The sequence below is a fragment of the Centropristis striata genome, chromosome 5, assembly GCF_030273125.1.
Source record: "Centropristis striata isolate RG_2023a ecotype Rhode Island chromosome 5, C.striata_1.0, whole genome shotgun sequence".
NCBI lineage: Eukaryota > Metazoa > Chordata > Actinopteri > Perciformes > Serranidae > Centropristis > Centropristis striata.
In genome coordinates, this window is record NC_081521.1 from 34451003 (window position 1) to 34591418 (window position 140416).

At 39.1% G+C, this 140416-nt stretch overlaps 9 protein-coding genes and 1 long non-coding RNA gene across 16 annotated transcripts; 5 read left to right on the forward strand and 5 right to left on the reverse strand.

The window, feature by feature from the left end:
• The first annotated feature begins 11356 nt into the window (after window positions 1–11356).
• On the forward strand, window positions 11357–19406 carry csrp1a (cysteine and glycine-rich protein 1a). Its single transcript, XM_059333964.1, has 6 exons — window positions 11357–11664; window positions 14963–15072; window positions 16091–16259; window positions 16345–16474; window positions 16566–16662; window positions 18931–19406. Exons 2-6 carry the CDS (start codon window positions 14964–14966, stop codon window positions 19005–19007), a joined length of 582 nt encoding a protein of 193 aa, XP_059189947.1. The 5' UTR covers window positions 11357–11664; window position 14963; the 3' UTR covers window positions 19008–19406.
• A 1123-nt stretch (window positions 19407–20529) lies between these two features.
• On the forward strand, window positions 20530–23170 carry phlda3 (pleckstrin homology-like domain, family A, member 3). The gene is made up of 2 exons (XM_059333706.1): window positions 20530–21279; window positions 22575–23170. Exon 1 carries the CDS (start codon window positions 20841–20843, stop codon window positions 21267–21269), a length of 429 nt encoding a protein of 142 aa, XP_059189689.1. The 5' UTR covers window positions 20530–20840; the 3' UTR covers window positions 21270–21279; window positions 22575–23170.
• A 4901-nt stretch (window positions 23171–28071) lies between these two features.
• On the forward strand, window positions 28072–33095 carry tnni1a (troponin I type 1a (skeletal, slow)). Of its 2 annotated transcripts, XM_059333432.1 has the most exons (6): window positions 28072–28117; window positions 30292–30338; window positions 31096–31227; window positions 31987–32076; window positions 32212–32388; window positions 32991–33095. In XM_059333432.1, the coding sequence occupies exons 2-6, from the start codon at window positions 30330–30332 to the stop codon at window positions 33093–33095; spliced, it is 513 nt and encodes a 170-aa protein (XP_059189415.1). In that variant the 5' UTR covers window positions 28072–28117; window positions 30292–30329. The 2 variants fall into 2 exon arrangements, with proteins under 2 accessions (XP_059189415.1, XP_059189414.1); XM_059333431.1 differs by lacking the exon at window positions 28072–28117 and having other exon boundaries at window positions 30282–30338.
• Window positions 33096–36914: 3819 nt separating this feature from the next.
• On the forward strand, window positions 36915–45193 carry lad1 (ladinin). The gene is made up of 14 exons (XM_059334030.1): window positions 36915–37059; window positions 37737–37922; window positions 38401–38674; window positions 39925–39998; window positions 40697–40850; window positions 41153–41224; window positions 41508–41554; window positions 41644–41686; window positions 41878–41915; window positions 42018–42084; window positions 42179–42313; window positions 42429–42518; window positions 44792–44894; window positions 45002–45193. Exons 1-13 carry the CDS (start codon window positions 37022–37024, stop codon window positions 44888–44890), a joined length of 1317 nt encoding a protein of 438 aa, XP_059190013.1. The 5' UTR covers window positions 36915–37021; the 3' UTR covers window positions 44891–44894; window positions 45002–45193.
• Window positions 42249–53720, reverse strand: LOC131972237 (uncharacterized). The gene is made up of 4 exons (XR_009394450.1): window positions 53501–53720; window positions 49068–49105; window positions 42403–42516; window positions 42249–42319 (listed from the first exon to the last, which is right to left on the reverse strand). It is a non-coding gene; the product is annotated as an uncharacterized LOC131972237 (long non-coding RNA).
• Window positions 50796–56686, forward strand: tnnt2a (troponin T type 2a (cardiac)). 4 transcript variants are annotated; one of them, XM_059334034.1, is made up of 10 exons: window positions 50796–50840; window positions 52499–52528; window positions 52851–52875; window positions 54415–54478; window positions 54598–54714; window positions 54804–54881; window positions 54987–55097; window positions 55182–55291; window positions 55380–55470; window positions 55565–55609. In XM_059334034.1, exons 4-10 carry the CDS (start codon window positions 54425–54427, stop codon window positions 55607–55609), a joined length of 606 nt encoding a protein of 201 aa, XP_059190017.1. In that variant the 5' UTR covers window positions 50796–50840; window positions 52499–52528; window positions 52851–52875; window positions 54415–54424. The 4 variants fall into 4 exon arrangements, with proteins under 4 accessions (XP_059190017.1, XP_059190016.1, XP_059190015.1 ...); XM_059334033.1 differs by lacking the exons at window positions 50796–50840; window positions 52499–52528 and adding an exon at window positions 56346–56686 and having other exon boundaries at window positions 52805–52875; window positions 55565–55605; XM_059334032.1 differs by lacking the exons at window positions 50796–50840; window positions 52499–52528; window positions 52851–52875 and adding exons at window positions 53016–53111; window positions 56346–56686 and having other exon boundaries at window positions 55565–55605.
• Window positions 56687–59541: 2855 nt separating this feature from the next.
• LOC131972297 (plakophilin-1) lies at window positions 59542–76255 on the reverse strand. Of its 2 annotated transcripts, none has more exons than XM_059334110.1 (15): window positions 75938–76255; window positions 71792–71907; window positions 68743–68937; window positions 68451–68638; window positions 67412–67562; window positions 66928–67135; window positions 65845–66013; window positions 65004–65121; window positions 63275–63442; window positions 63002–63178; window positions 62559–62712; window positions 62267–62453; window positions 60948–61032; window positions 60260–60364; window positions 59542–60109 (listed from the first exon to the last, which is right to left on the reverse strand). In XM_059334110.1, the coding sequence occupies exons 1-14, from the start codon at window positions 76122–76124 to the stop codon at window positions 60290–60292; spliced, it is 2178 nt and encodes a 725-aa protein (XP_059190093.1). In that variant the 5' UTR covers window positions 76125–76255; the 3' UTR covers window positions 59542–60109; window positions 60260–60289. The 2 variants fall into 2 exon arrangements, with proteins under 2 accessions (XP_059190093.1, XP_059190094.1); XM_059334111.1 differs by having other exon boundaries at window positions 59542–60129.
• Window positions 76256–80063: 3808 nt separating this feature from the next.
• On the reverse strand, window positions 80064–95804 carry tead3a (TEA domain family member 3 a). Of its 2 annotated transcripts, XM_059333585.1 has the most exons (13): window positions 95522–95804; window positions 90412–90660; window positions 86363–86427; window positions 86078–86140; window positions 84332–84343; window positions 83811–83921; window positions 83651–83694; window positions 83479–83540; window positions 83265–83389; window positions 82999–83169; window positions 82613–82753; window positions 82345–82497; window positions 80064–81688 (listed from the first exon to the last, which is right to left on the reverse strand). In XM_059333585.1, exons 2-13 carry the CDS (start codon window positions 90416–90418, stop codon window positions 81575–81577), a joined length of 1068 nt encoding a protein of 355 aa, XP_059189568.1. In that variant the 5' UTR covers window positions 90419–90660; window positions 95522–95804; the 3' UTR covers window positions 80064–81574. The 2 variants fall into 2 exon arrangements, with proteins under 2 accessions (XP_059189568.1, XP_059189569.1); XM_059333586.1 differs by lacking the exon at window positions 84332–84343 and having other exon boundaries at window positions 95522–95801.
• A 16093-nt stretch (window positions 95805–111897) lies between these two features.
• On the reverse strand, window positions 111898–114526 carry LOC131972310 (adenosine receptor A1-like). Its single transcript, XM_059334125.1, has 3 exons — window positions 113845–114526; window positions 112794–113257; window positions 111898–112688 (listed from the first exon to the last, which is right to left on the reverse strand). Exons 1-3 carry the CDS (start codon window positions 114180–114182, stop codon window positions 112477–112479), a joined length of 1014 nt encoding a protein of 337 aa, XP_059190108.1. The 5' UTR covers window positions 114183–114526; the 3' UTR covers window positions 111898–112476.
• Window positions 114527–115891: 1365 nt separating this feature from the next.
• LOC131971549 (transcription factor PU.1) lies at window positions 115892–125336 on the reverse strand. The gene is made up of 6 exons (XM_059333058.1): window positions 125264–125336; window positions 118547–118581; window positions 117187–117394; window positions 116979–117097; window positions 116669–116825; window positions 115892–116507 (listed from the first exon to the last, which is right to left on the reverse strand). Exons 1-6 carry the CDS (start codon window positions 125334–125336, stop codon window positions 116200–116202), a joined length of 900 nt encoding a protein of 299 aa, XP_059189041.1. The 3' UTR covers window positions 115892–116199.
• Between the last annotated feature and the right edge of the window lie 15080 nt (window positions 125337–140416).

Genomic DNA, 140416 nt, shown 5'->3' on the forward strand with positions numbered 1-140416 from the left:
GAGGAACCAGACTTGCTAATGTGGTTGTACTTTAAGAAGATAGAGCTGAATATATAAAGTATATTGTGTGTATAGCCTACATTTAAACATGTGATCATATATATATAAAACCAAGGATCTTCTCAAGCTGAACTGTCTTTAACTTCACCAGTCAACAGTGGTGGATGAAGTATTCAGATCCAAAGTAAAAGTAATAATACTACAGTGTGAAAATACTCCATTACAAGAAAAAGCTGTACACTCAAAACCTCACTTGTGTAAAAGTATTTAAGTTTTATCAGCATAGTTTACTTAAAGTTTGAAAAGTAATATCATTAATTGTGCAGTAAAATGTTCCCTACTAATATATCTATGATGTTTTTGGATTGGTATTACTGCTGCATAAATGTATATGTTGCATTTTACTGAAGTAGCTGTTCAAAGCTGTGCTTATTTTAACTTCTTTATATACTGTTGGGTAATGCATCATATAAGACATCTGGCGATACATGATTTTACTGCACAGAAGGGGAAGAAATGCAATCTGCAAAGTAACTAAAGTTGATTGACAAAAGTAATGGAGTAAAAAGTGCAATATTTGCCTCTGAGAATTCCATTTCGAAAACCAGACATTAAAGTTATGAAAAAACATGCTTTGCTCTACCTCACAGAGGTATCTCAAAAACTAAAACCTTTGTTTCCTCTACTGCACTTTAATTCTGTTTCCTTTACCTCTGCCAATGAGGTCATGTTGCTTTATTTGTCTGTAAGCAGAATTACGGAAAAAGTACTGGCCTGATTTTTTATGAACCCTGGTGGAAGAGTGCAGCATGGGCCAAGCATGAAATTAAACTTTGGAGTGGATCTGAATCATTGGGCTGATAAGCTACCATTGCAAGATATGGCATTTGGCCCTAGCAAACAGCTGCTTTCTTAGAATATGTCCTTCTAGTTATCCAGTGTAACTACTACTGTCTGTTGTGTGCATAGATTTTGACTGTGTTGTTTTAGTAGGTGATTTTAACATTCATGTTGATAATCCTGAAGATGGGTGTGCTAAAGAACTTTTAAATATTCTGGATAACTTTGGGCTTTCTCAGCATGTCACAGATCCAACACATAACAGAGGACACATCTTAGATCTAATTATTACCAAAGGTCTTAATATCTCTGAGGTTGTGGTCAATGATGTTGCTCTTTCTGATCACTACTGTGTTTTGTTTAAAATGACCACCCTTGCCAATCCAACAAAAGGTGAAGCAGAGGTAATCAGGAAGCGCTATATAAATGAAAACACTTGTGCATTATTCACCCAGGATTTTACACCATCACCAACCCTGCCCTCAGCTCTAGTTGATGACCTTGTTAACAGTTTTAGTTCCAATGTTATGACTGTTATCGACTCTATCGCCCCAATTAAGACCAAAGTTCTGTCGGGGAGGAAAAAGTCACCCTGGAGAAACGCCAAACTAGTTAAAGTGCAGAAAAAAGTATGTAGACAAGCTGAACGCAGGTGGCGAAAGAACAAACTCCAAGTATATTACGATATTTATAAAGAGGGTCTTCGCAACTATAATCAAGAACTGAAGAATGCAAGGCAGTCATATTTTTCAGAGATTATCAATAGAAACAGTAATAATGCCCGCACACTTTTTTCTGTAGTAGACAGACTGACAAATCCCACAGCATCAGTCCCTCCTGAGCTGCTGTCTAACAAGTCATGCAATGATTTTGCAGCCTTCTTCACAAACAAAATATTACAGATAAGACAAGCAGTGTGCAGCTCCAGCTCAGGAATGATAACACTGGTGCCTTCCCATCCTCTAGTCAAGCTAGGACATTTTAGCCTCCTAGATTACACAACACTCACGGAAACGGTTTCAAAATTAAAGCCCACAACCTGCTGCCTTGATATTCTGCCTTCAAACTTTTTTAAAACTGTTTTCAACTGCATAGCTCCGGATGTACTGCAGATAATAAATTCTTCTCTCCAAGCAGGACAGTTTCCACAGACTTTGAAAACTGCAGTAATAAAACCTCTCCTAAAAAAATCTAATCTGGATTCCACAACAATTAGTAACTATAGGCCAATATCAAATCTGCCATTTCTGGGGAAAATCATTGAAAAGGTTGTTTTTGAGCAAATTCATGCTTTCATGATGCAAAATAATCTTTTTAACACATTTCAGTCTGGATTTCGGCGACACCACAGCACTGAGACTGTACTTATCAAAGTCTTAAATGATATTAATCTGAACACTGATGCAGGCAAATCCTCTGTCCTGGTTTTACTGGATCTCAGTGCTGCATTTGACACAGTTGATCATAACATACTAGTCAGCAGACTGGAACAGTGGGTGGGGCTCACTGGCACTGTGCTACAATGGTTCAAATCTTACTTACAAGATAGGGACTTTTTTGTGTCAATTGGAAACCATGAGTCTGAGCGAACTAAGATCACATGTGGGGTTCCTCAAGGGTCCATTCTCGGGCCGCTTCTATTCAACATCTATATGCTACCGCTAGCTCAGATTATGGAACATCACAACATCTCCTACCATACTTATGCCGATGACACACAACTCTACATTTCAGTGTCCTCACACGACTACAGTCCCTTGCTCTCATTGAGTAACTGTATTCATCAAATCAATGAGTGGATGTGCCAGAACTTTCTCCAGCTAAATGCAGAGAAGACAGAGGTGATCATTTTCGGCCCTAAAAATGAAAGATCTAAGATCAGCGCTCACCTTGGCTCTATGTCATTGACAGCTACAAATCAAGCCAGAAATCTTGGTGTAATTATTGACTCAGACCTGAGCTTTAACAGCCATCTAAAGCTTATCACTAAATCTGCCTATTACCACCTGAAAAACATAGCTAGAATTAAGGGTCTTCTGTCCAAACAAGACATGGAAAAACTTATCCATGCATTTATTTTTAGTAGGTTGGATTACTGCAATGGCATCTTCACAGGTCTTAACAAAAAATCAATCAGGCAGCTGCAGCTGATCCAGAACGCTGCGGCCAGAGTCCTCACAAGCACCAGGAAACTGGACCATATTACACCGGTCCTTAAATCACTACACTGGCTTCCTGTGAGTCAGAGGATAGATTTTAAAATCTTACTGCTGGTCTACAAAGCTCTGAATGGTCTCGGACCAAATTACATGTTTGATCTGCTCCCTCTCTATGAAGCATCCAGACCCCTTAGGTCATCTGGAACTGGCTTGTTGCGTGTCCCAAAAACAAGAACTAAGCGGGGTGAGTCAGCTTTCAGTTATTATGCTCCTCACCTGTGGAACAAACTACCTGTAGATCTGAGGTCTGCCCAAACGGTCAGCTCCTTTAAATCAGGACTAAAAACACTATTGTTTACTGAAGCGTACTCTTAACTTTAACACTTATCTGCTCTACTCTACTGCCCTTACTTTTTAACTACACAATGTTTGACTTGTGCTTTTTATTATTTTATCTCTTTTTTTTATCCTGCTGTATCTTCCCTGTTTTAATTGACTGTTTTTATTGTTTTCAATAGTGTCTTGCTGTTGTTAATGTGTATGTAAAGCACTTTGAATTACCTTGTGTTGAATTGTGCTATACAAATAAACTTGCCTTGCCTTGCCTTGCCTAACTGCACTATAACTATAACTGCACTAGTATATTGTATTGTAATGGTCTGTTCCATATTTATTTATTTCATTATCCTTAACCGCTTATCCGACACATAGAGACAGACAATCACGCTCTCATTCACACCTATGGGCACTAATTAAACCTAAGTGCATGTTTTTGGACTGTGGGAGGAAGCCGGAGTACCTGGCTGACACGGGGAGAACATGCAAACTCCACACAGATTATATATGTATGTATAATATATATATATATGTATCTATTTCCTTTCAGGTATTTTATTTAATTTTTCAGCTTATTTTTCAGATTCTAATTCGTTCTAATGTTTTTCCACAGAAGCACTTTGAATTTTCTCTGTGTTTGAATGTGCTTTAAAAAGTTTTCTTTCCCAATAACTATAGTATACAATACATACAATTACGGCCACTAATATTTGTTCATTATTAATTGAAAATTAACGTTGTAATCTTGTTTTGAACCATTTCACTCTTCATAAACAGAATCTGTTGATAGTAACTTTTAATAGGTTGTTATTTAAAAAACACGGCTGCCTTAGGCTAAGCTAGTCCTTTTCTGATTTTTACAATACCTGTACTGACAAGTTAAACCAGCTTAGACTACTAGCAGCTGAAATTCCCACCGCGCCCTAATGACAGCACTGACAGTAAACACATGAATCAGACAGGAGACTGTCGCAGAACTTCATAGGTAAGTACAGCTGCAACCTCTTTCTGACCATGACTTGTTCTTTCTTATGAATCTGTCTCACTAGTTGATTTCTGTCGTCTAACATGAGACACGTTACATAACTTAACACTAGATTTTAAACTGATAAATTGAAAGAATCCCATTTTTTAAATGTTAGAATTGTAATGGAAACATCATGTGTGATAAATAATCAACCCCAGGTTAAGTTAAAAAAATAAGTTCATCCATTATGCAAACAAAAGGTCAAAACAAAACATACTGTAGAAAACCTTATTTTTTAGCCAATGGTAAGATTCAAAGAGCTTAAAAGTTGAGGAGCAGTAAACATGACTCTTTTCCCTCCTCCCCGAGGGTCACTTGCAAGAAAAGCTGCATACCTCTTAAACAGCAGACCTGAAATTAGACATGTTCCTAGTGAAGACTTGTTTTAACACAGGGCTGTTACTCACTTAACCCTACTGTAAATGATTCTCTCCTAGGCTGTCGAAACGGACTGTCCACTATGATCGGCCTAGGAGCTACAGAAATGGAAGAACCAGAAGAAATTACCACAGGCGGTACATGTCTCATTGATCTTTATATATATTAAGTCATTAGTGTTCATTTGTGGAAGCTGCATATTTCATATTTTATCTACTTATTTTGCTCTTTTTGGTGCTGCCTCAGAATGGAAAACAACGTCAGATCCAAAACAAGCTGGTTGGCTATTTTCCCAAGAGCTTCTTCACAGCAACAGAGATGCACACAGCCTGTTCCTGAGTGTGGACATCAGACAAGGAAAGGAGGAGCAAGACCAAACTTTAGTCACATTCTACAAGAGAGACAACGTTCGGTGGACGTCACCGCTTTACTGCAAACTTCTAGGTAGTCACTGGTAAATTAAGTAGTACCACTTTAAACAGATGTATGGATTTTATGAAGTGAGACTGGATTAGGTACTTATCCATAGTCAGCCCCCTAGTTTGGAGAAGCAGGCAGGAGTGGACTGTGGACGGGGCACCAGCAAAACCTATTTTAGCCACTTAAAAGACTTAAGTTTAGTTTAAGTATACTTTATATTCAGAATATTTTAACAGCTTTACCTTGCCACCAGTCAGCACTTTTCAACAGGGAACACTTGTATCCATGTCTGCTTTTTTAAAGCCACCAGACTCCATTGACAAAAGCTGTATTTTTACTTCGCAAAACAGGGGAGTTGTTGGTGTACTGCTGCTTTGATCGATTAGTGTGTTTCTGTTATTGTGTGACTTTGATGAATCCGGACTATCCCTGAAAGACCCCAAAGTCATAAAATAACACAAACAAAAATAAAATAGAGGCAATGCAAGAGCAACAACTCCTTTGGTCTGCTAAGTGAAATCACTGTTTTTGTCAAAGGAGTCTGGTGGCTTTAAAAAGAACATGGATTGATCTAATGGTTTCAGGCGAGGGTTGTCTGACAGCGAGGTGCCTGCTTCTCTAAAGTCTACAAAATCTATGCCTAGTTAAAAAACAACAACTAAAAAACAACAATTCCACTTTGCATGTTAAGTGTTTTATGTAGGAAATGTGTTCTTCTTTACAGGTGATGTTGCAACAGGAAGTGGGGTCGACCGTCACATGATGTCAACAGTGATTTTCAAGCTTGTGAGTGGATTCCATATAAACTTAGGTGAGGCACAAAGCCACACACACACACACAACAACAACAACAACAACAGAAATGCTTAGACTATATTCAGAAGTCACAACACTACAGACCACTAATCAGAAGTAGTAAATACTACAAATTTTTATATTTTTTATTATAGAGACTAGAGACTACTTCTGCCATCCTTTGTTGCAGCCTTTTATGCTGCAATGCAAAAGTAATTAAACTACAAGTCATTAAGTGTGTGCTCTACATCATCTAATAATCCTCAATCTGTTATTGTTGCAGGACATGCAGCCATTACCAAAATCTTCGAAGGTGAGCCTGATCACCTCATCCCGTCAGTTTCAGATGAACTGCTTGACAATAACATGTTTGCAGCCGCGGGCCGGATGATCGGCCATTCCTTCTTGCACTGCGGCCCGAGTTTCCCGGGACTCAGCCCTGCCATAATACACGCTCTTTTTGGAGGTTCGTTGGAGACTACTCCTGTGACGATCCAGGACTGCCCTGACCTTGATATCCGAGACACGATAAGAATTGTGAGCACTGAGTTTAGCTAAGGTCCACATGCAATATGGGAAACATACATGTAACCCTCCTGTTATGTTCATTTTTTCAGATCATGGTTCAATGAGGATAATTCACTCTTTTTTCATTTTTAAAAAAATCCAACGTTTTTTATGTACATTGGAAAGACCTACATATAAAATACAATTGTTTTACATGACATAGATTTTTTATAATTTATTTTGCATTTTTTAATTTTTTTTAATGTATTTTTTTTACTTTAAATGGGTCATTTTGAATTTGGGTCCATTTGAATTGATTCTGTGCATCATTTATGAATAAAACATGCTTTCATTATGTTTTCTTCCAGCTTGACGGAGATGCTGAACTACAAGAATTTGACGCCATCCATCAGCTCTGCCTGTCGTGGGACCTGCCAGCACCAAATGCCACCAACAGGAAATGGCTGTCTGAAAAGCTTCTCCTGCATGCTGTAATGTCAAAGTATTAACTCTACCTCAGCTTCGCAACTCATTTTAATTTCTCCACCAGTGCTTAACATACTGAATCTCCTGTCATTAGATAACAAACTGTATCACTTCAGTATTCCAAAGAGCATTTCCCACATCTTCATCCTGTTATATTTCTATTTATAGAGGCATATGTCTTTCAAACAAAAGAAAAAGACACAGAAAAAGACACTTTTTGCTGCCTGCCATTTCAGAAATTTTCAACATCAAGCTGACTTGAAAGCAAGAAAAAGAGGACATCAAAATAAGATCAAGCATAATCTGAAGAAAAAAAACCCAAATCTGATCAATAAGCACCGGCTGTTTTCCATTTTCCAGTTTATCTTTCAAGACAACTTCCACCCTCTGTTGCCTCAACCATCAGGATTCCCTCTGAATCTGCATCAGAATAACTAACAATAAATCTTCATAATTTAACTTCCAATTATCTGAAGCCAGAGGCCAGAGTGGCTTTTTGTCTTTAAACAAGTGACACTAGTCAGTTATATCTCAGATTCTTCAAGAGCTTGTTCTAGCATTATAAAATAAGGTAAATATTAAGAAATGTAATAATTACCTATAAGATCTACAATTGTGTTGAGGTAAAAAAATACACTCAAAATGTCTTAAAGCATCAGACACTCCTTTTCTACTAAAAGGAGTGCTTGTTTTCAGATATAAACAAATATCTGTAATAACAGAACAAAACCTTGCAGATTATCAATGCGTCTACCATCTGCTCTTACTGTTTACTTCAGCATCCCTTTCAACACTGGTGGAGATGCAGGCTGCTTTGCTTTATAGCATCAAGGATCTAAGAATTCTCAACAGAACCGGTTCAAGAATCAGAGCTAATTAGGTGGTAATAAATGGGCAGAAGAGAAAATTACATTAAATCAATAAATGTCTCCTGTATTGCAGGTTATCGAGCGAACAAGGCGTCAAATCAATCAGTTCAGAAAAGGCTTAAAAGAGACAGGACTGTGGCCACTTCTCATCCACAGAACAGATGTTATCCCACTCCTGTTTCCCAGGGAGTCAGAAGCACAAGTCACACCTCAGGTACAGCAGCCTTTGATATATATTGATTGATTATTGAAATATTCACTGAATTGCTGATAACAAGAGATGAAATCTAAAATAATCCATAAACAACAACTGCTATAGAGTTCAGATGAATTACCTTGCGACTGTAAACTGCACATGTATACAATATTAAGCAGATTAGTTGCATGTGATTTCAGATGGTCTTGGACTGCATCACGTGGCCCTCGTCTGTAACTGTCATCTTTGACAGCTACAAAGTCAAAGACGATGGCGAGGCTGAGGTCATGGATGTATGTCGAGTATCGAACTACTTGAAGACATTTATTGAAAATGGTATGTGCGACTACTGTTAATCTCTCAAAATTGCTGAAGCCTGTTCAGCAGACTAAGTGTTGACTGAGCAGCTGTTTTTTTTAACACAGCATCTCCAGCTGAGCTAAAGAGCCTCATAAAGTTCTGGATAGGATGGGAGGTGCCTGCCACAGAGATGAAGGTGGAAATAGTTGAGGCCACTCTTCCGACAGCTTCAACGTGCTTCGAGAAGCTGAGGCTGCCGCGGCATTATGCTTCATACAAAACATTTCAGCAGGACTTGTGTGCGTGCATATCAACATGTTACAGCGGTTTTGGCTGTGACTGAAGTGGAGTAATGTTCACTTTGACTGTAAGTGGATTAAATGTGTTCAACTGTGTGTGTGTGTGTGTGTGTGTGTGTGTGTGTGTGTGTGTGTGTGTGTGTGTGTGTGTGTGTATTATAAGTTGTATAATAAACCCATCTTTGATAAGTTGACTTTTTCTGATTTTTTTCTTGTTCCTATAGTGTGTTTAACATTTCTTAATACAATTTTAGATTTCCTCCTCTAAGAAAGTTTTGTTTTTGGCTGTTTGTCAGCAGGGTTATTGTGAAAAAATACTACAGGCCCCATTTCCTTGAAACTTGGTGGGAAGCTAAGACAGAACCCATTAATTTTCAGAGTGGATTCAAATCTTGTGGCGAAAACATAAATTATTTTTTACTTTCGTTAACATTGCATGTTTGGCAGGTCTGTGCTCTTAAAGTGTGCAGCGTATTGAATTTGCAATGGTTTTCCTGTTGGTGTTATATTTGGTAACAGTGATGTAGCTATTAATTACAGACTGCATTAACAAATAGTGACAACAACAATGATTACACAGATTACATTTCACTTACTCTTTGTATTTGCAGAGAAAGGAGTCATTAATAACAGCACAAAACATGCAGGCTGGCATTAACATCCTGCATGAAATTGATATGAGTGAGCTTCCTAACACACATTGTAAAGACTAGAGCTAGAATGAGTTTTTAATTGATATGTCTATTGGCAGCCATTATGATTGTGTTCCTGTATCAATGTTTATGTGGACAAACTGACAGGTCAGTTAAAAAAGGTCCAAAATCTTAACAGAAGTATTGTTTTTATTAATCCATGCAAAATGACCTGGTGCCTACATTACCCACAACGCAACTTGATCACTGAGTGTTCAGTCAAAAATTTGAGACTTTATGCTGTTAAGGTAATATAGCCTCCAGCTGAGGCGAGGAGCACACACCCAGATTATTTTAATTTTCGAAATTCACTACTGAAGTGACATCACTGGAGGAGATTTTGATGTGTAAATTCCCATTAAAGTATTTTATTTTTACATAACATAAACATAAATCTATGGCTTGAGCTTCTCAAATGGGAATGAATGGGGTTTTTTGGAAAATGTTTGCTGATTTTCTCAATGACAGAATAATTTGGGTTTTTGGATTGTCTCTCAGTAAAAGTAAAATGTTAGATGTCACTTAGATTCTATGACCTGTGTAATTAAAAAAAAAAGATTTAAAAAGCCATTAAGAAAATAACCTGCGAATGATCCTACAATTAAAACAATCAATAGTTGCAACCCTACAATCAAACTAAATGCACATACAAGTGAGTATGTAGAGAGTCTAGCTTTGAGCTTTTGTACTGTGTTTAGTTCTCACACTGACCACATGATGGCAGCAGAGATTAATCATTGTAGAGCTGAATGCTCATCAGCCTCTCTGCTTTCTGCAAGCAACTCCTAAATCCATTTTTATTAATGCTTTCTCATCCATTGAGCACATCAGAGTGACCTTTACAAGATAGTCAGTAAAGGTTATCTAAGGTTGAGGTGATAAAGTACAAAGGCTGGAATCACTTTGAGATTGCGTCCTGTTTACTGTTTAAGAAGGAAAACGGATCATTCACCATTTGACCCTTCACACTGATTATCCATAAAAGGTTAAACCCCAGACAGATAAAAAAAAAAAATACAGTGCTAAACAAATTTATTAGACCACCAGTCTACGCCACAGCTGTCCTAAATGAACAGCATTAGTAATTACCAAAATCATTTTTTTTATGTTTCTGTAATGGTTAATACAGCAGTATGTCGAAGCTCTTTAACTGAAATGATATTTCAATGCTAAAATATAATAATCGTTGTTGTCCATGAATTTTCAAATTTACTGTTTTACAAATAAAACTGTTAAAAATACTAAAGCACATCATCATTTCTTGATTAAGATGTCAAATTATAGTTATTTACTTGCATTCCTGAACAGAAAAATGAGTTTAAGTGGTTGAATGTTCTGCTTGATTAATTTCTGACTTCTCAAAGAAGCCCAGTGAGTTCAAATCTAGGTGTAAAAAAGGTGAATTCAGCTTGTTATCTGACAAAATAATACCAATAACTTACATAACAGCTTAAACAATATAGAGTTCACCCAGTTAAGCCAGACTGACTGCTTTATGATTGTCCTTTAGATTATTGACTGAACTGTAGAAATTGAATGTAATTTTAAAAATGATGTCTTCATCAGTATAAGGCTGCAACCAACGATTATTTTCATTATCTGCCCTTTTATTTTCTCTATTAATCCTTTTGTCAATAAAATGCCACTCAATGTGAAACATGCTCTGTCAATTCCCAGAGCCCCAGCCGACGGGTGATGTCAGGATGGCTACTTCTTTATACAGGCTATGAGGGCAAAACAAAGGGAAAGGGGGGGAGAAATTCCTTCAAAATTAAGTTGAAACGTAAACGCTCTTGCACCACCCAAGCTTGGAGGAGGACGAGCTTTTATAGTTCTGTGCTCCAAAAATTTACGGGTCTTAGTGCTACTATATTTGTTCTTTTTCACTGTGTTTCTGGCTCTTGTTCTTGGTAAAGTATTTCCACTGTGCAAGGCAATACACAGCTTTTCAGTCCAAGTTTCCTCCCCATTCACCTCTCTCTCTCTCTCTCTCTGTCTCTCTCTCTCCTTCTCTCTCGCCCAGTCAGCCAGAAACTCCCCTGTTGCAATAAGCTTGCGGACTGAAGCAGCAGTAACAACAGAAGCTCCTCCCTTTCAGCACATCTGAAACAGTGGAAAAGTGGAGAGGCACATACCAACACCTCTGTCTGACGCTATTTGTATCACCGGGATAAAATCATTAAATTTGGGTTACTAAGAGAAGCGGCTTTTCTCCAGCAGACTAAAAGAGCAACTCATCCACTTCGCTCTGCACCGCCGGTTTCCTGAACACGCCCTGCTGCTGCATTTCTCTGATCAGGTAGACAAACTTCAACCTGTCCATCCTCACTGACTCACACTTCAACACCTACCAGCTGCAGGTAAGGTAATCTTATTAAACAACAGTCTGTTTGAAGCTTCCTGCATTCTGTTTGCCTCTAACTGTCACTAATTTCCTTCTCTTTGTGCCGATGCATGATGGGAAAAACACTCTGCCACAAGGTAAATGCATTTTCTGTGCAGGTCAGGTCAGGTCAGAAGAGACTCTTTTGTTTGAACAGCTATCATGCATTAGTTTGCAAAGTGGTTTCAGAGCGTACAGTTAAACAGTAACACAATGTGGAACACTAACGTACAAGAAAACCGCAGTATGCTAAGGCTCTCTGGTGTGGGCAACAAAGTGTAGAATTTGATATAGAATAGTCAGAAACTTCTACTTATATCAACCTCAAGTTTCAATCACACAGATGTCACATGCAGTCATATTTACTTCATGAAAAGACTTCCTTGTTTCTACTCTTTACCTCTTATGCACTCTGTTTTTTTAACATTCCTGTGCAACTGTCTATGTTCCCACGTGTCTCAACCTGCAGAGCCGCAATTATGAACCAGATTCATCTTCAGGAATGCACATCATTTAGCAAAGATCTGGATTATTCATGTAATGAAAGAACAAGTTATTGGTCAAAGAGAAGCGTTGAGAAGCAATGATAAACCTTGTTTCTCTGAAAGAACGTCTTCTATTTTCTAAAAGAATTATGTCTCTCATGACGTTTTAGTCTGTAACTTATCACCTTGTCTCGCTCTTCCCCTCTGTGGTCACATTAATAACTACCAAAACAGTCAGTCCCCTCACTGTCTGCTAATCCTGTGAGATGACTTGTCAAACAAGTCAGAGTAGTTTTTATCTCAACTCTAAATAAATATTGACTAAGTTGATGAATTCATCACCCTTTTTTTTCTCACCTTCTATTTACCTACTTTGTCCTGGAGCTTGCCGTTGGAGTCATCTACACATCATGACACTCATCTCACGTCCAAGCTTTCTTTTTCTGCTCCTCATTGATTGTCTTGCCTTCAAAATTGCTGTAAAACGACATGAAAGAATTAGAGAGTTATTTGAGACTTCTAACTTACCACTTCTAGTCATATTTTCCTTGTTGGGCTGCTGGAAACCTCTTCCACCAATGCCTGGGACAAAAATAATTCTGACATTTCTGCTTTTGCTGGCAGTAGAAAGCAAGCTCGCCTTGCTTCCAGAATTTTTAGAATATACAAACTGTGATCTATTACATAAAATAATCCTGAAAAAGCCAGGTTTTTAATATGAATTCTCTCCAACAGAGCATAACAATCAAGGCCTTCCATTTTCCTCTGTTTCACATCCTATATTTCTTATGCTTCAGCAAAGTTTCCCTGAACCATGCTCACATCAGAACTCTGCGGTTTTGCTGGAGTTTCAATTTCAGTTTTCGTCAGATTTGATCACTCTAAACCCACATCTCAAACAGACAGTTGAAGTCTGTTGGAGCACTTAAGAATAAAGCCAGAAACTCAACGATCAAGCAAAAACATCTGTATTATTTTACTTTTTTATTGGCTTTATATTAACAAGCTTGCCTGGGTGGTAAAACTTTTACATGCTGTGTGACAGCTATGTGAAAATCCTGATAATTTGATTTATTAAGCTCTTCTTGTCTTGTAAACGTATACTGAATGTACATCACCAAGGATGATAATCGCCCTCCACTCCAACTATATATCCCCAAAAAACAGCAGAACTTTTCCTTCACAGTCACTGATTCCCATACCTCTTTTCAGATTTCACTCTCTGGCCTTCACCCCCTGACACAGACTGACACAGTTGGTGCTTGCAATGACGGAAAGTCACAGTGTGGCCGCAGCCACACACAAACCGCTCCACCCATTCCTTCACTCAGAGCTATGATTTAATGCCATACAATGAGCTCATATTCACATTAAGCACCTGTCTGGTGTCAGCAGTAAAGACGTTATGTTTAATTTTGGGGTGTTGTATTTACTTTTAAAGAAAGGGAGGGAGATAATTCGGTGCAGCCGGGCACACACGGGAAGTGTGTCCAAGGGTGATAGGAAATGGCATTATATCATACTCTGTTTCAAGGGCTCAGCTGCATCCTCTGACCACTAGAGAAAGGAGTTGACCCAGGTAGAGGTGCAGCTGCTTCTCCATTTCCTGAGAGGTCTGCAGACTTGTGATGCAGAATGAGACAGACAGGCAGGAGTAGAGGGAGGTGGGAGGGTTTACACGGTCAGGAATGTGGATGTGGATGCGGATACTCGAGGTTGGGCTGGGAGGATCATGCTGGGAAACACACTGGGTAAAAACAGGCACAACGCCAGGGTCTTTTACATTCCAACAACTTAAAGACTCCTCAAAGGTCATGCTTTCATTACTTCAACACTGAAAAATTCTCCTTGTATTTCCAGCTTTAGAAGCCACAGAGAACTGGCAGCAGTGAAATTACAGTCTCTGGGTCTGGCTTTACAAAGCCAAAATTACAGGCGATCAAATCGTGAAGTTAAAATGGGTTTCTTACAACACAAACTCTTGTAAATGTGTATGCTTGTTGTCTGTGAAAAAGGTGTAACTTTTTGGCATAAACTGACCATAAACCATGTTATATTTATTTTTGAGTCATGTACTCATATTACTTAAATGTTTATGGCCATTTTCAAACCCAGAGAGTCATTTAAATGTGATATTCTTTGCACATGCGTCATCGTTGTGGTTGTACGTCAGAAGATGTCATTTTATCCAGTTTTAAGCCATTTATAATACACTTTTCTTGGTAGTTTTTACTATATAATTAAACTGGATGAAGGATTTTAGTCATTGGACATCTGTATCTTATTTTATGAGAGAAACAAGCTTACGAACATTCAAGAAACTCAACTCGCAGCGCCTAGAAGACAGAATCACTCATTTTTGACATGAAACTGTTTTTTTTCAGTGTTTTTACCACTATAAATCAGTGGGACAGTTCGGTTTGGAGAGGAGGAGACCTCTGCACATGAGGCTCCTTTTAAAAATGAACATTATCCAGGAGAAGAAAACTCTCATGATGCATTTAAGACCTAGTTCAACATGTTAATTAAGGCTTTTAAACCAGGTAAAACATATATATAATTTATGCCCTGGAAGAATATACCAATAAATTACACTGGCTGTCTCTTCTCTGGCATCTAATTCACTGGCTAATTATCTATAAAAGGTTGATAATTTCTGTCTCTGGGTCTTTGCATGAAGGTGCTGTATCTTTATGAACTGTACAAAAAAGATATGGTGAAAAACAACAAATTACTCATCACAGTGTGTTTGTGTGTGTGTCTGTGTTCCTGCTGCATGCATGACTAAAGGATGCCATTGGGAGGAGGAAACAAGTGTGGCCGCTGCCATAAGACCGTTTACTTTGCAGAAGAAGTACTTTGTGATGGGCAGAGCTTCCACAAGTCCTGCTTCCTGTGCAGTGAGTAAACACTTTGCTGCTTCCTGCCTTTGTTAACCAGAAAACCGCTGAACTTCTGACACTGGTCACGACAGTCACAAGTAACACTAACCTACATCTAATCTGTAAAACAGGCATGGATGGCACAGCATAATGAAATAAAGTGCCATTATAAGTACCATGCATGCTTGACTGAAAAACAAGATACTGTTGATGGACACTTCAGATTTAAAAGTAAATAAATACATTCACACTTACACTTACAGCAGTTAAGGGTATGTTGTTTCCTGGTTCTCTATCGTCTCAAGACTATTCACCACTCTATTACATATTTCATAGTAGCTGGAGAGATAGTCTCTTTAATGTAACTGTACAATCCTAACCCTTGGAACACATAGCAGTTTCCTTTTTTTTTTTTTTTTTTGCTCCAGGTTTCACAGAAATGTTGTCAGGAGACTGCAATAATGGTAATAATAGTTAGTAGTGCAGGGTCTGGCCTATGCAAACCAGTATTTCAACTTAGATTTGGTTATTTTTTCCTATAAGAAGTGTCTTTTTAGTCTTTGTAGTCTTTTTCTTTCTTTTTTTTCTCTTTTTTTTTACAGTCTATGATAACTACTTTTGGTGATTTTTAGAGAGACGTATATTTCACCTCAAAGCTGGTTGTGGGGTTTATAGGGTTAAAATCATGAACATGCATAATGTATTACCATTAAAATAAATGTACTGAAATATATCATAAACACAAAGTGGTTTTCCGCCTCAACTTGAAAATGATGTAGGTTCATGGAGTTCTGAGTGGAGTTATTTGTGTTTCTGTGTTGTAATCGAACATTCCTGTGATGGAATTCAGATGAAAACATGCCTCTTTGATAGAGCTGTTCCATAAAAGGGCACAGTTAAGAGCCTATCTAAATACATGAATGTGCACAAAAAATGTGCACAAATATGCATAGCAATAATATGCATGTACGTGTGTGTGTGTGTGTGTGTGTGTGTGTGTGTGTGTGTGTGTGTGTGTGTTTTTCTGTTTCTGCAGTGGTGTGTAGGAAGAGCTTGGACAGCACAACTGTAGCTGTTCATGGCGATGAAGTCTACTGCAAGTCATGTTACGGCAAGAAGTACGGGCCAAAAGGCTACGGTTATGGCCAGGGAGCAGGGACGCTCAGCATGGACAAGGGAGAGAATTTGGGCATTTCACATGAAGAGTGAGTAACACACAAACACACACACACTACTGGATCTGTCCTAAAGCCCCTTTATCTACGTATATTGTCTCTTCATCTCCATCAGGCCTGCTCCTCATCATCCTACCAGCAACCCGAACCCCTCCAGGCTTGCACAGAGGTTCGGAGGGTCGGACAAGTGCCCTCGCTGTGGCAAGTCTGTCTACGCTGCTGAGAAAGTGATGGGAGCTGGGAGTGTAAGGACAAACACACATGCACACATATGCATGTTTGCAAAACATACACACTCCTTTTTAAATGTATTTTCTTTTGTTGTTTTTTTTACAGGCATGGCATAAGATTGGATGTTTCACCTGTGCATCATGTAACAAGAGCCTGGAGTCAACCACACTAGCTGATAAGGATGGAGAAATCTACTGCAAAGGTAAAACTTCACTCCAAGAACTACAAAATCATAACACTATATAATTACACAGAAACGTTGTGTGTAGAACTGCACAAGCAGTCTCCGTCCACTTAACTGCTTAACCACTCAAACAAGGTTTCATGATTTTTTTAGGGTTTATTTTATTACTTTGGTCTTTCAATAGAAACTTAAAAACATTCACTTGCAAACTGACCATTGCTTAAGATTAAAATCAAAGTGCTGACACTGACATTTTGATTACTTTATCTACTGTTTATATTAACTTTAATTGTATGTTTTGATCATGATTATTTACTACTTAGCTTAGTTATAATATTAAAAGATTTTTGGGTGTGATTGTGTTGGTGAAACAAAAGATTATGTTCAAAACTCAGCATTTCAAGCAGTAAATTTAAATTAAAGCACATTCTTAATCTTGTGTCTGACCTGTTTTCAATGCTGGTCCAGAGTGGTGAACCCAGGCAAGATGACAAGTGCTGATCCATTTAGGCTGCATTTGTCTGAAATAGATATGATCTGTGAGACACCATATACTGACATAATGCACACAGTGTGACTATCAAAAAAGCAAGATTGCACTTCCTAAACAGGGGAAATTGATTGGATGCAACACAGAGAAAATGAACTGTATTTTGTTAGTGGCCTGTCAGTGGGTGACTGAGTTGTAATAAATAGAAAAATACACCAGGGGGCACCGTAATACATAATGACATCCTGAAGTAGGCCCTACACAACACTGTCATTATCAGGAAGAAGAACAATAGCTCAAAAGCTTGTTTTGAAACTTGTTTCTTCAATGTTTCTGGAAATATTGAATTGAGAAAAGTGGTTCAGCAGCAGAATTACATCACAATATTTAAGTGGTGAAAGTACACCTTATTTATGATATGCATTTTTGCCGGGTGTTGATTAATTTCAAGTTCTAGTGTTCATGTATTGATTTATTCTAAATTTACTTTAAAAGAAAGAAGCAAACAGCATGGCACAAAACTCCTGCCCAAGCTTTATTACACCTTTTTTGCAAACTAATCTGGTTTACCTTTTTATGACAGCCCAAGCATTTTGAGCTTTATACTAAAAAGTAGACATACACACTAATCACATTCACATTACTGCCTAGTCAATTAACGTTTGGGACATTTCACAGAGCCAAGTTGACATCTTCAGCTTGTTCCTTTGAACACCAAGCAGTTTCAGTTTTATTTTTGAGGAGAGACTGTTTGTCTTAGCCAAATCATTCATTGCTTAATAGTTTGTAGAAGTAGAATTGTATGTTTTAACAGGACCTAGAATGCACATGGTTTATTTTTGGGCAAATTTTAGATGACTATCAAAAATAAAGTGATTTTTAATAAATATCACTATTTTAACTTTCGCCATACATGATTCATTCATGTGAAACCGTCTGTCTGTTTGACAGATTCTAGCTATGATAAATCATGTAATTTTGGTCAAAATCGCCTACATCCTCAGTTGATCAGATCATGTGATTTTACCCCTTTAAGATCATCACTTCTTTGACAATTTGTCACATTCATAGGCATCAGATAAGAAGATTGTTTAGTTATCAGTTTAGTTTATCAAGTGTTTTATTGTTGACACTAATATTGATAACACTTTATTTTGAAGGTGTCTACATAAGAGTGACATGAGCTTGTCATATACATGACATGGTATGTGTCATGAACATTTATGACACTTTGAAGTAACATTAATGCTCATGATACTTGTCATGTCATGTTTCTGACAGACTTGTGTTATGTAGACGCTTAAGTCACAAAGGTATGTTCAAAAAAATTGCCTAAGTCATTTATTTCTCTTAAGTTACATAATTTACACACAGTGTTATTACTATGCCAATAGCCATCCTTTGTTACATCCTTTTTGAGTGAAATGATCAATAAATGTCATATGTTACACTTTTTTTTGAAGTTTTTTGTGTTTCCTGCCAAACTTAGAAAAAAATAGTTAGGCGATTATTTTAACAAGGTGACGAAATCTTCTGTCCGCCTGGAAAGACAAAATGCTTCCACGTTCACGCACGTGGCGTGGCGTGGATTTCAATCTTGACTTTGTTCCTGGAAGAATATTCTTGCATTCCAGACAGAAAGTAAACATATTTCGGATCACATCCCTTGAAAACAAAACTCGCTGCTGGCTAATTTTAGTAGTTCAGAAGATTTGCCGCCAGAAGAGTGGTGGGCTAACGATGTGGTGTTGATATCATAGAGTGGAGTTTTTTGACATTACCTTTCTATCCAACAGCATGTTACGGCAAAAACTTTGGCCCCAAAGGATTCGGGTACGGAATTGGAGCCGGGGCGCTGTCGTACACTCAGTAGAGACCAAGCAGAACTTCATGGACAGGTTCACAGAAAGCCGCAGTACTGTCTTCTTCCTGCAGGGGGCAGAGTGCTGCCAGTGAAGCAGTTAACATGCACCTGACAGACACATGCTTGATAGAAAGCTGCATTCTTATATTGTACAGTGGGGAAAAATTAACGCCATCCCTGTCTTATATAGGCCAGAGATGATTTCTAGTGTTGTTACAGTACACACTGATACATAACTCATACGAAATATTGAAACATTCTGCACATTATTTGCACTATCTGCTTTAACTCTATTAAAAAATGAAATCTTAGTATCAGGTTAAGAACAGTCTATGTAATAGAGTAACGTTAAATCCTGCTTTTTGTATGTTATATGATTTCCAAACCGCATGATAATAAATAAAGTTGAAAGATTTTAGTGCCAGTTTTTTTTTTATTGTGTGAGCGAAACTGTGTGTGTGTGTGTGTGTGTGTGTGTGTGTGTGTGTGTGTGTGTGTGTGTGAGAGAGAGAGCGAGAGAGAGGGGGGGGGGGGGGAATTAGGAACAGGGAGGTAAAGTATTAGAGGGTGACGTTATGTGTGTAAGTTTCAAGAAATGTCACATGTTCATTGTATCCATTCCTCTCATAACATTGCAGTGACACATCACAGTGCTGGTACATAAGGTCCAGTATCTTGTAAAGTTGGGGGAATTACAGTTTCACTCCACCCATCAAGGGTGTAAAGAATGACAAGAACTTTTTTAAGTGCCTTCATTAAGTTTTCCCCCTGGGAGATCTGTGAAGTGAAACAGTGTCAGCAAGGCTTTGTTGTTTGTTGTGAAAAATGTAACCAGTTCCTCAAACTAATTTGACTTAAATCATTTTACAATCAGTTGGCTTTCACTGGTTTGAAATATTTAACTACTTTTTACAGATGTGTAAATGTTGGTTAAATAGGCCTACAGTAGACTGTAATGTATAAAGATGTTTTATATTGGAATTTTATACTGGAATTGCTCAAACACTGTGTTGGAAATACACTTAACTTAATTGTTTCCAAAAATATTTTTAGAATTAGAATCGGAAACACTTTATTGAACCAAACAAGAATAGAAAGAAAGAAAAGTATAGTAGAAAATATGAAAATATAGTATTGAGAAAACATTTACATTATATTTCTTTCGCACTCTCACATTGACCTATTACACCACCTGACTTTATCCAGCCCTGTCCTCCCACTCACATTCAAGCTCTCAAAGAGACACAGGGTGAAGCAGTTTGTCATAAAGACTGTGGAACCTGAAAGGGCAGCTAAATGTGATTTAACTAAGTTATTTTTAATGTACCTAAACTGACAGGTGTGTGGCAGTTATAAACAGGTGCACCATGACCTACAGTAGGTGGGAGGTGGTTAACCCCACCTACCTGTTAACACACATACACACACAACACAGAGTGCCGTAAAATCACACTGTCTACGTGCACTCACTGACACACACACGCACACATACAACACAAGCAGGGAATTTCATAAACAGGCCGGATCTCCTCCTGCCGTCACCAGGAGGCGGGGAGGTCTACAGTGGAGCCGGGCATGTTCAAACATATCCAGGCAGACCAGCCTACCAAGCTCCACACTGCTGTCATTGCGCATGGATTGGATTTATACGCAGACCATATGAGAGGTGTTGTACTATTAATATTTTTTAATATATTTATTATTTAATGTCCTGGCTAAAACCAGTGTTTTCCTGAGGGACCCTTCACACCGAGAAGATGTTTATTTAATGGATTCATTTTGAGGCGCATCACTGCTGAGGGCTGTCCCAAGTTTCAGTTCTGTCTTCGGCTCCGCGTTGTCATGTCTCTCCCGAGCAAAGTGATGCGAGACGGGCTGCTGGAGAAGCGCAGCAGCGGGCTCCTCCAGCTGTGGAAGAAGAAGCGCTGCGTGCTCACGGAGGAAGGGCTGCGGCTGCACAACTGCAAATGCGGCGGAGGAGGCGGTGATGCTCCGAGCTCTGCGTGGAGCTCCAAAGCCAAGGAGCTCCGCTTTGAGCGCATGGCCACGGTGGACTGCGTGGAGTACAAGCGCGGGCTCGTGTACTTCACAGTGGTCATGGCTACGGGGAAGGAGATTGACTTTCGGTGTCCGCAGGACGGCACGGCGTGGAACGCGGAGATTGCTTTGGCACTGGTGCGCTATAAGAACCTGCAGGCCGTGCAAACAGGGCGGAACAGGCACCTGTCCACAACACACCTGGGCAGCACTGGGGAGGATGAGGAGCTCTGACCTGGTGAAGGTAAGCCTCACTTGGGTGGGGGTGATTTTAGACTGGGATGCCATCAAAATGTAGCCAATAGGTTTGACAAAGATATCCAGTCATTATCTGATTGTGTGTTAAACGTTCATTTATTTTGGGTTTGGGGAGCAGCATGGCACCACACCCTCCCATAGCTGGAGTGTCTCAGGTTCACTCCCTGTACAAACTTTTTATGTCAGTGAAACCCAAGTCAAAGCATCACTAAAACAAGAGGTACTTAAGACCCCCAAACTGATATGCATTATGTTACAGACCCATTTGACAAGATTGTCTTATATGATTAGTTTTAGATCAGAATAGTCACTTATTCACTTCAATAGTGAATAAAATTGTGAAAATAAATATTCCCATGCAGTCCCTTAAGGACTCCTGGGGGTTCCCGAACCCCTAGTTGAGAACCACTGACTTAAACACATCAAGGGGAAATGTTTAAATGTCAGAAAATGCTGTCTTTCTCAACCATTTAACATAAAAAAAGTCTGCTAGCTGATTATCTCCCCTCCTGTGGTTGAAGAGGTGCTAATAAACAAAACAATGTGGTGCAGTGATTGGATGGAATGAAAACATCCAGACTCTTGGGGGGAAAAAATGAGGTGGCACATTGCTTAGAAGCACTCAAGCCTCAAGCTAAAAGGTTATTTACAAGTACCACTTCAGTGTTTAGATGTTCCACTGCAGAGTGAAAGTCGTGCAAGTTTTTCCCCTCACTGTGGTCATCGGCCTTAACTGCTCACAGTCGTCTTAGGACACAAACCCACTCTCACTTGAGGACATAATTACGAAGCAATGTGAGCCTCCAAAATAACATCTGCCTGCCTCTCCCTCACTAGGCAGCCAAGTATTTTTAAACACACACACATGTACACACACACACTTAGTGCCTTCTCTTATGTATTTCGCTGGCATATTAAGACGATTGAACATTTCGGAACACCGGAGCTAATGCCTCATTCGTCTTTATCAGCTTTTCCACATTTAGGACACAATCACATGACGACAGTGTTATTTACTGAAACTGGTCATCAAAATCTCAAATGTTCATGAACTGAGTGTGTAAGTCTGAACTATGAGCTCACAGTCCAGGAATCCACAGCGATGCTTCCTTAAGAGAGCTGCAGTAGTCAAGGGCCCAAATTAACTCAGTAGCTGTGGTAACAGTGTAACATAACTCACTACAAATGCACGTTGTAGTACCCCATCAGCCGCCCCGGTGTTGCATATAAAAAGTCAGAATTAATAATATTAAAATGTGCTTTTCTCTTTTTTTTATGCAGCCTCTCTGATACTCGGGAGTGAACCAATCGGAATTGAGAAAAATAGAGGACAGGAGATCCAGCAGCCTGAGGTGCACAGCATGATGGGATGTACAGAATGGACACCAGTGAATATGGATTAAAGGATCAAGAAGAAGTTTATCACAGACACTCTTCTATTCTTCCTACGTGAGCTTATTCACGCTGTCATAGGAACCTGATCGATCACTGTAACATGGATAAGGTCATAGTGGAGACCGCTGCATATGGAAAAGATGGCGATATCTGGACGGACTCTGTAGAGCTGGGACACAGTTTACCCCTTGTGCCTTGATGTTTCATAAATATCTTCCATTCTGGACTTAATTTCCCAACGTTTTCTAACGTTGCTGAAACAGGCGTCACTTTATATCTTAAATCTTGCTTTTGATGGAAATGCATTGCTGTTTGCCTGGCTTTGAAACCTTTTGTTATAGACTGAGCAGATGTGCATGCCTTTTCTAACGCTGAACACGAAGAAGAAATATTTTGCTCATATTCATTGCACATTGTATTCTATACATTTGTTGAAGCCATTTACAGTATTACACTCTGAAAAAGATTAAATACATTTTTGTCAGTAAACCTGAAGTGGATCTATGTGTTAAACATTGACTCAGCTGTCTACACTTAAAAACAGTCTGCTGCATGATTATTTTAGGTTCAGACCATTAATTGCTGAGATCATTTGTTTCCAGTTGTGGTGTAACCTTGCTGTTATAGCCTCTGGAAAATACACACATCCCCAGACACACACAAACACTGTGGCATTGCTCTCCTGCTCTTGCGTGTGTGCTGAAGTCAGGATACCTTTTGTTCTGAGCAGTGTGGAGGACTAATGAGAAGCACAGTTAGCCGGAGGCTTGTGCATACAAACATCCACCCACACAGACTCACCTACAGAGGCCTTACGTGCACACCCAGCATGAAATTCAGCAAGGTCTCAGCATCAGCAGACTCTCGTTAGTGAGGCTGAGCATATATTGTTCATTCAAGCATATTTTGTGTCAAGAAAATAACTGTGTGAGAGAGAGCTGTGTGTGGGGCTCAGTGCAGGTCAGGAATAAAGGGTTGATTGTGTGGTGACTTCTCCCGTTACTGTGGAAAACCCCAAAGCTAGCCACACCGCATGAGTCAGCAAGGGACCAGGAGCATTACAAGGAGCGGATACACCCAATGATGGATGATTGGTTGAAACTGTGTGTGTGTGTGTGTGTGTGTGTGGGATACTTACTGTAAGTGAACGAGATCTGTGGAGAAGTACAGGGTAGTGGTTATGTGCAATACGGCCTTTAAATCCAGGCCGTCAGAGTGTGTGTGCTCACACTACTAGGAGGAATGCATTGTCTAAACATCATAACCTTTGTCCAGGGTGTCTGGTTTTCCCAGCAGCTAAACACACCAACAGTGACCTGCAGTTTCATAAACTAAATCCTAGAACAGCGATCATCAACTGGCAGCCCGTGGGCCTTCAAGCCCTGCCCGCAGAATAATAGCCTAAAAAATGTGAGGAGGAAAGAAATGTGTTGTGGTATTTAACATATTTCCAATGACATTTCCGTCATCACAGTTTTTAACCATCACTCCTCAGTGAACTGCCTCGTTGACGGAAGTCTGATGGCATTTTCTAGTTAAGTATCTGGCTCGCTCTCTGGATTTCCCCTGTTTTTTAGGAGTCAGACACTGATATAGGCAAATAAAAATAACTGAAAGTGAAAATATCAAACAATGATATTGGCTAACTAGAAAATTTCCTCTGGGGAAATTCTGAAAGGGCCACGGGGGCTACTGCCGGTATGTGTACACTATGATGAGATTCTTCAGAGATTTCAAACTATGCCCTTTAACCTCAAAATGTGTGTGTGTGTGTGTGTGTGTGTGTGTGTGTGAGTGAGTGTATTTGTGTGTGTGTGTGTAGCGAAAATCGCATAAAGTTACCTGTGTGTGTGTGTATGTGTTCGAAGCAAGTGTATGCATGTGTGAGGAGTGTGCTCGTTTACGCTCGTGTGTGTGTATCTGTAACTGTAATCACATCAAAGATCGAAGGCAATCAGATCAAAGCAATCAACAGAATTAATTGACACCTGTTCCAGTGACAACAGAGGTAGACAGACTGGAATTTCTGTCCTTGAACAGAAAGCATTTTTGGCGAAACCATAATAGCTATCATTGATCCGACTTCACTTTGAGTGTCCTGAGTTCTTCCTGAACGTCTACATATGTTTTTTTTTAAAGAAAAATGAAAAAAATAGCTTTGTTAGAGCGATCTAAAAAAAATTTTTTTTCAGAAATCTTCCTGCGTTTTTAATATGGGAGCCAATGAGGCTGTTGATGCGTGTTGGTGGCGCATCTATGCGTCGTACGCCCAAACTATAACTCTGACAGCTTTACCAGAGGATTGTGAGTGAGAAGACAAATTTTCCTACGTTTCTATCTTTAAATTATTTCTGTAGAGTGGAATTTGCATTCAAAAAATTTGTATTCTGTAGAGAAAAGTAATAGCACACCGATCCCGATCAAACCGCACGTTTTGATGTATAATTTGTCCTGCAACTCTTCAAGTTGCAGGACTAGTAGCGGGACGAAATTGCGTCCGGAAGAGGAAGAAGAAGAAATCCACAGTATAACAGTAGTGCTCGGTGCGATTGCCCCGAGGCCCTAAGTACATTATATTTCCTTTATTTGAAAGTCCGGCGGCCACAGTGTCTGTTTAGAAAAATTGAACAAAACGTAGTTGATAGCCCCTGTCCTAGAACATGAGCTTATCTAGAGTCAAAAGAATATTATAGATTGTACAAAAAAGTGGATGTAGCGACTGCCTACTTAGAGTATCTCCTAATACAGCCCTAATTCCCCAAAAGTTGGGATGTTGTCAAAAAGGTAAATTAAACAGAAGACTTGGCTAGACCAAGGTGAGACCTTGTTTTTTGAACTGATGTAGTTTCAGTTGTGTTTTAGCCACATGATAAATAAGCAAAACTGCAGACACTAGATAAAATAAAAAATATGTTACCTTTAAAATGAAGCCTTGAACATGCATGTTGGCCCTACAGTTCTTTTGTAATAAGCGTTGGCACAAAAATTCATTTTTTTGGTCTAATTCTAACCCTTCTCCGTTAATGTTTAAACTGATAAACTTTTGTTTTTTGAAAATATACTGAATTATATACATTCTGTTTTCATTTACATTTCACACAGCATCTAAACTTCTCTGGGAATCAGGGTTGAACAACCAAACGCTGAACAATACATTTTTGGACGACCAGAAGGTTTAATGGACTAAAATGCACTGTAATAAGGGTCAAAGTTCAAGCCATGTTAGTGACCTGTCAATCACAATACAGCCATGCCCTAAAGCCTCCCCTTCTATTTACTCTAAATGGAACCATAATTTACAAAATGAACACATGCCGTGGTGAAGAAGACTTGAAAAAATGTTTACTGAGATAATAAATTAAGTGAGAAATGGGTTGTTTTTTGTCATATACTTCTATACAATAGGAGTTCTTTTTGCAATGGTTTCACCCTCTGCTGGCCATTGGAAAGGATGCATTAATTATTTAAGGCACTTATGCACTGCCTTCACTTTTCAGACATGGGGACGGCTCCATCAACATATTTCAGTTGATTTGGCTCCATAAAGCAAATTCAACTAGTTTCCCAGCAAAAGTTGCAGAAAACAGAGCTTGAACTATTAATTTACTTTATGCAACTAAATTAAAGTATTGTAGAAGTCAGTGCTTGTAGAAAGAGGGAGAAAGAAAAAGCATGCATCTGCAAACTTCTTCGACAACAACTCAAAATAACTCCACGTCTTCTTGGAGCTGCTGTGTGGGTGTCAAACCACTAGAGGTCTGTCTCTCTCCTGCTAAGTAAACAGCCTCCCTGTTCACTGTTGTTCGCTGAGGTTTAAGTGTGTGTCTGTGAGGTCTCTCTATGACTTGCACATCAGTGTTTTTATTTTCTATTCAATCAACTTTCACATACTTCACAAGGTGCTGTATAAACCTAAAATACCATATCACTGTGTGAAATGTGTCGGACTTTCTCAGGAAGGTGTTCTTGAAATTGGTTGGACCCTGATCTGTGAGTCTCTTATTTTTATATGTGCAATATTGTCAATATTTTCTCTCTGTATGCAAATATTACTTGTGGAAACTTGTGGACTTGTGGATTGTGTGTAATTGAGTTTTTGGTTTTGTTTTCATTTGGGTTACAGATGGCACCCTTAAGTTTTATTTTAAGGGAACATTTCCCAAGGGCCGCCCTGCAAGCATGTCAAGCATTTCGATCTGTGATGAGAGGTTTTTGTTTGAAGTTTTGACCACCTGATGAAGGAAAAGTCAGCAGATCACCAAAGTTATTGCTACTCATTCTGAAGGGGTTTTAAATGTCTGCACCAAATTTTATAGTTAACAGTTGTTGAGAGTCAGAAAAAAGTCAGATGATCATCAAAGTCATTAGGATTCATCCTCTGGGGGTCACAAATGTCATGGCATTCCCCATTATACCTGTGTACCTATTCCAGCCTGGACCAACAGCTGAAGTTGCCATCCATAGAGCCACTTGTGGGGCTAAATATACTGTATAACATGGAGGACTCCTTTCATTATGCATCACAGGTGTTATAACTATCTCTATCTTCCACAATTTCCACGCAATTGAAATACTGAAAACTGAAATAGTGTCCCTTTCCAGACAATCATGTACCAATAAAAACATAAAAACTCTAGTTCATCATCTAGTTCTTCATCCTCCTGTGCCGTGCAAAGGCCAAATCCCCAGGCTCTATACTGCTGGCCCACCAGTTTATAAAGAATCCGCGAGAGACAAATGGACAGAGAAAGATTAGGCAGTAAGGAGAGAGATGGGGTTGACTAAGTATAGCCTTCACTAACAAAAGAGAAAGAGAGAGTGTGACAATGGGGGGCTCAGAGGGTGGGGGGTGCTCTTAAATAGAGGGACACCAAATTGTTGGCCTCATCTCTGATCTGTCCCTCCAGCCTCTGCTGTTGTCGTATCTTTCCGTCTCGTTTCTCCTGCTTCTGACACCGGTAAGGTCTCTTCATGGTGTGCTCAGTGAAGGTTTTCAGGTGTGATGTTAGACCTATTTCTTCTTTTTGTGCATAAATGGTACTCAGACTGAATGGATGATAGTTTGAAGACATATAAATGTGTTTGGTACTTTTGTCTGAATTTATTAGTTGACTTTTCCCATGTTTCCAAACAATTCTTGAGCTAATGGTTTAAGCAATGGAAATGTAGTCTAACAGTATATAATGCCAATCCACTAAACAGGGATATTAGCAGAGCTGTAGAGCGCTACAAAGTGTTTTGATGTCCTTTATCGAAAGCCCGGTTTGGGGCTGTGGCTGCACCTAAACCTAAGTGCCTCAGCCAGAACACTCTAAAGGATGATCACTTGAAATAATATAAACTAGTTGATTTAAATCTGTAGCTAAAGCAGCTCTGTTCTAATCCGAGGCTGACGAGAACTTTCCAAAGCACCTTGGACTTGTTTTTTTCTTTGCATTGCCAAGTTGGCTGCACCACAGAGGCTCATAAGCATCCATGAGTTACTGGCGGTAAATCTCTAATCCAAGCTGGGCACCCCAGAGCACAATCACCCTCCACAGCTGTCTATCAGATGTCCCCTGGTCTATTTGGGGAGACAGGCCACTCTAAATTCCTCTCCCCGAGATAATCCCAAAGAGAAAGATGGGGATGAGAGATGGGAGAGATGGATGAGGGATGGCTATCGGTCTGGAATTTTCCTAATCCGTTGGAGCAGCTTGAAACCCCGCCATGCTAGGAGGTCTTAGTTGCCATCATTCTCAAATGTAATCAACAAGTAAAATGGGGGAGGGAAAGGGTGAGGTGAGGTAGAGATGACTGCTGTAAACCACGTGTTGAATTGATAAAGGTCAGAAGGCCATGAGGCAGAGGAGGGGTCAGATAATGTGATGACAAAAGTGAAAACAACACTATCAGACTGAGCTGACAAGACGACTTAAAGCACCCTCACAGTGTGCTTTGTTTAATGTGTCACACATTTAATATATTTGGGAGACAAAAATTCCAGCAGGGACAGACAAAATGCCATTCACCTCCATTGCTTAGGGGTGGATACAAGTCTCAGCAGCAGAGGACTCAAACCTCATTAACCTTAATACTAGACTTAAAGCTGGATTTAACATTACTGAGACCAGTGTTTCCCAATGCCAGACATACTCCCACAGCCCTGTCTGACCAGCTCCAGTAACTTCTTGGTAATCGCTGCTTATTTTGCCTCAGTATTTCAACTGTTTATCCATTAGTTTTACCAAAGAATTTCAACCATTTATCCAATATTTTTTTATCTATTTACCCGAACTGTTTATCCATTTATCTATTACATTTAACTTACTATTTCAACTTTTTAATGCATTACTTTTAGATATGAATTTCAGACTATTCATTATTTTTAGCTATTTATATATAAGATATAACTTTTAACCATTTACTTTTAACTAACTAACTATTTAAATGTATATTAGTTACTTTGACCTATCGATTTTAACAATTTACCTTTATCTAACCCTAACCCTAACCATAACCATAACTCGTTTTCACATTCTCTACCAACGTATTTCCATGAACAGTTCGTATGATATTTTTATTAAATATGACGATTATATTTAATGTTATGAAAGGATTGCATGGACGCTATTATCAACCCCTTGGTTAACTTTTAAAATGTAGCTGCTTAGTCAAGTTTCAGCAACAAAAAAAAAATCAGGATTTAAAATAGCTAAAAACCGTGATGTATTTATGTGTGGAGGTTTATGTACGAGTTAACTTAAAATAACAATGGTGAACATCGGATCCCTGGGTCAAAGTCCAAACCCCGATCCAACCTGCCCGATACGGAATTTCTCAGTCTTGTTGTCTCACTTCGCCATGTAGCTGCCAAACAATAAACATGAATATAGGTCACAATACGTTGCTCCTCTTTGCTCATAATTACATGGGGTATCTATGAATGACATCCAGAACAAATCCAGTCATGTTAACTATGATTTTGTTTAAACAACATTCAGGAATTAATTTTGCAAGACATGAGAAGTAGAGGCCATGCTTAAAGTATTACAAAGTGTGTCAAGAGAGTGTTAAGAAGCAGGAGCGTAGAAGTCGATGTGCAGGGTTTTGTATAATTGGCCAGCTGACAGATTGTAGACACTGAAACAGACTCAACATTCTGAGAGAGCATTCATAGAGAAGCATGGAAAGATGATCTGGCCCTCAAAAGGCTGATGAACAAACACTGACAACTGTTCAGTGTGTGTGTGTGTGTGTGTGTGTGTGTGTGTGTGTGTGAGTGTAAGTGTGTGTTTCTAATCCCTTCTGTCTCTCCTCCAGTGAGATTTCATCACCAAGATGCCTGAGCACGTGTGAGTGATCAAGTTTTGTGGTCTTATTATAGACCATTTACAAATCCACCCACATAGACACAAACAACTTTTTGGGAGATTTGTTTACAAATAATCTATGGTCTTTCCTTTCCTCTAAATATTGTCCATTTTTATTTTACAGGCAAGAGGTAAGACCACATTTATCACTGATCACTAAAGTATTTCAGAATGCTAAAAAATTATATATTTTTTTTAGCTTTACGTGAAGTACTTACATTTAACTGTGTTCACCTGAATTATGCTCTCCATCCAGAGGAAGCCAAAGATCTCAGCTTCAAGGAAGTTGATGCTCAAGGTCAGAGAGATCTTTTTTTTTCTGCCAAACTATGATGCAATACATGTGTTTGACCACAGGAGAGCAGCAGAGGATATGTGACTGTGATATACAGATACAGCTGAACATCCAGCATACTGTGAATTTTTTTTTGTTTGAAAAAGTACATTTGATGTTCTAATGTGTTTCACAAAAGCAACTTCAGAGCATCCTGCATTACGTTAATGTGATACATGTTGATTCGTATTTCGATTCGTAAACAGTCTGACTCACACTGTAAAGAGACTCACTGCCCAGTGCAACAAAGCATCAAAACCCAGTTTGACATAAAACATAGTTACATACAGGTATAGTTTTCCTTTTAATATTAGACAATTAAGTCACCATTTCTTTTTTATTATATTTTTTGGGTGTTTTTCACCTTTATTTGCATTTTAAATTTACAGTATTTTTATGTTAATATTCTGCAGGTTTAAAATTTTGTGATAAATTGCTTGCAACATTTTTTCCTAAAATGCTAGCCTTAAAGCCAAAGCATTTTTTCCTACTTAAATATTTAAACAATGAGTGATTTATCAGTAATTGAAGAGTTGATTTACTGCTGGTTTAGGACCACAACTTCCTATTTCAGGGTTTGGGTACTAGTGCTGGAAGTCCTTGGAATTTTTTTTGTTTTTGTTTGAAAAAGTACATTTGATGTTCTAATGTGTTTCACAAGAGCAACTTCCAGCATCCTGCATTACGTTAATGTGCTACATGTTGATTCGTATTTCTGCAGAGTCTGATGGTGGCAAAGGCCAAGGAGGAATTGGAGCAGGAGGTTGTGGTCAAAGAGGAAGAGAAACAGAACTATCTGTCAGAGAGAGCTCCTCCTCTAAACACCAGCAGCATGAGTCTTGCACAGCTACAGGTAACTTGTCCTCAAATTCCCCAAATCCTCCCATGTCCTGTGCTCCTCAGTAATTTAAAACCAGCAAAAGCTGCACCTCCCATTCTACACCACATAATTCTCTTGCATTGTCACTTCCTCATCAAAAAACAATGCCACCTTAGAGACCAACACTAGAATTTTTTTGTTTGTTTCTTAAGGGCGGGCCAGGGACATTTAGGGGGAGAAAGCTGGTCAACAGTAGATTAGGAAGATTAATTTGAGTTTTGATTTTTGGTTAGAGTGTATAACGACCTGGAACATAATGTTGGGAGTGTATTGCCATGCTCAGTAATGTCTCAGTAGTTGCTGCAGCAACTTTTTTTAGGTTTAAACCATTTGTAACACAGATTTGGTGCAATTTTTTTACTATTTTGAGCAACAAAAAGCAACAAAAATGGTTAAAAAAAATTCCACACAAGACCTTGAGGAACACCACAGAAAAATTGTGCTGTGATTTGGTGTAAAAACCTGAGACACTCTAAGAATTACTTTTTCAGCGATTGCATGGCGAGCACCGCCTTATTGTCAATATACCAAGGACAGCTATGCATCCTCTGTATGAACTAAATCACAATGGGTTATTTTTATTTTTTTAGTTTAACTTAAAAGTAAATGGCTACTTTGGGGAGTAACATAATAACACATGGACAAGTGTCTCAGCTTTCTAGTTATACCAAATTTCTGCAATTCCAAGACTGTTTAGTGACCCCCTAACAATAAATATGTGTTTAAGTACAGGACCTCTGCAAAGAGCTCCATGCTAAGATCGATGTGGTGGATGAGGAGCGATATGACATTGAAGCTAAAGTCATGCTCAACACACGTGAGGTATGCATCACTTTCTCAGTCATTTCCATGTTATATGAGCTGAACTCGAAATGTAAAGATCACAAAAGCAAAGAAGAACTGTCACCATGAGAAAATCCTGCACTTTTAATGGTAATTATTACCTTTCAATGCCAGATTAAAGACCTGAACATCAAGGTGCTAGACCTCAGGGGGAAATTTAAGAGACCTAGTCTTCGTCGTGTTCGTGTGTCTGCTGACGCCATCCTTCGCTCGCTGCTGGGCTCCAAGCACAAAGTCTCCATGGACCTCCGGGCCAACCTCAAGTCTGTCAAGAAAGAGGACACTGAGAAGGTGTGTGTAGATGGAAATTAAAGACGAACACACTCCTACATACACACAAAGAACACAATCAAACCAGTGCAAGCAAGATGTGCACCTTCCTTAGGGGCAGGCCTGCAAGTTAGCTACTGTAAAGTTTCAGATACACACATGATGTCATCGCTTGAAGCGCACCTGAAAAGTGCTTATGTGTGTGTGAAGGGTGTGTTTCAGCAGTAGGCCGGTGCAGGGCGGCGACCATGTGTGTGTGTGTGTGTGAGAGTAGATACAGTACATAAGACAATGATGCCATTGTACACAGAACAGTAGCTTTTGTGACATTCTGCTCCCTGGTTAGTGTGTATGTGTGTACATGTGCAGACTAGCCACTCCTGGTGTGTATCTGTGCGTGTGCCTGCATGGTTGTGTGTGTCTCACAGTGTATTACGGCTGTAAACCAGTTATACTAGTGCAGTTATACAGTATCCCCACAGGGGATTCCCAGATGACAGCATAGGCTTGAAAAGCTTAAGATACAACAATGATAACAATAAGATTTCCTGAACCTGCTCTACTTCACAGTCAGTCAGTGTGTTCTTCTTTTATACCATTTAACTCTCTGTCTCTGTCTGCAGAAGAGGCCAGTGGAGGACAGCGACTGGAGGAAGAACGTGGAGGCCATGTCAGGGATGGAGGGAAGGAAGAAGATGTTCGATGCTGCTAAGGGTCCTGCCCAGTGAACCCAGCTGGTGATCACTCCTCCTGCATCTGAATCGGTTTCGTTTCAACGGTCTATTGCAGCTTCTCCATTTCTTTTTAATGCTGTTATCCTGGTTTTTGCTTTTGCCATATCTCCACACTCCTGAAAGGTTTTCTCAACTTTCCTTAAGAACTGATCTGTTTGGTGTTTCTTAATATGGTGTTAAAACAGCCCCGTCTCCTAAAATTTTCATTCCTATACAGCAAAACTGCATAATCAGTTCTGTTTTCGGGGAAATCGTGGATTAGGTTTATTTTTGACTCATCAAAAATACTTTAGCATATTTCTTATGAAATGTATTTGAGAATGCAGATTTGTTGTATGGGAACCATGTGGCAACATTTGGGGCTGAAAAATAAGGCCTTTGACAACTGTTCAGGGATGAATGTCTCTATAACTCACCTGTTTGAAATATATTAAGGTTTAAAATTATTCATAATTAAGGGTGTGTCTGCTTTGAGTGACACTTGGTTGCTGTCACACATGGCTAGCTGCTGCATTAGGCCCGCATCAGCACCACTTTTTTTATTAGACAGAAGTCAGCTTATCTAGAAGACAATCGTGGACAGTAATGTAAATCAGTAGGCCAAACCGATATAATAATATCACCCTGCAAAATTAAACTGCATCTTTGGTATTCTTGCTTGGTGATCAACTGAACTGTAGCAAAATGATGTGTACTTTATCACCTGGATTTACAATAATAAAAATAAAAGACACAAACTGTATTTCATGTCTTTTTGAGGGGTCATAAATGGGTGTTCATGGAACAATGTCTTTCCTTAAATAACTTTCATCTAGCATCATCTCATCAGGTCAAATTTTCGTTTTTTCCAATGCTTTATGACCAAATAATTGCAAAACTAATGCCACCCTCATCAGCCTCTGATGTACTTTGTGTTTGGTGCTGATTAGAATGCTTAATATTCTGGTGAACATGGTAGGCAGTATATACATGCTAAACAACAGCATGAAATGATTATTTAGCTTACTGCTGCACCAAACCACAGCCCAACGAGATGCAATGGAGGAATGCAAAAGGAACACATGGACTTCTCCGAGAGAGCAAATTTCTGCTGATATGCGTCTGCCAGCTGTCCACGCCAGCATCCTGTCCTCTGCTTTAGCCGCTGTCTCTTTTGCATGCTCATAAAGCACACCCTGAAAAGAGCTTCCGTGATGGGGCTTTAATCATTATTGCCTTATCCCTGTGGATGCAAAGAGCCTGCAGAAGACATGAGTCACTGAATATAACTTTCCCTTTATATGAACCCTGCAGCAACACTTTGGCCAGGGAGTGACATGCAAACTAGTCCAATCAGATAGCTTCTTAATGGCTCAAGCTACAAGCCAGCCTTCACCAAATATGAGTGAAGCAGGGTCATGTTAGCCCAAGCACACAGAAGAAAGGATGTGGATGAGCATCAAGGGATCTTTCTGCACATTATGATAGTACCTCATCCTGTTTATTGCGGTTTGCACTGAATAAAAAACAAACAGGTTGGCATACGGCGGGGTTTGATAATAAAGCCAGGTGAGGTGGAGGGTGTGTGTTGGACTGAGCCCGAGCCTGGGTCAGAGTCCGACACACTGGGCTCTGAGGAAAGGTGTGGCCTCGCACAGCAGAGCAAACAGTCTGACTCACACTGTAAAGAGACTCACTGCCCAGTGCAACAAAGCATCAAAACCCAGTTTGACATAAACCATAGTTACATACAGGTATAGTTTTCCTTTTAATATTAGACAATTCAGTTGCCATTTCTTTTTTATTATATTTTTTGGGTGTTTTTCACCTTTATTTGCATTTTAAATCTACAGTATTTTGATGTTAATATTCTGCAGGTTTAAAATTTTGTGATAAATCGCTTGCAACATTTTTTCCTAAAATGCTAGCCTTAAAGCCAAAGCATTTTTTCCTACTTAAATATTTAAACAATAAGTGATTTATCAGTAATTGAAGAGTTGATTTACTGCTGGTTTAGGACCACAACTTCCTATTTCAGGGTTTGGGTACTAGTGCTGGAAGTCCTTGGAATCACTTAAATTTAAACGTGCTATTTCCAAGGCTTGAAAAATGCTTACATTTTGAATTAAAGTCAATGAAACTGCTTGCAATTTAAGTAATACAAGATGTCAAGTCTACGTGACACATTTTGAAACTTTTATTTCATCATGCTTCTGTAGATGCTGCCATTACACATAATTTTAGCACAATAACATCAATTTTATTATGATTTAATCATTGACTCTGTATAAACTATTGGCCTGCTGCAGCTCTGGAACCACATCTGACAAACAAATTATACAAAATAAAATGGTCATTTCTGTACTTTTTCACTTTCATTTATCATTGGTTTAGACCCAAAGCAATTTGTATTCCCTAATTGTAAAAATGTGTAGTTTATATATACTGCAAAAAATACATATTTTTAAAACATTTTAGTCAACTAAAATGTGCATCATAGCTTACTAAAGTCTACGTCCCAACTCTTTAACCTCTCATTTATACCAACTCAAGTAATTTTGAGTTTTCCTAGCTGGGCTAGCTTTCAATTCCAAATCTCCTGAGATATTTTTTTTCGGTGTCCAGTCTCCCATTTGCACTTGGGTCCTCGCAACATTATGACAAAAACATATTAATAAATGCTAAATGTGTCCTAGTACTAATGTTGGTAGGCTAATTCAGACTTAGTAAGCTGTTTTATCTTGATTGTAAGACTGAAAATAAGGTTGGTGGCTCCATCCTGACATTTCTTCTTCTTCTTCATTTAAATGCCTGGCATAACAGCGACACATACTCAACACCCTGGTGTGGTGGTCATGTTACTTTGATAAGAAGTGACTTCTCCAAAAAGTGGGTGTGACTGGAAACAGAAATGTGAAAAAGTAGCTAATTTCAAGAAGCTTATTTTTTGTTAATAGGCTAAGTTTAAACCCATTTCACAATTCTAATCCATTAATATCGTGTCCTGTATTGCATTTAACCTGTTCTGACCATATTTCCTGAACAAACTGAAGTCACAATTTTGATTTATGTTATGGAGATGCAAACAAAAAGGCAAATAGTTATTTGTTTTTATTTATTATTGATGTATTATTATTTTGTTACTTAAAAACAAGTCTGAAAAAGAATTAATTAGTTGTTAAACAGCACTATTAATGTCAGAATTGTAATAAATGTAAATGCAAATTTGTGTTTCTGTAAGGAGAGAAGGTGTCTAGTTTATTTATTTTAAAATAAGAAATATTATAAAAAAAATAAATACCATGTACCGTAGATATCACATCACAGAACATTGAGGGGTAGAATTTTTTTAAACATCATTATTGTGTTCTATGTGGTCCACTTGGTCTGTGGTATATCCCGCATAATTTTCCTTTAAGGATAACTGGGTCTGGGTTCTTATGGGTTACTTTAAGAGCTGATATCTAGACATTTTCCATGGTTTTCTTGATAATGATTTTGGTTAAAAACCATGGGAAATATATAAATACGCAGAGCTTTCCTAAGATTTAAAATGCGCCTTGAAAGGTGCTTGAATTTGACGTTGGAACAGGAGTAGACACGCTGCTACTGTACATTGACTGTTTAATTATTAATTGCGTACTTTATTAGCTGTGATGTTAGCTTTAATTGAACCGCCGTGCAATATCCACAAACGCTATCATAACCGCCACATTTCCACCATAGATGGACTCTCTCTCTCTCTCTCTCTCTCTCTCTCTCTCTCAGGTGTGTATCTCACCTTTGTAGTCATGTGACTCTTCAGTCACCGGGGTAAAGGTGGACTGCTGTGTGTCTTCACTGACTCTAACTTGACTACCGCCCTCAGAGTGCCAGTCGATCGACTCTTTTCAGCCTGTTAACGAATTGCACCTTGAAACTTTTATATTTTTGCGTCCAATATGTCAATCAGTCGGAAGAACTGGTCGGCTTTGTCCAGGTAAGATTATATCTGGAGGGGTTTGTTTTTGTACTTTAAAGAGAATATGACACCTGTGTCTGCAGCTGTTACTTTCTGACAGTTTGATGTTATCGAGTTTAGTCACTGAAATGGCATAAATGTAGTTCACTCCTTTAGGGACATTATATTATCCGTACTCAACAGCATCTTAAACCCACTTTAGCTTGATAAAAGAGCTATTTTCTCCTTTGTCTCCTTTTATGTGATATTATTATTACAGGCATTTTCTACCTTTGTTGTTGTGTTTGAATGATGTGCTCTAAAGTTACAGTTGCCTTCCTTCAGTTTATACTCTAGAGATCACTGGATAATTTGTATATATATATATATATACATTTGTGTAGCCTTATCATTTGCCTAGCCTAACTGACTGCACCAATATAAAAGCTGACTGAATGGTTTGTTTAAAGTTGTTCAGGCAAGTAAAGAAACTGTCTCCTCATAAACCGTTGATGAACAAGTAAAGCAGGTTTTTTGCAACCGTTATTGTATCCATAATCTCTCCTTTCAGCAGCTAAAACAAGCTGCTAATTCAAATCGATTGATAAAATAGATTCATTTCTGTAGATTTGGTGAAAGCTTTCATTTTCAGTTGAATGTCCACGTGCTCTGATTATTATATGCTTCTCCGGTGTGCATTATGAATCTGTCCTCAGCCTGGCGCGCCAGTGGACGATGGAGGACGAGGAGGAAGTGGAAAGGGAGAGGAGGAGAAGGGTGAAGAGCTCCACAAGTACCGCTGACCCCGATGCTGACTTTAGCCAAACAACTGGAGACACACCCACCCACGACAGTGCCTTCAGGACAGACTCCACAAGTGAGACTTCCCAGGAACTCAGCAGGTTATTCTCACAATTTAATAAAGCACTTAATTCATTCATTGTTGTCGAAACTTGATTTATAGACTGTGTGAACATGCTTCTGTTGCAGTAGGGGCCCCGCACTTCTCTTCTTCTATCTGCTTGTTTACGCAATGGTACTATCTGTCTTTTTGCTAGTGTGTCAGAATACATCTACTTTGATGGTTGCATTTTCAGTGGATAGATTTCAGAGGCAGAGAGAGACGATTCTTACACTTTTTCCCCATGGGAGTGGGTCAAACACCTGATACTATGTATGGAAAGTTTGAAAATCTGTCAAAAACACCACCAGCTGTGTACCTGGAGGAGAGGCAGTCTTCAAAGAGAGAGAGAAACTGTAGAGGCTTTCATTAGAGAAACCTGATCAGACACAGGACTGAAAGGTCCTTTCGCTTGCTAGAGACGATCCATCACATATATCGGTGGTTCACGGGTGTGTGTATATACTGCTTCTTCTCAGTGTGGAGCAGATGCAGCTAGACTTTGTGGAGATGCTGCGTGTCCGTGATGAGAAGCGGAGGATGAGGCACGTGGAGACGCTGAGACAACAGAAGGAAGCAGAGGAGAATGAGGCAGAGGCGGGCAGATTAGAAGCCAGGGTGGAGCTACTTGGGGATCTGGAGGATGAGCAGGGCAGCGCGATGCCCTCTGTGAAAGCTACGTCCAAGCCACAACCACCACCAAAAACAGCCTCTTTCAGCCCCACCAACAGCACCAGCAGGAATAACAGACAAGTAAGACTGGTGTCACTGGTTATCTTTCAGCAGAGTGAAAGAAACTTTTTGTTATCGTGGTTATTATATGACAACATGACTCTATGACAAGGATTTAGAGTGCATACGTTGAGCTCACATGCTCACAATGACAGTGCTAAAAAATTAAGCAGGTGTAATGTTTGCCATGTTCCCCATCCTATTATAACATCTGGTATCTGGTAATTAGCACTAAAAAGTTAAAAACACACAAAAAACCAGGACAGATGAGGCTGATGGGAGTGCTATTTGACTTGAGATAAAGACTCTAAATTGTCTGAGAACCATGAATTTCTGCACTGTATTTTATGCTGAGCTTTGCTGTAGATATTGATTTATCTCGTGGCATACCTGTTGGTGAGGCTAGAAGGAGGTCAGGGAATCACCAAAGCAAAGATGCTCCATAACTAAAAGATGACGCATTAAAAGCTGTGCCAGTGGTAATAAACAATCAAACCGCTGGCTAAGCCAATGTGACATAATGGCCAAACCATGGAATTACCACCTTCACGTGATGTCATGATGCCAAACATTTTTTTCTCCCATTATCCTCTGGGGACCGCCAAAATTTAAAAACGTCTGAACTGCCTACTCTGACAGATAAATCCTCTGACAAGACAGGTAAACAAAGACATTAAAACTTTTAATGCTTCACTTAGTCATGACACAGTCCTACCAAAATGTGCCACCTGCAGTGTGGTAAATCACAGTGAACTGTTACCCCACACAGAGGTAGAGTGGCGTTAATCATTTTCTAGGATCTACAACAACAACAACTCAACACGTTTTGGCCCTCAAGACAGAAAGACTAACCCACTAACAATATTTAGGTGAACAGAGCCAGACATAGCCTTATATTTACTAACTCTAAACAACTTTGGTGTATTTTCTTTGTGTATAAAAGCATTAGAACATAAAAAACAATGGTAGAATTTGAGGAAATTAAGGCAAATATGGCATCAATCATCTCCCGTCTTATTGCTGGACTTTTCCTGTGGATCAAATGACCATGCAAATCATCATCATAAAACCTTGATAAGGCGTGCTTAAGGTCATAATATGAACTTTATCTTTTATGACACTTGCTGGCAGCTCTAATTCAGTGTATCTGCAAATAAGGCCATAACTGTGCAGTGTTATGTCATGCAAGGCGTGTCTCAGGAAGCTCTGTTCAAAAGCTTGTATGCTGTATGCTCACTTTTAATTGTCTCTACTGTTTGTTTCTTTGTTAGCATGAAAATGGAGAGTCGGCGAGCAAAGACCCTGATCCCAAGCCATCATCCAACCCAACCCGCAAGTTTGTCAGGTTAACGAGCACAATTTTCTGCCTCTTGTTCCTTTTGTACATGAGTCACCGGGAAGGAACAAACACAGATCAAACTTTCATTTCAGATTAGATAAAGGTTATCGATTCCAGACAGGGAAATTGTAAGTGCAGCAGGAGAGAAAAACACTGTAGTAGAGTGTTTTTTTACCCCAAGTAAAATTGATTATGATAGCTTAGTTTAATGTTTAAAATAATCAACATATGCTTAAAACCAGTCTTCAAGGGACACATTTATTGAGATGTGCAGTAAATACAGCATTTGGAAACTCGACATATACCTTTTTTATTAGATTGTATACAATTAAAAATACCATCCCACCTAGATCAGCTGGCAAGATAGATGAGGAGTATATTGTCTTAAAAGTAAAGCCCTGTGGATGTGCGATTTTTGAGACCAATCCCGACTTTTGAGGGTGGCGAATCACTATTACCTGTCTGACACATCTGGTTGTCTGTTTTGATACAAGTTCCACATAGCATCATTTTATTGTCTTGAAGCATTATGTCAACATTTATTATCTCATGGGTGGAAAACAACATTACAAAAGTAGACTGTTGAATCGGGTGCAGCAATGACTCTAACACTCTGCAGCTTTACTGTGAGTTGGATCACTGGTTGCTTTCTCATGCATATTTTCAACTGACCTTTCTCTTCTCTTGTGTTTCTGGTGTTGCAGCTCCCTCTCCATCTCACTCGACAAAAGCCCCTCCGCTAGCGGGTGCACTAGTCCTATGAGCCCTCGCTCTCCGACTGCGCCCTTTTCCCCTCGAGAACACTGGGGGTCTCCGTGTCAGAGCCCCTCTACTGTTCAGAACGGACATACACAGGAGGTATTATAACACACACTGTCAGATGACAATAACAACATGTCTTGCTTGTCTCATGGAGTTTTGAAGCAATGATGTTACTGCTGATCAATCTAATGAAGCAGCAGCTCCCTCTAGTGTTGAGAGTTAAACTTAAAGTATTTGTGACAAGAATAAACTCATCATCACTCAATCATTGGCTCCATAGTTGTACCTGCAGCTTGCACAAAGAATAGAAGAGATGTTTTTGGCACTCATTTTCATCTGAATGGGAACATTAAACCTGATCCTATGTTGCAGCAAATTTAATTTTACTTTTTTCTCAGACCAACGAGAACTTTGAACCTACAGCCAAACCAGCATTCGGCAGACAGAGCTCCAGGACTATATCTTTCAGGGTAAACACATCCACACACACATGCATCCACGAAATGTCCCTGCTAAATGCCAACATTAACTTTTGCTTATTTGACTGTTAAAACAGGACTTAATCTTGTATCAGTTGTTAGACTATCAGCTCGGGGGAAATTTGCTTTGGGTTTATGGTAATTGCTGGTGCAATATGTAACAGCATTTACTGCTGACTGGTAGCTTTGTTACTAACTCATCAAGAGAAAGGATGACGGTGCATTGCTGATATTTGGATGACTGTAATACACACTCACATTCGTTTTTCTACAGATGTTGAGGAAGAAAGAAGAGGAGAGTACTCCGCCGCTGCAGAGGAGGTAAGGAAAGCTTACCTTGTGGTTTTGTTTTATGTGTGTCTTTGTATGCCTGCCTCAGTTTGATTGCTGACTGCTTTATTCTGCTGTAGTGCGAGTGTGAGGATGGCCTCAAAGAAGTTTGAATCCAACACAGTAAGATTATTGACTATTCTATTCAAATTCTTAGAAATAGTTACAATTATACCTCCAGGACAGAGGTATTCTTTCAATATTGGCTGATTCAATAGATCACAGATGCTGACTCGGATCAAAATACTATAATTAAATGTGTGTTAAAGTTGTCCATAGATGATTTACTGTGTGTTTTAATGTTAATCATCCAGGACCAGAATGAAGATGAAGCATCATCTTTCCAGAGAAAGTGAGTTATTAGGTCTTCTGAAACTTTTAATTACTGTTATTTTAGCCAAAGAAAGTGTATACAGCTGGAGCCACATGTGTATTCTGTTTTTTTTTTTTTCAGCTCTAAGCAGAGGATTTCATCCAGGTCTATCAAGGAGAAGATGGAGAGACTGGCTCAGGCTGCACAGGTCAGACTCTCTGCAACAACTCAGTAACAGTCATTTCTTAGTCTATATCAACGCTGGTGTATTGACCTTGACTTTGCTTCCGATATGTGAGCAGAAGTCAGATGTGGCGCGATCTCCAGACGTGACCCAGAGGACCCTGTTCCTGCTGGACGAGGTGTCCAGGAAGAGAGGCCTCTTTGAGAAGGAGCAGCAGGCAGCGAGCCCCACTAGCCCGGGAGTGTCCAGACAGGTACATCTATAATTCACAATCAGTAATGAGATGTTTATATGGCAGCAACACAAGGACTGACATTATTGGCATGTATGGGTTCTGATTACTTCATATCTCTGTCGGAAATTCACAGGAATTTAGGAGCTTCAAATCAGGGATGTCGGACCGGATCAACCGCTGGCTCAACAAGTCCAACCAGCCTGTGTCTGCACACTGTTCAACTGTAAGACTTTTTACATTGTTACATGTTAAAACTGTGTCATGTTAGAAGGTAAACAAGTGTAGTATCTGGCAGCTAGAGGGCAGCAGAACTCCTCAAGCTCTACTGTATTAGAATTAAGTGTACTAGTGCAGTGCCCATAGAGCATGGGTCTCAAACTCGCGACCCGCGGGCCAATTGCGGCCCTCGTCACGATATTTTGTGGCCCCCACCTTGATATGAAAGTTTAATGTGAGTTTTATATGAATGACACTTTACTGTGTTGTGTGTGGAAGGTCCCTTTTATTACTTTTTTGGGGTAATTTTGTCTTTTTTAAATAATTTTGTCTTTTTTAATAATTTTGTGTCTTTTTTGGTAATTGTGTGTCTTTTTTAAGTAATTTAGTTTTTTTCTGTCATTTTGTGTCTTTTTGGTCACTTTGTATATTTTTTGGGGTCATTTTGTGTATTTTTTTGGTCATTTTGTGTCTTTTTAACGTAATTTTTTTAATGTAATGTAGTGTTTTTTCAGTCATTTTGTCTTTTTCTGTAATTTTGTCTTTTTTTGGTCATTTTGATACTGCCTCCAGCGGCCCCCAGGTAATTTGAGTTTGAGACCCCTGCCATAGAGAGAATGTGTTCGTATAGTGGGAGATTAAGTAGATTTTTCAATTATGGCCAAATGAGGTTGTGTGTGAAAGTGGGATGTACAATGAGGTGTAATACTCTTTCGTAGTGTTAATATACAAAGTGTATATTGGGTTATACATGGATGTACATTGAGCTATAAAGAGATACAGAAAGTTATTTTAAGAAAAAGAAAGTTAATCATTCAACATGGTTAGACATATATACAGACACAGATATAGGAGGGAATAAGTTTACATGCAGCACAAACGGATGGATGTGAATAATGTGAGTAAGGGTTATTAGGTGTGTTGTGGAATGTGTAGATTGATTGATAACTACTGTGTTTCATATATTGTGGCTATGCAGACCACTACAACGTCTGCAACTCCATAAAACACTTACTTTTCATAAGGTACGCACACCATACAGCACATACACATTGAACATTGATATTTGATGGAAATTATTCAAATATTATTGGAAAATCTAATCTTGTAGCGCACTTTAAAACTCCGAAAGACAGCTAGGCTAAATAGACTTACAGATGAGATGAGTCAGGCCTGGAAATACAGAGCGAATTGGGTTACTGATCAGGTGTAGGCACAATGGGGTGGAGCTCCCCTAAAAGGCATCGAATCGGAAACAGTGCAATGCAACATGTCCTACGTAAATAATGCCAAGCCACATACAAAATCTTCTGTCTGACTAATGACACACACACACACACACACACACAGATTATTAAATGTCCTGAGCAGGATTTTTTTTTTCTTCCTGCTGATTATATTTGATAATAAAGCCCTGACTAAAGGTTTTTATATACGTTTTTCCTCTAGTTCCAGAAACTATGATTATTTATTATTTAAATACATAGCGAACATCAGTATTTTTATTCTTAATGCAACATTTCAACTTCATTAACTGTTCTCCAATACAGTGGGGGATGTTTGACTTTTAGAGACTTTTAGTTCAGAGATTAAATGGAGGAGTGGTTGATTTAAAGACGACATTTTACACTCATTTTCAGGTTTGCACTTGTATTCTCGGTATCTACTAGAACATGTTGACATGCTTTAATGTTAAAAAATAAATACATTATTTTTCTCGAACTTTGTTTAAATATGCCTGTATTCACTCTTTGTCTCAAATGCTTTGTTTTAGCGCATGTCTCTTTAAACCCACCTTGTGAAAAAGATCAGTCTGCTCCGATTGGTTTGCAAATAATATGCAGATTACATTTTCTGATCTAGACAGCCTACAAAAAAAAAAGACTAGCCAAATGTATTTACACAAGCACTTAAAATGTGAAGAAAATGTGAACACTAAATTCTTATAATGATAATGGCCAGCTGCACTGAAATACTGAAAATAGAAGTCAGATTGTATAGAAGTCAATGATATAATGACACTACTTCTCCCTTTATTACCTCAAGAAACATTTTAATCTCAATCACTAGTTTCAAGTCAAAACAGCATGATGTTCATTTAGTAAATTATGGTCCCATTTAGAGTAAAAATACACAACATCTCTCCATTAATACATGTGTATAGATCCTTTCTACTTAAACTATATCTAGGGACCATGTCGGTTTCTCTTTTGTTTCCATTGCAGTGAGGCTTAATCTTTTTTTAGAAAGTGTGATCACTTTTAAATTTTCCATTTGTAGGACTTGAGACATGTGGACATCTCCAGTAAGAGGAGCCTGTTTGAGACCAGAGAGGAGGACAGCGTCCCAAAAACCAGCCCTGGAAAAATCTACAAGTGAACAGGTAAGATTACTATCCCACACTGCACTTTAACATAACTTTATATATAAATGTGAAAAAAAGTCTTTCTTCAGCACTAATTTTTTGCCTTTCCGTGTTTTTATTTGTAGGATTTAGTAGACGGGGAGGAGGACGCCATGACTGACTGATTGTTTTTTTCAAGCTTTTTGTTTTTTTCTTTTTTCCCTGCTAAGGACACAGGAGCAGATATGCCAAATAGAGAAAAATGTGAGTCGAGTTTTAGCTTAACAGGACTGAAAAGGAGGATACTGCTTATAAAGTTAAGAGGACTTAATCATTCACTTAAAAATGTTTTATTTCAAGCACTGAGACGATTTAATGTGTAAGGAAGAAGCAAAGTGAGAGGAGAAAGAGAGAAAACAGGGAGAACACTGATATATTTGTTTAAAACTCTTCAGCTATTTGCCTTAACTTTGTGTAATTTTTAAGCACTTTAAACTGGTGACGGTCTTAAGGCTAATGATGCCTATTTTTACTGAATTGACATAGTGGGAATTTTTGTTTTTGTCTAATCTGCCAAAAATAATTTTTTGTTCTGTTTCACTGTGGGCAGGATGCTGCTCGTCTAAGGAATAAAATGTTTTATTACCACAAATGACTGCCATAAATTTATTTTAAGTGCTTGCTTTCACTAACATGGAAACACTTTCCAGTCTTAAGCATTTATACCCTGTGACTTATCTCAGCAGAGGGAGGATGCTGATAAGAGTTGAATGCCTGTGTTTTGTCAGTGGCAGGTTGCCATACGTGGGTGAGAAAATGTGTATGTGGTGTGTGGATCATTGTCTGCGAGCAACTGTGGCTTTATCTAGATCTTTCTGGCACTGCAGACCACACAGCGGCCTTTTTAGGGAATGGTGATAATGGAGAGGACATGCTATCTAAAAAGTTATTAATATCACATCAAGGGGTCCTTAAGCCTCTTCTCCACTACGCAGTCTGTCCCTTTACCCTCTGAGATTCACCTCACGGTCCTGTTAGTGGAAGCAGCGACCCGTCTTCTGCTGCACATCGAGTCTCTCCATCAGCTCCTCATCACTCTCAGGTACGTTTCGCAACCAGAATGCAGTATTTATGCTATGAAATGTTGAGGGAAACTGATTTACAGACTCTGTTTAACGTTCAGATTCACTGCTCCACGCCTGAACGCTCCAGGTCATGTCTGACACCGAGGAAGTGGTGGAGGAGTATGAGGAGTAGGTTGTTTTTTCATTATTATACATCATACAAAAGCTCCTATTTTTAATGTTTCTGCTTGAATATACTGTAAGGTTGTTAAAAATATCAATACTTTTTCGATACCACAGGTTTAAAACAAAATTATTTCCATTTACTATACATTTCATAGTATTGTACGTACCGAGGATATAAAAAAAATGAATTAGGTTTTCAATTCAAGGAAAGAGAGAAAAGAGAGACAATTAAAATAAACACAAGACATAAAGAATGTGTAGGGAAAACATTAAACATTTGTTAAACTTTTCCTTTTTATTTTTACCTCATTATGTGAAAGTAACAAATATCCATAGCAGCAAAACTAATTGTAAATCCTTGAGGGGAGGTTTTACTATAAGCCCTTTTCTTGCACAATTTATTATTTACTATTTACTTTTATTTTTATCACTTTCTTTGTACTAAATAACTAAACTTATCAGCAATTTTAATGTAACTATCATCATTAATACAAATGTGTTGGTATGTGTTTAGTGATTTTTTTTCTGTGTGCATTTTTTAATTTTTTTAAATAAGACATATTTATCCTATTTAGAGGATTTCCCCCCCTTTTGCCATGGTATATATTGCCATTATTTTTTTAAATATTAGCATTGTATTGAAGTTTAAAATTCTGATATCGTGACAACCTTAACATACTGTACATGTGTCTCGTGTAACTGTAAAACTTACACCCTGTTACATAACTGAACTATACATTGACAGACATGTCTGCACATCTTTTGTAATGACAGCTATGTGATTATATCATGTTGATGACAGATTGCTATGCATTTGCATCAGAATAATAACATACATACCTGTTTGTTTTTCACAGGGTGGTGGATGGTAAGTGCTCCCCATAACTCACCACACACTGTACAGTATCACTGCTCTGCTGTGAAAACTAAAGCCGGGTAGTTTTGACTAATGTTTTCTTTAAGTAATCCAGTGAGCTTAACATGGTAACGTGATATATAACACACACTATTATATGGATTGCAAAGGAATGTAAAGACATTTTTATTGCTGTGCTCCCGTGAGTAAACCTGTCAAATTCATCTATGAATCAAATGAAAATGTTCCGTCTGTTTGTTCAGCTCCTATAGCTACAGGTTATACAGATTATATAGATTATACAATATAAATGACCTGCGTGCAGTACTATATCTTTAGCAGGCTTATTGTTATGCAAGAGTTACAGTAAGAGTAGCTTTCTCATTGTGTGATTACATTTTTTTTAATATCCTCTCTTGTGTGCTTTCCTGGCTGTGTGTTTCAGAAGAGGAGGCTGCTGAGGGTATGGCACTTTTCTAAATGAAGCTGTGGCTCATCAATGAATGATTTGTGTTCATGTTGCAGTAGGGCACTAACCAGAGCGACAGGTGGCAGTCAGGGTGCCTGTGGTTTAAATAACAAAGCTGTGTTTACTTGAGTTACTTGAGTAGTTGTATGTAGATATATATCTGGAAAAAGCACTTTAAAGCATCAAATGTAAAAACTGTTATGTAGAAAAATGGCCGCTGTGACTAAAATGTTATTATAGTTTACAGTATATGATTAGATATATAAATATTACTTTGAGGTGGAACTAGTTTTTTACTATTTTGGAAATGATGGCAACAGATTTTTTTATTATGGACTCTTTTTTTAAAAATTTTTCCAGTTATTTTTTGTTTAGTTTAAAAACAATGACTAGAAAAGAATGACAAATGTCATCACAATTGCCCAGTGCACAAAGTGACAATTTAAAAATGCTTTTTTTGTGAAACCTCAACATTATTTAAAAAAAATTATAAAATAAATAAATAAATGAATAAATAAATAAGCGACAAATTCTCACATTTTAAAAAGCTAAAACAATAAAGAATTTGGCTTTATTTGTTTGAAAACTTACTTAAACCATTAGCAAAATAGTTACTTTTACAGTTACAATTACTGTTACAGTTAATTGGCTCATATTCAAATTTTATGAGCGCTTTTTATGTTTTTATGCAGAAATGTAATTAGTAAGTAACTAAAAACAAAAGTAACTATGGTAAAAACTATAATATTTCCCTCTGAATTGTAGTGGAATAAAAGTAGAAATTGGCATTAAGACAAACTTTTCAAGTAAAGTGCAAGTATTTCAAACTTGTATTTAAATAAAGTACTTGAGTAAATGCACTTAGTTATATTCCACCGCTGCCTGTGCCACTGACATTCATGAATGATTACATCAAAATCATTCATGCTTTTCTGTCACTTTCTTTCTCTCTTTCTGTCTTTGTTTGTTTGTTTGTTTGTTTCTTTCTTTCTTTCTTTCTTTCTGTTTGAACGCTGCTGGCTGCTTTGCGGGCTGGCTGGCTTCATTAAACAGCTCTGTGCTTTTGCTCAGCAGGGGAGGAGGTGGTAGAGGAGGAGGTGGAGGAGGTGGAAGAGGTGGAGGAGCAGCAGGAGGAGGAGGAGGAGGCAGAGGAAGGTACTGCTTGTGCTTTGAGCTGAAAGCATGCTTTTAAGATGCTCCATAGATGGAAAATGTCAGGCTGTATTTGTGGACATGGTGTTTCCCCCCCCCCCCCCCCCCCATAACAACATGTTGTTGATGGAAATCACTATGCACGTATCTGGACTTTAAATTTGATATTAATATGTTTAAGTCCAGATTTAATGTATTTAAGGATATGCTCTTGCAGACCATTTCAGGATACACTAAAGTATTACTGAGAAATAATACCTGAGCTGAAAATTCCCATTTAACATTTGTCAAGCAATGAGTGCTTAAAAAAATGTAATAAATAATTAAACTTATGGGTGTCTACATTTCTTAATTTTTTTCTGTATCCAAACATTTCTACATATATCTATTTATTTATTTATTTTTGTATCAGTAAGTTAATGTCTTATGCATTAATACATTTTTTTTAATCAATCTTGCTTAAGTATGAAGTTAGCACCACCTACCTCATTGACATACAGCCATCAAGTCTTGAATAGAAAGACTAGGAAGACATAGAAATAAAAAAGTAAACACGTTAGTAAGATTTTTGTAAAGAAAGAAATTTAAGCCATTTTGTTATTTCTGTCATAATGAATTACCAACATGTATTTATTTATTTGGTTAATAAAAACAAATAACAACACTTAAAAAAATACTTATTTTAAAAAAAAAATACTAATATACCAATTAGTCTTCATTTCGGGCAAATTCCTGTTTTTATTTCAGCATTTCTACCTGTATATATTCCTCTGTAGAGTAAAAACTGTCCCTGATTCAACATTTCTGGATTAGTAGTGTAAACTACCAAAATCCCAAACAAACATTGTCTGAGTCCACAAAGTCAGTCTGTTTTTGCCGTTGGTAACGGGAGATAAAGTGTCACCTGCTGAGATCAGATATTTGGGACTTTGCTCTTTCTTTTCTAAAGTTCCTAAATACTGACTGAAGTGCTCTTGAACTTGCATGAGCTATTTTGTTTTTAAATGTGGGCCTCAATACATTATCTGTTAGATCTCATGTCAGAATTGAGAAGGGATTCTTTCATCACATTTATCTCGTCCAAAATACACACACACACACACACACACACACACACACACACACACACAGACAGACAGACAGACAGACAGACAGACACAGACACACACACGCACACACACCAGTTCTTGAGTGCTGTCTGCTCTAAATACCAGAGGTGGGTAGCTCATTCTGCACACTTGTTATCGCTTTGCAAGGTTTTCCACGCTGTTTGAACAAACTGTGGTTTTATTACACTTTAACACAGCAGCAGTCCAACAACCAAACTAAAGTAATGCAGCCATATCTCCAAAGAGAAGGAATAATATGGGTAGAGAGAAAAATGCATACAGTATACTATGGCAATATTGTATCAATGCAATCAGTATATTATATTTAAATTATTAATATTGCAAATACAAATTCATCTTTCTGATTCTAGAAAATACAGTCAGGTGCTTCTTCAGTCCACTAGATGGTGCTGAATTGAGATGTTTTATTTTATTTATTTTGAGTAAACAGAAATTAAATTTGAAATTCCCCAGTTGCTGGAGGAGCTGCATAACTTTTTTGTATATTGTTCTTACTGCCTGTGAAATAATCAACACAAGTGCATTCAGTTATGTTTGACTGTGTGAACTTTAAATGTAGTTTGACAGGTGCTTGCAACACTTATGGTTTTTATGACAGCATTGGTCAGTTTGCCCGCTTGACAATCTCAATTTTCTGCAATAAAGTGAGATAAAAGTTAGATAAAATAGATGCTGACAGAGTGTTCCTTTAGGAAGTTAATATGCAGTTGAAAAAGGTGATAAATCACAATATATGTTATCTTAACACTCGTCATTATGCATGATGTTTAAAATCGAAATTATTTTGAATAGTAATATTGTGATCATATTGTATCGTGTGACATCTGTGATTCCCAGTCGTGGCGAACAAGCTCCTGCAATAGCACGAATGAGGGAAAAGAGAAAATTAACATTTAACTAGGTTAAGTCGCTGTTTTCTCATCTCAATCCTTTCCCCACACACTTGTGAAAAATGCCAAGCCATTGACAAGACAGAATGGTGGCTCTAATGAAGCAAGCAGTCAAAATCACACCCTGTCAAGATCTCTAACCGATATGTCACTGTTTGTGTACAACTTCCCTCTCTGCTAGAGGCCGCGCAGGGAGAGGACGAACCTGCTGCAGAGGAAGAGGTCAGAGATGAACAAGGTGAGGGAAAAAAATACTGTTTTGAGTGCAGACATGTCATCACCAAGTTGACATGACAGCTTTTAGTTGAATATGTGTTGACGACAGTTGACAACAAAGTAACAGTGATTAATCCATTCTGTCTGTAAGCATCAGTCAGACAGAGACGGGAAAATGATGTGCTATCTAGTCACACTTCACTTTGGTATGTGACAGTCTGCAGCGACTTGATAAGTTCAAATCTTCATGTTTTCCTCCGGTGTCTCTCTTTCTTAGTCACATCACACAGAGTGACTGGGTGAAATCCCTCCCAGCCCTCCCAGCCCTCAGGCGGTTACTTGTTAGTCAGAATTAGTTATTTTCTTAACATTTAGGCGTTTATCTCTCGTTGCCAACCCCGTGAAATGAGAGTGATGTTAGTCAGATTCAGAGTCATCTTTCGGTCTAATCTGTGCTTTAACATCAGCAAACGCCCTGCTGTGAGGCACCTGTCAGCTGACGTGTTACCTGATGTGTTACTCACTGAGCAGGAGAAAGGGACCTTTCACTTGACAAACAATAGTTTTGTGAATGCAGCATTTCTCTTGCCACTTCACTTTATCGTCAGGCATTAGGCATGACACGAATATTGTGCGCAGACATTCATGGTGTCCTGATGATGAATCCTATTGACTATTGCGATCACCTGAATTTCCCTCTAGCTCTACCAGTATTGTTCCACTTATTCTACTTAGGATTTTGGCTTCCAGCGATTATGAAAACAAGATAATTACAATAATTGTAATAATTATCCTTTACAGTGATGCACTGTTGCCAGTTTCTGACTGGAAATTGTTTAATAAAGTTTACAGAAAATGCTAAAATATATGTTTAGGAGTTTAAGTAGGCTGTGTTAGTGAACTACAACATTTTAGATCTAATGTATTTTGGTCTAATTCAATTCTATATATTATTTTATTATTATATATTAGTTCAGTTGTTTCCAGTAGCATGTAACAATTGATTTTTAGTTAATTATTATCTATGACTTATTTTACTCACCTATTTTTTACATAGATTTTTTCATTTTAATTTTTTAAAAATGTTTTTCAAAGTTTTTCAAGTTATTATGTTAATTATAAATAATCATGATTGCAATATTACCACAATAATAACTGTGATTATGATTTTTGCCATAATCTCTCATCTTCTGAAATATCTTAACGTCTATTAGTACAACTTTTTTTTTAACAGAAATTTATGTTTGTTTAATTCTAGTGACTTTGTATTTAGCATCATCATCAGGTCAAAAGTTCTTCAATATTTTGGTTTATGACCGAATAGTATAGGCTAAAACCTATACTTTTAGCCTGCCACCTTTATGTTTTCAATGTTTGTTGAGTGTCATTCAGAGGTCACAGATGCCATACCTTTTTTGGTGAGTGGCTGCTTATTATCAACACAGCCTCTCCGACACGATGCTATTTATGATATGTGACACATGCAACACAACCAACAGCGATAATTAAACACTCAATGTCATATCTTTATCGTTCTAGTCTTTTCACAAACTGACATATAATTGTGTCTTTCAGCACTCATTAAACAACTATTTACGGTCCCTCAATACACACTCATTTGACACACACACACACCCACAAACTCACACAAGCCTCTCAAGTATGTTATTTTGGTTTCAGATGGAGAGGAGGAAGCGGAGGAGGGAGAAGGTAACACTGCTTGTCAAAGTTGCATCAAAATATATGCTGGCATACTCATACTGAATCTGTTTTACTTGGATGTACTCGACATCAACCTGAGTTCGCCTCAGATGAACTCTCTGTTTAACTGAATTTCCCAGCTAGCAAACACACAAACACATACACACACACACACACACACACACACACACACACACACACAGACTCCATTGTCATAACTTGCTGGCATTTCCCTGAAGGATTACGAAATGTTTTTAATGTGCTGCTGGTGAGATTGTGTGTGTGGTCTGTGTGTTTCCTCTTTCAAATTTTTATTTTCTTTCCAAAACAGAGGAGGAGGCCAAACCAAAATTCAAGTGAGTAACACTGATGTGCATTGTTCAACAGCACTGTTTTGGTAATCAAATACTGACACAACACCTTTGAATTAAAGGGATAGTTTTGGGTAATAAATATTGAGAGTTCTATGAAAAAAAGCGATACCACTCTCCATATCTGTATGGTTAAGTATGGTTCTGCCAGCAGCTGTTAGCTTAGTTTAGCACAATTACTGGAAACTGTGGGAAACTGCTAGCCTGGTTCGATCTAAAAGGTAACAAAATTCTTCTTTAAGCCACTCTAAACCTCATTTATCAACACTTTATATCTTTGTTTGTTTAATCTGTACAAATATACTGCCCCTGGACAAGAAATAGTTTGGAGCATGGATTGTTGTTTTTACATTGTGGCTTTTGGATGAATTAAACTAACGAGATACAACATGTGTCACAGCTACACAACTCTTAAGATACTTTGGATTCAATCAAATTGCTGTTTTTTGATTGAAGTATCATAACTCATGAACACACAAACTTGACACAATATATGTGTATATATAATATATTTAGATTAACTTAGATGTCCAGAGGGCATCAGTATGTCCTAGTGTCCATCAATCCATAAATCTGCTTGAAACATTACAATAAAGTTGCTCCTTGTTACCCCAGAACTTGCTTGAGAATCATCACGTTTTTACGGTTTCTTCAGCATCAAAGTAATCCAGTGCTAGTTTACTGTAAATCCACGAGTACGACGCAAACATGAACTACTAATGGCGAATACGGCATACTTTTAACGTTGCTAATTCATCAAAATGTAATAAAAAACGGGTCTCAAGTTGTAGCTAGCAAGCATAATTACTTGTCACATCCACGACGTCACATGCGCGTCCATGGCCAATTTCCTGTTTACGTCCCCAAAAGCATTATGGGAGTTCCAAAACGTATCAGTCTCTGCTGAATATCCGCCAAATCAGGTTCATTTCCAGGTATGTTTTCACACACAAAAGAAATTTGCCTTGGTAAAATAAACACTATTCTACTGAAAGTTACTGAAATATACTAAAAGTTAAAAATCTTACATTTAAAAAAAAAAAAAAGTATAATATATGAGTTTATATTCACCCAGTCTCTAAACTAGTCATGTGTTTAGAAATTATATTAAATACAGTAAAGAATACAGACTATGACATGATTAATACTTGAAACATAAACTTTAACTTCCTTGGTGTTAAAATGTCCCTGTCTACATTATCATGGTTAGTTCAAGTTCATATAACACTTTGGAATAAAATCAAATCTATTCCAAAGCACAATAAAGTATAAAGAAGCTGCTTCAAAGCATTCACAACATGTACAGATGTGTATTAATGTATTCAGGGGACATTTATTTGGCACGTTGAACCTACTGATTGATTAAGATTAAGATGAATTACTTTATTAATCCCACAATGGGGAAATTCAAACTCTGCATTTAACCCATCCTTTTTTGGATGGGTTAAAATGGTATGGATTGCATGCCAGATTTGGAGAAAATGCAAAGTGACAGCTATGCTCTCTTATTGTTTTAATCTCCAGGCCATTTAGCATGCCAAACCTCATCCCTCCTAAGATCCCAGATGGAGAGAAGGTGGATTTTGATGTAAGTGACAGACTAACAAAGCATACCGTGCATAAGTTTCTGCCCAATGGTGTAAAACCAATGAAACACAGACCCGTACCACAAAGCACAATAAAAGCACTAAACTCCTGTTTCTGTAGGATATACATCGTAAAAGGATGGAGAAGGACCTGATGGAGCTTCAGACTTTGATTGAGGCTCACTTTGAGAGCAGGAAGAAGGAAGAAGAGGAGCTCATTAATCTCACGGATAGGATTGTGAGAGCCAAACAACTGCTAACATTCACACGCACACATATAGTGCTGAAGAATGACAGATGTGCTAAAGATGATGATCTGTTATGCAGGAGAAGCGGCGTTCTGAGCGAGCAGAGCAGCAAAGAATCCGCAGCGAGAGAGAGAAAGAGCGACAGAAGCGTCTCGAGGTACAGTCATGTTCAACCTCCTGTCCTGTAATGTGTACTTTCTGCACCCCACATGCCAACATTTCCCCGCTGATCCTCTTTCTCTCTGGTTCCATGATTCTTTAGGATGAGAGAACTCGTAAGGAGGAGGAGGAGGCCAAGAAGAGAGCAGAGGACGACGCTAAGAAGAAGAAAACCCTCACCAGCCTCCACTTTGGAGGATACATGCAGAAGTTGGTGAGCCGGTGGAGGGTTCATAGCGGGAGGTTAATAAAGTGAAGGATGTAGAGCAGAGACATGTTTTATTTCATATTCCTACAGACAGAAAAACGCAGTGGCAAGAGGCAGACTGAGAGGGAGAAGAAGAAGAAGATCCTGAGCGATAGACGCAAATGTCTGGACATTGAGCACTTGAGCCAGGACAGACTCAAGTAAGTGGAGACATATTAGTAGGGACATTATTTCTGATCTCGCGACAACAACCTCACTGTCCCATTTTTCCATATCTGTGTCTCACAGGGAGAAGGCTAAAGAGCTGTGGGAGTGGATGAATGAGCTGGAGGCAGAGAAGTTTGAACTGCAGTACCAGCTCAACACACAGAAATATGAGGTGTGTGCTGCAGGACACAATATATATTGTTGAAGTAAGGCACAGGATTAAGCAGACCTCATCATGTATCATTTGTATGTTTTCTATGTTTCAGATTAATGTGCTGAGGAACCGCGTCAGTGACCATCAGAAAACGTAAGAATGAACCCTGAAACTCTTGTTATCTCTCTGTAAAGTCTCTCTCTTCTCATGCATATGCACCACGCTCATACACAAAAAAAATCTTTGTCTACCAAACAGACAAAGTCGTGTGAAGGGATTAGGATTAAAAGATAAAGGAGAAGAAACAGAAACTGTTAAAAAGACACATAAAAAACAGGCTGAGATATCTGTGAGTCTTTAGTATGAGTCAAGCCTCATGACACTCCCTAATAACAGAGAAGACATAGTACAACTCTTCCATTCTGATCATTCCTCCGCTGACAAACTTGGACATTTATGTGCTTGTTTTGCAAACAGCGTTCCTCGAGAGAGCAACAAAGAGTTATTTTCTTTGGGGCTATTTTACCAACAATTTGGAAATGTCATTAATTGGCTTATAACTGACTGGCGTTTTGAGGCCAGAACAGCACCTTGTCACAGCTTAGCTCTCATTTTGCTCGCCTCAAGCTCACGGGGCCCCCCTCGAGGCCCTGTTACTCACTCAAACTGGGCGAGCTGGCTGTGTGGTTGGGTGTGGCACGCAGGTCAGCTGTCACATGGATCACAGACACACTGAAAGAGTATTTGAATGTCCCACAGTGTGCTGGCTGCCTTGTTATTTTTGGAATAGATGGTTCATTACTCTGCAGCCTCGCAATGTAAAGGTGCATTCTTTCTGCTTTTTTGTGGCAAAAAAGTTGTCTTTTCATGTAACCCATCATTGTTTTTAACAGATCAAAGAGGAGCAAGAGAGGCCTGAGGAAATAACTGCAGACTGATTGAGGAGTATAACCCTCAGCACCATCCAGCAGACACCACCTCAAACCAAGCCCTGGCTTTCCTGCCACACCCCAGTCATCACCTCCACTACAAATTATATCCAGTACACCAGCTCCATCTCACTCTGTTATTTTTCTCTTATACTTTACATTTTTAGATCATCTGTGTTTAAGGGTGTAAATAAAACTTAGGTCATTCTTGGTCTTTCAGTCTTTTGAGCGTGGGTGCATGAGTTTCACTGAGTCAAATCACATTCAAGACATGAATGCAGAAGGCCTTAAGCAAAGACAGGAAGAGACATCTTCCTACTCAGAGACAGGCTTCAACATGACTAAACAGGGCCAACGCCCAGACCTCAACCCAACACACACGCGCACACGCACACGCGCGCACACACACACACACACACACACACACGTACATGCATGTTATTGCTGGAAGACAATGAATTATTTTTATTTAACTGTAATCCAGGTGGGAAAATCCTTCAGATGACAAAATAGTTTCTTTGGAAGTTCCTGCTTCCAACATTCTCGGTTTTTATGAGACACCTATGAAAAACTATAAACAAATTAAGTCATCTGATGTTGCACAAAATATGCAAATATTTGTAACTTGTCATGAAACAAGCAGACCATTCAGGTATGGTATGAATTATGGATTTGTAGTCGAATTGTACTAAATTTATCTCAATGAATCAAAAGCATCTTTCGGTGGAGTTGCTCTTTTATGATGCTTTGAACCATAAAATATTAGGCATACAGTGAGATTTATTATTTATTTACTAGACTTGTCCCTCTCCTGAGTTGTGTAGTCCTTGAAAATGATAAAAGTGATACAAATCGATGAAAGAATACAAACAAATTGGCTACCTCTTTGAAAATAGGACAAGGAACTGAGGCTTTCTTTGTTTGTCCACAGACCATGGAAACAAATGAGCCAGCCAAAATTTTTACTTATCATAACAGCACCGGGGTATGAAGTTACCCGGAACAGGCACAACAGTTGAAAGTGGTTTGATAGTGTTTAGTTAACATGTTGCTCATCCAGTAAACCGTAGCTAAAAAAACAAATGGGCTGAAAGCCTGCAGGCAAAGACATATCCAAATCTAAATCATGCAGAAGCAGAATACAATAAATATGTTTTATTATATTGTGAATATTTCAAAAGAATAATAGAAACATATTTTTTGGTAAAACATTGCATTTAAGTCTTAAAATCATCTCACCAACCTGCTTCAGTCAGACCCTCACACCCAATTTAGAAAATGGAGCTGAAATTTGCATTTTGTTTTCATAGTTTCATAGAGAAATGCAGGCACACAGACCACAAAACCCTGCCGGAATGAAAACTTTGTAGCTTAATCAGTTGAAAGGATCCAAAAGAAATCTTACACACCACAGCAATTTCCCTGGGGGATAAATTAAAGTTCTAACTTATCTTAAGAAAAGTTTATTCAATAGATAAGGGATTTTTTTTAGTCCTGATACCAATTTAAAAGTGGAGAAATTCAGCAATAACCTATATAGCAGCCTATATAGTGAATTTTTGAGCCGAGGCCTGTTTTATGTGAGTTGTGCCCTGATATGGCTGATATTTAACATTATTATGTTAAAATTAAAGAAATAGCTCTTAAATAAATCAACCAAGCATCATTTTCTGCATTTTATGTTCAGTAAATAAAGTTTTTGTATCTGTGCATATCTGACAACATATATGCAGATACCTATCAAGGCTAATATTGGCCAATATGTATATATGCACATAGTATGAATTTTGTTTGCACACTGAATTACTTGAAAGTTGGTTGTTGAAGAAAAGACCACCACTTACACTGTTGTCTTCATATCTGTTATTTATTCTATGTACAGACTGAGTGACAGGGAAAGCTCCTAATTATATGCAACACACACATTTCTCCTAAAATACATTCTAACCAATACTGACATCACTCTTCCCCGAGGCAAATGAACCTCAGCAGGACTATTCGTCTCAAGCATAAAAACAGTCTGCTGCAGCATATCATTGGAGCCATGGAGAAACATGCAGATGCCAAACATCTCATGTCTTCGCTTCAATGATTTGTAATGTTGGGTCTTCAGAAAGAATTGGAGTTTGCAGAGGATTTAAAAGTAGTTCTCAGTTAAAAAGACTGAAAGCAGATACCCTGTAATGAGCCCTTATAGGTAAAGTATCAAAAATCACATTGAAAAGGTTTTAGATGAGGAACCACATTTTAAAATAAAACATTTGTTATATATTTTGCATGTGCAGCAGCTCCTCCTCCTCCTCTCGCCTGAGGTGGTGCACACAGATCGTAATTCATTAGACCTAAGTTCGAGGGTGCAGCCTCAGCTTCATTATCCTCTTAGTGACTTCTATTGAGTCAGATCAAAGAAAAGACTTAAAAGACTCTTAGTGCAGCCAGCAGCTGACCCTGGCTGTGTCAACTGCTGATACATTTCATATTAGACTTTAAAACAGTTGTTTAAGGGGATAATTGTTAATAATGCTCCAATTCTCTTAACTTAATGGGCACAGCTGGTGTCACATGTTGTGTATTATGTTTTAATACTTCTCTGTCTTCAAATCCTCAGTTTATGCAAGGAAACAAACTAACAACAAAACTAAATATTGCAAGGCATGTTTATGACAAAGCAATAGACAATAACAAGGCTTTTAGTACTGCACTTTGCGCAAATAGTTTGAGTTTTTCAGAAATATGCTCATACACTTTCTCATCAAGAGTCTGATATATAATATATGTTTGATTAATATGAAGCTACTGTCAGCTGCTGATCTTAGTTTAGCAAAAAGGCTGGAAACAGGGAAAGCTTGTTTGGCTTTGTCCAGAAGTAACATGCTCCTACTTCCTAACACCTTATATCTTGTTTGTGTAACGCACAAAAAACTAAGCTTAATAAAGACACATTGTGGTTTTTGTAGGGATTAAAATATTAGATATGATGTGTTAATTAGTGAGCGTTAGAGGTGCAGGTATTTGGATTTTGTTTCTGCTTGTCTCAGACTTTGTGCTTAAGCTGAGCTAATTGGCTGCTGGCCTCAGCTTTATATTCAATGTGCAGACATGTCCGTGGAGCTTTGTGTCAGACTTTTCATTAACTCTTGGTCAAAAAAGCAAACAAACATTTTTCCCAAAAATTCTGAACTATTCCTTTAACTATTTAGGCACTCTTGTCGCATTTTCTGCTTATTTTTTATAAAACATAATTCTGAATCACAGAATGAAACATAACAGAACAAAGTAATACAACATTGTACAAGATTTCAATCTGTAGTGATAGCATCAAAAATACATTTTTCTTATTACTGTCATTTTGGCTGCTCAGTCCTCAAGGCCACAACACGACAATGCACAACAATGAATCTAAATAATCACTGCATGCCTGTAGTAACTTTCCCTGCAGATAATATTTTCTGCAGCTCTCAGACTGGGAGAACTGGGTTTCAGCTACACTTCACCTACCAAAAACACACTCACCCCTTTATATACACAGTCAGAAACATATCCAAATTAAATACACAAAACACCGCAGGATTACTCATGAAATTAAAAGCTCTCTTTTGTATGTACAACATATGATTCACTCTTAACTGATAGGCTCTTTCAACAAGGTTATTATGTGAAGAATGTAATTTTACTCTCCTCGTTGCAAGGGTGTGGCCACAGCAGTGTCTAAACATGCTGGTTTCCATCTGCAAGTGCACACACGAGTCTATGTAGGAAAAGAGAAAGACAGAGAAAAAGTTTTAATCCTCATGATACAAATTCTGCTCTTTTTTTGGTCCAAGTATGCTTTTAAATCTGAATACAAGCAGATTGAAGCATTCGGGAGGAAACTGTACCTCTCAGACTTTGTGGTGCTGTTTCACTCGTCACTCAATGACTTGCACCGACTTGTGCGCTGCTGTGGTGTTGTCATTGACAAAAAGCGATTTGCCCATCCCCAGCTGTGGATTAAATGTTTTCAAAAAAGTCAGTTAAGGGTGTCGCACAGATGCAAGCACATACACACCCTTGCTATAATTAAGAGCACTGTGTCAGCAACTTAGGGGAGCCTCAGGGGAATCATGGCACTGTGAAAACTGGATTTTTTCCCCCCCTCTTGTCTGTTGCGACACTTATTTCTTGATTTATGGCATATATAAGTGTTTCTGTTCATATCATACATGTCAGCTCACATGCTCATACTTCAAGAATAACTTTTATGTGTTGTATTTATCCTCCACCCTGTCCACCCCTGACTTTCTTGACCTCTTCTTCATCTCTCCTATGTGTTACTCCTCCCATAATAAGACAGTGAGCAACCAAAACCAGTCTGCCTGGATTCCAGTGTGACTGTTTCTGTATTCACTGAACTTCTGGGTGTGGCAGATGGGAAGGGAAAGTGATTACATGCGCCAGAGGAGTAATAATACACTACCAGCCGTTTCAGCTGGGCCCTCCCTCTGCTCGTGTAATGCAGTGTGAGCATGTGCTCAGCTTTAAACTGATATAATAGGTTTGTGTTGTGTCTGTGTCTTTCTGATGTACCTTTTTCACAACACCTTGGAAAGTCTTGTCATTCCATACGTTGTAGAGCAGCAGGGAAGCTGCTTTGCTGCCTTTGGGGAAAGACCTGAGACAGAAGGGCAGACAGAAGGGCAGACAGAAGGGCAGACAGAAGGGCAGAGGTCATGAAGGAGGATCAGAAAAAGGAAGAATTGTGAGAAAACGAAGCAATTTAGGCACTAAAGATAGCACCTGTACCACTGGTATTTTAAATAGTTTGACAGTTAAGACAGAGGTTGACCAAGTGTCAGTTTGTATGTTATGTAACCTTTGACAATAAGCTGCAATAGTAACTGCATGCTATTAGATTAAAAGGTTGCTTGGTATATAATCACTGAACAAATAAAGAGAAAGAATGCCAGCAAATCTGTGCAGTCTACTGTGCCACATGTTAGATTACAAATCAACAGAACATGCTGCTAATTGTTTTCTTCATGATTTCTTTTGGTAGAAAGTGGTTACAGTTGAAACTTTTGGCAGCATGTAAATCTCTCAATTAGTCTGACTCAAAGTAACATCAAGACTTTCTGACCTGTGCCCGTTCATAGCATCTTTGATGCCCCTCCAGACCCCCACAAACTATGTAAGACAGAAGCTGAGTGTATATCTTCTGCTACCTTCTCACCAGACTTCTTATTGTATTTAAATGTAAAGATACACACCAACCAACCTATACTCAATTGATCAAATAAATGATCTTAAGTTGGAGAAAATAAAATATTCATTAAGGGGCTCCCTAAAGTCCGAATTAGCCAGGCTCTCTTGACCTTTTTTTGTTTGTTAATACATCTAAAAGTCTATCGCTCTTTTAAATATTACTTGTTTTTATTATTGTGTGGGGTTTTTTATTCCCATTATTATATTCTGTTCTGTTCCTTTTTTTCTTATTTTTCTTGTATACATAACAGGTCACTGAATTTATCACACAGTATTGTAGCACTTATTAAAAAAGAAAAAGAAAAGAAGTAGAAAGACTTTCTCTGGAAAAAGGTGTTGCTGTTAGTACTTTAAATGTTTTTTTAATTGGTGTAAGCATCACAAAGAAAAACGCCATTAATTGCCATTGTATCAGGGTGAAGGCTGAAATCTCAGAGAAATCTGAAAACATAAGCGAATAAAAGTCAAATTTGTCTGAATGGCTAAATAACCCCAGAGGTGAGTTTAAGGAAAATAAACATTGTTTTTGTGGAATTTGGGTGAACTGACCCTTTAAGGCAAATGCAGGGCAAGTTTATTTGTGCAGCACTTTTCCAACACTTTTGACTTGTGTCTTTACACACAAGTCAAACAAACAAACTCACCTGTTCTCGCTGAGATCAGCCATTGCTGACATCAGTTCATTGTTGATGAACTTCTTGCTGAAGTCGGGGTCCGCCATCAACAGACTCCGCGCTGTGCTGCAAGCTGTTGCTATAGTGTCGTCAGAGTTTCCCAACTTTGAGGGGCCGGAGGAAAGGAGGCCGCTGAGCTCAGGCAGAATCTGTTTTGCTACAGAGAAGGCAAAAGAAAACGTACAGTAAATCAGCTTGACGTTGACTTACTCTACATTCAGGTGTGTGCCTTCTGTAAAACAAACATCATGCTTTTCCTTACCCATGGAGCTCTGCAAACTGCTGGTCCGAGACATGTTTCCCAGCAGGGACATGGCGGTCTTCTGCAAATTCTTGTTGGAAGACTTTAAAAGACTTGGCATGTGCATCATAGCCCCCAGCTTTTGAACCAAAAGCTGACTCATGACACTGGAGCCCTGGAGAGAAAGCAAACACAATGCAAAAGGAAAATGAATTAATTGTGTCTCCCACTTCACTGCTGTGCATATTTGCAAATAATTGTAATTATTTTACATTTGCATGCTTCTCACTTTCCCATGTTTTAACTTCAACTTAACATCTAAATTCCTAAACACTCTCACAAAACCAGTCAGTTGTTATTGCTGTGCCATTATTCCTACCATTTATCTATCTCTGTTGCTTTTCTCATTTCTTAAGTCAATCTGAATGTCCGTTACCACCACACACACAATTGTTAGTACTCACCAGTTCCTGGCTGGCAGTGAGGTTCTGCAGGGCACCGCAGCAGGCTTCCAGGGTGGAATCTTTCTGGGACGAGCCCAGCAGAGACAGGTAGGTCTGCATGGCTTTAGGATGGCTCAACCACTTCACACCTGATGGGGTGCTCTCATCTGGCATTGCCCGCAGCGCATCAAATGAAAACTGTGGAGAAATGATGAAAAAGAGTTGAAAAGGGGATGAGGCTTGGATTGAAGGTCCTTCGTGAATTGAACCAACATGATGAGATGTGATGCCCACCTCCTTTTGAGCCTTGCTGCTCTTGGGGCTGAAGCATCCAGTCGTTGGGCTTTTCTTACCCCCAGGTTTCCCATTTGTCTTAGGTAAGAACTTGCTGAAGCACTCAGGGGACTCTTTTTCCAGTTGGAAGGTCAAGTTATGGAGGATGCATGCACAGTTCTCCACAGACTAAAGGAGAGGAGATCAATTATTCGCTGTTACAACACTTCATAGTACAGCAGAACTATTTTCTGAGTGGCCTGCCATATCTTATAGCCACAGCCAGAGAAATTGCATCAAATATATGATTCATGTTTGCAAGTCTGACAGTTGCATAAATACTGTCACTATATAATAAAGGAAACATCCAATTTGTGGTCATTTGTTCTACATGTAGTTTTCACGAAAACTACTCTCCAGGTTAACTCTCAGTCGGACTCAGCAACACAAGCTAACTGCCATCTAGTTACATTATATTGGAGAGAAGGCTCTAGAATGGATATCTCAACACTCAGCAACTCAGACCAAAACAATCTAGATTGATAAAGTTTCTGTAGATTCAGTTGTATATTGTGCATGCATTAAGTGCAGCAACTGTACTTTCTACAAGAATATATCACTGACACATCATAAATAAGCTGACACATCATATATTCTCACACAGACCGTGCCAATCATACTCCACTGCTTCATTAAAAGAAGCCTGTGCAAACAGAGCACACACCCAAAACTTCCACAAATGAGCACGTACACGTACACTCACCGGCCACTTTATTAGGTACACCTGTTCAACTGCTTGTTAACTCAAGTATCTATCAGCCAACCACATGGTAGCAACTCAATGCGTTTAGGCATGTGGACATGATGAAGGCGACCTGCTGATGTTCAAAGTCGGCATCAGAATGGGGAAGAAAGGTGATTTAAGTGACTTTGAAGGTGGTTGTTCAGAAACTGCTTATCTACCGGGATTTTCACGCACCATTTCTAGGGTTTACAGAGAATGGTCCAAAAAAGAGAAAATATCCTGTGAGCAGCAGTTTTCTGGGCCAAAATGCCTTGTTGGTGCCTGAGGTCAGAGGAGAATGGCCAGACAGGTTTGAGATGATAGAAAGGGAAAAGTAACTCAACTAACCACTGGTTACAAGTTCTCTCAATGCACAACACGTCCAACTTTGAAGCAGATGGGATACAGCAAATATATACACATGCTGACTCCGCCTGCAGTATTTATCTACATGTGTGTGTTTGCAGATGTGTGTACAAGTGGGAACAGATATATTTTTAGTATCAGGACTGAACACACAATGTGAGAGACACATTAGATGTGTTTACCAGGAACTATGAGTGAACTAGAATACGTCACCAGACTTGAATCTAACCATAGATCATCTCGCCTGCACACACATCTGCAATTCAGTGTTAGAGGGACCATGTGGAAGAAATAGCAATACTGTGAGTCAGAAAAACAATGTGTAGCCTGATAAACAGACATATAATCCTTGATTGTAGGGCCGGAAAAAGAAATTGCTGTCATTTGGTTGTAGTCTCTAGCAAGACTACAACCAATGATTGCTTCCTTGATTCACTGATTAATCATCCTATAAAGTGAAAATAGTAAAACATGTCTGTCAAAATATCCTTAAGCCCAAAAGAGGCAATTCAATTGCTTGTTTTGTCCAACCAACAATCCAAAGATAGAGATATAAAACAGAAAATCAGTCATTTCTGGGTGGAAATCTGTCAAGTTTACCTTGTCATCAGGGTTTTCCTCCGCCACACAAGACTGAACATAACTCATGAGGGAGTCAATGAGGCCACGGCAATCTCTCATTGCCTGCCTCTCCTTCTGCTGGGCACAGCTCAGGTTCCTGCACACATTTCAGTCATTCATTTAAATCCAAAGTGAAACACCAACATGTCCACATTAGAATAACAGCCACAGACCTGTGAGTGCCTCAACATGTATCTTGCACCATCACACCCTGTAAGCAAACTTGATGGTGGAGATTAGGCACGACAAAGCGGTGCCAGTATTAAGTAGTTACAATGATAACTATTGTTTAATACCTTTACAACACATAACTGCCAACTAGGAAAAAGAGACTCCTTGTCTGTTAATAAGGATTAATAGGGATTCAAGCATTAGGCACATACTACCTCAAAAATTTTAAAAAGAGTCAGGAATTTATTTTTATTTACTCTTTCAATACCAATTAATCCATCAATTATTTTTTGACTAATCAATACATTGTTTTGTCAATGTAAAACATTGAAAAAGTCCTTGGTCCTAGTCAAATGTTTTGTTTGACCACAGTCCAAAACTTATATAACTACCATATATAGATATTTAGTTTGTAATGACATAAGAAAAGCAACAGATCCTCAAACTGGAGAAGCTGAAATCTTAAAATGTTTGGCAAAAAAAGACTTCAAACACAAACAAAGAAGACTTAAATCATTTAAAAACATTATGGCTATCGACTAGTCACAGCCTTGACAAAAATGTCTGTGACAACTTATCATTATCCATCTGATATCTGCTCTGAAAGCAAACCACCCATCAAAGGCATTGAATCATTAAATGTTCTCACCGCAGACATCCTGTGGCGCTGTAAAAGACATCAGGATGAATGTTGTTGTTGGTGCTGGTTTCTGACCAGCAGGTGAATGGCACCACCACATTCTCAGTCAGGGCGGGCAGCGCTGTAGCGATAAGCTCTGACTTCAGCTCATCGGCGGAGGACAGGTTCCATAGCAGGCCTACAAGGTAATCCACCCGGTCATTTATGACTTAAGTATTTATCTACGCAGCATGCTGTTGAGTTTGTTCAGTGGTCAGAGGTATTAAACTAAATGGTTATTGCATGTGAATATGGTACAATAAGAAGTAATAATAGCACATGTTTTTTCCCCTTTATGCTTTATGTGTGTTTACCGAGCCATGTGTGATATTAGCCTGTGTCATTATTATTATTATTACATCTGCCAAGGAGGTTGTGTTTTCATGCTGGGTGGTTTGTTTGTTAGTAGGTTTGTCCTTAAGATTACAGAAAACCTGCTGGCTGAATGCTCATGAAACTTGGTGGAAGTCTCGAGCAATGGCTGAGGAAAAACCCAATAAATTTAAGATTTTTTGTTAATATTGTAAGATACGGCATGACCTTGGTGAAGGTCGTCTCCGAGTCCCCTTCTAGTTATTTATTATTATGTTATTATTATTATTATCATTATGTCCTTCACTGGGTAAATGCAGGAATTGTAAGCATAACTGACAGCAAAGACTGGTTAGTTTTATGAGAACAATTATATTTTTTCTTAATTTTATTCTATTTATTTTGCAGTCTATATGTTCAATGAAAAACAATACAGACTAGAAGGGGGGGTCAACTTGCAAAGTGACAAAATGCCCCAGTCATTTGGGTTTTTTTTCTCTGGCTCATGCTACACCCTTCCACCAAGATCATGAATATCGGGTCAGTAGTTTTTCCAACAAATCTTACTGAAAACAAAACCTCCTTGGCAGAGGTAATTCAATAAAAAGCGTTACGTTAAAGCATGTTCTTGCCCAGGCTGTATGACGTTTAGTGATGAAGCATAATCTTTTTTAGTTGAGCCCCAGTAGGCCAACCTTTGAACCAATATTGTGCCGTCCTGTCCCAATAAAAATGTCCTACCAGTGATTTGTTTCTGGGTCTCAGTAGAATCGGTCTCTTTTAGTAGCTGCAGGGCCTTAGCTATACCGCCACAATGTTGAACCTGCAGCTTGTTGTCCTGGTCTTTGAACACCAGGTTCCTCAGAGCCCCTGCAGCAGCCTGGCTCACCCCGGTGTTGGGGCTCCGCAGCAAGGTTACCAGAGCGGGGATTCCGCCTTGTTGGAAAACCTGTGACACAGAAATGTAATTGGAAGGTGTTGAAAACATGAGACTAAGAGGCATGGCAATGTATTTCCAACACTGTATTTCGCAAACACAACAAGTAGTCAAGTGTGATGATCAATGCATTCTCCTCCCTTTCCCTCAAGGTAGGTTACACAAAGGTCTCCACAGAGCGCTCGCACTAAATCACCACTATGTGACAACAAGACAACCCCTTACACTACACGTGTAAATTGTACACGTGCCTGTACAATTTATGAGTCTGTGTGTAAGCACTCGGACCTCCTGTTTGGCGTTCTCCTCTTTGAAGGTGGTGTGTTGGATGAAGGTAGCTCCACACTGCTGGTAATTCTCTTCAGGGTGAGACAGGAACTCTATGGCCTCCTTCAGGGTTATGTCCGGCATGTTTGACATGTTCGCCATGCTGTTCACCCTGCAGTAACAGGCACAGGGATAGAAAATAGGCTTGGAAATTAGATGCAAGGAAATGGTTTCTCATGCATTCAAAAGATAATAAGATGATTGCTCTTTTGTCACATAATACCTGGGGAAATCCAGACAAATGAATGGCTTAGAATGAAAATCTTTTGCAAATACTCTTGGCCTCAAGCAGCTAGCAAGAAAGCACAACATGGAAAAGGCTGTAGCTAAAGCCTTCAGTAAATTTACGGTAAAATACTGATCAGTAGCTTAAATACAAAGGATTTTTCCTAGACAGATTGCACAAAAAGTAGGACCATGATGCTGGATGTAGGGGTGTAATAATACAGTGTTGTGATACTCTTCTGAGTCATGGATTGGATAATGTTTTGGGGATGAGCGAAAATAAAAAGGGGGAGATAGATCCAACTTTCAAAATAATGACTCATCATTCCTTTTCGATTTTGTTTTTGGGGGGGGGGGGGGGGGGACTAGGTTTATATGTAAAATAATCGCTAAAATAATGGCAGTCCGAGTTTAAGATTTGGATCAGATTCCAAATAAAACATTTTACCAAAATATTTGATTTTCTTTGTTTGGTATAAAAAACATAAATTTTGTATTTAATATCAATCTTATTCTTATTTGTTGCAAGAAATAGCCAACATGTGGTGCAATCTTTACATTATGACTATAATGTGCCACCTTGTGGCATTATATGATATAAAATATGAATATGGCATACAAATATGAATTTATCGTAACCCCTGTATCATGATGTGAATCGTACCGCCAGATTCTTTCCAATACCCAGCCCTAGTTAAAGTATTAAGTTGCCCATGTTAAGCCCTGTTAATGCCTGATAATGTCAATAAAACACCAGGGAACAGGGTGAACTCACGACTGCTGCTCTATCTTGGACGTTTTGATGGTGCCCATCCTGCCGTCAGTCTGAGACACGGCAGAGGGGGGCCGGCCGAAACCTGGCTGGCTGGAGGTCATCACCGTGCCATTGGTCATAGAATAGGTGCTTTGTCTATTTATTCGAGTCTGGAGGCTCTGCTGGCTCTGGACCTGCCCTTTGGCTCTCTAAAAGAAGAGTAATTTACAATGCTTAAACAGCATGGCACTGTGGAGGTCTTATATGAAAATATTTTGCCATTTTAGAATTTAAGTTTAAAATAATTGATCACCATAGCGGGTGGAGGTGCAGAAAAAACAGAAATGGAATGAGCCAAGGCAGGGTCACTGCGAGCGGATTTCAGCCCCTCATTGGGACCCCGAGGCCAGGTGGTATTGTTGATTTGCTGCTCCCATACGCCTGAGGAGCTGATATGTCTTCCTCCAATGGTTCCAGCCTTTAGAGTTTGACTCCGTTGAGTGTTTATCTAATAGACACACACATAACACAGCATGAGAAGTTGTACAAAACTGTGGCTTAGCTGTCAGAGACAAACAGGAACACCATTAACTGCTAAATCACTGAATCACCTGAGTGGTTCTCTGTCGAAAAAAATCTAGGTCACAGAGAAAAAAGAAAGTAGGTAGCCCACTTTACACTCAGACAGTTTTCAAAGAGGTTCCCTGAAATCCAAGACAGAGGTATTTGACCTGACAAAAAGCCTGCATACCCTTTCTCCCCCTCAGTTTGTGCTCAAGGTAACAAGCAGTCACACAAACCACAGTAACATAATATCTGTCATTGGAGACAAACTCAAGCAGCGTTAGTTGGAAGGCTGCTGGCACAGTGGAGAAGTTTCTCACAGAAGATCTTTGTGTGTAGAAGTCAGACGCAGCACCCGTTAAACCTGTCTTCACAAACTTGACGACACTGAAGACCTTTATCTCACGCCATTAGGTTTGCTTTACACATCTTTATTTTTAGTTTGTTTTTGTGGCTTTGTGTGTGTGTGTGTGCGTGTGTGTGTGTGTGTGTGTGTGTGCGTGTGTGTGTGTGTACATAGCACGCTATAGAAGCATTGACAAAAACAAACCATGAAATAAACTTGCCGTTGCCAGAGCATAATGAAAGAACATGTTGAGCTAATGCTTAAATGATTAGTCATCCTCACAACTAAATCCTATTAGTCCTATTGGCTTATTAAAAAAACAAAAACAGTAACAAAACAAATCTGGCAAAGAAGAACATTCCCTTTGAAGATGCGGGACATTACTAGGAAAGGATGTGGAAATCTTCGCACGTATATCATAAACGTCACAGCGCAAGTATTTTTTCTCACAATCAATCACAGCTAACATTGCTGTTTTGATATGCAGAATTTATCTGGAAGGACACACACACACACACACACACACACACACCATCTGTGTACTAACTCTTTTTCCTGTTTCAAACCGGACTGCTTGTTCTGTTACTTAGCAGCGAAAGCATCATGTTTGATAAGAACTGACATCGTGTTTACCCTCACTCTCTCTCACTTCATTTGGCTGTAGCCGGACGGAGACGCCGCAGCTTTCATCATATCTGAGGCTGAACAAAAAGGCACGGATGCAAATTCAGTGGCGCAAATAGAAGCAGCACAGAGTAACAGCGGGATGCAGCTTAGTTGGGAATAAAAACTTAGTTAGAAATACAAAAATATTACTTACTATTAAATGTTATAGCTGTTATTTAGATAAGTAAATGACAGCAAGGTATAGTTGAAGATTTATAATGTAATATTCATAATTGAAAGTAGGATTATAGCAGTGGTGCTGCAATAGGAAAAACGCAAATTATTCTAAATCTCATGATTTTAAGATACAAAGTCATTTATTTCGAGAGAAGTAAGCCATTGTTTTGAGAAAGTTTCTCATAAGTTTTGCAATACTAAATTATTATTTTGAGATACTTCATCATTATTTCATCAAAGATTTTCATTTTAATGACTTACAGGATTTTTTTTTCATCATTAATTTATTTTACTGACGGAAATTAGCTTCTGTTCTAAACTGCTCGACCACTTGCCATTAACATTGTGTTTTTGACTTTTGGTCTGTATTTCAAGTGGTGCAGTTCTGCTGCTCTAGTGGTCACATTAACTCTCAGGCGTATTCTGCCTGCGAAGCTGAGCTTGGTGAAAAAATAGTCCACCCAACAAAGAAATTTTCCGATGCCACAAACTAATTGTGATTGAAGCATGAAGTGATAGAGTCTTGACTGTCTTCAGTGTATAAATAGGGAGAGAAGTCACCGACAAAAGTCACGAAAGATAAGACATGCTTGTGGTTTGCATTGTCATGGTAACACGGTAACAAGATAACATTTTTGCGAAAGGTGACAGTTGACTCGACCGCAGAATGAGAGTAACACAAGCAAAAACACAATATGACAGCGAGTTATCTTATGAAGCGATAATTGGCCATCATCAGCAGGAGCGCCACACCACATCACACTCCCTAAACATGCCTCAACTCACTGTTAGTAGGTCACATCAGGACAACCCAGAGCACACACCTACACATACACACACTCAAAACCACGCTGATGAAGTCAACATTACTCCACTGTGGAATTTTGATTAGTCCAGTACTGCAAATGAGTTGAACTAACCTTGACACTTAGTAACAAATTAAGAATGACGTTCAAAAACAAGAGTTGTCCATTTCCAAAGTCTGTAAATCACACACATCTGGCTGATAGATATAAAACTTTTAACTAGTCATTATATTAACCGTACAGTTCAGCACTAACGCACACAGTACCTCACTCAAAGGCAGATTGCCTCACCAGTTAAGCCATGTGGCTGCACCGTGAGATCAAGGAGTGTAAGTGTGGTATAATCTTTCTTACAAAACAATGTGAAAATATTTGTTCATTGCAGCCCTACTTTGGCCAGAGCTAGGCTAGCAATTTCCGTTTTTCCAGTCTTTATTGTAAGCTTACAACAACGATGACACTAAAAATTGATAATTTCTTTAAATTGCTCTTTGCTTCTATACATTTGATAGTATTCATTATCTGATTGTTATAATGCTATCGACAAAAAGTAATGCAGCTTTTAGCAGCCTAATCTGCATTACCAAACCTTTTTTACTGGACAAAAATGACTGCAGCTATAACATAATTACAATGCATGTACATCATTTAATACTAAAACATGAATTGAAACAAATGGCTCAATAGAAGAAAACATTCAAAACTTTAAAGCTGATCAACACTAATGTACCATTACGCCACTGATTTGGTGATAAAACCCTGTAAAACAATAACCAGTGCGGTTACATGAGATAAATAATTACCCCTTTGCTGTAGCTGGACGACTGAGCGGAGCTGGTGCGGCTGTAGGCGTTTGTTTTGAGTGGAGAAAACTTGAAGCCTACAAAGTCATATGTGGTCAAATTCTGCGGAGACAAGCCTGTAAAGAGAGGAGGCATATTAGGACTGTTATAAACAACGGAGACATACATAGAAGAGGAATGTAACATAGGCAGTCTATTAAACCTTAAGATGTTATCAGGGACAGCATGATGAATAGCAAAGAAATCAAATACACCTTAATTAAAGACTTAAAAAATGACCATTTGCACATCAGTAACTCACACAAGGAGCAAGTAACTGATATACACATGATCAAGTTTCACAATGTGTGTTTAAATTGCTATTCATTACTAAAAGTGTTGTTTTTTTAATAATTTATAAAGAATATTTGTCAATCGTACAGTTAAAGTACAGACTTAATAAATAAAGTATTGAATCGATAAATAACTTAAATTCTAAAACAATGTAAAAAAAAACCCCCAATGTATTAAGCAATAATAGGTTTATTTCAAAAATGTAATTCCTGATTTAGAAGATTTTGGAAATAAATTACAGTATTTGATAAACATTTTTTTCTCCACCATTTTCCATTTGCCAACTTAATTCGTTTTTTATTTAGTTTTGTTTGGTTTTAGGTTTGCTAAATCTACCCTAAGCGGTCCCTTAATCGATTAGTTTGCGTGAGTGTTCCTTTGGTTATTTAAAATTACTCCATTTGTGTTTCATTCACCAAGAGTGTCTGTATAAACTCTGGGGATGCAGTGATTAGGGCTGCAAAGGGGTGGAAAATTTAAGTTGAGCTTGGGAATGTTGGAAATATTCCAAATTGAAAAAACATGACATTTCAACAGATTTATTTGTAAGTAGAACTTTATCAAGTTTTAATTATTTTATTGAACAATCAATTATTTAATTGAACAACAAAAACATAAATGTAAATATTACCCTCACCATTAAATAAAAACAGCCCCTTTCCCTCCAAAAAAGTCACTAACATGTGATGGAGGGATGCACAGTGCATGTACGGGGCATGGCCTCCATGTGGCATCAACAGCCCTGCAGTGTGACATGTGCATGTGATTGAGGAAAAGCATAGATATTTAAGTGTACTTGCATGAAATCTGGTTGTTTTAGTCAAGATTATGCTAAAAATATATTTTCCCCAACTATATTTAAGTTCCCTGTCAGAGCCAACCTTCAATTTTGTAAATTCCTAATTTATTCCCATTTATTCCTGTTAATTCCCATGGAAAGCTCCAACTTTGAACATTCCAGGAATTTTGAAACTTTTTCAGTGCTGATATTGATAGCTATACCTTTGGTTATTGGCCGATATCAATCTGATATTAGATAAAAGCAGCTAAATTCCAGCTATGTTCCAAGCATCCAGATGAGCTTTGGGTAGTGACCGAAAGAATGAGATTGCGGATACAAATGGCCAATTTGTCGTTCCTCTGTAGGGCAACTGGCTCAGACGGTGAGGAGCTCAGGGTAAAGCTGAGCCTCCATCACGTAGAAAGGAGCCAGTTGAGGCTTTTGAGCATCTGGCACAGATGCATCCTGGGTGCCTCCTGTTAGAGGTACTCCGGGCATGTTCAACTACTCAAATAAAAAGTCAATATGCACGACTGGGACTCCTTTAGTCAGCCAGAAAGACAGACATGACATAATGCCAGTCACAGTTTACAGACTTAGCATTGTACATTGTGTGTAATCTTAGGGATATCCAGCCTTCTGTTACGTTGGATGATTCATGGAAATGTGAGGCTCGCTGCCACATTGTGCCAATGTAAATCTGTGACTTCACCATTATGGGATTATGGTTGTCAAAACAACAGCATACTCATCATCATTATCAGACGCGACGTCTACACATTAAAGGAAACATATTGCTTAAAGTCTTAACAAATAAAAAAGGCCTTCAAGGGTCTGTTCACCAAAGTCAGAAAAAACATAGTTTATCTCTCAAGTATTACGCAGTAAAGCAGATTGTTTCAATTTTATGTACTGAGGTTTTAGGATATCTGCCTGGGAAACTTCTAGAAAGCAGTTCCAGTTGTACTGCGCACTGAAAGACGCACAGCTGAATCATATCTGCACTTTATTCCCTTTAATTTAGATCTATGAAAGAGTGTCATTGATTTGAACACCCAGTATCTTCTTTGGGGCTTTAAAGGGGTTTTATTTTCCCTCCAACTATAATTCTTTGAGCACCATGAACAAAATACCAATCACCTTGCATGAGCTGAGGTGTCAGGGCACATTAAACCAAAAGATCACTGCACAACTCAAGATAAGTGAGAATACAGTATTGCTTTTTGAAATTTGGTGACTTGCACCTTTAAACACGATGGAACAGAAATCATCTTTGCTGCTAACAATGAAAATCCCCGTTGGCAAGAATCCAATAAATATCAGACGATAACATGAACACTCATGACTCATGAACACTGCTAGACTTATCCTGTACAAATTTTTGACCCCAATAGTAAAGTTACGAGCAGCCTCAGGAGTGTGTGTGTGTGTGTGTGTGTGTGTAACAACAACCTTGTGCTTGTTTTTCTTAATATTCAGTATTTGTCTACTGTTATGTGTTTTGCAGACGTTCGCCCTGAGCAAAATAATTCTCGTCAGCTCTTCAGCTTACTTTTTAGGCCACGAGTCTCTCCAAATACTGAATATAGAGCTAAGGACAGAATGACAAATAAAAAGGCAGTAAAGAGTTAATTTTGAAGCTGACACATGACAGAAATGCATTCTTTGTGTACAGGCTTTAAAGTTTACGTTTACAGTTTTGTTTTCTGGTTTGGATCTATGTCTATATAAACTGTAATTACTAAAATTGTAACTGTTATTACTGAACTCCTCTTACTTTTAGAGCTGTTTATCAATCTGGATTGTTTTGGTGTATGCTTCCCAGTTGTGGAAATATCTGCTGTAGAGATGTTTACCTTCTCAGGAGTATAATGGGACTATAAGGCAATTGCCTTGTGGTGCTCAAAGTGGCATCAAAATTAATTTGTCAAGAAAGCATGACCCTTTACTCAAGATAATACACAGACCTTATTGCAAGCAGTTTCATGGAGGAACTGTTTTGTTACTACTGTTATGCCTACATGAAACTGCTCACACCAACATTTGTGGATTATTGATATTTCTGGAAAGAGAATTATTTGAGAAAAGACATCTCTACGCACAATAACTCCAAAACGGGGCAACTCACACTAAAACAATCTAAAGTAATAAATAGTGTGAAAGGTAAGAGGAGAATACGTATTTTTGATTTGGGTTGAACTGCTCCTTTTAAAAGGCTACAGGTATCTTTATCATGCGTGCCATAAACTTCTCAATCTCCTGAAGCGTTGAATGTGCCAGTACAACAGCAAAACAGCATACAGATATTACTACTCTCTCTCTCTCTCTCTCTCTCTCTCTCTCTATATATATATATATATATATATATATATATGTGTGTGTGTGTGTGTGTATACATCGTCATCTCAACTCAGCGGGAAGGCCTGCAGCACTCATCTCACAAGATTACAATATTGCTGTTTCTCAATTTTTGGTGGATCTTTATACTGCTTCTTGCAGTAAAAGCCAAATACCAGAGCTGTTTTGAAAGACTAAAATGTAATTTGTTGTGTGTGGGCTGTGTGAGAGCCCATGGGCTGCATTCCTAACTAACAGACAGAAACCGCTGTGGCACGCTCAGGATCATCAGGATTCGTCGCAGACAAACAAAAATCACTTTTTGTTCAACGGGAAGCAAAGGGTCACATTACACGCCAGCGACATGACCTTTGGGGCTTGTTTTGATAGATGCGTACACACCTGAGATAGCTATCACCTGAGAGGCGACACACACCAACGATATATATACAACTTCCCCTTTGTCATTCGACTCCTGATAAGCTCTCTTATAGGTGGAAATGCCCACTTTTCAGCCAATAAATAAACCAGTTGAGCCTCAAACGCAGCACAGGATAACAGCCCGTTTGGAGGATGCAACTTTGGGGGAATTGTGTGACGCATTTTTCAGGAAACACAGAAAAAAAAGCTCTACAAAACGTAAGATATGATGCTTGAAAGACTTTGATGTTGTTGTATAAAGCATTTTTTCATACTTGTTGGCGAAGGCGAAATTTGGCCGTTCTTCCCCTGTTTGGACTTGCTCCTTTTGATGGTCAACACCTGATCCAGCACGCGCTGCTGTCCCGTGCGCAGCTTGTTGTCGGAGGGCACCATGAGGGACGTGTCGTCCGCTGGCTTGATAGACGTCGCTGAACGTAGCGGCTCCGGGGCCATCGTCATTTTCCGGCGCGGTGTCCTTTCCTGTGAACGGTTCGGTTTTTAAAAAACAAAAAAAAACAAGTTTCCAAGATAAAGTGCAGACCCAGAGGGAATAAGTGCGGCTCGACGCGGGCTCTGCAGCGGATAGAGCCAAGTATGCAAAGAGGAGAAATGTTCCCAGAGAGGCGCCGGTGAACTCCACCCTCCGGACCGCGCCCCGTGAGGTGGGACAGAGGAGAGTTCACATGCAGGTGCGAAAGGAAGGGAGGGGCCGAGCCATGCACGCATAGGACTACATTAAAACTTTTAGTCCAGTGTGTAACATCTGCGCAGCTGATTCACAAAGGAGGGGATCTGCATAAATATCCTATCTCCTTTTTTATTTGAAAAGTTTATTTGGGGAATTTCAAAGTAAAAACCAGGAGTGCATACAAAGCCAAATAAAATTCTGATTCTGATAAACATATAACTGACACACACACACACACACACACACACACACACACACACACACACACACACACACACATATATATATACTTACTATAGTAAAAAAAAACATAAAAACAATATGCCTATAAAATAGTTTGAGAAAGCTCATTTTGAAAAATGAAAAATAAAAGCTTAATTATTTAATTCTGACAAGACAACAAAAGAAGTCAAGTGTGCAGAATATTTTTTAATCAAATGTAAATACATGAAAATGGTTGAATTAGATCATCATGATTTAAATTTCATATCATCCTGCAGGCCTCAGTCAGATTTCCTTCATACCAAAAGTTATGGACAAAATTACCCACCTACTGTCTGTAGAAGCTACACTTTTGTTTTCCACAACAGCCTCTGGTCTAGATTAAGTTGGACCACTTTTCACTCCTGATTTGCCTGGAGGCAAATTGTTGAGCACAGAGGGAGACAGCATGATTAAGCACCTCTCAGCTTGAGAAGAAAACAAAGAAAAAAGGAAGGATCAGAGAGAAGAGGAAGGCAGAGATGGACAGGAGAAGAACAGAGAGAGAGTGAGAGTGAGAGTGAGAGGAAAAAAGGAGATATTATGAGCATATGCTCTCTGCATAACCGGATTGTTTTGGCTAAGATTCTGCAGGTGACATTTTCCCACCACACCCTTGGCCTCAGCCTTGCCAAGGTAATAAATATCATGCCTGTAACGTATTTGTGATGCATGTGTGTTTATGACTATCTATGTCAGCGAGGGTGCATAAGACGTGATATACTCTCATACCAGTTTTTATCTGAGAGAGAGATAAGCGAGTCTGACATGTTTGATCTGCTGATAAATGACAATCCCTCCAAACAGGTTAGATTATAATCTGTATTTCTTAAATAGAAACAGAAAAATCCCATGCAGTTTTTAAGCCAGATTTATCAGATTTGAAACTACGTGAAACTAAAGCTCTTATCAGAGCTCCTCCATGGCTCACTGATTGTGGGTGCAATACAGCCATGAGCAACCTGTTAACTATGCTAGCTATATCCTTGTACTGCTGCAATGTTGGCAGGCTTACACAGTGAGCACCACACCCAGCCTGAGGGCTTTGTGTGTGTGTACCACTGTTTACCGCTGGCAGTTTTGGCATGGTAATAGTAAGTTAGGGTTTCCAGACACAGAGATAACACTCTGACTAATGTCTGCCAAAAGAAGCCAAACTGGAATACTGGAAGTGAACGTGTTGTATGTGACTAGACAAAGTTGCAGTGAAAAGATATCCATATAAAACCAAATGGCGCTTCAAAGCTTTGCCACAGTTTATGCAGTTGTAGTTGAAGTGTGAACACCAACATTCTTGAGTGGCCATGTGTTCATTCATGATAAGAATTTTTTTCTTCGCTCTTTGTTCTGACAACACCTTACATAGAGTAAGCATTGTCACCACCACTTTACAGCTCACATATAGCCTGTAAAAAAGTTATCTAATCACTTATTACTTTGCCTTGGAAGGCTGCCAACACATATACAATGTGCAATATATTATACATCATGTTGAAAGATCATGAGAGTTTGATATTGCAAATGGATCGGCAGGCATGCACACACACGCAATACAGATTAACATATAGGTACCATTCCTGTAAGCGTAATAAGGCATTATGTAACCACATATTAAGTTGATGTGAGGAGATACAGTAGGCATCTGGACCAGCAAGACAGCAGAAGCTGTGTTGATAAATGTTAACCTTTGCCCTTAGAAGCAGGTTTGTGTATGTACAGTATGTGGTAGTAGAGAAGCCTATTTGAACATCCCTTCATTTTTTTATATCAGTATCTTTTTTCCCTTTGATGGTAAACAGATTGTATTAACCCTCTGAACACAAAGCCTTTTCAGAGTGTTTTTAGGTCTTTGTACATTTTACTCAACAGGGCCTTGTATTTCACTGCAGTATATAAAATATACAAGTCCTGCACCCCTGTGGAATCAGCACAATCATAGATAGAATTGTGAACAATGTTGAATTTCTCTGATATATATATATATATATATATATATATAATATTATATTATATATATATATATAATATTATATTATATATATATATATATATATATATATATATATATATATATATATATATATATATATATATATATATATATATATATATATATAATTTAGGGCAATTTAGAGTCACCAATTAAACCTAAGTGCATGTTTTTGGACTGTGGGAGGAAAATATATAATATATATATATTAGATTGTCTGTCTCTATATGGCAGCCCTGCGATAGTCTGTATAGTCTATATATATATATTGCAAAAAAAATGGAACTTAACATTTTTCGAATTGTCCACAAGTGTCATGAATATAGGGTGGGGGAAATTGGGTCTTTACAAGCTATACATATTGAACTATTTGCATTTATACAACCTCTACTCTCTGCTCTGTGTAAACAGCCTGATGTCATGTTGAACTTTCAGTTGATATTTGTCACTTGACCGTGGCGCCGAGGAGCGCAGAATTTTATGTTTTTAAACAGGATCTAGTTATTCCTAAAGAGTTGGTGACGTTTTAAATGAGACATAGAATAGTGAAGTGAAAGAAAAATAAAATAAAGCATTTTGGTTACTTTTTCTTATAGTAACTTATGTAACAAGGAGTGACGGGATGTTCAAATTCCAACAATGCCCGTTTTTAGATTTTCTTTCTACGATGATTGTTAAAACGTAATACCAATGAGATGAAGGAACTGTGAAGGGAAGGGATAGAGGAGGTAAAGCCTACATAGCAGTGCTACAGATACATCACTCCAGACTCAGAACTAAAAGACAATTTGGTAGTCTGTAAAATTGAGGTGACAGCACCATCTAGTAGGCCGAATAAGAATTGCAATCTATGTGGCATAAAAAATGTGTGCATAATGGTGGTTGTGGTAGAAAGCCTGCTAATGCGTTATTAGTTTATTTAAATATTATAGTACTCAGAAACAAGAAGCTGCAATCTGCTTATAAATGCAGGTAAGTGCACTAAAAGTCTATTTTTTTAAATCATTACTTAATATGAGAAAGGAATAAATAAATATGGAAATATATTCATATAAGAATCAATAAATGCTTATAAACTGGACATAAACATCTTAAATGTATTTATGTTAATGAGGTAGGAGGCCTGGACCTCCACAAATATTTATTTTTCAGTTGAGAATAGTAGTTCTAACCTCTGCATGCATGCCTTTATTTCAGCTTTCATTTGAAATATTTATTAATTTATTCCTGCATTTGTTTATTTAGTACATTAATTTAATGATACTTACGTTATTTTTCTTGCTCAATAAATCAAAATCGACTTCTATTACTTGAATTAGATACTTGAGTCCATGATGCATAAGAAAATTCACTGTCGGCATTAATAGCTGAAAATGTGAAAGACATTTAGGTGTTGTTACAGATGATTTCCTCTCCTTTGCAGCTACGTGCTGCTATAAAAACTCTAAAGGCTGCATGATTCTGCAAACACCATAATTTTATTGGTACAGCATAAAGGCACAGATTTAATTCACTGAACAGACTTTAGCGAAGGAGTGGCGAGGCACAGCCAACCAGAGTACACTGATGGGAAAAATAAAAGAGTAACAATTTTGGCTGAACACAGTGAATATGGTTATTTAAAACTGAACCAGTCGGCTTTTACCTTAATAGTCGAAATAAATCACTGCCACCTTCCACATGGTTAAAGATAATCCTGCCAGGAAAGGGTGTATTAGTGTCAAAATAACATTTACCATATAAAAAATGCTGGTAGCAACATGTACCAGAAACCAAAAACATTACATAGAAACAAAGAAAAAAAAGCAAGTGTAAGCTGGATAATTTGTTAGTGTTATCAGGCAAAAATCTACCCCAGTGCACTGTGGGTGACCTTAGTGTGGTCTGTACCATACATCATTTTGCATACATCAAAAAGATACAACCAAAACACCCATCATTTCTGATGTTTAGAGTAACACTTCTAGCTGTGCTGGTAAAATACAAAAAAAGATAGTTCATCTTTACAAAAACGAGTCTATTTACCTTGTTTTGGCTTATAAACAGTACCATTACAAGTGTAGTGTACATGTCCTATACATCAGTGCTCCTCAGGTTAAGGCTTTATGAACCAAAGCACATTCTTATCCCATCTCACATGGAGGTAGAAATACTGCAGCAAGTCCACACAGTCAGAATAAAAACAGTTTTGTGTGAATGAACGGTGAAAGGTAACTTTTTTCATTCAAAATGCTGCTGACACCAAAATGTGAACTGTATCTGGTTATTTTGCTTCAAAAAAATTAAAATAAAATAAAAGTGAGCAAAACTGAAACACCTCCTTTACATTTGATCTAAAGTTATTCCCCCCTCCACGCGCTTTACCACCAGAAATCTTAAAAACGGCAAATACACCTAAGAGGATGGCTCTCTTTACACTCTGACAATGTCTTTCAAATATAAATACGACTTTTATGCCTTTACATGTAGTGCATTGCATTCTGGGAAGAGGCACACTCGTACTTTCTGACATATGATCCCTTAAAGTTTTGATTAAACTTGGAAATCATGGTTCCAAAACTAAACAGTAAAACAAGGACACACCATTATAGGCTTATTCAAACAGAGGTACTATAAAATGACATTATAGTCATTGTGGAACTGTGATATTTTGTGTTGATCAGTTTCACAAGGTGAGACATTTATGTGACTGAATTATTACATTGACTAACATCACAACACTGACCGATAATAACGATATGTTTTGGTCAAAATCTCTAAAACTTAATTTCGCTTCAGTGTTCAATTTATGGGATTTTGTTCGGAAATTTGTGCATAGTTTGCAGCAATGTAAAGGGTGTGACTGTTGGTTAAAACAAGTGTGTGTTTAGAGTAGAGGAGTGGGGGATTCTGTGTGTTTGAGCTGGACATAGTGTTTACGCTGTATGTATCAAAAAGTCTGGAGAGTCTCTGCATGCACGCAACGTGCTGCTAGTCGTTAACAAGTCGATAAACGTGGTACTGTGCTCCGTGTTCACTGGTGGACACTTCAAACACAAAGGCGATGCACAGCAGAGTCTCCTGAGTCTCTCTGTTGGACACCACCTGGCAGGAGAAAGAGGGAAAACATCGTGGAGGTCAGGATTAAAAAATAAAAAGATACAAATAAACACAATGGAGTGCCAATTAAGTCAATAATAATAATAAATATACCTGTGAAATATGTATCGGAGCCTATGTAATGAATTAAACAATAGCTATATGAGTAAAGATGAATATATAAATAAGGCAATAAAGGAATTTAGTTCAACAAATATGTTTTACAAGGCACTACTTTATTTATTTGTAGATACTTTTATTTGATAATTCCACATTTATTTAAAGGAAATTTTATTTCCTAGTACAACATTCATTTTACAGTGCTTTTTATTTCCATTTCTTATATTCAAATTAATATAATGGAGTGAGTGAAACAATTGTAGCATTATGAAAAGTCCCCTGACATAAATAAATGAATACATAAATAAATATTGAATTATGAAATTTAAAATAATAATAAATGTATTTATTTATTGCACTAAAGTTAATCATTTATACATTCATATTTAAATGCCTTTATCCATTAATTGCCTAATTTATTTATTTCACCTCAAATTTATTTTTTAGTTATTTCTTTAATATTGTCTTAAAATAGCCTTCAATTACAACACCCGTCCAGAGATATAGAAGTAAATAGGAGGTGCACAGACACACACACATACCTGTAGGATGGTGAAGTTCTCCAGTACACTGTTCATCATGTATTTCTCTGGCAGGTGTTTGAGTTTGTGGATGAAGTTGATCATATATTCACACATGGGTGAACGATGGATGCGGAACACATACTTCCCCCCTTCCATGTGTGCGTACTCCGTCTGAAAGGGAGGAATCCACATACACATTATATCAGAATTTGAACCTGTCAATGTGATTGGACATGAAACCCTTTATGCACACTAAAAAAAAGGGGGGGGGGGTTCATCTTCTCACCTCAACCTTCTCGACGACCTGTTTGCCAAAGGAGCAGACCTTTGTGGAGACACTGATGGTGATGTTCTCTGTTCCGCTGTACTGGCTGCTCACGCCGTAGAACACACCGGAACCCTCCTCAATGTCGCTGCTCAGGTCCGCCTGTGACGAACAAAAAAACGTGTCAAAAGAGAGCCAAAAGTAGAGGAATGCCAATGACAAATAGACCCATTTCTTATGTGGGTATACTTAAATTAATACATGTGTGTTGGAAGTTTAATAAATGTTTTTAGAACATTAGAACATGTAAATATTGTTCCTGCAGAAACCTACATCTAGTATGAACCTGAGAATGAGCACAATACATCCCCTTTAAAAGAATCTAATCACTGGTTTTGTGTACTGACCCAGAACTTGACGAGGAAGAATGCGTTGTGAGGCCCTTTTTCATACAGCTCCTTCAGGCCTCCTTTCTTCTCAGAGAACTTGTCGTAAATCTGCCTCACATCTATGGACTCTAATACAGGGTCATTGTAGCCTGGGTTTGACGGGCCGATGAGCACGAAAAGGTGTTTATACTGTGGGGAGGGAAGGAGAAGTGATAAGTAAAATAGGAAAGACTTGACTGGCCAAGAAAAATGTAGAAAATGTAGAAAACGCTGGATGTGTGTACCGTCTCCCTCTCTCTCTGGACCTCCATAAAAGCAGAGTACTCCAGTAGCCGTAGTTTTGCTGAGGCAATGGTTCTGTCTTGCCATACAGGAGCTGCGGGGCGTGGGGGAGGAAGGGGCTCATAGCCTGCGATAAATTTAAAACAGGGAAACACAATTAAGTTACCGATAATCATTTCTAATGACTCTAATCAGTGAGTTAGTGTTCACTCTTACTGATGGGTGGAGGGACAGGGGCTGGTAGTGTAGTGTATGGTGGCTGTGCAAAGGGCTTGATGCTGCAAAAATGGAAGAGGATGAATGCAAAAAAAAATGAGCAACTGTAGCAGATTAAGCAATCAAGCAATTTTAAACAAACAGAACCAACTAATCTGCCACTGATACTTACTCCTGAGAATGTCCAGGCTGTCCTGGCATAGGGCCTGGCCAAAACTAAACAAAGGGAAAGAAGAAGAAGAAAACGGGGCAGATAGCATTACTCAGAATTTTACCCAGAAGGTGGAAAAGAACAGATGTGTGTCTGTGATGTGCATGCGTTTGTGTCTCACTCTGACTGGTGGAGGGAACGGAGTCTGGGGTTTCATTACACTAGCAGACACAATCTGAGCTGATGAGAGGTTGGCTACAGTCTGCAGTGCCTTGTCTTTGGATACCTGGTCCTGAATGAGAAAACAAAAGTATAAATCAATGATAGCGCTCCATCTTGAAAAAAATTGAGGAAGATTAGGTTAACGTCAGCCAACCTTCACAGCCAGTTTAGACAGCAAGCCAGCCAACCATATTATACAGTACTTCAGTATGATGCAGTAACTATGAGGGAAGACAGGACAGAGTGCAAAGCAGAGATAGAGGGATGCCAAAGCAGGAGGCGCACCAAGCTAGCAGGCTAGGAGAGCTAACTGGAGCCATCACCAGTATTTAATAACTAAAGCCAATAAAAACAAAGAGTAATGAGCAGGATTTTTTGAGTCTGGCAGTAGAACTGTGTTGTGGACTAGCAGTTATGTGATGCCAACCACAAAGCACAAAGCCTGAAGCAGAAGACTGTAGTTGTATAACCAAAACTTACCAAGTTCATGGCCTATGGCAAAGGAGACACGTTATTAATTGACTTCAGTACATTCAAAATAACAGCAGGTCACAGATTCACTGTTTGGCAACATGGATAAACACCTTCCTCAGTATACAGAAGTCTTTGACATGACTACACAACTAACCTAGCTTGTCACACACACTTATTTTAAACTAAAAATCTTATATTGACAGGACCAGCTACATTATTAATCTTAAAGCCTGACATTTATACAATAAATATACCTGCCTGCAAATCTAAACAAGTTGTCCAAATGTGTATTAGAGTGCAGGAAGTTAAATGCTTTTGGTGCAAAATTATATCACAAAGAACCTTTATTACAGTGCATGGTAAAACCACAAGAAAGCTGCTTAAAAAAAATACTTCAACCGCAAAATCACCATTTTTTTTATCATCCCGTGTTACCTTGAATCCTTAAAAGAAAACTTTTGTTTTCTTGGATGGCAATACATTAAATTAAGAATAAAAAAACCCTGAGACCATTCTTGATTAATTGAAGTAAAGGGCCAGTAGTGAGAGCGTGAGACAATTTATTATTTTACCTAAAATGTATGTTTAGGAAGTACTGAGCAAACGATTATTGTTTTGATATAATTTTGCTGTTATTAAAACATGGCACCCATTTACTTCACTTCATCAAGAATTATCTCCAGTTTTCTGACTCTCTGTTCACCATGTAGGCATGCAGAAACAGTCTTCTTCAACAATTCAAGGTAACACATGGTGCATAATTAGTATAAAAAAATGGTACTTTTCCAGAGGAAATATTCCTTTAAACCAAAAAGATATAAAAAGAACTGAGGGGAATGTTTTAGAGTGAGAACGTGGAGATCAGAAATGACATAAAAGAGAAAAACTGAAACTCATCATACGTATGTGCATATGGATGAGGAGCACAATAAAAACTCCCTGCATGTCTGTGTGTATGCAAGCATTTATGTACATTACTACAGCCATGCACATGCTTCGGTCATCTGAGCCGGCTACTAAATCTAATGTAATTGACTGTCCACAGTCACAAGCCTCTTGAACCAAGTAAACAGATCATTACTGCCATGCATTATAAAGAATACATCTTTCCCACATATTATGACACACTATTATATTAAAAACATCTGTCTTTTGCTCTGAGTCAACAACAAATACAGACAGAAAGCAATGTTTAAAAATCTGTAAAAAGACTGCCAAGCCTAAGCCAGCCATGCCATGTTCCCACAGCCATTAACTAATCCTATTTCAGGGCCGTAATGATGGTTTTACAAATCATGCACCTGACTATTTGTAAACTAAATCTATACTTTTACACCAATATTTTCCAGCTGCCCTGCTTTAAATGCCTTATCGGAATCCTGGCATCAATCCGACACTAAATTGTCATGCTTCCTCATTTAAAATGTGCCTCGGCTTGTTCGTACACTAAGACCCCAGCAGAGGAGCAGAATCTGCCATAAGCTCTGATAAACACATCTTTGGCGATTTAATGTTTAATGTTAGGTCGGATTGGGGCCGCATGCAGAGCGAAGCAGCTAGCATGATAATGTCAGTGAGCATGTGTACCTTGAGCTTAGACTGAATCTCACGAGACTTTCTCTTGGCCAAGACTTGCAGGTGACTAGAGACCTGACGAAAGACAGGATGAAGGACAGAGGATGGGAGGAAAAAGGAAAAGAAGAGGGGACGTGACTACAGAGGGAAGGGAGCGTCGATTCAGTGAGCACCCACCTTGATGCTCGTCTGGTATTCTCGTACCCTCTTACGTGCCAGAACCTGAATGTGACTAGACACCTATGAAGCCAGGGTTACCCCAAATGAAAAAACACATTGACATTGTGATTTTGCAATTTTGGATAGCCACGGTCCATTAATAATCACTTTAACAAGGTTAATGGTTAATTTACAACAACAACAAGAAAAACAGACATCAGATGATATGTAAGCTGCACTTAGAAAATCCTACTACATAACATAAATGTAAAAACGGTTGTCTTGAATAATATCTGTGCATACCTGTTTGCGTGTGCGCGTCTTTCCTGTTCGTAGCTTGATATAGCGAGCTATCAGCTCATTTCGACCTAAAATTGAGAAAGTAACAGATAAAATTAGAACATGATCTGCGATAACATAAGAAAAAGATGTGAGGTTTAAAAGTTGTCCTGAAGTGCATTAAATTCAGCATTGTATTCATTTAAATCTATTCAATGTCTGAAATCATCCTGAATGTGTTGCTGATATCAAAATGTAAGTGTCATTTTTTTCAAAGTTATTGACACCATCTACACCAACCTGACCACCTCCCCTACCCTCCCCAACTGTTCAACCACCACCCCTCAGCCCCCCCAACCACTCAGCCTCTGTCTCAGTTCTCCCCGTGTCCCCCATGGAGCTAGCCAACTTCATGGTTGGGATGAAAACCTCCACCTGTATTCTGGATCCCATCCCACCTCATAAAGAACTGTGTCCCTGCCATTTCCCCACTCATCACTGCTATCATCAACTCCTCCCTCAGCTCTGGTTGCATCCCGCCTTCACTCAAACTGGCTGCCGTCACCCCCAGAAGAAACCTGGACTAGACCCAGACATAATGGCAAACTTCAGACCCATCAAGCAAGAACATCAACACATACAGTATAGTTATCTTTAAGATATGCCTTTATTTTGAAGTTTCATTGGCACATCAGTGTCACCATTTTCATCCCCAGCATCTCTTTCCTAAACATACAAACGGTGCTAGAAGCCTGTTCGCTGGCAGAAAATGAAAAAGATTGCTAGATTGACAATAATAAAATTGTCAAATCATAATTTAGTTGCTTTCTGTGTGTTTATATAAATTATATAATTTCTTGTTGATCGCAGACCCCTAAATTTCATTGAAATCATATTGTGGCAGACCATGACATCAGCAAATATCTTATCATTGTCCAAAGAATCCATATAATATTGTAGAGTGATGAAACTTGTGGTTTAAACCCCTAGTCAAATGAATGTTGATGTATTGAATATGAGAGACATGGAAACCTTTTACACCAGCATATAATGAAAGTTTAATGTGACTGCACTTTCAGAGTGAGAAGCCAGAGCGCGCGCGCACACACACACACACACACACACACACACACGCACGCACGCACGCACGCACGCACGCACGCACGCACTCACACGCAGGCACACAATTACATGGACTGTTAGGCTTTGATATTCTGTGACTGTATGATATTCTCCTTAAGGACAGTGTTTGTTAATTTGGCATCAGATTTAGCATTGCTCAATGGCAGAGCTTTGGAACAGATGGACAAGTGGTGGGGATGGAGGGAAAAAGAAAGGAGAGGTCATCATGTAGTTAACAGACTTCAAAAATGCGGTCGCTGCAGACTGCATGGTCAGCTCTTTATTTCTCTGCCTCCCCTAGCTCCAACCCAAGATCCCAACTGGTGAGCAACTCACTGTTCACCCTTCTACCAATGTCAGAATTAGAGAGAGGCTAAAGATAAAGGTGACCAAATGAAACCTTGCAGACTGATCCCACAGCTTTAATCATTTAACATTAACATCATCGACATCACCGTCTTTCTTTCTGGGAAGTGGTGTGATGCTGAAGAGACGTGGGTCACATCAGGCTGAGTCACATCAGCTCTGTGGAGTTACCAGAACACAGAATTCCCCAAAATCAACAGAAGGGTCTGACTCAGGCCCAGCAGTCTGCTCCTATTCCCAAAACAGGACACGTGCACCTTCCTGCAGCCTACCACTGCTCCACATAAGGTCAAACACTTTATCTTTAGAAGACAACTCATGGCCCATTTGTTGTGTGTAAATTACATCTTGATAGGAGAAGTTCCTTTACAAGTAAACTATGCTTGTTTAAAAACATTCAACTTCATGTAGATTCCTCCTGTTTCTTGTTAAATGTTAATGAAGATAATAGGGTTTTCACTTCAGTATTTTTGTGTGAAAAACGCATCACACAGTAAAATGTACGATTTTTTTTCAAAGAATTATACTATATGGCAAATGTTACTCGCTGCTGCAAGCAGCACTAAGATGCTTGATAAGTGTGTCATTCTTCACATTCGAGGTGTAACATTTTTACTCCCCAAATGTCTCTCTTAAGAATATTTTTCAGTTTGATAAATAAAGGCTCCATATAGTGCCATTTTAAAAGAGTGGATGCAAAAAGATCATTAAAAAAGCAGCCTCCATTTTATCCATTTATCCACCTCTTAAAGCAAGTAAGCTCTCTAATGATTATCCCAATTTAGTAATACATGCTTGACACCATAATCTAGGGTGACATCATGGTAAGTTACATATAACAGAGCACCTGAGACTGGAGCTCCATTGCAACTGGCCTAGTTTAGAGGAGAAGATACATACACAAATGCATTGAGGTAAAACTGATACTTTGAATCATGACTAAGGAGTCTGGGATGTTAGAAAATTCTTACATATATTTGTTGAAATGTGATCTTCTCTTAGTTTTAACAGCTGCACTAAGTGACCCAATTTACTGACCTTGACTGTTCCAGTCCAGTGAAATGAGTGCTAAATGTTTCTGACTGCTTTTGCGTGATATTCATATTTGTCCACTTGAGCTACTTTCAGACATGAACAGTACACCGTATATGCTCTGCCAACACACTGTTAATCTGCCAATTTTGGACATCTAGTGTCATTTCTGTAACACTGCTCAAGTGTGATCAGCAGTTATTCAAAGAAAGTGTTCTGGTTTTTTACTCCCCTTAACCTATTGGAGGATTCTATAATGCAGCACATAAATCAGACCATTATGGAGCAAGTGAGGTAGTTTACTTTTATAACCTCTTTTTAACTTTATTTTATTTTTATAACCGGCAAGATTAACTGAATTTTAACTTATTTCACAAATAACAGCAAAGTATGCAACATTTGAAAAACATGGGGTTTTTTTTCGAACAATATCCTAAAGACACTGTCAAAAGTTTGTGTCTGGTTTGAAAATGAGAGAGCAGTGGGTTTATGTGAGCGTGGGGATTATGTTCAGTGTAGCTTTCCAATGTGTGACTGTGTGTACTAGCGGGACTATTCTTGTTTATTCAGAAGGAAGTGGGGGTGGTCAACACAGTGAGCCCACACTTCCACAAAAGGAGAAAATGCTGCAACGTTGAAACAAACTTTCCCTTTCCGTCGCATGGGATCACACGTCTCTCATTTCCCTCACAAAGCACACGCACATGTACACATGTATGACACCGTCTGGAAAATAAAAACTAATTCCTAACTATAGTAACCATGTTGCCAACTTACAGGCAAAAAACAATGGGAGCTCTACATGTCCTAATAAAAACAAACACAACACTGGTTATAGAGCCCCATAGACCACTTACTGCCCAGAGGAATCAAGCAACTTCACTGTTTGTTAACCCAACCTGAGATTTCAACCTGCTCTAACCTTTGACCCTGTCAGTAATGGATGCTCTTTGACCTCAAAACTAAATAGCCTTTTCCCAAAATACCTGCAGGCTGATCACCTGGGCACAAACTAAAAAGTCTTTACAAGAACAATTAATAACCCTCTAGTTTCCAAAGTGTTTCAAGACTATCACTACAGGACTTTGCAGCGCTTTCTTGGAAAACTAAACCATATCACAAATGAAGTTTCAGTTTTATATCAGACCAACGGTGTGCAGTTGGGTCATTTTGGCCATTATACTTAATAATATAATAAGTATGTTTACAGCTTCCAGACAGGGACTGAACTAAACATGAGCCTTTTTCAAGTTTTCAAGGATTTTTAATAATTTTCTTAAGAAATTATGTAGAAGGGAAAGGAAAGTGAATATATAAATAATCTATTTTATCCCATCTCTACATCACTTAACCTTAAAGTACATGAGGTCTAACCAATGTTTTGTTCACAATGATTAAGGGACTTTCCAAGTCTCATTCCCGAATGACACTGCTACACTGGTTCACAGAGTATATTGTAATTTAAAATTCAGCCAGAAATCACTGTAAACAAAAATGTATAGGAAGGCTGGTTGACAATCATCGTGTTAGGAGAGAAATGTCCCGATCCTCACCATACATCTTCCCCTCGTCTGAAAGTATGATCTTCCTCCTGCCGCAGGGCGGGTAGATGGCCAGAGCCTCATGAAAGCTCTGCTCGATGTCAGGACTCCACACTCCCTCGGGGTCCCCATCCAATCCACGGTCTGACCCGTCTCCCGCTCCTTCTCCATTGCCACCCTCCTCCTCCTCCTGCGCCCCGTCAGGGCTGCCACGGCAACTCCACTCCGACGCAATGATGACGGCTCCTGGCCACAACAAGCCTGGAACACACAGGACAAGATTTTACAGTTAAAACTTGAATTGATACCATGCTAAACGATGGCTCGATTTCTCAGACAAAATCAGCCTTCTCACTTAGCTTGCAAAAGTTGATTTTGGCAGCTGAAAAGAAAACTGTTGCTGGAAGATTTTAGCTATAATTAGTTGCTTAACTCTAAACTCTTTTTTAAAACAAGAGCCATGTAAAGGGGCTCTGATATGTACACGTTAGATTGTTATTTGGTTCCAATTTAACCCTGTCTGTCTAAGTTTGTTAAATGTAACAATATCTTGGTTAATCATCTTTGCGTGTCCTGAAGCCAGGTTTTTACAACGGGTTTTCTTCCACATTAAAAGAGCATTACACCAACAATACCTACCACAGTGTGAAAGCAGAGAGCAATATTTGTTTTGATAACTGATGAATTTAGACATAAATGCATCGCAATCAGAAAGGTTTAAACGAAATTAATGCAGCTGTCTCCTGAATGTTTTGAAAACACAGTGCAGCTTTTAATCATCTATTAATGCAACATCTTCAGTGTATAGACTGCATACAAGTAATAATAAACAAAAAAAGGTTTGTGGTTACAGAAATTTTATGTATCAATCTTCAAACCATCAAAGAGCTCACCAGCACACACTGCTGCCCACAACAGCAGCCAATATATATTCTGTTTCTTAAAAAATAAATACACACACTTAAAAATTCCAAGATATTTTAAATACCATCCATAAAAATGTTTTCAAACAAACTCTTCACTGGACAGATTTTAAAATATGTTGTTAGAAATGAGACGTGGAGAAGCAGCACATAGCATGTGAGGAACCGCATGTGATAAAGTTAGAAAATACAGTTTGATTTAACACAACAAGCACAAAATCAGAGCAAAGAACAGAGCCTGCAGTATTAATGTTGAGCTGTCAACTTTTAGTGCTTCAATAATTATACTATAATTAGCCGTTTTCACTATTTTTAGACATTTTGTAACAATACAATTAAGTAAGAAAATATAGATAGATTAATTGATACTGAAAATGATCATAACTTGCAGCCGTTCTATGCAACCTCCAAATTAGATATAATTAAGCAAAATTACCTAATGCTAAAGGGGGCTTTACTAGGATCAATATTAGCCATGTTGACCAATTAAAAATGTTGTCCCTGCCTATAAACCTTTCGTACACAAGAGAATAAAACTTTAATTTGTACATGCTCGCAAAGATAAAAATGAAACTTGAGAGTTTTATAAAAGATGCCAAGTGACAGGAGAGTCAGTGTGGTCTCACACTTTGTCTCACACATTGTGATGGATGGACGGGACCGGGATTAACTTTGCGGCTGCCGAGAATGCCGACAGATTTCTTGGACTTCAAATGTCTCCACACCTCACGGGGGCGAGATCAGATTCATCCGAGGTTGTTTACAGCCTCCATGGGTGCAGGGTGTATTATTAGCCGTGGCATTCGGGGTTAAAGACCCGACAAGCAAAATGGCAAAACATTAAGAGCTCGTAAATTTACAAAGACACTGGACAAGGTTAATGAAAACACTCCCAGCTGGTCTGGCTATTACGGTTACACAAGTTAGTGAGGGTTAGACCAGATAGTGATTTTCCTTTAGATAACTGTCCTTGAGAAACTACTTTAAAGACAGTACTTAAGGCATATGAACTTCCCAGAAGCCTGCAACTTTAGGCCACATGAGGAAATTACACATTCTTTTGTTATTGTTGAGGATGCTCCAAGTCTTTTCAAACACAGGCACCCATATGCAACATGAATGCTGCCTGGTGTGTAATGTTTTCCAGAGTGTGGCTAACATGGTCCCTGCCACAGGAGAACCACAGACGATCAGTGTGGTTGCAATAGCTTCCCCTGCTGTGGTGGGCTTATTGGACACACTCTACACAGGGCCTTCCCAGTTTCAATCACTGCTGACGGGACTGTGCTGTTGCCATAACGATCAGACAGGCCCTGGTGAGATGGTTAGGAAAGAGCAATGCCTGAAAGAACATTGTGAGATTCAAGGGGACTTGAAAGTTTTACTGTGTGAGAAGTTGCATCGCATCGACTTTAATTTTCTGAATAAGTTCCTGGAGACACCCACTCTTTTAACAGCTAAAAGATATACTAATTGTTATTTCATCACCCTGACACTTCATTACTTTTATGAATTATAATTGCTGATCAGTGGTGGAAGAAATATTCAGATCCCTTACTTGAGTAAAAGTACTAATACCACACTGTGAAATTACTCCACAAGTCTTGTATTCAAAACTTGCTGACGTATAAGTACAAAAGTATCACCCTCAAATTGTACGTAAAATATCAAAAAAAGTAAAAAGTAAAAGTACTCGTTATGCAGAATGGCCCCATCATTATATATACTCTATATATATTATTGTTTTATTATTTTTGATGCATTGATGTAAGCAGCGAGTTCCTGTTGTCCAGATAGGGCTAGTTTTAGCCGCATAATATATTTTTATGTAGTTTAATTTATAAACACACGTAATCACTTTAAACTGATCCTATTTTTTTATGTTAAATCTCGACCTGAAAGTAACTAAAGCTGGCAGCTAAATGTGGTGGAGTAAAAAGTACAACATTTGGCCTTAAAATGAAGTGAAGTAGATGTATAAAATTACATATGTGGAAATACTCAAGTAAAGCACAAGTACCTCAAAATTTAACTTAAGTAAATGTACTTAGTTACATTGCATCACTGTTGCTGATAATGACTTTTATAACTGTTTCACTTCAATCTTTCTGGGGTACAATTCACTCCATACATCAGTACTTTACTATACAACAGAGGTCCCCAACCGTGAGGGTAAATCTGAAGGGTCACAAGATGCTTCAAGCTGGGGCATGCAGTTTTTTTTGTAATTAAAGTGATCTTCTTGGCTCCGTTTTCAGGCTTCAAATAATCCAGTCTGTGTCAGGAGCCTTTGGCCAATCACAGGGCATTTCAAAAGGGAAAAAAACATTTCTATTGGCTGTTCAACAAATTCAGTTCAGATGGTGAAAAAAAGATGAAATCCTGCAGAAAAACTTGTTATTCCAGCATTTGTGAAATCTGTCTACACTGCAAAGTAACCCAAAACAAGGAAACCTTTATATACATATGTATTTTTTTTAAATACTCTAAAAAATACTGTGATAATAAACTTAATGAAAATAAAAAGGTGTATTTTTCAAAAAACTGCCAAATAATTATTGTAATATTTTATAATTATAATAAATCTGATACTTCTCTATGTTCTTTTACATGTTAAATTTTGGAGCGAAACCATGTCATGGGGTGATACATATATTATTTTTCATTCTTATTTAAAAAGCAAGTTAGGGCATGGAATTGGCAGAGGTCTGTGCTCTCCAAGTGCTTTTCTAGTTTAACTATGTCAATTTATTTAGTTTTAAGTTAAGAAATCTTTTTTTTATTTTATTTTTTAAATCAAGCCTAATGTTGCATTATACATTAAATAATAGGCTCTGTCGCTTCCACACTCGATATCCACGGATACTCAAAGCCCAGGTATCAGTATCAGTATCGGGATTGAATAAGTTGGACCAGTGCATCTCTGTAATGCAGTCCAGTTCAACACCCCCACTAACTATGACATCAATAATACATTTTACAAAAGCTGAACATCTTCATAGTTGTAGAATATGTAACATCTCTGTTGTATTGGTTGTAAGTGTTCCAAGTAAAGTGGCCAGTGAGTTTATACACATATCAAACCAGAGTGTAAGGTTACTGCTGGTTAGATTTGGGAAATCATGCAACTGAGGAATCACTGCCAGAGCTTTGTCATTTATCAGAGTAGGGTGGTGATGCAAAGTTAGGACATTATGCACTGAAGGCATATGAAGCAGCCCTGCCAGTTTCAATATAGCTCCCAGTGGCCAAAAGGTCAGATGTTTAGTGCAGTGAGGAGCCAGCAGAGCATTGAGCTAAATAAAGCTATGAGCTCAGCAAACACTAACAAGACACATGCACAGGACGGGCTGCTTCTGCTCAAATGGGAACAGTGGCATTATGATTAACCAAGCTAAATCTCATCACTGTATTTGTATATTGTATTCTGATTACATGGTCACCCAAGCTGCCTTCAACTCCTTCTGCTGCTAACCTTTGTAGGTTTAAAACAGCAAATCAATCAAGCTTTAAGCACCTCATATGAACATCTACAGGCCACGTCTTACACCAGTTGTCAGTATAGTTCTGCTTGAGACTAACAAAAGGTGTTTTTTCTCATCTGACTTCTCTGTTGAACCCGTAAGACCAGTCTCACACGTTGGTGACACTTTAACAATAACAAGTAAGGAATCCCATCTGCTAGCATGTAAGAGGGAAAACCGAAATCATACTCAATGGTAGGAAGCCGTTTAGCCACTGTGAGTTAGCAAAATCTGCTCAAGATCAAAAGTGTAAAAAAACATACACGTAACTAGGTAAAGTAGTTGTTAAAACACCGTATAAACTCGATAAAGTGTACGAAGAGGTGTTATCTTATATATTTCGATGCTATTTTACAAGCAAACCACTGATAACACACTCGAGTTGGCATGCTAGTTTGTTAGCTTGCGGGCTAATAATACCTCAACAAACTCCAAACTAAAGTCCGAGGGACGGCTAAAAAGTGACTGCAAACACAGCTTGGGATGTTGAGTGAATAAATAAGGAACTCCTTGCTTAACGCAAGAGGCTCTGATTCAGCAAAGCGGCAGCGGGAAAATGCGAAATATGTCAAATATCCCAAAACTTCAAGCACACACGACGCGAAGCAGCAGCAGCAGCTGCCGCGGCGTGAAAGTTGCAGCACACAACAAAGAAGTATGTGAGAGCGCACTTACCTTCCAATGGCTCTCCTGCCCCGCTGCTACACAAACACACTCCGCCACGGAAAACTTTGTTTCTGGGGCGGCTTTTGCTTTACGTGTCGCGAGTATTTCCTCGGTGAAAAAAAAAAATCGTGTTTGACAGAATAAGGCGGAATGCCAAGTATGAGTTTGGTATGAAATCAACGCGCGGAGGAAAACGCACAGAGGCGTGGCGTCGAAACACGCGCACACGCAAAAGTTTTGTGGGTCCCAACGCAAACTCCTCCCATGACACCACTGGTGGAAGAGAGAGGGGATAGGGGACGCAGGCACTGTTGATTTTATGGGTTTTTAAAAAAGATTAGGTGTCTTTAGTGTTTAGGAGGAGTTATTTTCCTGAAACTGCTCCCCCCGCTGATACTGAGCTTTCACTGGAAGCTACAGCCTGTATATATGCACTGATTGTGGCGGAAGAAGTACTAAAAGTACTTTATTACAAGTTAAAGGCATGCATTTAAAATCGTCACACTGTTAAAATAATCGCCTATGTCATTTTTTGTCAGATTTTTTTTTTTTTTTTTTGCCGAAATCATCTCCTCATGACGCCGGCCACCTATGGTAAAATCACCTACATCCTCAGTTGATCAGATCATGTGATTTTACCCCTTTAAGATAATGGCCTATGTCAATTGTGTGACTTAAGCGGATTTATTATGCCTAAGACAAAATAAAATTTGACTTAGGCAATTTTTGAACATGCCTTTGTGACTTAAGCAAGATATGGTAACGCTTTGTTTTGAAGGTGTCTACATAAAAGTGACATTAGCGTGTCATAAACATGACATGGGACGTATCATGAACATTAATGACACTTTGAAATAACATTGATACTCATGATACTTGTCATGTCATGTTTCTGACAGGCTTGTGTGACTCTTCTGTGACACCTTCAAAATAATAATATCTTGCTTAAGACACAAAGGCATATTCAAAAAATTGTCTAAGTCATTTATTTCTCTACATAATTTACACTGGGTGTTAATACTATGCCAATAGCCATCCTTTGTTACATCCTTTTTGAGTGAAATTATCAATAAATGTCATATGTTACACTTTTGGTGAAGTTTTTTGTGTTTCCTGCAAAACTTGAAAAATTAGTTAGGCGAATATTTTAACAGGGTGACGAAATGCAACTTCAGTAAACTGATAAAACAGAAATATAATCAGTAACATTTGCTTCAGGTAGTAAAAGTAAAAATACTCAGACCGATTGACAGATGTACTTTATTGATCTGAAATTGGGAAATTCTTATGTGACAGCCATATACTGTATAAAATAGGTTACAGCAGAAACACTGAAAATATTTTTATTTTATTTTATTTTTTGCTAATTTATTAAAAAGTAAAAACTGAAATATCACCCATTGTATTTTAGCACAAAGTTGTAACACGACACGTGTCAGGGTCTGAATACCTTCTGAATGCTTTATGAATATCTATGGAATATCTTATAGCCTATACAATGTAAAGAATATACTGGAATACACTTTAAATTAATAAAAAATAAACTACTGCTAAAGTATAACATTCAACCCCCGATTTAAAAAAAGTTTGGATGCAAGTATTCACATAAAACAAACATTCTCAAATTTTGAATATTTACTATCACATATTTTTAATGTATCCAATTGATTGTAGGTCAAAAAAGATTTGCTAATCATTGCATACTATTTTTTTTAAGTGTACACAACAAATGTCTACACTTGTAAAATGTATAAGCTACTATTACTTATGAAGCTGATGTATGGATAAAACTTTAACTTTAGATGGGTTTTTTTGACACCACTGGGTAGTTTAATAGTACTTTGCTTTGTTTTAAAGGTTCACAAGCCAAAAGGGTGAGAACCATTGGGGTAATAACCAAATGTTAAAATCTTAAACTGCAGAAATCAAGGCTGCTTAAACAATAGGGCCAGAGAGCTCCAGGCTTACTGTGTCAACAGGTGCTAATTAAACTGAAAATATATACTTATATTCAAACACAATGTCACCTGATATGGAAAGGGTCTTAGAGTGGGTCTTGCTTAATTACCTAATCTAATGGCACTGTCTTCAAGAGGTGTGAAATTGTATCTTAAATATCTGGATTATTTAAATGTTATGCTCATAATGCTACAACTAGATTAATGTGTTTGATCCAATTACTTTGTAGAAAATCTTCCCTTGAAACTAATTCACATTAAATTACATTTACTGTCAACAATGATTTGATTTAGGTATGCACAGTAGACCTAGGTGGACATTTTTCTTTTCCTTTTTAAAAAAATGTATGCTATTTAATGTACCAATTATAATATACTATACATAAAAGTTTTCTTTGTATAGGGAACCATCTACAACCATCATGGGAGACATCTAGCAACTTGCGTACGTGACTGACAAAATTCATCCCATTATTTTCATCATTATTCAAATATATTCTGTAATAACTCATTATATATTTAAATTCATCACATAAGAACAATTGTCTATTGTAAGTCTCCTCTTGTGATGTCACACAACCTTACGAAACCACACAATTCATAGTGATGTGCTGGGACACCGGGGGGTTGACGAGGGTTGTCAAATCTGCTCAGGCATCCAAACAGGCTCGGGTCAGCCCTGGTTAATAATTTACACCACCTACAGTATTACTCTCCCACAGTGACAAGGTGAGAGTGATTAGAGGAAAAGGCCCTGTTATTGCAGCCGACACATAACAGTGACTCTATTGTAAAAGGAGATGTAATGGCCTCTGAATGAAATGTCACGAGACTGACAAAGAGACTTAACCCCTCTGATTCTCAACGTGCCCCTCAACTGCTGACAATAAGCTCGTGTTTAATGGCAGCATACAGACTAGAGGCTGACAGCTGAGCTGGAATCCTCCAGGACTTACCTATCAGAGTCAAATCAGAGAGAGAGGTCTGATACTGAACTCTTTATAATCAACTCTCAATAAGCACCCCAATATTTTTAAGAATATGTTTTGCCCTGTCTGAACCTTTTGGACTGGCGTTGTTCCTGTATACGACCATGGGGGGGCAGTATTACCACAGTCACTGGAGTTTCAGAGCATACTTTTTCTACATACTTTTGATAAGTAGTGCAGTTTTAAAGTATGTACTTTTGCATGCACTATACACACAGTAGGGACGTACTACTTTGTCAGAATATTGCACCTTGAGCTTATTAATGCTGTGCAGAGGATTGTGGGACAAAGTAGCCAAAAAAAGCATGCTGCTTGCATAGTGCAAAATGTGACTGGATGCAGTAGGACATCTTGGATTATTTGGACATACTAAAATCTTTTTTTATGGCATACTTAATAGTATGGTAGTATCGGTATTGGAGGGTAGCTGACAGGGTATGAATTAAAGTGGATGACATTTACAGCCATTAAGCAAGCTGTTGGTAAGTGTTTTGGTTTGGTTTTACCATTAATTTCAGTTTATAAAAGGCGCTTAGAATAAAAAGGGCCATTTTGTCTTTTTAGGTAATTACATACACATTAAAAGTACAAATTTCGCACTGCAAAATTACACAACTACAAGTAAAAGTCCTGCATTAAAAATGTACAAAACTTTCAAAAGTAGCCAAAGGGACCCACTCAGATTGTTATATATATTCTAAATATATTATTACATTTTTTGAGGCTAACTACTTAATATGCTACTAAGGGGTTTAATAAAAAAAAAAAGTTTTTCATGTTAGTTCTTGACCCGGAAAGTAACTAAAGCTAGCAGCTAAATGTAGTAGAGTGAAAAAGTACAATATTTATATACATAAAATGGAAATACTCAAGTACAAAACTTCAAAGTTGTACTTAAGTACAGTACTTGAATAAATGTACTTTACCATAATACATATATTTGTAACAAACAAACAAACATGATGAAAAATAATTACACTGGTAATGAAGACTTACCCATAACTATAGACTGGTGACGGATGAAGTAATAATAATAATAACAATAATAATAATAATGCATTCAATTTATATAGCACTTTTCTAGACACTCACATACAAAATAAATAGAAAAAAGAAAGAAAGAAAAAAGAAAGAAAGAAAGAAAGAAAGAAAGAAAGAAAGAAAAAAAGAAGTGGCTGTAGGTGGATTTGAAGGGCCTCAGAGTGAAATATACAGGAGATGACAGATTGCCCAACATCAGTTGGATTTCTCTGGTTTGTTTTTGACGTGTACAAACATGTCTGTATCTCGACCTGCCTTTACAAAGTTTCCTCCCTTTCCCAGAGAGGTCTGCGGCATCAATGGAGATCAGGTTTTTTTTCTTTTAGAAAAAGTAAAGGAGTTAGAAGGTCAAAAAAGGATTCAAAAATTGAACAACGGTTACAATGCATCAATCTTAGAGAGGTCAGCTCCTTTTTATTATTGTGCTGTGCAAATATAGAAAGTCAACTGGTCTATCTTATTATTCAATACTTTCCACCTCTGTCTCACTCACTCAGAGCCAAGCTGGAGGACAGACTCTTTAGGATTATTAATTTCAGTCTCCAGAGTGTTTAGGCTGCTCTTCATACTGGAAACAGAGATGAGACATCTAATGGTCATTCCAGTGCGCCCTCCCTCCTTCACTCCTCTTTGTCTTTCCCACATCTGTGCTGTTGTCATCATTTGCCGGACTTTATGTTGATATTTGACACTTTGATCACAATTTAATCATGATTGTCCAATGAACACACACTCACATATACAACTGCATTTGTGCAAAGAGAATATCTAACTATCTTGTCTTAACCCAGTGTCTGCTGATAACTTACTAAACTGAATGCTTTTTAAACCCCCCCCCCCCCCCATCTTTACTTTACTTCCCTCCGATATCGTTTGTACCTATTTTATCTTCTCTTATGTTCTTCAAGTTTAAATTCCAATACAAATATTCCATATATTAAAGTAGTAGTTCAAACAATTACAGCTTTTATTAGAGGAATTTACACACTGAGGAGGAAATTAGACAGAATATATATATATATATATAGGACTATATATATATATATATATATATATATATATAGGACTATATATATATATATATATATATATATATATATACACACACACACACACACACACACATATATATATATATATATATATGTATATATATATACAATTCACATCTATATAATTCATTTTTTATTCTTCAAGTAGTCCCCTTGCGTATAACAAAATGTATTTACACAAGTTTACCACTAGATGGGGCGCCTCATCTTTGCTTTCTCGAGTGAAATCTCCTCAACATGGTGGTTTAGAGAGATGTGTGGACAATTTCTTCTGTTGATAATTGATACGTTTACGGATATTAAATATACTGTGATATTAAGTGATTTGATGTATATTTGTTTGCCTTGAAAAGGGGAAAAAGGGAAAGTATGCTTATTTGGATGCTATGATGAGGGTCCAAATCTTCAGATTTAAATATTTTAAACACAAGATGGCAGATTAACAAGAGTCGCACTTTTATTTTTTTTATTTTTTCAAAAAGAGATATTCTGTGGATAAGCGGTTGAGGATAATGCATTGTTATAACTGATTATTTTAACTTTAAGCATTTTATCTGACTATTACTGACCTATTTTAGCGAACAAAGCGTTACATTGTACCAAGCCAAATAAAAATAATAATCACAAGCTTTAAATTCTCTAATTATCCATATTCAGGTAGGCCCGGCCACTCTAGCGCCACATCTCACATTTAATTACTATTGGCTACGGTTTTATGTCCATGAGCCAATCAGAGCAAAGCAACTACTGCATCAGCCCACCTGTTGAACAGCTATAGGCCACGCGCCTGTATTTATTATCCAAGAGTTATAAACCTATATGTAGGCTATTTAATTGTCACGTACATTGGCAAATATTATAAAGCGCCACATTAATACATTATGTAGATACTCAACCTGAACATTAGATTAATTGGTAATGGAGCTTTGTTTGGTCCCTCCAGCAGCTAGCAAAACCTCTCAGCCAGCAAGGTAAGCAGTAGTTTAGCTCTAATGTATTTTAACTGGTTTGTTTATAAAAAGTTTTGCGTTTCCTAAAGTCCAAACTTTTTTCCAAGTTGCAAAATTATTAAAATGAGGCAAGCTACTGCGCCAACGCCATTTACTGGAGATATGTTGTGAGGTCTGATTATTCCGTGTGTCAGGACTCTAAAAAGTATTCAGTGAACACGCTCCGTTAATTTAATCACGTGAGTTTTATTTATATAGTCCGATATCACAAATTTGCATCAAGGGGCCTCATTTATTTTATAAAGGGTCCAGCGTTTGGATTATTTTGGGTATTTATTAGCTGAACTGATCAGTAAAAGCCTTGTCTTGTCCAGTAAGAAAAAAAAATAATAAATACAATTTCTTCTTTGTTAAATGCTTCACACAATATCTAAACAAACTATTATTGCAGGCAAGACAGAAGTTATAATAAACCTATGAAATGCATTTTCATATAGGTTGTCAACAAAATAAAATTTACAATAGTTTAAGCCTATCAAAAATGTGGGTATATTAGCTAATTATTTATAGCAATCATGCCATATTTATAGACACAATCACTACAAAAAAGTTCCACATTTTGAAAGAACAGTGTAAACAGGGTGCCCATTATTTTAATGAGAAATGGTTACATAAAACCATAATTATGGATTTACTCAAAAGTTCATGCTTAAATTAGTCCAGCATTATAAGTTAATTACAGTTGAGAGAAAAATAGTTACTAAATGATATATATCTATAATTTCTGATAAACTACCTTCAACATTGCAGTAATAAAAACCCCTGTGCACCAGCTTGGGGTGAGTAAATCAGTTACAGTGTTCATGTGTGTGTGCGTGTACTTATGTAATGAAACAGAGGGCCCACTTAGCTTTATCTTCGGAAATAATGTAAATATTTGGCGTTTCAAATGTCCTCGTGTGCATGTGTAAATCTGCCTGCACACATGGACAACCAAGCTGCTTGTGTCATTGATACGAGCCGAGATAACAAAGTGTGTCCCTGTGTGAACTGGGTGTGAGCACCGAAACACACTGTTATCAGACTCAGCTGTTACACTCAGTTAAAGGCAAACTAACATCACGACTGTGGCATGGCCATTTGAAACTCTGTTTGATGTCTCGGGCCGCACTTAGCTTGTATTTTACACCACTGCTTCACTGCTTATTATAAATGCTGAAGGAAAGTCAGAAACCTCTCTCTTCCTGTTTGAAAAAAAGCGGTTGCTGTGCATTCAGAGTACATCTGCTGCTGCAACTGTACATTACAGTCTAGCTGTGACTATATTTGTCCTCCCCTCCTTCTCGCTCTTGCAAGGGGACAGGAGAGTCAGGAGTTGGACGGTTGCCAAAAGAGGCCGACCCGCCATGCAGCTGAAACTTTTACAAGCCAAGCAGGAAGAGACACAGGGAGCGATCGAAGAAGAAAAGGAGGAAAAGAAAAAGTGAGAGAGACATCTGAGCTCTTTTCTCTCCTTCTCCCTGTCTCTCTCCTCTCTGTGTCTGTCTGTCTCTCTCCCTCTTTTTTTTCTCATTCCTTGTTAAAGCCATACTGTATTTGCCCGTCTTCATTGGCAGGGGGTAAGTGCAGGGCTGGAGGACAGGACGGGAGGGGAGGAGACAGGGGGACTTTGGGTTCAGAGAGTTCAGCTGAGGAGAGAAATAAATGCATAAACAACAAAGGAGACGTGACGTCAGGTTGAGGGGCTGTCCAACCTGCTGGCTGAATCTGAGCCTCTATGGAAGAACCGGATTGTTCGCACCACATGTGTGTGTGCGCCTGTGTACAGTATGAATGTGTGTGTGTGTCCATTGTCCTATCTTGGAGAAAAGACTCATGTGGAGTTTAAGCAGAGAAGCTGGACTATTGTGGTCTGTTTTGTCTCCGCGGTGAGTGTTTGAGGACTGGGAGAACCCTCCAGAAATGTGTGTGTGTCCGTGTGTGTGTGTGTGTTTGGTCAGTTTGAGGACTCAATAACTCAGGTATTACAGCAGCTGCAGTGAGGAATTAACTGTTTCGTGTGCAACAGACAAAACAAGACTTGTTTTTTGGGTTGAAGTAAGTTTTAAAAGATGAGAAAAAGTGTTTGCAATTTCAAAAGTATTGCTGTTTTTTTTTTTTTTTAGAGTTGTACTCTGCATTTTGAAAATGACGTCAGCTCAGGAGAGAGCTCCGATTGGTTGGCTCGGCTTGGGATACCCGCTCAAACGCCAGTGATTGGTTCACGAGCAGGCTATAGAGAAGGTCGGCCATTTATGAACAGATGGATTTATGTTTTCTCTCCTAATGATTGGGGTCATCTAGAGGCGACAGCTCGCTGATCCAAGATCTGCATTGGTGTTCAACTGTCTTGCTGGTGTGAGAACGCGAAGGGAGACCTGGGAAAGATGCCAACGGCTGGAGAGAGGAGAAAAAAAAGTGACATTCTCTGAAATATCCACCCTCCTCGCTCATTGATTCATTTAGCTGAACTCCCTCAAACCCCTCCCACCGAGGAGGGCAGATATTATCCCCGATGGAGGGAGAGGACGAATTTGCAGAAGGATGGAGGGAGACACGGAGGAAAGCAGGCAGAATTAAGATGTCAAATAGAGGCAGACTCCTCTTTGAGGCGAGAGAACTTGACCACAATTGACATCAGTTTAGAGTTTGAATCTTGGGCAAGTTTGGGCGCAAAAACGTGGTGACATGGAACAATATGGCAGAAGTGCTCGTCTCTCTCGCCGTCTGTCTGTCGCTGCAGGACAGAATAAGTACAGTACAAGGTGAGAGGTGTGTTTTGGATGTTGAATGATTAACATACAAATTCTCAGAGTGCTGCCAGCTGCTGTCCCGCTGTTTTGTGTCACCGCGTCTGCTCAGTTTCTTCTCTTTCTTTTTGTTGTCTGTCTGTGTCTCACTCTTTCTTAACTCTTTTTCTCTGACTCCTCCTCTTTCTGTTCCTCCTCTCTCTTTCGCTACAGCATGTCCCTCCCTTCCTCTTTCTGTCTCTACACCCCCCCAACCACCTCCTCCCCTCCTTTTTCTCCCCTTCGCTCTTGGCAGCAGTGCCAAAGTGGGCAGGCGGACCGAGGCAAACACAGCACAGGGCAGAGCAGAGGGCGATCCAAAGGCTGGCGAATTGATTATGTGTATGTTTGTGTTTGGAAGTGTCCTCCGTTTGTGTGTTTGTGTCCGTTTCGGTCATACGCAACTGCAAGTAACGTGAGTCTATTGTGAGTCTCTTTCTGTTGTGCTCAGCGTGGTTGATACTGTGGCTTGTGTGTGTTTTCTGTGTATGTATTTTAGGGCTGTGTGAGAGCAGACGTCCCTCTGTCACCCTGTGTACGGACAGACGCACTCACGCCAGTAGGAGGGGATTGTGGGAAGGGGGTGTAGCTCTCAGAGGGTGTGCTCTACTCCTCTCTTTTCCCTTCTTCCCGCCATCACGGCCCTCTTCTCCTCCAGTCCTCCGGCCCAGCCCGCCGCTCACGTACAAGCTCCAGGTATTTTTCTTTTTTATCCTGCGACACCTCTTCCCATCTTTTTCACAGCCCTATAATCTTTCTCCTCCGGTTCCTCTCGCCCTCTTCTCTGTCCTTCATCATGATCTTCCTCCTGTAAATGTGTCTATCGTCGTCAGTTGCCACGCTGCACTCCGCTCGCCGCCATTTTGGCTCAATGGACATAGCAGGAGAAACTTTTCTAGAGCTCAGAGGGACTCCTCGACTCCCTGCTGACCATCTTCTTTCTCCTGCTTCCATTATCTCTTCTTTCTCTGTCCCTGTCCCCCACTTCCTCTTGCCGCTCCCCCCCCACCGCCCCCCCTCTCGCTCTGACAGGGTGCTAAAAAGTCTTTCTGTGGCTTTCCATACTGAACAGGTGTCTCTTTGTAGACTGGCAGGAGGACAGACAGGCCTCCTTGGTTACTTTCTGACCTCAGAGGGTCGACCGAGCCAGAGAGCTGTTGTTGTTGTTGTGTTCAGGTCAGTACAAGTTTAGCTGCCGGCCAGTGTTTCAGAGCTTCACCCACAGACACTTCTCTTATCATCCATTATGATAGGCTAGTACGAGTGCAATATTGACTTTGTCTCCCTTCACGTGCTGTTTGCACTTTCTGCCAGTATTAAAAACTCAGATATGTGGCAGTTGTTTCACAGGAACATGCCTGTTTGTACGTGAGCTTTTATCTCGCTGTGAGCTAGAGGTGTGGCGGTTTGTTAAAAGGTGGCAACAGTAACGCTTGCTTTGAAACACTGCGTCGCGGGCTACCGCATATGATACTTTGCATTTCAGAGGAAAATGAGTTCAAACTAACAGACGACGGTGTAAGGAAATGTTTAATGTTGCTGTTTTAATTGGGGTATTGGTCAAGCTGTTATTTTCAATCGTGTGACCTGCCCGTTTCAATAGAAGAACAAAAGGTAAACAGTAGAATTTTCCTCATCAGTGAGTATCTTGTGCCGCATTATTTATATTACGCTGCATATTTTGATTACAGTCTCATGCCAGAGGCTGGAATGCCATGAAACAAAAGCATAATATCGATGTTTCACTCTCCGAATTAGATAAAACTGGATATGTTTATTAATCAACAACCGATTTTATCTTTCAACCTTGAGTGGAAACTCACTGCGGATCGAATTATGTGACATATCTGCATATTGTACGTGCAATTCGGACGCCTAACTGGGCTGTTTATCGTTAGTACTGTATCTTGATCTAAATACGGGTTGGTGTTAAGATGGCGCCTTTGTGCCACGTGTTTATGAAGCAGTGAATATGGGCAGACCCTTTCAACATGCCCCTCACAATCTGTGGGTATACCACTCCTAATTCCCCTGCATCAGCTTCTGTCCTTTAAAAATCGATCAGCTTTGGCGTTGAGCAGCAAATTAATTCATGAATAACACCCAAAAGAAACTCTCTTCGAGTATATCGGCATGTGACAGTGACGAGGGGAAAATGTTAAGAAAGAAGAAGCTGTAGAAAAAGAGAGAGAGAGAGAGAGAGAAAGAACAAGGGTTACAGAGACAGAGAGGTAGGAGTGGGAGAGCTCTTTCCCCGCCCCTCTCTTATCCTCAGATGAACTTATCGTGTTGCCTCATAATGTTTCTGAGTTTTTCTCCTAGAGGCAGTCAGGCTAACTTCCTGCATTCAGCCTCAACATAGCTGATTGGTTGATATCTTGGCTGACCAGCCGCGGTTTGCAGCGAGGCAACAGGAAGTTTCTCTTTTCATGCAGGAAGCTGCAGCTGCTTCGTCCTGACATACACCACTTTGCACTCTTGCACACATAATCTTTGTATACACTAATATGCATGCACACTGTGCACTATTTGTGTGTGTGTTTTTGTTTGTGTATGGCCTGCTTTGTGGCATGAGTGAATGCTATAACATGTGGGCGTGTAGCAACATGCCAGGCCAGGCATAGGAGCTATCAGAAACATTTGAAACCATGGTAACCACACAGCTCATCAGCACATTAGCAAAAGCATAGACAAGTGGAAAATAGGAGAGGGGATAGAGAGAGTAAATGAAGAGGAGGAAAGAAACCTTTGATCGACATGTTCTTCATTCAGAGGTTTTAGAAACACATCTGGCCATCTGGGTAATTGGAGAGCATACTTCAGCTAATACACCAGTGACGCAGAAATTGTCCTATTTTTTCTTTCATCAGCTGAAAACTCTCATTCTTTAGAGTAAACTGATGCATTTCTAATGCTGTGACACTCTGACGTGAAAAGTATAGTTATTAAAAGAGGAGATTTAAACAGATTAGTCCACTTATCTCCACTTCTGTGTGTTTATCTCTGGTCCAAATGATTGTTGAACACTGTGATAGTTAACACAATGGCTCTCTTATACGCCTGTCTTATCTGGGTCATACTATCTTTTCATCAAACACGTTGCCCAGCGTGTTTACCTAGCTCTTATGCCTGTAAGCCTAACATTCGTGTGTGCAGCCCTCTATCTCGCAAAACAGAGGAGTTGATGACAAAGGACTGGAAGCATTTTAATTTTGATCTTTTTTAGTTTCTTTCGTGCAGTGGTGTAAGAAGTATTACGATATTTTACTTACTACCACAATTTAAAAAACTCTTCTGCATTCAAAATCAGGGATAATCAAGAAAACATACTTAAAAGTAAAAGTATTCTCTGCAGCCACATGAACTCTAGTCGTAACATTAGTATCTATTACAATATTATATCATTATTGTTGATGCAGTTACATGCAAGATGCATTTTAATGCTGTAGCTGCCTGCAATAGATCTAATTTAATAAATCATTTTTTACTGCCGGGAGGTTTTATTTACTATATAACAATGAATTGTATATCATATGTCATAACTTTTTAATTCTTCATCTGCATCATCACTTAACTACTTGTAGAATAAATCTAGATAAGTAAAAGTACCACATTTGCCTCTGGAAAGTAGCATAAAATGAAAACATTTAAGAACTTAAAAATTGTACTAAAGTACAGGACAGAGTTCATGTATTTAGTTACTTTCCTCCACTGCTTTCATGTACACAGGTCAAGCAACTGTGCTGTCTACCAGTGTGTGAGTACATGCATATGGCAGTGTGTTTCTGTATACTTGCATACACGTGAGCATGAGCCCTGTGTGTTTGCGCTTGGTTAATGAGGATATACAGAACATCAGAGTGGGCACTGTGCCAACTGGGCACGGAAGAGGCTCAGTGCTCTCGTCCTTTAATGTAGGCATTCCTGAGGGAGCGGGGAAGATTAAAACGCAGGTACGATAAAATCACCACAGCGCTCCATTCAGAATCAGCCCTCTTTCTTTCCTCGTATCTGCCAGATGCCTGGACTCTGTATTTCTCCAGAGTAAGACGGGACACGAGTAAGACAAGACATCCGTTTGCATCTTTTTAACTGTGGGAATTCTTCGTCCTGCCATTTATTGTGTGGCATACTTCCTCTGCCAACTCCAGCTCCCCCACCGCTCCTCCTCCGCTTTGCCCACCATCACCACCTCCTTCCTCCCTCATTGAAATTCTGCCTGGCACACAGACACTGCCCATTCTTGGCACAAAGCTCAGAGAGAGAGAAAGAGAGAGAGAGAGAGAAACACACAAGAACCTGTACCAATCGTCTGGTGCCCCCTCCGTTGTGTCTGCCAAGCATTCATCCCATCTCGCGGACCAAGGGACCAGGCAATCCAATAGGTATTTCCCTGCCTCTGCTTCCTGCTCCAATTCTGAGGAGTTTTGTTGGCAACAGAGTGTGCTGTGTGTGTTTGGGGATTCGCTGATTAATTTGCGTGTTTATGTCGTTTGTATTGGGTGAGGAATGATCCTGACGAAAACCTGCATCCTTTCACAGTGCCGGGGAGGAAGCTACGGCCTGTTGTTTTCATGAAATTTTTCGTCTTAATTTTCAGATTTCGATTTGTGGCGCAGTAGTGGTGGTATTTCATGTGTTTGATAGCACATCAGGTTGATGTTAGAAGTTTGTAAAACCGGTCTAATAAACACTGGTAATTCAGTATAGCAGCCATTTTGATTGTGATGTTTCTATTAACAAAAGAGGGGGAAAATTAGATTATTTGAAAGTAACATTTGTCTATTTTGTAGGTGGTCAATTTTTTTTTTCCTAAAAGGCCTTCCTGTTTTATAATCGTAGCTCTATTTTAAAAGTGGGTTTATTTTAAACCGATATTGGATGTTGTTTGTCTAAAATGTATGGCTATTTATATGCTGTTGCTGTACATCTGTTTGTTAAAGGAAAAGATAAAGTTTGTGCTACTGACATGAGGTTTTTGGAAGACCCAAAAGAAACATGTGTAAGTGTCACCCAATGAAAGATTAACATAGTAAAGCAGGAAATTGTCTCCAGAAAAACATCCTGGTTGGTCACAGCAGAGCATAGCAGTCAGGGAGCAAGACAGGACAAGGTCTGCGTTTTATGGCGTACACTGAATGCTGCTAATATGAATTCATCATTCATGATTTAGACGTAATTCTGCTGTGACAGATGCACAGACAGACTGTCTGATAGGCAGATGAGATTAACTCCACTCAGCCACATTTCTTCCTTTCCTCGTCTTTTCTTCGAGATCCTCTCAGCTGCCCCCTCTGGCTGGAGGCTCATTTATTTCAGAGCTGTTGACAGAGAAAATGATTTGCCCCAGCCGAACCATGTGTGCCCCCTTTTATGCGCCACAGACAAAGTCCACGATCAGAGACAACAGCACCCAATAGAGCTCACATGACTGACCGAGTTTGGCCTCAGTGTTTCCAAAACAGTCGGGAGTTGTGCAGGGAACGGGATGCCAATTTTCGCAATTAACCCAGAGGCACAGAATTCCCAACAAGCATTTAATTTTAATTTTTCACTCAAGGCCACGCTCAGACGTCCTGTTAAATCTTCATTAATTTGACCCGTTCCCCTGCAGTACAGCGTCATATCACTCTTAGTCTGTCTTCTAAATACGGCTCCAGGCAGGGGACGTTTTCTCGGCGACCAAACAGAGCTCGTAGATCTGTCACTGGCACGGTGGCAGAGTTGGGCGTCATGCCAACACCCCCCCACCCCCACCCCCTTCTGTCTGTCTGGTCTTCTGTAATCAGACTAGCAGGGTCTACTGCATGCTAACTATGGGCTGGTCTGGACCGAGTCTCAGGGGTTGTGGCTGTATGCTAATTTATGCAAGCAGTGTACCTCCTAACCCCTTCTCTGTCTATCTCAGGCCCAGGTCTGGCATTTAGTCTGGCACTCATTAACCCTTCAGTCGCTGCCATGTTAACCTGCTGGCCCATCCCAACCTTTATCCCGTAGGAGTTCAGCACTTAGCTGCTTGACGGGGAGCCAAGTCTTTCGAAGTAAAATAAAAATAAAAGTTTAGGAAAGAAAAAAAACAGTCTGCTTGCTCAGTGCCAAGTTTTTGATCGCACCGAAACTAAACAGTGGCTGTATGTGATGATGCTTTTTCTCTGTGAACTTTCCAGCTGTCTGATGAGAATTGTTCGAGTTGCTCTCTTACTTTGTAGCCATGACACTGAGCGTGTCGTTGAGGCTGTTGGCTTCGTCTCGGTGCTTGGCACAAGATTGATTCTCTATCGCTGTCGATAGCACAGCCGCTCTTTCTTCATCATGAGACAGCAGGCTCGGGGAAAAAAAACCTTGAAAGGTAGATCTTATAGTGTTTTTAAGCAGACCTAAAATGGCCGAAGTGCGAGACGCCATTTTGTGTTTCCTTGTTGTGTTTTGGGGGGCAGAATCTGAGCCTTGTATTCAATCAGAGGCAGCTGGTGGAAGCCATATTTGCAGGCATCTGTGTGTGTGTGTACCTCCGTCTGAGAAGCAGCAGCCAGCCTACACAGGGATAGCCCACTGGAATGAGCTCAGTTTTTGGCAAAAACGGAAACGAATTCCTGGCACAGAGTCGAGCAGCTCTCTCTCTCTCCTTTTTTTTTTTCTCTTTTCGATCACATGCCAGAGTCTCAGGAAGCCAGTGAGTTGTTTGTTGGGCTTTCACACATTAGTGCTCTCACTTTGCGATGTCTGCTTACCGTTAAATTATTTGTCTTTGATTTATTTTAATGGAACAGATTTCTTAAAGACATTCGGCTCCACGTAAAAAGAAGGAAAGAAGCTGGGCTGATCGGTGAGGATGTGCCAATATGCAAAATCAATCTTTTGTTAAGAAGTAAACGGACGTTTCCACAAATGTTGGCCGTTGAGTTGTCATATGCAGTTTTCAGCCATAAGTCGTGATTTTGAAACAATTCCAGGAAGAAAAACAAAGAATCAGACACAGAGATAAAGCAATTAGAATATAATTACCTTCTTTTGTGCTCGGACTGAATTTGAACCCATTAAAATAAAAAATATACTCTTCAAAAACCCACTTTTATCTTGCATGTATTTTAGAGAGAAACAGTTATAAATAGTTAATTAAGATAACCCTCTCTGTCTCTTTTTCTTTGTACCATTGCAGGAGAGTTACCTTGTGTGGATCTTTGATGCTGAAGCAACGTGGATGCTGTCCTTGGGGCTGAGGTAGTAGATTGAATAGTTGTGGGGTTGTGTAACCTCTTTTTGAGATAACTATACAATCTACTGTCTTTCCCAAGGAGACAGCTGAGTCAGCCACTCGCCGACTGTCATCTCCAGATGGGCAATCATGCCGTCCAATCAAAACGTACGCTCGCAGCAATCAACATAATGCACCGTGTCAAGCATTGTTTTGTTTTATGCTAGAGCAGGTTAATAAGGTTTCATGTTCCCCTGCAGGACATGTGGTGTGCTTGATTTGGGCTCTGTCAGGGTGAGGTAGTAGGTTGTATAGTTTGGTGGGTGGGATAGCACCCTGCTCAGGTGATAACTATACAGTCTATTGCCTTCCCTGAGGAGCTCACTGAACACTCATGAACACGCAACACACTGTCATGGCTAAGTATCATTCGTTTATTTTGACATTTTAGAAAGCAATGAGCAAGTAGATATGTGCTGCAAAAAGCTTAGTGATGAATTGATTGAATCTGTCACATGACAAAAATATGTACACCTCAATAAAGTCACATTTACCTCAAATCAGTTGTCCAAAATTCAGTGATCTTGAGAATTATTTTCACCAATGCAACGCCGATGGGCTCATGGTTTGTGTGCAACAGCAGCATGTGAGTTTGTTAGTCTACAGCACCCTCTAGTGGAAACTCATGAGATCGCTTTGACTTAAATAAAGTTTGCAGGCGAGGGGGAAAAGCCATGGCGGAGCAAGGCAATGCAGCGTTGCAGTTACACCAAACACCACACAAATTCGAACACTCACCGACTGCCTGTATTTCCACTGATTGTTGTGCATAATAAAGCCTTAAATGATTGTTGGATGCAGTGATTGGCAGGTTTGTAAGTGGGTGTAAAACCTCCTGACAAAGTCCCATGAACTCAAACATTCTGGATTTAAAATGCCTGTGGTCCTTCGTTAGGGCGTAGTCTTCCCTCCTGATGCACAAGTCTCTGTGTGATTGGCTCGGCTGCCCGGTATTGATTGACGGACTTGCTTGTCCCCATGGAAACAGTCCAGCCTCAAGAGGAAGCGCCTCCATATTTGACTGTAGGCCTGTTGGATCTTTGGGATGCGCCAAGCGTAGACCACAGGGTTGACTGCCGAGTTGGCATGAGACAGAAGAATACCTGGCAAAAATGGATTTGTCATATTTATCGCCTCAGGGGAGACTTCTCAAACATCTCTCAATATGAACATTAAAACTGTTGAAAAATAGTGGAAATGCTACCTGCCTGTATAGAGTGTCCCTCGTGTGACAGCTTGAGGACCATGAAACAGCAGCAGGCAATTCATCAGGTGCAGAGGAATCCAGCAGCAGGCAAACAAAATGAGAACCAGAGCCAGGGAGCAGGCCAGCCTCTTCTCCCTGAGCAGAGAGGCCTGGGCTTGGGGACAGCTCTCCTTGAGACGGCCCTGCAGGCTCCAGAAGATTCGAGTGTAGAGGAGGGTCATGACCAGCAGGGGTGCCATGACGCATCCCAGAAAGTTGAAGTAAACCATGAAGGGGAGGGAGATCACTGAGAGGAAGGTGCAGGGTGGGGAGGTGACGGAAGAGGAGGATGTATTGGTGGATTCAGATGCTAGAGGGGAGTAGTTGCTCCAGCCAAACAGAGGAGTGAACCCCAGCAGACAGGAGAGTATCCAGCACACAGATACGGCCATGCATGTACGCCTCTGTGTGGCTAGAGCTTTGTATCTGAGAACATAAAGGAGTGGCACAGAGAGAATTAGTTCTATGAATTAACAATATGCATGTATTTATATAGCTACAGTGCCAGTCAAAGGTTTGGACACACCTTCTCATTCAGTGTTTTTTCTTTATTTTTATTATTTTCAACATTGTAGATTAAAGACATCAAAAAAAAAAATATGAAAGAACACATATCGAATTATGTAGTAAACAAAACAAGAGTTGAACAAACCAGAATATGTTGCATATTTCAGTTTTCTCAGTCAGCTTCATGCGGTGCTCTACTAAAAATGGGTTTCAGTTAACAGGTGCGCCTTGTCAAGAGTTCATTTGTGTAATTTCTTGCCTTCCTAATGTGTTTGAAATGCTGAAAGCAAAAGGTGGCTACTAACAAATCTCAAACGTAAAAACATTCAGTTTTATTTCACACTTTGTATTTACTACATAATTCTGTATGTGTTCCATCATAGTTTTGATGTCTTCAGAATCAATCTACAATGTAAAAAATATAATGAAAATCATTGAATGAGAAAGTGTGTCCAAGCTTCTGACTGGTACTGTGTCACATCAGTGTGTCAGAGTGCGTACCTCACCTGAGCGGCGTGTGTAACCGCAGGTATCGGTCCACGGCGATAGCAAGCAGTGACAGCACAGAGGCCTGAGTCAGTACGAGCACCACACAGCTGAGGAGCAGGCACAGGTCAGGGGTCACACTCACCCAGCCGTCCAACAGCACAGCCAGGGGCACAGCCGCCACGCCCACTAGGAAGTCAGCCACTGCTAGGGACACAAGGAAGCAGAAGGTGGGCTCCCGGAGAGAATCCCGGATACCACTGCACACCGCACACACCACCAGCACATTGCCAAGACAACAAGCCACAGCTATCAGCACTTCTAATACTGTGTAGGCCACCCAACTCCAGTCAGCCATCACTGAACATGGAGGACGGGGAGGACAGAGAAGCTGTGGGGTTTGATGGAGCAGGTTTCTTTGATGGACAGGTGCGATGAACTCCACAGGAAAGTTAAGTCCATCATAATCCTGTAGTTGTTGTTCAGATAGAGTGTTTCTTCCTGCTTTCAGCGTTTGGCTTCAAATGATCAGAAATGCATTAAACAGATGCCTTTTATATGCAAACATGCACACACTTCTGAGTGCGCACACAAGAACAGGCGTGCACTCCATGGAGACGCCATCTGTATTTCATCAGTGAGTGAATAAATGTGCCTGGGAGAAAAGGACTTCTGAATGGGCCATGACACATTATTCACACATTGTTCTTTCTTGTGAAAAAGTAGTTATACAACGTTGAAATACTGAATGACAAGTGAATAAATATCACATTAGTTTAACTTGTTTTAACTATATATGCTGTTGGGTAGTTTGATTGATAAATGTAAAGTCGAAATCTGCAACATATAATAACAAAAATCATGTAGACGAGTAAAAGGTAAAATATTTTCCAAGTAAAGTAACAAATGGTGGAATGTAAGTAAGTCCATTTACTCAAGTACTGTACTTAAGTACAATTTTTAGGTCCACATATACATATTTATACTTCTACTTCATTAAATTTTAGGGGCATATGTTGTACTTTTTTCCTCCACTACATTTAGCTGCCAACTTTAGTTACTTTTCAGATTTAACATGAAAAAAACGTGTTAATTTAAAATGATTATGCATGTTTATAAATTAAACCACATAAAAGTATATAAAGTAGTTAAAGTATATCAAGTAGTTAAATTAGCCCAACAGTATAATGCTACTTACATAAATGCATCAATAATAATAATAATAATATATATAACAATCTGATGGGGGCCATTCTGCTTTATACTTTAAGTACATTTTAATGCTGATACTTTTGTACTTTAACTGAAATATATTCCTTTTCTTGTAATGGAATAATTCTGCAGTGTTGTATAAATACTTTTACTTAAGTAAGGGATCTGAATATGTTTTCCACCACTGGTAGTAGCACAGAATGAAGTAGTATAAAAAAGAAACACTTTAGTAATGTACCTAAATATCATGCATAAATACAGTACTTGAGTATATGTACGCAGTTAGTTTCTTATTAATGTCAACCGAGGACAAAACCATGAGAACATAAACAAAATCAGCTCTGCAGTGCGGACTATCCTACATAGTCAGGAAATACACCATGTGTGTTGAATGTTATGTAATTCCCCACTGTGTCACTTGGTTTTCAGCATGTGTGGCCCCATCATTTGACTATGAAAATTAAATTGCCTTATTTTGGCAGCTTGAAAGAAAGTAACATCTCTAATGTGTTCAGTGTGTGTGTGTGTGTGTGTGTGTGTGGGTCACAGGCCTTCGTAGATGTAACTGATAAACAGGTCTGTTATACAAGGTGCTTTTTCAATGTGCGCTTACTTTGCATACAATTTTGGCTATGGGCATGTGTTGCTTATATGTGTGTGTGTGTGTGTGTGTGTGTGTGTTTGCTTCAGTTTACAAGCACATCTGTGTTTGCTTGGCAAATGCACTACACAGTACACCTTTGTTCACATGGACACACAGACAGATAAAAAGACAAAATATAAATATATCAGGCATTCTGTAAATGTTTGTTTTTATTAATCTTATTTGGACACAAACTGATTATATTTATGCAACCTAATTTTCTTAACAAGTCTGAAAAATGATTTTATATCTGTTGAATCTGCAATATAGAATCACAAAAAAACAGAAACCCACACATTTTATTTTTTAGAATGATTTAAGTTCTACTTATAAAGTAGATATTATGTTATAACCTTTAAGATTTACATATTTGTTCATACCAGTCTGACCTGCATCTTCTGGCTTTATAAATACTCAGTATTCATTTGTTTTTTTACATGCCATAGAATTAGAATCAACAGAAAGAGTCAAGGGGACAACCATCTGAATATCTATTCCTACACACTCTCGATCATGCCTCCTACACTGTATTAGAGTCTCCCTGAAGGCATCTCAGGGTCTTCTCATCGAACCGGTAGGTGAGCTTTCGCTTCACCTTCTTAATCTCTCCGGTGCGGGAGTAGTTCCTCAGAGCCCGCGCCATCTTCTGGTAGGTCATGGTCTTGCGGTTACCTTTTCTGCGGCCCCACAGCTGTGCTAGCCGCTCCTTGTTCTGGGAGGAGAACTGGAACGTGCCGGAGGAGGACTGGACCCACCAGATGCAGCTCCGCATCGATGGAGTCTGGAGCATCTCGAACAGGAACTGGAACAAACGCTCCTTCCTCTTTCCTGTCAAGGAGGAAGGGGATATAAATATAAATATGATGCGACAATGATTCATACATGTGTGAATAAGGGCTTTATACCAAATACGTGTCCGATGTGTGATATATGTTAAAACATTTTATTGTTTGGAGTTTTGGTGCACATGTGGAAACGTGTGCGTGTACCTGAAAGTGGGACAAGAGGCAGGGAGTCTCTGTCCTTCCTGTCTCCCCTGTCAGAGGACGGGGACGGGGAATCTTGGTATTCCTGGTATTGGGAGCTACTGGACAGTGAGTCTGAGTCGATGGATTCATGTGCCTGGTAGAAAAATGCAATGTGGTCCTGAAGCAAAAGCGTATAAAAACATATTAATAATTCACAAATTCAACTATCATGAATAGCATCAGTCAAAAAGTGTGTGGCTGTATTTAGCTATGAAAAACCTAACCTAACTAATCTTTTAATGTACTAAGAGACTGAGGTCCGAGAACTCACCCATTGGTTATCATGAGGACTAATCCAGGCTTGAGGCGGGGCCTGCTCTTCATATTCCTCATTTGGAGTGTAAGGGCCACAGGTCCACTTGTACGGATGCTGACCTGACCAGCTGTTTTCTACATAGAAACAGGTAAAAACACACAGTCAGATAAAAGATATAGAAACACACAAGCACCTGCATCATCCCATTATGAGCCACACTAACCTATGATCCTGGTGCCCTGGTGGGAGTGTGCTTGTTGCTCCACGGTGGTCGGAGGCGATGCAGGTGTGTGTGCGGGCTGCACGTCCAGTGAGTGCTCCTGCAGGTACTCCTCGATGACCTCCAGGTCCACCTCGGGGCAGGAGGAGGGAGCCACTCCGCTCCAGGCCCCCCGACCTCCGCTCAGCCTGATCTCAGTCACATAAGCCATCTGACAGACACAAAGCAGCACAGCGGTGTTCAGAAATTATACACACTCTGGTCTTTATTGTGTGATGCTGACAGAGAGAAAATACTTTGCATGATGGCTGGCATTTATCTTTTGTCAGTCATAGCCTGAGGTGTTGCTATTATCAAACTGCACACCTGCTGTTTCTTGTTTTTTGCAAAGCCATTGTTGTTTTGTTGTGGTGCACTTTTGTGCTGTTGTGCATCATACAGTGAATAATTTTACTCTGAGATCTGAAGATCAGCGATGCTCTCATTCATCAATTTTAAATGAGCTGCCATTTTATGATTCATCTCTTTTCTACATGACATTAAACAGCAGTGATGGTTATATGTAATATGGTTTAAAAAGCTTTGGCAAACCTCAATATGTAGCAGTGAACTGTATGCTATTTAACTCTGAGCTGTGTGTCGATGTGTTTGTCTTCTTGGAAATGAGCCAGGTAACAACACTATGATCATGTGTATTTTAGTTTGACTGGCAAATTTATGCAAGTGTTTGTGCTTTCATGAGCGCAGGTAATGTTCTGGTGACAGTGATGTGTGACTTATCTGCTTTTCCTACAAATAACCTTTTAACCCTTTTTAACCCTTTTAACACACAGTTACAGTTAACAAGACATCCATTTATATATCATCTACATTATGTGTCTATGTCATTTGTGGGTTAAACTATTGTACATTAAAGTCCAAAATCCAGAAACTGGTCAGCTGTTTTAGAGGCTGATTTTGGCCCATAAAATAACTTTTTGGTATGTATCGGTATGTATTTTATTTTTATTTAGTCTTTATTTAAATAGTCATTTAATAACTAATACTGAACATATAGTAGTGATGCTTATTTAGATATTTATTTTATTCATTGTATGATTAATATACAATAATGGTAGATATTCTTATTGATAAAGTTATATGTTTAAGAATCCAGCCTTTCAAGTAGATTTCATTGCAATATTGGTACAAAATCAATGCCCAAAATCCACCCAGGAAAAGGCCTTTTTTCATTCCAACTCAAAAAATGTATCATATCTGCCACTATATTAGTAATCTGTGAATACAGCCTCTCAAAAATCTCATATCGGACAGGTTCTAACACACATACAGACTAATTAATGTAAAATAATACCAGACTCACCGTTTCCATTTCTGCCAGCATGCTTGAAGGATAATCTGCAAAGAGAAAAGGCACTCGTAAGAATCAAACCTCACAAAATGAACAGAGAAGTGAAAGAAGCTGTTACACAGAGTTCTCTAACTTATCTGATAGACAAGTCACATGACAGCAAAGGACAAAAAGTTCAAATCTGAACCTGAATGAATGAGCACAGCGACGAGGAAATCTGTACCTTGTGAAGCCAGAGGTGTGTGCGCCTGTTTCTGCTACAGTGAAGTAGTATCCTCAGGCAGAAGAAGGTGGAGACATTAGAATGTGAATGCCTCACCTGTGTGATGGGTCAACCCTCTTATAGTTTTTGCACATTTTTTGGCCAAGCCCCATTGGCCAGTGTGGTTAGAGTGGGAGTGGTTTACAAAATAAAACTTTTTTTTTGTCTGGGCAGATTGCTTGTCTGTGTTTTAGTTGTAACTAATACAATGAAAATGTGTGGTAGTGTATGTGCGGTTTCTTATCACTTTATTAACAGCAGAGGTACCACGGGTGATGTGGTTTTATATTTTTGGATTTGCAGAAAGACTGAACAATGTCAAGATAACTGAACATAGGGAAGACAATGAGATTGTGGGAGCAATGCAAATTACAATCTATATGTTTCGAAGAAAACTGGAAGTAACATCTGGGGTATATATTAAAAAACACTTAACTATTTGTATTAAAATCCATTGTACTCTACAATGTATTTACCCATATATACCCCCCTTTATAAAAACATTTTCTTGGAAATGATTTGTGTCAAAAAAATAATTAATAATTTCTGAGGAATGTGTTTAAGTTCCCTTCACACTTTTCTATGAAGAAAAATCAGCAAGACCACATGAGGACTGTGTTTGTGACCCCCTCTTAGCACTATATAAACATATAATAAATTGTTTATATCATAGTATCATAAGCAGATACAAAGACATTCTTAATGATCATTCATTACCTGTATATTGTGCATTATATTATATTGCAGCATCAAGTTATGGATGCTTCATAGAAGGAGTTAAAGCTGTTGACACCTGCTTACAGCTACATTATAGTGTTTTACAAAGCATTTATGAAACCTTTATATGCTGCTTATAATTGATAAATGAGGGGGGTAAAATAAAGTGTGACCCTGAAGTTTCATCAGCAATAATAGCATAACAGCATGCTTATTCATAATCAACTCCGCTCAGCACACCATCGTCATTAACTCATCTGACTCACTCATTCAGTTATGTGAACATGATTGTTACTCAGATTATTATTATTATTAAGGTTAATCTACATAAGGCTGCTCCATAAAATGGCATTGTTCTCACGGAACCATTGTGATGAAGCAAATAGGCCACAGGTATTGCATCACACCCACATGAGGAACACATGATATCAGTCATTGTTCACTTTCAATATATTCTACAAGTGAGCATGTTCCTTTTTGTTATTGTTGCGTGTAATTAATTCAGACGTAGATTCCAGTACACTGCTGGCACTGCAACTTCTCACAGGGTTTATGTAGCTGAGGGAATTCCCCGAACCTTTCTAGGTCTGAGACACACACTGATTATAAAACAGCTAACTTGTCCAGCTGATGGAGGACAACAACCAACGTATGTCCAGGGGCTTTGGGTTAAATGAGACCAATTCAAAAGCTTCAGATTAGTGCCTCGGTATGGTGATTCAATCATGAAATCATGACTGAATTGGAATCAAAGCCTGTGAGCAAAGCTTTGTCAGTGGCAGAATTTACTTTCCTTTCAATTGCCACTCTTATTTCTCCGGATTTAAGTGCATATCATTGCCAGAAAATGTGTGAAAACTGATGTTCTCTCTCTCTAAACTTTAAAATTCATGTGAGTTTCCTCAAACAGTGCAAAAATGTGTTGAAAAAAACTTGAATTGTCCACTGGTGTGTTAATGTGTTAACCTTCTCATAGATTTGTGAGTTGTTTATGGTGTTTTCCTGCAATGAATGCGAGTAATTGTTGACAGAAAAACATAAGCCTCAAGAAATAAAACAAAACAGCAATGAATATTGTTGAAAAAGGCCTCTGACACAGGTATTTATGGCCAGATAAATATATAAATCATAATAAATCTAAAAGCAGTGCAGCTATCCTGTGACCTCCTTGAACTGATGATATACGACATGAGCTGTATGTAACGGCGGGTATTTACACCCTGTGTGTTATTCTGGGGCTATCATATCAACACGATAAAAACTCTAACTGTGCTGACAGGAATAGTATCAGTAACTTTACAACTTGTCAGGTTTTGTACAGAAATTCATCACAGTAAAATATAACCACAGGCCGCGACACTGTAAACCATATCAGAGCACAGAAAGAAATAACTTCAGGTCATGGAAGGTCAATGTGTCAAAGTGTATTTAAATTGGTTGGTTCCAACCTGTAGGAAACTTGGACTTTAACACTTAAAATGTGCATTTTTTATTCCTGGTTCTGGACTGTTTGTATAAAAATGTGTACATGTACTGGTGTCCAATCGTACATCTTTATGTGTAAAACTCTCAGAAAATTGATTGAAACAGCACAGCAGCTGAGCCAATAGTGCCAGTGATTTCCCACCAGTGTGATAGGCTGACCATCTGGAATACGGCTGGCTTTATGAACCTCTCTCCTTCACACACACACACACACACACACACACACACACCCATATACTCCTGCATAAACTGCCATGCACAGTTGCTGCTCTTCTTGTATGCACATAGCACAGCTTTGTTTTCATATTTGCTTATGTGCAGGTACAAACATTGAGAACCTAATGTGCACAAATATTTAGATTCTGGCTTGATCAATAAATCTGATCATGAGTTGATTGCTTCAAACTTATTGTTTATGAGATCTTTTACAGTACACTGTGGTTTTTGAAAGCAAAGTCAGAGGCAGTCGGGAAAACCTGTTCAGCAAGGTGGAGAATAGCTTCCGTGAACATCAGTAGCAATTCCCGTACTAGAAACGCATGATGTCATACACCCTTTTTAACCCTAAGGATGCTAACTGTATATGTGAAATAGATAAAAGCACATCCATAAGTAAAAAATCTGAGTATGGCCATAATCTTTATGATGTGGTGAGACAGCAGTTAGTGTATCTAATGTTTGCTTACACTGCAAAAGTTATAAATACAATTCCCATCAAGGTAGATAAAACCCTCCTCCACCCATCCCCCCACCCCCATACATCATAATTCTCTTTTATGAGCCTCCGCTCTCAGTGACGCAAAACAAAATCCACTAAATATTTTTTGCATGGAATTGAAACCATGCCAAATACATGTTGTAGGTGTAACTTCCTTTGACGTGTACAAATATGCACTTAATGAGCTACAAGCAATTACTTTTGTTGGTCAATAATTTGCATGTGTTGTTGTTGGTGTTATCTATGTCTTTGTCTTGACCATTTTATAGCAATACAAGTCCTGAATCCAACCCAGTAACATACCCATGCCTTTAGAAGTGCCAATCCCAATCCCTGTACCCATACAAAAGTCATGATCAATGCAATAACAACCACAATAGCAGCAGACAAAGAAGATGTAATTAGTAAAGTAGTTGCAGTTGCATCAGAATCTCATTAAGATCTAATGTTTTTACGGTACTTAACCATGCAAATCTGTAAAAAACAAACAAACAAAAAACCCCCAGTGTCGTTTCTATTGTCTTAGCTAGTCATTAAACTTTCCAAACATTTTTTTGACATCATTGGGAAAAAAAGATGATTGACAGATTGTCTTGATTCAGCTACACTCTAGGTCACAAGGCTTAAATATTAAGCCTTGTGAGCTGTGACGCACACCTACAAAAAGGTCTGCCAGGTGCTGTCTAATTCTGCCTACACAGCCATGCTAAGACTTAGCATGGCTAAATTAAGATAACTCACAAATGTAAACACTTTTGTGAGTTATCTTAATTAAGCCATTAAAATGACATATAGGTGAAATTAAATGTGGGTTTGTGTGGCTAAAGGCATGGTGAGACTTTTTGGAAGATATGTTCATTCACGGGCTACACGGTGGTGTAGTGGTTAGCACTCACAGCAAGAGGGTTGCCAGTTCGCCTCCCACCTGCCGCTCTTCTGTGTGGAGTTTGCATGTTCTCCCCGTGGGTTCTCACCGGGTACTCCGGCTTCCTCCCACAGTCCAAAAACAAGGTTTAACTGGTGACTCTAAATTGTCCGTAGGTGTGAATGAGAACCTGTATCTATAGGTCAGCTCTGTGATAGCGACCTGTGCAGGGTCTGCCTCTCGCCCAATGTCAGCTGGGATAGGCTCCAGCCCCCCGCAACCCGAGTGCGGATAAGTGGTTAAGGACAATGAATGAAGCGTTAGTCTTTGAGCGTTACTTGAGAAGATTAATACCACTCTCTTTTTTAAATATAAGGTGCTAGTTAGCTTATAAACCAAAAACTTTACGTTACGTTATATCATGTTTGTTTAATCTAAATTTTAAGAATGACATGTTGTGGTTTTTACTGAAGGCTATGTGCCAGAACTTTACTGTCACAGTTCCAGTGATTCCAAAAAAGTTGGGACGTTGTCTAAAACCTAAAATACAACATAATGTGATGATTTGCTAATCTTTTGTGACATGCAGTATATTCATTTGAAAATGGTACAAAGATGTAAATATGCACTATGTACTGAATTTAATGCATTCTGCTGACTTTTTTTTTTTTTTGACGTTTTGCACAATATCCCAACTTTTTTGGAATCAGGGTTGTACATTTATTACTTATTATTACTATTAGAATGACAGATATGTGAGAGTGGTTGATCTTACTTTTGGCAACAAAACAAATAGGCACCTTTTGTAAAGTGTCAAAGTATTCGGTTGAGGCCAGGCCAAAAACATGGGATGGAATTCAATCTTTATTCATAATAATGCAGAGATGCAATGGTTGTATCCCACAGTATTAGTAGTAGTGGTAGGGGTAGTAGCAGTACAGTACGGTACAGTAGCACTAGTAGTAGAAGTGGTGGTGCTGGTTGTGGAAGGATGCATGCAGTATAGTAAAAGTAGTAGTTGAAGGAGCAGCAGTTATCAGCTGTCAAATCATGAACATTTCTCAGGAGCTTTATATAAAGACTTGATAAACGTGTTCGGGAAAAACCCTCAGCGCTCACTGAAATGTGTGACGGTTAGGATTCCTATAACTCTGCTTGCACCTGGGGGATTCAGACAACATGATAAGGCCAGAGAGACATTGGACCCTTGCAGACAGAAACACACAGAGAGGCAGGTGAAACCCTGAGAAGCACCGCCTTATTAGTATATGCAGGTTGCTTGGAACTGCCCTAAAAATGTTGCTTTTATTTTATTTTTAGGAATGAACGGGGAAGTTCAAAGCTAAAAATAAGAGCTTGCATCTAAAAATAAACTCTGAATGAATTTGTAGAGGATGACATTTTGAATCATATTCCAAGCGTCAGATTACAGATACTAATCATGGGCAGTATCACGGTATTACAGGGTATTTAAAAATCCTGGCAGTATGATTTTCAATATTTAAAAAAATACAAACGCTCATCTTTAATGGTAAGATGCTCTCCTCCTGGTGAAGCAGTCTTCTATCTGGGGATGGTAGAGGGGCCGTTGGATGCAGCATTGATGCTGGCCACGAGCCCGATGTTGGGCCCATTTTCTGTAACCAGTGTAGCATGAACTAACTAGCCGACTGTCTGCTAGTAAGCTAACTTGCTAATTCTGTCATGCTTTCATGTTTGACTGGTCACAAAAAATAAGCCGTAAATTTGCCACTCACCTGACAAAAGCAATGCGCTTTCCTACAATGTAACATGTCAAGTTTCTCTTACTTAGATGCAGGCTAGTTAGCTAGGTAGCTTGCTAATTCCACCGTGCTTTTCATGCTACACTGCAAAGTTTCCAGATAAAAATTAAACCCTGCAGGACTTGCCTGAAAAAAGGCCTATGCCTAACAGATACTGCATACTACATATAGCATTATTTCAGTGAATTGAACTGTTAAAATCGGTTTGCAATATCTGACTGTCTACAGGACGTACAGAACGGACCACTGTCATTCTGTTGAAATAACAGATTGTAACGACAATTAGGAGCCAAGTATTAACATTTGCATACTTCTTATTTTGCTGAGCATGTGTATGTGAGAGATTTGATTGTCTGCATTGTGTTTGAGTCACTTGTAATGTTTAACCGTCACAGACTGGCATGTGTTGACCATTCGTGTGTGAAGCACTTAAGTTTCGTAATGGGCTTATCACCGCGGTCATCAGTTGCTGATGAGCAAGGGGCCTGGTGTGTGTGTTTGTGTGTCCAGGTGTAGTGGGTTTACAGTTATAGCCAAACCCCCTAGATTAGTGAACATACGCAAATTACCTGTACAAATGCAGGTTACTGGGAATTCCCCTAACACCTAGACAGAAAGGTGTGTGTGTTTGTGTGTGTGTGTGTGTGTGTGTTTGTGTATGTCAAGTAATAAGTGACAAAGCCACAATCCCCCCTGAATAAACACTAACATGTACTGCAAATGGTGGTTATATATAGTACATATTGAGCAGCCAACACTGCACACAGTTTTAATTAAGTGATTTTTTTATTATGTTATTGCGTGCATGCATTTTGCATTGACGGTACACCTGATGATGCCATTAATTATTTGCAAGGAGCAACAGTTTAAAAAAAAAAAATCAGTTTGATGTTCACACCCATGGGCAGGGCCCCAGTGGAAGCCAGGTGAGTCAGGTGAACAGCCTGGCAGGTGAGGAGGCAGTTGGACATGGCGTGGTGCTGGCGTACGTACTGAGTATCAGAGGTAATAGCAAGTATGCAAAACCTGAGGTTGACCCTCCAACACCACCAACCAACCACCACTGTCGCTCTCGCACACTTCTGTAGCATTGTCTTTCTGAAATTTTCTCCTGTCTCTCTTGTTTTAATTCAATACAAAAATTGTTGGTTCCAAGTTGTAATCTTGCAATTTTATTACTTTGTTATGTTCACTACTTTGTACAGCCTTTTTTTTTTTTAAGCTGCAGTGTGCATATAAACACATGTAATTTACACATGGTTACTTGCAGTGTAGCAGCAAAGTGGTGCTGGTTAAGGAGGATAATATACATCCCTCATATGGGAATGCTGGAGATAAGGAATGGGATTTGGGAACTGGTGGGACACTGCATTCCCACGGATTGTTTGTGTCCTCCAGTAGGCAGTCCTACAATCTGTGGTCTCAATAAACAGTCATAAACCACATCGACACAGACACACACACAAACCCACCAGCCTTATCGGAATAACACATAAACTCTAGTGCGAAGACTGTACATAAATCATCTGTTTTCACAGCGAGATAAGCAGCAGACAAAGAGAGCCAGAGCGAGAGAGTGAAATTTTATCTGAGCTGCGAGAGCAAAATAAAACATCTCCATGAGATTTTCCACCACTAGTACAATAAAGGGCCTGGGGATCTTTGATGAGCTATTTTGAAATCAGTCCCTGTTGCACAGAGGAAAGCCCACACACGCCACACTCAGGGAAGCCATACATATTTGTCAGCAAGCACAGCTTGACCAGATCACAGTGTATTCTCCTGCTGGAGCCCACACCTTCACTCCACAGCTGCTGTCATGAAGGGAGGGTAGACGAAAACAATAGCTTTCTCTTCTATCAACCTCCCACATCTAAACTCACCTCACCTCATTAGCAACAAACTCACACGTAACATCTGTCTGTTGCCCTGTTTTACAGCATATATGAATCATTCAGAGGGTAATGGTGCTTGATCTTCCAACGATGTAAATATGACAAAATTATTTGCTGTCTGCCACAGTTTGCTGTCAATGATAATGATTCTGTTATAAAAAAATAAACGATATCAATCTTTACACGATGAAGTCCAAAGTCAATTCCCACCAGAGAAATACTGTAGTTACAATTTTTTTTGTATTTTTTACTGCTGTAATGTATCTACTGACATTGAGCAAAACTGCTTTGCCATTTCACATAACACAGAGTCTGACTGAATTAAGCAATAAATCGGACTAAAAGACAAATTCAAGACAGGATTGTGTTGCTTTTGGTGCAGCAAAGCTTACACAAATAAGACAAAAAGAAACCATGTAGTAGGATGAAATGCACTCCAAGCTGCGGTGCCAAGCATATAATGTCTCAGTGCTAATGTGCTTTTATGCAGGTATTTGAATAAGGAATTATGCATACATTTGGCACAAAATTGGCCTTTTCTGTGCAAATGAGCCCCATTGCAAAAACAGTCTAAATCACAAAGATCCATGCTAAAAGACACACAATTACAATTAAATTATTACCACCTTCAAAGAGTTGATGGTAACTCATGAGGGCTGAGTGTTGACAGCCAAGTAGCACTGTGATAGTGGAGGAGAGTGGTGCTTTGAGATAAATGCTCATTTCTGCATGCTAACATGCTAAGTGACAATGCTATCAAGTTGATGTTTAGCATGCACTGCATAATGTGTAATCTGCACAAAGTGTTTTACCAATTGGCATTAAACACACCATGCAGCTGAGGCCGATGAGACTGTCATTAACCAATGGCCATATTATAATAACATAACAAGCAGGAAAATATTAATTCAGAGGAGGACATTAATGTGTAGCAATGTCGTGACAATCTATCAAATTGTTGTCAAGACATTTTACTCAAAACCACAAACGTGAACTGGAATCATCAGGATTCATCCTCTGGCTACCAAGAATGCATCTACAAAATATTATGGCAATCTATCCAATAGATGTTGAGATATTACAGTCTGAAAGTCCTAAAACAATATTTCTATTATTATTTATAATATAAAAGGGCATCACTCCATCAAATCATCCTACAATTAATAACTTTTTAACAAGTGACACCCACAATCCCTTTAAAAATGGTCTAGTGTAGTGTTTGAAATTAAAGTCCATCTGAGTTGCATTTAGTTCATGCTTTCTTCAAACGGTGACCACATCTCTGCTGTACAATGGTCTCAAAAAACACAAAGAAAAACTTGGGAAGTACTCATTAGAAAGGGACAGAGAAATTCCAAAAGGGACATGCTGTAACAATGCACTTCATGGTTTTGGATCCATGGAAAACACAGCCAGTTGGGTTTTTTTCTGCCGTGATTTCTACACCTTTAGGAGTGTCCAGCAGAGTGAGGAGTTCAGAGTCAGCATGCGCGTATGCAGCATTTTCGGGTTAGCCTGTCTGCTTGTGGTGTTATGGCAGGGGAAAGGCTTCCTCTTTCCAGCGAACACAACGTCACTGTCTGCGCCACTATTGGATATTCATCACTTCTGCTTTAGTGAACTCTTCAAAGGCCAGAGTGTGGTCAGTAGAATAAATGACCAGTTTGTGTGGAGTTTGAGTTCCTGTGTGTCTTTGTGCTGAAAATGCAGTAACGGAATCATGTTTCAACCAGAACTAAAGAGCTCATAAAAATATTAACTTCCTTGTGGGCATATTTGATTGTTTTATAACACTGAATCACAGCAGATATAATTGGGATTTTAACTATTTAAGGTATGTTGATTGTTAAGGATGACTCTTTGACGTTGAAGAGAATAACTTTAAAAGCATGTGTATTTTTTGCAAAGTATGCTTGAATTTTGACTGCCACAATTTCACAACACCATGTAACCTGATAGAGTGGAAGTTAGAAGGGGCTCTCCCCCTACGCAATAATCTCTATCAACTTCTGTCTATAATGCTTCCGAAGGAAAGACCCAGATCACACTGCACTTTAAACCGCCTTCTCAGCAGAAAGAGGTTCAGGCCTATGGCAAGGATGATACTTGCAAGAAGAAAACCATACAGAAACACTGACTAAAGGAAAAAGAGAGAAGGCTTTTCTGTGATATGATAATGTGCTGATTTACTCTTTACTGTAAGTTAGGCTGACAATCTAAAAGTAACATGAACCTTACATTATATCTTGTATATTTTAGAGGAAGGGAAACTAGTCATACAGTTCCCAGGTCAGTGTTCAGAGCTCACTAAAAGTGAACTTGAGTTACTTATCAAAGACTTCAGTGAAATCAGTTAAAACTTGAAACTGTCTTTGTACAATTTTTTTTTTAGAAAGGTGCCGTTCTATTCAAGTGTCCCAGCAAGCCAGTGAGCTAGCATTCACAATACCAGGACCCCCAAACCTGAAGCACCTACAAGCAGGCGTGCAAAGCAGGCTGCTGCCTCCCAGTCTGAGCAGTGAAGCAAACCCAGAAGTGCCATAAGCCTTCAATCTTTCAAAAGTCCAACAGGGGTCGCAAAACCATGCGTATCCACCATAGACTGTACATAAATAATGGGCGTAGTCACCGTGACGTCACCCATTGGTTTGTGGACTGCCCGTTGGAAGCATTGAATTCAGCATTACACTCGTCGACATCTTGTGTCGCCAATCTTGTTTCCGATACGGGGAGCAGACCATATTTGGACTGTGGATGAGCGAGAGGGATATGACGACACTGACTACACGCCTCTCTACACCTCAACCTGACTGAGAGAAGCCGCTGCTAATTCATGTTAGCATTAACTGGAGCGTTAACTAGGGTGTTAATTTTAGCTAGCAAAAAACAAAAACAAAATGTACATTACTGACCTTAATATGAACAACGACTCCTTGTCTGTTGGTCCAACAAAACGCTGAACAAGACATTTTTAATGAACAAAACGTTTCGTTAAGTGAAAATACAGTGTGAAAGGATCAAAGTTATGAGATCAAACCGGTAAATGTATTTTTTATATGTAAATAACATTTTATCTAACTTTATTGACACGCTGCTGTGGATACGCATTGCTGTGCTCCTCTTCTGATGACGGCTCGCCTTGTTAGTGACCTGTCAATCAAAGGTAGCCACGCCCCAAATCATAAGATTCTTTACCTTCTATTTTCTTCTAAATGGGGCCATTATTTGAACTATTAACATCAAATTGTCTTGAAGAAGATTTTTTAATAGTCATGGGGCCTTAGTGTAGTCCTAAAAAATGTTTCTGAGCTAATAAATCAAGTGAGAAGTTTTCTCATTTTGCATGGAAATTAATGGACAGAAATGTTTTTGCAGCCAGACCTAGCACCCCCTGCTGGAATTTTCGGGATGCAGGCTTAAGGCACTTCCTGGTTTGCCTCCTTGCTCAGACCCGGAGGTTGTCGCCTGGTATCCACGGCACTGTGTACATCTAAATAGCCGTGAACTTCTGTGTTTTCATTTCAGAACATTGACCCTTTCACCGTGTGTTTTCAATTCAGAAAGTTTATTTGAACATTTTGGTCATTTAAAAATGTTTTGTTCAGCATTTGGTCGTACTAAAAGACACAACAAGGAGTCCTATGTTAATTTTTTTCTGGTAAGTAAATTACATTTTGTTTTAACATTAACAGTTTATTTTTAGATACACCAGTTCTTGCGCCTCCCCAGTCCAAATATAGTCGCTCCCGGTTTCCAAAAACAAAAGATGGCGATGGACGTAAAGCAAGACGTCCATTATTTATATACAGTCTATGGTGCAAACTCATCAGGGGTGAAAAATGGTGACAAAGACAGCACTAAGATATGATGTTTATGAATTGATTTCACAACCTCTACAACTAAAAGAAGACTAGGTCAAAACCTAGTGCGATTTTGTGAAAAATGTGTTACAGTAATAGTGTCTAACGGTAGTGTCTATGATATAAACATTTTGTAGTTTAGTAGCTAGTATGCGTTTGTCCCAGTAGTATAAACAAATGATTATACTCTTAATGATTTAATTAAGCTTAGAGGAAAAACAGCACAATTGCACTACTTGTGCCTGGGCCCTAATAATTACCTTGGTAATTACGTGTTTGAAAACAGACGCATGATGCCGACATAGAAGAGGACAACGGACGAGCAGCTTCGAGCAGCCCCGCCCCCTGTGATAACTCACTCACTCACTCATTCACTCAGTCAATCAGTCACATACACACCCATGTGTAGGGCTGACATGGCAGCCAGCTAAATACTATGACAAGGAAATTCCAATTACATTTTTAGTGAGCTTGGCATTGAGTGATGGAATGTTATGGAATAACCCACACAGGTGATTTAAATTATTTTTATTGATTGACACAGTCCTCTTTTCAGGACTGTGGGACTGTTGAAATCTCTGACTGTCTTGGTAGTTGTCGTGAGACAAATTTAAACTCTATCATCCTTATTAATGTACAGGAAACTTACATTACTGACCATTTTAACCTGAGAAATAATAACACCTGTGTGGAAATAAGAAATATAAACTAGAAAATTTCCTCTGGGGGAAATTTTGAAAGGGCCACGGGGGCTACTGCCGGTGTGTGTACACTATGATGAGATTCTTCAGAGATTTCAAACAATTAATACTAGTAATGTTATGATACTATATAATATACAAGGAGCACACCTACAACAAACATTCCTCTTCAAGTATTTATTTATACAGCAACCTATGCCCTTTAACCTCAAAATGTGTGTGTTTGTGAAACATTTGTATCTGGAGGAGTGTGCGCGCTTACGCGCGCATATGTGTGTGTGTGTGTGTACGTGCGTGCCTGTATCTTTAACTGTTATTACATTAAATGACCAGTGTGTGTGTGCGTGCGTGTATCTTTAACTGTTATTACATTAAATGACCAGTGTGTGTGTGCGTGCGTGTATCTTTAACTGTTATTACATTAAATGACCAGTGTGTGTGTGCGTGTGTGTATCTTTAACTGTTATTACATTAAATGACCAGTGTGTGTGTGCGTGCGTGTATCTTTAACTGTTATTACATTAAATGACCAGTGTGTGTGTGCGTGCATGTATCTTTAACTGATATTACATTAAATGACCAGTGTGTGTGTGCGTGCGTGTATCTTTAACTGTTATTACATTAAATGACCAGTGTGTGTGTGTGTGTGTGTGTGTGCGCGCGCGTGCGTGTATCTGTAACTGTAATCACATCAAAGCATCAAAGCATTGGTGTCGACCAATCAGAGCAGAGCAATCAACGGAATTAACAGCTATGGAATCTTCTGGCAGAGTGAAAGCAGCCAGAGGTGGGCAGAGTGAAATTTCTGGCCTCGAACAGAAAGCATTTTTTGGCGAAACCATAATACCTATCATTGATCTGACTTCACTTTGAGCGTCCTGAGTTCTTCCTGAACCTCTACATATGTTTTTTTTTTAAGAAAAATGAAAAAATAGCTTTGTTAGAGCGATCTAAAAAAACAGTTAAATCTCACTTTTTCCGAAATCTTCCTGCGTTTTTAATATGGGACCCAATGAGGCTGTTGGTGGTTTTGGTGGCGCATCTTTGCGTCGTACGCCCAAATTATAACTCTGACAGCTTTACCAGAGGATTGTGAGTGAGAAGACAAATTTTCCTACATTTCTATGTATAAATTATTTCTGTAGAGTGGAATTTGCGGCCTGGAGTGCAGTTTTCAAATTAATTTTTTGACAGTTTTACCTCTCCCTCTACACTCTGAGCAATGACATCACACACTCTGACACGAACATTCCGTGCAATACACACCCATTATAATCTCAGAATTTCTCCAAAAATGATCATGGTCATTGAACAGGGATTGATAAAAAACTATATGACCTATCGAAACGCAAAGTAATGCACCAATACACAAGACTTGTGTCTACTGTTTAAAGTTTAAATGGAGTCTCTAGGTGAAATTATGCCGGAGAAGTAGTCGTCTGAAAATCTTCAATTAATGTTCTTTTTTGCTCATTTTCTTTCGGCCGTCCCATTCATTTCAATGCAAAATTTTGAGCAGTTTTTCGCGACTTACGTCGCGAAAAATTCATATTCCGTAGAGAAAAGTAATAGCACACCGATCCCGATCAAACCGCACGTTTTGATATATAATTTGTCTTCGAGTTGCAGGACTAGTAGCGGGACGAAATTGCGTCCGGAAGAGGAATAAGAAGAAATCCACAGTATAACAGTAGTGCTCGGTGCGATTGCCCCGAGGCCCTAATAAAACAATTTACCTCCAGCTAGTTGCAGTATATGTTATGTTCTTAACAAAATAAGCCCTGGATGGATCAATAACAAACTTGTTCACTGGAATTTAATACCTCCCTTTTAATTCGTCTGTTTGTTTGTTTGTTTGTTTGTTTGTTTTTACAACATTTTAGATTCAGATTTTTCTCATTAAAGACGAATGATAGAAAATACGTTTTTTTCTACTCTATACATTGATGAATATAAATGTTTTTAATAAAATGCTGTTTTGAAAACTTTATCTCATGGGGGTAAATCAAGCTTTCAGTGTCCAGTTAGACTGTATTGCCTGTGAATTCAACAGTATATTTATTTGAAAACATTCATAAAGAACACTAATCACAGCTTGCGTATTTAAAACACAGGGAGCTTTAGTTTATTAAATATTTTAGTCTTAGTCTGACTAATTTCCAGTTGATTTCTGACTCATAAACCAACTTTAACATAGTTCAAGCACATGATTTTTCCAATGTATGCTGGGAAACTGAATCAACTAAAAATGAGTCACACAGACTAACTTCAATAAGCCTTATATAGACAACTCACTTTATGAAACAAGACCCTGGATGTTCAGTTCCTGACCTGCAGCACTGATGCTGTTCCTTCTTTTGGCTGAAGATGGCGCCATTTCATCAGCTAATTCAAAAGTCTCCTCTGTAGCCCATAAAGAGCAGTTCAAGCAGTATAATGGTATGATTTAATAAGATGATTGTAATCATGCTTTCAGTGATGATATGTTCCATTCTTCCCAGGTGCCTAATTTCTGTTTTTATAGCTGTAATCTTTCAACTGCTGCCATGTACTTTTCAGATGACTTGAAATCTCTGAGACTAGTGTGAAACCTACAATAATAAGGCTCCTTCTCTTCATCTCTCACTACATTGTGTTGAGTCTCCTGCCAGTCCTATCTGGGTTCTGCATGAATGGGACTCTATGGAGACAGTCCAATACTTTCAGTCACTGTTAACATTCCACATCAGTCTCCCTCCGCACTGACACGGCTGATACTATCATGCAGAACCGAGTACGACGGCACAAACATTCATCACTCACACACATGCATGCACAAGTGCACACAAACACACTGCTGCAGACATGAACTCACACACACACACACACACACACACACACACACACACACACACACACACACATAGAGAGGCATGATAAGGCAGTCTTTGCCACAGTGATCACTAACTTTTTATAGATAGCATTTACAGGTGTAAGTCACACAGACAATCTCACGCACCTACAGTCTCCCTCGAAAACACACACACACAGCCTCTGATTGCAGCGCCACTGGCGTCACTCAGAATAGCATCAAACGAAGTGGAGCGTATTTCTCTTTGGCAGTGTACAGGTGCAGACCTGTCTGCTTTAGTCAGCCTATTTCATCATATTAACCCTCGTATATCACACTGTCACTGCAGAGAAAACAAGCAGAGTAGTGAGCAAAACACAAGAAAGCTTTGTCTTATGACAGAGACATCTTAATGGACAGCAAAGTGTTTGTGTGTAGTGCATTTAAAGTGAGCTACCCTCTGAATATCAGTTTTTTTTTTAATTTACCAATAACGACATGTTAAGTACATAGTATGCTCTGGATTTAATAAATTATTTAGCTTGTGTGCCACTGAAAATGTCATGTTGTTATAATATCAGAATATATTGAAGGAATACTTGGCTGACACAAAAAACATTTTCAACAAAAAAATTGCATCAGCTGCTTTTTTTCCAATAACATATATAGCATTACTACAGGGAGAAATAAATGACATTGTCTCTGCTGTCACTGCTTAGACCACCTGAATTTATTAGCTCCTGTGTAAAGTCAACAGTGTGCAATGTCGGAGGTGCTCCCTCTTATGTTTATTGTAAGTTATTGCACCAAAGACAATGACTATATGTATAAATATATAAACAAAAATAATAACATAGTATTTTCATTGAGATGTTTGGTTGAATTGTTGTTTTCTCAATTCTAGAATGTCACATTTTAATAATACATTTTTAAAAAAGTTGTGTTTTGAATTTTGTGTGTCAGTTGGTGATGCTATGAACACTTAAACGCCGATATAATAGTGATATCGTGCTATGCAGCTTCCTATTATACTGATAAAAATACAAAACTATGTCTGAATAAACAGTTTTCAAAGCTTTGAGAATTTTAACAAACTTGGACCAGACTGAAAGATTTCAACAACTATCTGATGGGTTGCCCAGAAATCTTGAGCAACCCATCATGGTCCCCAGAGGACAGATCCTGCTTACTTTGGTGACCCCCTGGCTTTTTCTCTAGCACCACCAGGAAGTTCAAATTTGGGGTTTTGAGTACGAACACATTTATATTCTCCAGCACCAGCAGGACAAAACACTCTTTGGTTTAAGACCAAATATCTGCAACACTAATGACAGTCCCTTCAGCCTCAGGTGTACATTGCGTTTAGTGCTAATTAGCAAATGCTAACATGCTAAACTAACACAGGGAACATTGGAAACATTATGCTAGCTACACATCAGCATGTTAGCACAGACACTTTGAGCACATTAGCATGCTGATGTCAGCATTTATTTCAATGGACCTCAATGCGTAATGTCTCAAAGCTACTAGCATGCAGAGGCTCTTTAGCTTCATTCCCGCTGGACAAAAACCCAACTAAAACCAGTTTTTAGCTGGAAAGGTTACGATTAGCATTAATTCCTGGGACAAATGTCTCTGCAGTAGTCATGAGTATTTATCAGCTCTCCGATCCGCAGTAATGGAAACATGACAAATAAAAAAACCCCTAATTTTTGCCCCTTTTCCAGCAAGATACTATGACACACGTTAAGTTCTACAACTCTTTGTAGACTCAGCCACAAAGTCTGCCTTTTTGAAGTCCAAGCAGCGCTCAAACTTTGTTCCAAAATAGTCAGCATTGACTATTTTAAAGACTGAATGAGTAACAGATATGGATGCTTGCATACTGCTTTCTACCATTAACTAACCGGCATTTGTGTCGTGCCACATCAGAAACCCCCCCAGAAAGGCATACTTTGTCCATGGGAAATGTGAAAGGAGTCTATCGCCTATTTTAGTGGGTTTTTCTTTTTCTTTTTAAAAAATGTAGCTAATTTTAAGCTAATTTTGGTGGAAAGGGGTAATAGTTTTTGTGCTCTGTGTACAAATAACATTCCTTTCTGTGTGTCTAACACACACTTCTTGCTGATGTGTCATGTTTAAGTTTAAGTGCTGCTGTAAGGCATCATCAATAATAATGCTGTATCAGTATCAGTTCTGGAGCCTTGTTCCAGGAGAGACACAAACCTCAGACCCTCCAGCTGAGGTGAGGAGCTTTTACCAGCCTGTGATGGATTGCTTTGCTTAACTCCATGACTAACCACGTCCCGGGGCCTACTATTGTCCCACAGGCATGACAAACACAAGAAAATACCTCCACCCCTGTTTTGCACACTCTCCTGCACCCCCTCCACTCCACCTACCCTGCCCCACCCTTGCATCCTCATCCCCTTACCTCATCCCCCTTCCGCCGCTGCTCTTTCTTTCATTCATTTCTTTCCTTTGTACTGTGAGATGCAGAGAGGAAGAGAGGGACGGGGGGAGGGATGGAGGGAAGGAGAGGGACCTTTTGTTGGCTTTCAGGTGGTTTCACATGAAACGCCAGAGTACACACCTAGGTTGCCGCCACTGGCGACCCACGGCGTCTCTCTTGCTTCCGCTGAGTATACCTTAGTTAGCCTTCAATTGCCTCTGCACAAATACAGGCGCAGGCACATTTGCAAGCACATGCATCGTGCAGACATCTGCATGCAAGTGTGCACAAACAGAAACACACTTCTGTCGATTTTTTATCTGACTTAGATTGGAGGGGGACTGGTAGGTGTTGGATGTTCAAAGGGGGGATGGGGCAGAGGATGAGGGTGAGGAGGTGAGGTAGCTCGGAGTGTGTGTGTGTGTGTGTGTTGGGGGGGTGGGGGGGGGGGGGGGGGGGGTGGGGGGGATTGCACGGCTACTTTCTCTGTTCTCTCCCTGAATGGACTCTTCTTGCTGCAAGGAGCTCAGGTAGCCTTGTGTGTGTGTGTATTTTATTCCCAGGTAGACCACGGTGAGTGCTCTCAAGTTAGTGTCAGGTGTCAGGTAGCTACTTGTCTTTGTGTCTTCAAGGCTGCCGTTGCTTGGATAGTGTTTACAGCCCAGAGAGAGAGAAAGGGAGGATGGGGGAGGAAAAAGGAGGGAGCTCTGGCTTTGATCTGATGCAGACTGTTTGATAGCGTGTGAGTGAGAGAGCGACTGTGAGAAAGAAGGAGAGAGAGGAAGAATACGAGCGCATGCATACTTTTTCAGTGGCATGTACAAATGTCTGCACACATGCTGACAACTGCGTGTGTGTGTGTGAGCCATTCATTCACCCAGGCCAGCCCCTCCCCCCTGCCTCCTATCTAAAAAATGTGTGATCTAAACATTAATGACACACAGGGCTAATTAATCTAAGTCACGCTGAAATATAACATTAAACACACATCATGGAATACCAAGTCATTCGACGCATGCCAATTGACTGGATTATCTTAAAAAAACACATCAAAGAATTTAAACTTTTGTCACTTTGCACTGTATCATGAAAACTTGTGGATGCCTCTGGATGATCTCTGTGTGAAGAAGGCATGCTGAATGTGAGATGAGCTTAGTTTAGATGAATTACTGAGGCTATAGGGGATCAGGAGCAGCTCTGCTCGAAAATCAACCTATACCCATACAACAGTTCATATGATATCTTAGGAAAAGTCATGCTCCATTTTTCTTGCGTTCTCCTACAAATGTCCAGCAACATGAGCAGTAGCCAGCCTGCTCAACTTTGCAGTGCCAAATCTGTTTAAGCACCAAAACTATTGGATAGATTTAAGAAAAAAAAGTGGTTTGGGTTAAAATAACTGCATTTGTTACGTAACAAATGTTAATTACCTATGTACGTTACGTAACACAAGACACAAACAGCGGTTTCCTGTGTGGAAGTCCTCCCGATGTGGGCTTTTTTACTCTTTATACTAGCTGACTTCCTCCTTTGAGGCAGCACTGCACGTCCAGGCTCATGGCTCATGATCATGTGTGTTTTTAGTGCATTACGCTTAACAGGTATGTACAGTATGAACAGCGAATGAGAACACCCTTCTGAAATAAAACACCACTGCTGTGGGTTTAATACTTTAGTACTTAATAGTTTTCACAAGTGCATTCAAGTGTATATTATCTCCATACCTTAGACTATGCATGTCTATATTTAAACAAAAAAAACGTAAAACCTAAAATTAAAGACGCTTTTCTCCTCTTTGTTTAAAAAATTAAGTGAAATCAGAAGCTGCAGTGTGAGATGGATAAGTTGCCCATACGATAAACCTGGATTACACTGACTCACATTTAACCTTTCACACATCCATCAAAACTTTCAGAACAGGTGCAATTTGAACAAATATGTAGCTGACTTCAAAACTTAAGGAGCGCCATGTCTGGCTGTCTGCAAATTTGTGATTGAAGGGAAGAAGGATATGGAATGAGAAGAAGATAGAAAGACCAACAGGAGAGAAAGACTGAGGCAGAGAAAGACAGGCAGGAGACCAGACATGCAGGTTTTTACAGTATGTGTGTTTTAGGGCTCCCCTAGGGCCAGACAATTAAAGAGCATTTAAAAAGATGACAGAGAGCCCAGGGAGTGGAAGAGTTTGCAGGTGTATGGAGAGCAGATGCATGTTTTTGTATATGTGCATTATGTGCCCATGGGAATGTATGTGAGTATTGTACGTGGGTGTACTGTAAGATCACGCAAGGTGTTCCTCTGAAGTATCTCTAAATCTGCCTGTTTGCATCAGAGAACGCATAAAACATCACATGAAAACATTTTTAAACTGACAGTAGACAGAGAGAGCAACAACGCACATTCCACTACAAAGAGGGAGAAAAGAGAGAGCAAAGAGAGAGAGAGAGCGAGAGCAAGAGAGAGAGACTATGTGAATAACAGCTCTGAAAGAGTTTTTGTGGGGACATAACAAAGGCCCCTCAGAAAACACAGTGGCATAGGAATGTTAATTAATTAATGAGAAACTATTCAGCCTACAGAGAATGGTGGAGAAAGAAAGACAGAATGGAGAGACAGACAGACTGGTCAGAGGGGTAGACAAACTCAAACCGGGTGCAAAGACATTTATAACTGTATAGTTTCAAATAGCACCATATGCACTTTTTCTAGGCCTAGTTTCAATGTAACTTTCAAGGCATGTTTGGGAAATTTTTGCATCATCAATTTACATGATGCATCTTTGTGTGCGTTTTCTGTGCATACGTGTACAGGAAACTGCCGCTGTCTAATGAAAGCATCAATCCTCAACTTTCTAGGAATTAAGAGAACAGCCTTTATTTTCTACATCGACTCCAATGAACTTTTAAACTAATCCAGAGGAGTTTGAAAAGTACTCATGAGCCCAAGGGGTTGTCAGATTTTATCAACTCATGGAAGATCATGTAATTCCTCTCGTAAAACATGAAAATCATAGAAACTTGAGTTATGAGGTGTGATTTAATGCAAAAGTTCTCACATTCATCCCAAAGCGTCGCAGACATCAAACAGCGGTTAATTGTAATATTCTCCTCAACTGAAAAGAAATAATTATGTCCCCTCCCTACTGCAGCTTTCTTTACTGCTTTAGTACTTGCTGCTAGGAGAAACGCCTGAAATTCAACACAAAAAAGTCGGCTCTGCTTTGAATAGCAAGCCAGTTTTTCTGTCTTTGATTTGTTATAATTATAGAATACATCATGAGGCAGTTGCACAACATCATGCACTTACAGGTGCACAGCATGTAAAGCTTAGTTGTGTAACATATGAAGTAAAAAGTATAATTTTATAGCATTTTTGACCAGCTGTATTTAGCGCTCGTTTGGCCTCAGTGTGTCAGAAAAAGCAGCACGGTTTTACTTATAATATTAAATACCGAAGAGTTGTGTTGTAATAAAAGAAAGTGAGATTATTTTCAAGATTCTGTGGAAAAAGTGCCAGTGAGCATACAGACTGTGAAATATAGATAGGCTTTAGCCCGAGGCAGCTGACACTTCTTCACAAATCCACACTCTTCTCTCTATAGACTGGAGTGTGTGTATGTGAAATGGATATGCAAGCTCCTTTGCGCCGGTCACTCATAATCTGTTATTTTCTATGGGTGTCCCATGTGCGTGCGTGCGTGCGTGCGTGCGTGCGTGCGTGCGTGCGTGTGCCGTGTGTTTGTGCATGTGTGCGATCGCGACATTCCAGCAGCAGAAACCTGAGAAGGTGTGACTTACGAGACACTGGATTTGGCTCTTTCTGGGGACTGAGGGGTGCTGAAGTGTCAGAATTCCAATTTCCTCCAAACAGTCACTCCCAGTCACACACTCTGACCCTCTGCATCCCTCTCACACAGCCAAACACACTCATTCTTATCCTCCACTACTTGCTTTTTCCTCCTCTTTCTTTCAGCTATAAACACTGTCTCTCATTTTCTACTAGTTCCATTCATAAGGTCCCACAAGGAGAAATCTTGTCTCACACCACTGTACTGCATTGCCCCCTCCCCTCCTCCTCCTCTTCCTCCTCCTCCTCCTCTTTTCCCTTCCTCAAACCAAACACACACTCTTTCTCTTCACATTGAGCTTCTAGGCAAAGTACAGGGGGATAGGAAGAGAGGGAGCAAGAGAGGGAAGAGTTTGAGAATCGCGGGCCCCTCCTACTTTCCGGAGATGCTCCAGCCCATCCCTAAATTGTGGGCCAATGAGGGTGGCTCATTCACAACTCATGCGCTCATTCTACAATAGGTAAGG

Coding starts and splice junctions, on each gene's coding strand:
- LOC131972297 (XM_059334110.1), bottom strand. CDS start 76,124: ATGACGATGGCCCCGGAGCCGCTACGTTCAGCGACGTCTATCAAGCCA. Junction 66,014..66,927: donor GACCCAGAAACAAATCACTG/GTAGGACATTTT, acceptor ATTACCTTGTAG/GCCTGCTATGGAACCTGTCC. Junction 63,179..63,274: donor GCAGCAAGGCTCAAAAGGAG/GTGGGCATCACA, acceptor ATTTCTCCACAG/TTTTCATTTGATGCGCTGCG.
- phlda3 (XM_059333706.1), top strand. CDS start 20,841: ATGTCTCTCCCGAGCAAAGTGATGCGAGACGGGCTGCTGGAGAAGCGC.
- LOC131971549 (XM_059333058.1), bottom strand. CDS start 125,336: ATGTCCAACTGCCTCCTCACCTGCCAGGCTGTTCACCTGACTCACCTG. Junction 118,582..125,263: donor CACTGGGGCCCTGCCCATGG/GTGTGAACATCA, acceptor TTCTCTTTGCAG/ATTATCCTTCAAGCATGCTG. Junction 117,395..118,546: donor TGCTGGCAGAAATGGAAACG/GTGAGTCTGGTA, acceptor TGTGTCTGTCAG/ATGGCTTATGTGACTGAGAT.
- LOC131972310 (XM_059334125.1), bottom strand. CDS start 114,182: ATGGCTGACTGGAGTTGGGTGGCCTACACAGTATTAGAAGTGCTGATA. Junction 113,258..113,844: donor CGGTTACACACGCCGCTCAG/GTGAGGTACGCA, acceptor TTATGTTCTCAG/ATACAAAGCTCTAGCCACAC. Junction 112,689..112,793: donor ACGAGGGACACTCTATACAG/GCAGGTAGCATT, acceptor CATTTTTGCCAG/GTATTCTTCTGTCTCATGCC.
- lad1 (XM_059334030.1), top strand. CDS start 37,022: ATGTCAATCAGTCGGAAGAACTGGTCGGCTTTGTCCAG. Junction 39,999..40,696: donor CCAACCCGCAAGTTTGTCAG/GTTAACGAGCAC, acceptor CTGGTGTTGCAG/CTCCCTCTCCATCTCACTCG. Junction 41,687..41,877: donor AGAAGTTTGAATCCAACACA/GTAAGATTATTG, acceptor TTAATCATCCAG/GACCAGAATGAAGATGAAGC.
- tnni1a (XM_059333431.1), top strand. CDS start 30,282: ATGCTCTCCATCCAGAGGAAGCCAAAGATCTCAGCTTCAAGGAAGTTG. Junction 31,228..31,986: donor TGAGTCTTGCACAGCTACAG/GTAACTTGTCCT, acceptor GTTTAAGTACAG/GACCTCTGCAAAGAGCTCCA. Junction 32,077..32,211: donor TCATGCTCAACACACGTGAG/GTATGCATCACT, acceptor TTTCAATGCCAG/ATTAAAGACCTGAACATCAA.
- tead3a (XM_059333585.1), bottom strand. Junction 83,695..83,810: donor CGTTCCCTCCACCAGTCAGA/GTGAGACACAAA, acceptor CCCTTTGTTTAG/TTTTGGCCAGGCCCTATGCC. Junction 83,541..83,650: donor CAGCCTGGACATTCTCAGGA/GTAAGTATCAGT, acceptor CCATTTTTGCAG/CATCAAGCCCTTTGCACAGC.
- tnnt2a (XM_059334033.1), top strand. CDS start 54,425: ATGCCAAACCTCATCCCTCCTAAGATCCCAGATGGAGAGAAGGTGGAT. Junction 54,882..54,986: donor AGCGACAGAAGCGTCTCGAG/GTACAGTCATGT, acceptor ATGATTCTTTAG/GATGAGAGAACTCGTAAGGA. Junction 55,292..55,379: donor TTGAGCCAGGACAGACTCAA/GTAAGTGGAGAC, acceptor TGTGTCTCACAG/GGAGAAGGCTAAAGAGCTGT.
- csrp1a (XM_059333964.1), top strand. CDS start 14,964: ATGCCATTGGGAGGAGGAAACAAGTGTGGCCGCTGCCATAAGACCGTT. Junction 15,073..16,090: donor CAAGTCCTGCTTCCTGTGCA/GTGAGTAAACAC, acceptor CTGTTTCTGCAG/TGGTGTGTAGGAAGAGCTTG. Junction 16,663..18,930: donor TGGAGAAATCTACTGCAAAG/GTAAAACTTCAC, acceptor TCTATCCAACAG/CATGTTACGGCAAAAACTTT.